Consider the following 144179-nt stretch of genomic DNA (forward strand, 5'->3'; position numbering starts at 1 on the left):
CATGGCCGATAAAATCCTAAAAAAGGAAGATACTTGTTCCGCCACAAATCTGCCTCTAACTTTTAGAAAATTTGTGTTATAAACATTTTAATCTATTTTGTTGTTTAATCTTTATTTTATTGCTTTTTAAGCAATATTATTTTATGGTAAACAGGGGGAGGGTTGGGATACAGGGCTGTTTATAACTGGGATTTGTTTTTGTCTTTATTTTTTATTATATATTATTGTTATACTGCTGGAGGAGACCAGGCATGGATGCCGGCGAAGCGTCAGGAATAAATAATAATGCTCAATAATACTTATTTATTTATACCCCGTTCTTCAGCCAAGGCTATCAGGGCGGCTTACAATTTGTTAATTAGACATTTAAGAGTTAATTAAACTCTTCTAGAACATGGCCACGTAACTTGAAAAAAAACACAGAAATAAACTATGGATGCCGGCCATGACTTCAAATTATTATTATTATTACTATAATTATTATTATTATAATTATAAATCAGAACAAAACCTCAGACATTTGAGGAAATAAGAACTATTATGAGTATTGGTATGTATTATACACTAAAATATATGCAAACAAGGAAAGGGAGGTTCAACTCCCATTTAAAAATGGGATGCATCCACACAGCAGAAATAATCCGCTTTCACACCATTTCTGCTGCCAGAATTCCATAGCATTGAGCCACGGCAAAATGCACACTGCTGCGCATGCGCAGCTTGGCCGCGCAAAAGGCGCGCGCGACTCCCAACCGCCAACCGTCACTTTCTCTCTCTCTCTCTCATGATCTTTCTCCGCCCCTTTTAATTTTTCCCCTCTCCCTCTTTTCCCCATCCCCACATGCAAGCGCATGCGCAGTGCGCTTTCTACCCAAGGAGACCCCGCGAGCACGTGGCCGGCCCGTGAAAAGGCGCGCCGGCCCCGCCTATATGCAGGGCTCTGATTGGCTTAGAGAGCGTCGTTGGCGGCTTGATTGGCGGGCGAAGAAACAGAGAGAAAGGGGGGGGGAGTTTTTCCTTCTCCTTGTCACTAGGCAGCCCAGTCACGAGGAGGAGGAGGAGGAGGAGGCCCTTGCGCCTGCGCGGTTGCTTGGAAACAGGTGGCGCGCGTGCGTGTGCGTGTGCTGTGCGTGGTGACGTCGATTCTATATGAGCGCGAGCGGCGGGAGCTGGGGTCTCTCTCTCTTTTTTGCCGCCAGCCAGCCGCCCTCCTCCTGCTCCTCCTCCTGCTCTCCTCTCTCTGTGCGCCGCCTGAGTCACTGCGAGAGAGCCGGCCTCGCGCGGCAGGTAGGGAGCAGCGGGGCCCCGCGTGGCGGCCCTTGAAATGGCCGGGAAGGGAAGGAAGGAAGGAAGGGACAGAGGAGGGACTCTCTGAGATGGCGGCGGGGGAAGGAAGCCGCCTCGCTCTAGACCGCTGGCTCTTATGAAGCGGGTATAAAGGCCGCTTCTCTCCCCTCCAGGAGCTCGCTCGGGCCTTCGGGGCGAGGCGCTTGGCTCCTTCGGGCCTAGTCCGAGAAACACGTGGGGCGACGGGGCGGTTGGCCTCCTCCTCCTCCTCCTCCTCCTCCTCCTCCTCCTGGGCTCCACGTTAAATGGCGCTGCCTGGATCCAAAGGGGGAGGGAAGGTTTCAGAGACCACGATTGTGGTGTGAAAGCGCTTCTTTTCGGCGGGGCTTGGAGGCTGCGGCTTGTGGCGGGAAGGATCACGCAGGAGTTGAGGTTAGGGAGGGATGGAGGGCTATGCTAGCTATCTATCTAAACACACACATATTCATGCATACACACACACGGCTTGTTTTAATGTCACACGCTTCGATCGTTTGGAAGAGCCCGGTATAAATAAGTTGTTGTTGTTATTGTTGTCCGCCCTTTAAACGGTTTGGCTATTAAAACCTATAATTTGGCCACTAAAGCAACCCTCTGGAGTCGAAAGGCAATGGCAGAGCTCCTCTGAACGAATCTGGCCAAGAAAACCCCAGGAGACTTTCGCCTGAGGGGCAACATAAGTCAGAAACGACTTGGAAAAGGCACACAACACACACAACTATATATACACACATACACACATATATACACAGTATGCATATATGTGTGTATGTATATATATATATATATATATACACACACACACACACAGCATGCAAATATATATATACATATACACACATTCTATATATACACAGTATACACACACTATATATATACACACAGTATATATACACACACTGCATATGCACACAGTATATACATACACATAATAATAATAAATTTTATTTATATCCCGCCTCTACAAAATGCACTCTCTCAAATATATATATATATACACACACACACACACAATATATGTGTGTCTCACACACACACATATATCTAGTTTGCCTGTTAAAACAATCCCCCAGCTCCCTGTTTCCTCTCAGACTTCCAAGGGGAAAAACAACAACCCAGATCCGCTCGACTCCTGCAGCGTGTGGTGTATGACTCCACAGGGCTGTGGCTGCAGGTAATAAAAGACCTCTGGCCTCCTTTCCCTTCCCTGTCGGTGGAGGTTGTGGGAGTCTGAAAGGCCTCCTTAGCCGATGGCGGCTGTGAAGTGTTGGTTGAGGAGAGGGAATCTGGGGGGGAAAGAATAATAATACTCCCTTTTTAGGGCCCAGTGAGCATAACAAAAGAGACCCAGTGTGGGGTAGTGGTTTCAGTGTTGGACTCTGACCTTGGAGACTAGGTTTGAATCATAGCCCATGGAAACCCACCTTGGACAAGTCACACACTCTCAGCCTCAGAGGATGGCAGTAGAGAAGAAACGGGTGCCCAGAAAATCACTTAATAGGTTCACCTTAGGGTTGCCATAAGTCAGTAAGACTTCAAGGCATGCAACAACAACAAGCTTAACAAAGATGGGCTATTTCTGGCTCACTTGGTTGATGTGGCAATGTTAAATCATTCCGAATGTGCTTTGTTAGTGTTAAAGGTGCCACAGTACTCCTCAGGGTGTTTTTTCCCCCAAGATCAGGTTACGGGGCTGTATTTCAACTGAGAAGGCAAACTAGGTGATGCTGGAAATTTCAGAGGGAAGTGAGGACACTCGACTGGAAGTGCTGTTGCCTGTGTAGTTTATTCCCTTTCCTCTATCTGTCCCCAGGTCAGCCACAGGAACAGCGAGGCCCACTGTGTGTGTTGTGGGTGTAATGTAGCCAGGAAAGGGCGGATGTGAGCAAGGAGAGGCAAGTCCAATAAAATGTGTTTTTTCCAAAGATAATTCATGTTGTAGGTTGGAAAATGGTGGGTCATAGTTGGAAAGCATTACTGTACTATGCTCAAAGGAGGAAGGGGTTATTGTGGATCTGAGTTTTTCAAGGCATGGTTGCTTTCTGCACATTTATTTCACATCCCACAGTGGTGAAGGTGGTAATTTAAGTGCTGAGAAAGCCCCTAACAATCTGAGGCAAGTTGATGGTTCTCCAGTTTCTCTGGAATAAATGTTAGTAAGACGTTAAGTTTACATGAAATTCTTACTGGTTTTCAAGTCTGTGGAAGTCATTTACCTCGGTTAATAAAGTCTCTGACAAAGAAGCTCTTTTTTACAAAGTGTTTTAATGCCCTCCCCTTTTCCCTCCTCATTCTCTGACTGACTGGATTTTTTTTAGCAGCATTGGGAGGATGTTGAACAGCTGAAGAAAGGGGGACTTTTGGTATTGGTTTTCAGCATCATGTCTACAGTAAACAAAACAGTAAAGCTTGAGCTGAGTGAAAATACAGTTTTTATTTAGCAATTCTACTGTAGATGTGTGCCTGCCTGCAAGCAAGGTACATAGCAACTGCCCCCAAAATCTGTTATTGAACGTGCACGAAGAGCAAAACAAATAAAAGGGGAAAGCAGATTAGACTGCCTCGTCACCAGTTACCCCTAGCATGACAGAAAGCAAGACAATGTATCTTAAGCTTGATCATCGAAATGGAAATCGTAAAAAAGGTGGAGGCAGGTGAAAGGGGGGGGGGGAAACACCCCTAAACAAGCTTTCAAGCAGTATCCAGAAGGTTTGCCATGATTTTGTTTAGTTATGCAAGGCTTACCAAACCTGGTTGTTTCAATTCATGTGTGCATATTGTTAGTTTTGGATAAAAGGTTTGCTGGAACATGTTGAATTGTTTTTCACCCCTGTGGTATAGAAAGCTATTCCTATTCTTTCCATGTTATCTCTGCTTCTGGTACCAGATATTGTGTTGAAGAAGTAATGCCTAGGTACAAATCTTCTTTTACTGAGGTGTACCTGTATTAGTGGCTAATATGGAGGGGTTTTTTAACAAGTGAAAAATTTTAACATTTGGAACTACCTAGTTTGCATGTTGCAAGCTGGACTTAGCTAGCTTCCACAAACTACTAGTATTACAAAGTAAAAAACAACAACACTTCATGTATTCAGTATTTTACTAATGCATTATTTGATGGGGGGAAAGGCCAAAGAAGCACTAGAACAATCAAGGAAAGAAGACACCATCTGCTGATCCTACCTTAAATTCCTGCGTCTTCACAGGATGACTGCATGATAAAAGCCTCATCTGGGAGAACCCTACATTTTGTTGTGTACTTCTATTAATGTAAAATATTGAAACCTTACTCTCCTCTTACAAACTTTGCAGAAGCATAATGCTGTAAAAGTATTCAATAGGTATGTTGGCAGCTTCATTAAAGTACTCTGGCTTTTAGTGTTTACATTAGCATTTATTCCTTAAGTGGTACCAGATAGTGATTTGTCAATAGGTAGATCGTTTTAATGGCCATGTGGCGTCCTCAAATCTAGAAAACATATCCAAGGGCAGTGGAATTGGCCAAAGAACAAAATACAATAGCATTCAAAATCCACAAAACAGTGATGCATGTCTGGCAAGCTTCCGAAGCGCCACTGGCTTCTTCATCAGGCTAAGGTGCTAAGAATCATACAGGAAAAGAAAAATGATGGTGTTAGAGTCACAGGCATACATTTTGTGAAGGTGGTATTTTTGTTGTCAGTTAAGATGACCTGAACATATATCTGTGTCCATTTCTCTCTTTGGCCATGTGAGATGTGGCAGACTAAGTCTCGTAAAAGCCAGTAAATAAAATTTGAAATTGGCACCAGAAAAAGTAATTTCCCTTGAGATCCAGGATGTTTTTATCCTTTGTGAGGCTACCTGCCCCTTTCTTGCCGGAAAATAGTTTGGGTTTAATATGGTCCACTGTTGATGCAGTTCTAAGAAGTTGAGTGATCTTCATGCTAAAGCTCTGCTCCTTTTCTTTATGATACGCATGAATAACCTCTGTGAATTTGGGCTGGAGAAGATGCCCTCTGTGCTCATTATTAATAGTAATAGAGAATAGTATGGAAGTGTTAGGACAGGCATAGAGAAGCTCTGCACAGGCTTCTGTTTACTGTAATAGATATGTATAAGGCCTCCACGTGTTGTACATGTGCAGAAAGGAGGTAGAGTCCTTGCACCATGGAGGAGTCTTTCTGCATGTGAACACTTGCCTGTGTTGTGCCACTGTCAGTACCGTTGGTGCTCTCCCGTGAGTACTTGTTCACTGCTTTTTCAAGCAATGTTCACTTCTTCATTAAAAGAACCTGTGATTACATGTGGCTAATTGCGTCTTACTTTGGAAGAGTGGACACTCTTAAATGAATAAAAATTCTAACTAGGTTTGGTATGGTAACTGCAACAAGAACTTTTATTAGATCTTCCAAATCAGAAGTCTTTAATAGAAAATGAATTGTATTTTGGAACTAGATAATCAAAAGATATGTAACAGTTTGCTTATTCCACATTTTCCGTGCAGATATAGTGTGTTGACAAAAGGGCAACTCTGGTAGTTAGGTAGCAAATTTTGTTTCTGATGTTGTGTATAAAGCTACTAGTTTTATGGTGCTGTCCTGCCTATAGCTTTTAGAGGACCTTCTTATATCCAAGCCCTGGTTTTCTTTATTGTAGCAATTCCTATATAATCAGAGTAATAGCAGAGCTGTCTTAAATATCTTTTGTGCTGTGGTGGCACAGCACAGTGTCACTGCCCTGTCTGTTTTCCAGTATTTTTATTTACTAGCTGGCTTTATATCCCACTTAACCCTTTTGCTTTGTTGTTGTGTGTCTTCAAGCCATTTCTGATTTGCAGCAGCCATATCATGGGGTTTTCTTGAGCTGAGAATCTGTGGCTTGCTGCCTGGCCTCCAGAGTCCTTGTTCAAAACTCAAATCACTACATCACACTAGCTCCTCTTTTGGTACTTCTTTCTATTTTCATAGTTTGACTTAGTCCTAAAAAAACCCCTGCTTTCCTTTTTACTTCACCCATTGGTACTACAGGCATTGCCAGGAACTTGGTTTTTATGAATAATGAATATAAAACTGCAACTAAAGTTGTTGAGGAGAGTTTTGGAAAAGGGCAAAAGGTAAAAGAGGCAAAAGAGCTTGGATGCCTCTTTCTTTTGGAATAGATTCCTTTGAATACCTTTGGTGCTTCTTTCCACATGCTTTCCATCCACAGATTGGAGCATCCACAGATGGCCCCACCCCATTCTCAACAGTAGTGTGTGCATGCGGTCACCCCAACATGGTCATGTGCGTGTTGCATGCCAGTGAAGAGAATGGGACTTAAGGCCCCGTGGAATTTGCCATCCGTGTGTGTGTGTCCAGAACAGAATCTCCATTGGATATGAAGGGCTGACTGTATTATAAAAGATAATTAGCACACTGGGAAGTTGGGGTGGAGGAATTAGCAGCATGCAGCTTATGCCCTTCCCTTTTGCCTTAAAATTAATCGCTCTTTCTGCATTGCAATGGTGTGCTATGATGTTGTGGGACTGGAATCTGGGTCTGATTGAATGAATCTGAGAGGGCTCCAGAAACAGATCTTATTCTTGACATTGCAACATGAAATAATGTGACATATGACCATTCAGTATTTTGTAGTGGAAGGATTCCCAGCCCACTCCTTGTGTCATGTAGCCTTGCTAATGTGCGAGGCCAGCCTGAATAGTATATTGAATGAATTATATACTCCATAGTACACCATACTAGAAAGATAGAGTGTTTGATACCACTTTCCTAAATAAGGCTATTGTGGTTACAATGTTTGCATCAACATCCAGATCTACTCTTAGTTTTTTAAAAATTGAATCTATTTATTACGTCATAGAAATGTACAGAACACTTTATGATGAGCTCTACATACTATATTTATGCCAATTGTATTTGTAAACCACTCTTAAGGGCAATGCCAGATGGGTAGTATATAACTATTTAAAACCATCAGTAAACAAATAAATGTCCCTCTTTGTTTTCATTAACAAGAGTGCTTATAGTTTTCATTTCTTCCTTTCTTTGTTTGCTTACTGGAACAAATTAATCATAACAACAGCAGCAGCAACAACAACAATAATTTCTTTCCCATCTCTCCCCATGGCTCAAGGTGGAGAACAACAACAACTAATAGATAAACCACATGAGTTAAAAACATCAATTGAAATGCACATCAGTTTAAAAAGACAAATTAAAACAATCCATATTTAAAATTCACAATTTAAAAATCATCAGGATAAGCCTGCCGAAAGAGATTGGTCTTTAAAGCTGTTTTGAATTCAGGCAGTGTATTCAGCTGTCGAATCTCTTCCAGAAGGTCATTCTACAGTATACGGGTGGCTGAAGAAAAAGAGCACTTTAGGATAAAACAGCCTATACCTATATATCTCTTTCTGTTGTGTAATAATTATGAATGAGTGTGTGTTATATGTTAAATTCTTTGATACTTAAACGCATCATATTCTTAAAATGGTAAATAAATTTTTAGTTCTGCAAAGTATGTATTTCAAATCTCCTGAATACTGGTTATTTCCAGAACATGGAAACCAATGGGAGTTCCTCCAAAATAAAATTTCTGGGTTTTACTCCAGAAGGACCCAGGTTTGGATTCATCACAGCTTCAGCCAGTCTAATGTTGCTTCAACCGGCTGTTGGCCGGTTGAAGCTCAACCACTTGTTGAGCTAACAATTGTGTTGTTAGTTTACCCATAACTTTCTGTTGTGCTTTGTGAAAAAAAGTGCTCAAGTTTTCCATAATTACTCTTGATGCACACTGTAGAGCCCATGATCTTATCAATAACTCCCTGTCACAATTTGTGCTTGAAATGAATTAAAATGTATCTCTGTTTAAAGAAAACAAACACAAAACTCAGAAGTAAACACTTAGCATGAATTTGCAACAAGTGCCAGGAACTGTATGTATGTTAGCACTTGGTTTTTTGGTATTCCTTTTTTGTCATTTCACTTGAGAAGTCAGGATTATGTTCAGCTGATCATGGATCTGGGGACCTGCTGTGAACTTCACTTGCATTATGTCTGCCTTTGCTTACATTTTCACTAATGTAGAAATACACTGTAACTGTTTTCCTATTACAACGTTTTACTTGTTCTCCAAACTTAATTGTGCTTAAAGAAAATACTTGAATTTTGGCACTGAACATTGTGGAAGATGTCCTGCCTGTCTTGGTGACAATTTGATGGCAAATTACTCTGCCAAAGAAGAAAGCTGTTCTAGAATCTTAAATGAAGGTTGCTTGAATATTAGTGTTGGTGATACCATCCTAATGCCAGGCTGAACATACTTGATGTAGAATTTGGATAAAAAAATTCAAATGAATGTGAGAGAAAAACTGTTGTACTCTTTAAGGTACTACAGGACTCTTTGTTCTTATTGATATTTCCCCCTGAAAACTGCTTATTTACTTATGAATCTATCTTTGGTAATCTCTAATTTTTGTTCTGTTTTATTCCCATGGTGTGCCAGTCAGCTATTGCACAGGCAGAATAGGGTGCAACCAGTATTATACTATACTTAGTTGGTTATGTCAGTGCTTCTTAAGCTAGTTGATGCAGAAGTTTCAGTTATTCCCCCACCCCCCGGCTCCCAATATGCTTGGGGCGGGTACCATATTTGTCTCTATTGGCTACAATTATTTCTTGCTAGAAGCTGTTCAGGGGCCAGCAGGTGATAGATTATGGACTAACATTGTGGTGTTGACCACAATCAATTTTAGTAGCACTAAATCTGCTGCTCCAGAGAACAGGACCCGGAACAATGGATGCAGGCTATAGGAAAAGAGATTCTACCTCAACATTAGGAAGAACTTCCTGACAGTAAGGGCTGTTCGACAGTGGAACACACTTCCTCGGAGTGTAGTGGAGTCTCCTTCCTTGAAGGTCTTTAAGCAGAGGCTAGATGGCCATCTGTTGGGGATGCTTTGATTTGGATTTCCTGCATGGCAGGGGGTTGGACTGGATGGGCCGTGCGGTCTCTTCCAACTCTATGATTCTATGAAATCAATTTACTAGCACTATAGTGCATAACTGTAGACAGTAAGATATAGTGTCAAGTGTTTTTGTATATAAAATGGAATGATTGCTATAGCAGAGGCCTTGTGTCACATGTTCAGAACAGTCTTAGGCCTGGGACAGACAGGCCAAAAGCAGTATGCTGCCGCCGATACTAGGGTTCCGGAGCGCACAGCATCCACACACTCCAGAACCCTAGCACATGACGGTAGCGGCATCATGGCAGCGTCCCGTCCACACAGGTGCTGCCATGATGACGTAAGCGATGCGTACCGTACATATGTTGCTGCATGTTGCTTACGTCACAAGTGCACCAATGGCGCACTCGTGACGTCTGTGCGGCATCAGAAAAAGAACACAGTTTTTCCAGGTTCTTTTTAGGTGGAGGGACGCTGTGCAGTTAGGCTGCTGCGGCATCCCTCTGGGGGAAAACTGGACGCCTCCAGCCTGCCCTGACAGGGAGGTATGTACCAGGCCTTAATCAAATCTAGAGGTTTCTGTATCTGATGAAATTTACCAGGTACAGAAACTTAATTCTCAGGGTACAGCTTTCCTTAATACCACAGTCTCTTAATACTGAAGGCTGCTGGGCACATTTGGAGTTTTGATGGGGAGGGGTATGCTATGATGTGGGTAAAGCAACTCTGATTCTTGAGATCTACAGATAAAATTATCTCAAGCTACAAGGCAGAAACCTGGGGTCTCTTATGAAAGGAGTGATTTTCTCATCCATCATTCATTTTACACAGAACAAACTCTTGAGTCTCAGAGCCCAGTAACAATACCAAACTGGGATTTGAGCTCCATGTGTCAAATTACACTTTTACTTCGACAAAGACAACAAAATACCAATTTCACAAATGACAAACTAGAGATGCTGATAAAAACACATGTGAGACCGTGTCAAGACAGTCACCTGTGCCAAACCATCCCCCTCCCACTACATCAAAATGAACAAGGTCACTTGTACAAACTGCCTCCCAAGATACCTCTACTGCAGACAAAAACTCAATCCCTTGCATCTTACCATTGTCTCTACTCCTCCAGAATACTATTTAGCTCTCTTCAGTATGGCTTATTCTTTTTCTGGTTAATGGTACACTTCAAAATGAAGGCCAGGGTTGTAAGCCATTTTTAAGATAGCATTAATGGCCTACACTTTCTTTTGCACTGTGCTTGTTGTTATTGTGTGCCTTCAAGTTGCTTTCAGCTCATGTTGGCCCTAAGATGAACCTATCACAGGGTTTTCAGTGGCTGAGAGAGTGTAATTCACCCAAGGTCACTCACTGGGTTTTAATGGCCAAGCAGGGAATCGAATCTAGGTGATCCAGACCTTTATTGGTAATTGTAGAAATATAGATGTTTGAAGGCAAAAAGGAAACATAAGGGCTATACAGTCTGGCACGTTGAATGCCGTGACTCCGCCCCATCATGTCATGATGCCGTGTGCCCTTCTAGATGGTGCATGACATCATGGTGCAGCCTTGGCATTGCATCTACATGATGCAGCACCAAAAGGGCATCAGAAAGCTGCGCCACCATGTCTATGACACCCTTTAGAGGGCGCAATTAGGAGCTGTTTTTTCCAGCTCCTTTTTGTGCTCTCTGGAGGCCAGATCAGGGCCACGGGATTTGGTTGCCGCAGCACTGATCCGGCCAGTAATGGGGCAGCTACATAGTCGCAAACCCCATAGTCTTGGGCACAGTAGAAGGGGATATGAAATGACTAAAAAGCAAGTCATATGGAGGATTTTTGTATGATGTGATCTGATTGAGGTTGGTGCTGTTAAGTGCAGAAAGGTCATATAGAAGTGATCTTTTACTAGTTACTGTGATAAAGGAATTGGCCTTAAATAGTGGTGACGTGACAATATGTTGCTGTAAACAACTGGTGCATATAAACCAAATAATGCATCTATTTTATTGGTGGGGGGAAATTAAGATTCATCAGAATGGAGTATTCAGTTAATAGTTTTTATGTTCTCCTAACCAATTTCTGTAATTGTCATTCTGACAGCAGTTTCCACATTGATGACATGGAAAGCATATTTTGGAATTAAAAATTTGGGTGGCCATTGTGAGTAAATTGGAATATATTTGTTCAGGCCATTTTCAAAAATGGCTGCTGGTATACTACTGAAGCATCTTATTAAGTAGGGCACCTAATGTTTTTTTAAATAGATCTATGAGCTTGTACACCAGAATGAAAATCAAGAGTGGAGGCTGGAGAAAGAAAAAAGTATTTTCTGAAAGTATCTTGGACTAATGTTTCAAGAGGTCTTTGGAAGATTAATTAAAAAAAACCCAAAAACCTTATGTGAGACTTAGCTGACTTTCACTTGTGCATATTCTGAGTAAAAAAGTAGCTGAAATATTCAGCTTCTCTTTTTTGTGACGTAGGAGTCTTTATATTTTCCATGCTGTTTCCAGTGCTGGTACAGTAGTAATACCAAGGAACACATCTATTTCATTAATTTTGTATTTTCCATCTCACGTTACACAGCACAGATACGACACAAAAAATGATAGATGTTTATTTGGGAAAAACAAATGTTTGAGAGTACAGGCTGAGTATCCCTTATCTGAAATCTGAAGTACAGTGCGCCCACGGCTTACGTGGGGGATCCGTTCCGGACCCCCCCCCCCCCCGCATAAGCTGAATTCTGCGCATGCTCAAGCCCCATTCACATGAATGGGGCTTGTGCATGTGGTGATGCGGCGGCACGTGCCGCCCCGTGTGCTTCCATGTGGCTTTCTGCATATGGTCAAAGCCCCGTATAACGTACTCTAAAATCCAATACTTTTTGAGCATAATAGATACCTGTACTGTATTTACTGGGCTGGAGAGAGATAATAGATACCTGTACTGTATTTATTGGGCTGGAGAGAGCTGTATAGGTAAAACGTAGTCCATCATAATCCAAAAGAGAGTTTTGCCATTATTGAAGATAAAAACTTCAGTATAGCACCCAAATTTTTTCCCCAGACATAGCAGTGCATAGACTTCTTGAGAAATTCAATATTTTCTACCTAACAAAGGGGCCTGTGGCATCACAAAAGACAGACACCGTGGATGCCAAAACTGCTGCTAATGGAGTTGAAATTTTACTGATCTTTGTCTTGGTCTCCACATGACCAAGAAGGGGGCAGCCTCTGCCTGCATTGACATCCCTCCAGACCAACTGAACTACAGCAGAGGCAACATCTGATACAAAATATAGGCCTGTGACTCCAGTGCTCCTATACCATCACCTTTTCCCCATTTTCCCCCCTTTCTCCGCCTGATGAAGAAACCAGTGGAGCTTTGAAAATTTTTGTGATGCATTTTATACATTTTGTTTGGCCAGTAAAAATGTAACTCTTTTGTAGATTTTGTATTTTCTTTTATATTCCTGGGAATATTTCTCTTTATACAGCAAGCAGTTCTGCTCCCTTCTATACATATTAGCACTGGCTGTTACTTCAAGATTCTCAGCACACTAGAAGAATTCATAGTGTAATCCAGTGAAAATCAGTGCCACCTATGTTGTTCAGGGCTTTTTTGGTGGAAATTTTGTTTTGTTTATTAAATATTAAGATAATATGTCTGCACTATCTATCTGTCAGGAGAGGTAAGAGAACTGAATGCTGGGAGTGATTGATGAATGTCTGAAGGGATTTTGAAAAGGCTATGGTATGACAGTTGGTCAGAATGAGAAAGTAGTAGTCTGTTAGAGTTAGGGATGAGTTAGTGATATTTAGAGAGATGATTACACTACACTCTTAAAGCGTTGCTATTTCACTTGAACTACTCTGGCTGCCTCCTGTTGCATTCTGAAGACGGTAGCATAAAACCTCTCTGGTTGATTAAATGCCCCTCTCTAAATTGTAAATCCCAGAATACAACAGGAGGCAGCCAGAGCACTTAAAGTGGAATAGCAATGCTTTAAGAGTGTAGTGTGATAATTTCTTAGTCTAGGAACACTACATCTAGGAAAAATGAGTTCAGACACAGTTTTTGTGGTAGTAAAGAGTGGTGGTGTTCACTGGGGATAGACTATAAAATCTCACACATCAACCATGAAGGCATCTAGGCAGTCATGACCACAGTGGTGCAGCAGGAGGAGGTCCTTGCATTGGTGACAGTGGTTGGGATAAGTGAAAGCCAACACATTTGGTGGCAGCAGAGGGATAGGCAGAACCTCACATTTGGTGGCAGCAGAGGTGGGATGATGGAAAGCCCTCACATTTGGTGGCAGTGGTTGGAATAAGTGTAAGTTTACAAAGTTGATGGCAGCAGAGGGATAGGTAGAACTACATTCATTACTATGTCATTTCTTCAAGTGAATTTACCTCAGCAGCATGGGACAAGTTTGACCATGCAGAGTGGTCATACCTGTAGATCACACTGACTGTCCTGTCTTCAATACAACCTGTGTTTGTAATGTCAAAGATACCTGTATCATGTGCCACCTTTATAGTTGGTATTGTCATGCCAAGAGATTGGACTATTTGTCATGACAGTTCAAAGTGGCAGATAACTTGCCTTGTCTCAAAATAATGTAATAAAGCAATAGAACAATTCAGAATTTCTGTGGAGTAGCGAAAACTGTCTTAATCTCAGAGGATAACAATTTCACTATATTGCCCCAGATGTCATAGACCAGTGATGGCAAACCTATGGTACGCGTGCCAAAGGTGGCACTCAGAGCCCTCTCTGTGGGCACATGTGCCGTTGCCCCAGTACAGAGTTTGGCAGAGTCTGTTACTAGAAAGCCAGAGAGACATGGCACTTTGCAATAAATAAGTGGGGTTTGGGTTACAGTTTGGGCACTCGGCTTCTAAAAGGTTCACCATCACTGTCATAGACTAATTTTACATGTCAGTATATTAGTAATGCATATTGGATTTCTACTATATATTCCTTGCAGTGTCAGACAGTCAGCTAAACTCTGCAATTTTCTGTATAGCTGTCTTGTAATTTTATCTCAGTCTTTTCATGCAGCATCACATAGTGGTTATAACATGAGGGGCTGTGCAGCGATTAAGTTTGAACATTGCTCCAACAGCAGAAGCATGTATCTCCTATATTCATTATAAAAAGATAGAATATTAGTTCAAGCGTAAGATTCTGCTGTGTGCTTAACTTAACAGTAAAATAATTCTTTCTTTTCTCTTCCAGAGGTTTTCTGAGGTCTGGAAAAATGGCAGACATTGACAAGTAAGCATGTTCTTTAACTTTGGCTAAGGTACTATTATATCTTTTTAAGGGCTAGGATCAGCATGTTAAGGCATTTATGGTACCATGCTGGTGCCAGATGCAGAGCTCCAGAAAACTGGTATACATTTGCAAAAAGCAGACTTCTCCAAGATATGGCTGTGAAGATCAGCTTGGAATTTGTAAGCAATATATGTTAATTGTTTGACTTCATTCAAATACTTCTAGGGAGTAGTGGTTTTCAAGTGGTGGATGGCTAGTTAATACACCCCTTCTCTTCCCCCCTGTACATTATGAAAAATATGCAACACTTTATGGAGTCTAATATATTTGCCCACCTGCTTGTGTAGTTCTTGTTCCTCAAAAATTAGGGTTATTGGATTTAGAAGTTTGAACTTTATGTGGAGCATCTGCATTGAAGGTTGCTTTACGTATGTTATGAAGGCATGTACTTTGATAATAGTTTAAGCAATAGAAGCTGCCCATCAGTAGTTGTCTGAACATGGCCTCTATGAGAGGAGAATTTTATGGTCATACGATGGGTTTCATTGTTTCCTCACTGATGGTTTCTTTCTATGAATAGATTTAGCAAAAATAAATATGAGAATTAATTTTGTAAGGTTCATGCAGGCTGAAGAATCCACCTTGTTTTTTGGCACAGAAGTTTGATGTGTTAACTCACAACATAGTCTTGTCTTAACCATAAATCTTATCTGGTAATGTAATATAGGCAAAAATTTTATGTGTTCCTTTCAATAAGTAATCTAATGATTCTCAAGACAGGTAATTTAGACTATTGGTTTTAATACTACAGTCAGCCTTCCATATCAATGGGCTAGCCATTTGTGGATGGCCCTGCCCCATTTTTGTCAGTGGCACACGTGCACACGGCTGCACAAATACAGTTGCACACATGTCATGCATCCATTGATACTGATGGGACTTGAGGTCTCAGTGCTTTTTACTACCCGTGTGTGTGTGTGTGTCCAGAACTGAACCCCTGAAAATACAGAGAACTGACTGTACTCCTCTGACCTCAGCTAACTCCAAATTGATTTGTCCAGAATATTTTGGCATAAGATAGTACTTGAACTGGGCATCATATTTAATGCTTTTTACTACAGCATCGTATTATTTGTGGAAGGAAAATAGCTCCGTATTTCAATCTGTGATTTTAGATGGCCATTATTAATCTTGTAAAATATTTCAAGATGGACAAATTGTTGATCCTCCTCTACACCCCAAAATGCTTTGTTACTACAGCAAATAGTAAATATGTTGATATGTACAGTCAGCCCTCCGTATCCATAGAGTCTGCATCCACACATACAACCATCCACAACTTGAAAATACATAAAAAAGGGAAGGAAATCCAAAAAGCAAACCTTGGTTTTGTCATTTTATATAAGGGACACCATTTTACTATGCCATTGTGTTTAATGAGATTTAAGCATTCATAGATTATGGTCTGGAGGGGGTGGGGCTGGAATTAAACCCCAGTGGATACCAAGGGCCCACTGTGTTAACATGTTTATGTTTCTCCTGCCTACACTGTTAGTAAAGGGTGACAAACAAAAATTTAATTGTACAGTGGACCCTTGTTGTACGCTGGGGTTTGGTTCCTAGATCCCCTGTGTATAACAAAATCCGTGTATGCTTAAGTCCCATTAAATATAATGACATAGCAAAATTGAGTCCCTTATAAAAAATGGAAAATCAAGGTTTGATATTTGAAATTTATACTTTTTTTTGAACATTTTAAAACCGTGTATGCTTGAATCCATGTATAAAAAAATCTGTGTATAAGAAGGGCCGACTGTATATCCTTGGCCCTTTAAAATGGGATAGTCAAATGTAGTTCTCCACATATTTTTGGAAAACAGCTTCTCCAACTGTTCATCATTGATTGCTGGCTTAGGGCTGGTGGGAGTTGTAAGGCTAAATCTGGATGGCCATTATTGTGCTCACCTTCTTTAAGGGTTCACAGTAAACAAAAACAACATGAACAGGGCATATCAGCCAGAATTCTGTTGGCCCACTGCATAAATATTAAAATACAGTTGGCCCTCCTTATGCACTGATTTTTTTATCCATGGATTCAAGCATCCACGGCTTGAAAATCTTCAAAAAAAATATAAATTCCAAACACAAACCTTGATTTTGCCATTTTATATAAAGGACATCATTTTGCTATGTCATTATAGTTAATGGGACTTGAGCATCCATGGATTCTGTTATCCCCGGGAGGTCCTGGAGCCAAACCTCAGCAGATAACAAGGGCCCACTGTAGTTGTGCAAGCAGTTACACTTTGTTAGAGGTTGGATTAAGAGCAGTCCTTAGTGTACCCAAACTTTCATTGAAGAAATAGACTACCCCTCATATTTGATTTCATAGGCAGGGAGCTAATAGACAGTTGTGCATTAAGTGAGCTCTAGGCTTTGGAATACATTGCACAACTGTGAGATCCAGCATAGATGTGTGCATAATTTATGTTTTTCTTAAAATGCATAGACTTTGTGTGTTGTGTTCACACATTGACATGGAAGAGCACAGATGATATGTACAGACCATAGACATTGTATACACAGTATAGAATGGAGAACGTTGCATGCCTCAGATCCTGTCCCAGTGAGGATAGGGTGTCAGTGAGACCCCAAGTGTGTAGTACACATTGTGGAGATTTAACATGTCTGAAGCCAGTAGTGTTGTGTTTGAGCCTGTCTCTTCTCTTTTGATTTTGGTCAATAATGCTAAATTAGAAAGACAATGTTGTCTTCCTCTCCCAAATATGTCAGTTACAAATGATGCTAAAGGCAAGGTAGTATGCACTCAAGGGGGAGATATAAGTGGAAAAAATATTTAAAGGAAGATGTACACAACTCCTTTTTCAGTATAATTATTATCAAAGTAAAGTTTGAAATCCATGCTGAGTATGTAAGATGCACTATATAGTTTCACTCATCGAAAAAAGTGAAAATGAAATTGTAAGCTTACAGAACTCTGATTATAGTACAGGTTGAGTATCCCTCATCCAAAATGCTTGGGATCAGAAGTTTTTTGGATTTTGGAATATTTGCATATACAAAATCAGATATCTTGGGGTTGGTCTAAGCACAAACGTATTTATGTTTCATATACACCTGGCCGAGAAACAGTCCCAGGGCAGTAGTGGAGGTGGCGGCAAACCCTGGCCACCAGGCATGCATTCTTTTAGCCCCCATGCCTCTAGGCTTCCATGTTAGCCACTTACTTCTGCTTTGCGAAGGAATGAGCAGGAGTGCTGCTGCAGCTGCTTTGAAAATGGAAGAAGGCATTTGGTGGGCTCCCAGAGGCAGAGGAGCCTAAAGAATATGTGGCTGGGGCTTAACTGCCGCCATTGCTGCTGACTTATGCCATTTTATATAGGAGGACTTCAGCATCCCTGACCCATCACATGAGCTCAGGTGTGGATTTTTCCACTAGTGGTATATGTCGGTGCTCAAGAGTTTCAGATTTTGAAGCAGTTCAAATTTGGAGTGCTCAACCTGTATTATTTTATTGTTCTTAGAGTTCATTGTTTATATTGCAATCTAGTCAACCAATTGCGTAGAGTTCGGACAATCACTTAAGAAGTATAATATTCAGAAGATAAATAGCAAAATTTGGTATGATGCAATCCTTGTTGAAGTCAGATATGTCATGTCATCCAATGCAAATGTATAAAAGTTTCCTTCTTACTGATTCTGATAGATGCCTGTTTGCCACTATAGTTAGTATCTGGAAAAAAATCTCTTAACTAGAGGGTTTTCTTAATTGCAAAAGGCATAACTGAAGCACATCCTGCTGTGCTTTGAATTTGAATATCCTCAGTTAGAATGCACATAATTCGAGATTTATTGCATAACAGTGCAACTCTGGCATTTAAGCAGAAATGTGAGGGAAAAGAGGTTACAGGAGATGAGATAGCTGTTATGCATCATGAATCTGTACTGTAAAAGAACACCAGTATGAAAGTATTTGCCTCTGGTTATACTAGCTTTTGAAAGCCAAAAAAGCAAACGACTATGTAGTAGAGAGAGAACTGGGTTTGCTGTAGAGAAATGATTTGAAAGGCTGTATCTTCTGATATATTCTGAACTAGAATGTTGTGAGATTTTATCTGATGTAACTTCTTAGAATAACTTGTATACAGATTCAGACTCTTGGTTTGTTGTACTTTTTAATAGTAAAGAACAAGCTGAACTTGACCAGCAAGACATGGAAGATGTTGAAGAAGTAGAAGAAGAAGAATCTGGAGAGGATGCTAATAGCAAAGGTAAGGGTACTATGAGTTGAGGTGAGATTATTAAAATTTGTTCTGTAAATAAACACAAGATATGCTTTATGCATTTTATTCAGAAACCTGCTCAGAAGGCAATGTATAATCTGTGTGACTTTGTCTCTTAGGCTTGATTGTAGCCTTGTATAATAAGCTATCCCTCAGGGTATTTAGTTTTTCATACCGAACATGTTGTCATGCTCCTGTAACATTGGATTTGTCAAGGTAGGGTGTTGTTATTTTATTTGATACTTGCCTTCTGGACACTAATACTGTACGGGTCTTGATGGAAAGATCTTAATGTCCACCACAAAACTAGAGCTATTTTTAATAAGCTTGTATAATTTTTTTAAAAGTCTCATATTTGTTTTTGTTAAGCTCGTCAGTTGACTGTACAAATGATGCAAAATCCTCAGATTCTTGCAGCCCTTCAGGAAAGACTTGATGGTCTGGTTGGAACACCTACAGGATATATAGAAAGGTACAGTGTGTTCTGTTGCTAACTATATTGTGAAAGCCACAATCTGTAAGAGTGATATCTTTATTAAAGCCTATTTATTGTCTTTTGCCACTTGATAGTTGAAATTATTTAAATTATGTCAAATACTGATCATTTTGCAAAAGGTTGGGAAAATATGCTTTGAATAAAAATACTAAATGTTAAATCATAGTCAAAATCAGGAGTAGAGCAATCTTCTTCAGAAAGTTGGTTCTAACGGATCCCCCCCCCCCCCAGCTCAACCACCACCTTTATTTGCTTGGGAGGAATTGTTGTAATTCATTTGAACTGTTTGTAAATAGAAATGCATACAATTGTACATATCTCTTGGTAAGATATACTGATAAGAGATATAGGCCTGTTACAGACTGCCAAAATAAAGCTGCTTCGGGTCTCTTTGGAGGTATGCTATTTAAAAGATGCATGGGTCCTAAGAGTCCGGAGGTCACGCCAAAGCCACACTCCATTCCTAAGCTCTGGAGTGCAGCTTTGGTGCAGCTTCCGGATTCTTAGGATGCATGCATCATTTAAACAGCATACCTCCAAAGAGACCCGAAGCAGCTTTATTTTGGCAGTCTGTAACAGGCCATAGATTCCATTTGTGTCTGTTTAAGGCTTGGGGCTGTTTGCACAGTTTTGTACAAAGCTTTTATTTTTGAAAACTTCATACTGAATTTGTTTCCCCACTTGCTCTTAATAACAATGCAGTCCTTTCTCAATTTTAGAATTATTGAGGGAAGGGTAGAAGGAGGGAGAATGCAGTGTCTTCAAAGAGCTCTTGTAATAAAATTGGAAAAATATTTATTTCTTTTGATAATCCGAATTTCTAAGGATGAACAAACAAATTTTATTAATTAGTAAAGGTTGTCAGTTTTAACAGTGTAATTACAAAAATATAATCACATGACCAAAGTACATACAAAATATTTAACCTATCAGCTCATTTTATATGCCAGTGCAAGAAATATGAACCCAAACTTCAGCCCATTCCTTTTTAATTGACTGAATTATCATTAGAATACTGTTCAGATCACATAATCTGAATTTCTAAGAGCAGCATAGAGTGAAAGCCAAATAACTAATTGGCCATATTGCTGGAAATGCACAGACCATTTGATATTACTGAATCCCCATGTCTGCGCTTAGGTAGCATGCTGCTCACAAGCTGTACGTGGTCTCTCAAAGGCCTCTGCTGCCAGGTCTGAATTTCCCATAAAGGTAAAAAGCACTGATTTCTGTCTGCATGTGATGCCCTGCTGTGTATCATGAAAATAAGAGCTTTACTGTAAAACAAGGCATATGTGGGATGTGCACCTTTTAAAAAAGGCACTTTGCTCCCTGAAGTGTTCTGCTGTGTGTGCTTTGTTTCAAAGCAGAATGTTCTTTTTTCAAGGTTTTGTTTGCTGCTGTTACATTTCAGCAGTGCAGGGGGTGGGTCCCACTCTAGGAGAAAGGTGGCATATAAATGAAATAAATAAAATAAATAAATAAAATAAAGAATGTGTGGCCCTCAGTGAGGGCAGATGGCAGTGTGGTACCTGAACATTGTTATTTTGCACATTGCTGGTACAGTAGTTCTTAGGTCCTGGCCTTGATGATAGTCTAGCGCAGTGGTCCCCAAACTTTTTCTGTGTGACTCTCTCTTTTGTCTTGGGCAAAGACCATATTGCATCCCTCCATGCATATTTCTTGATATTAGGTCTCCTCTTATACTCCAAATTCAAAATAACCAATCTTGGTCGCTTTACACATGATCACCCTGGGAGTAGCAACTGAGCAGCTGACTGAACAGCAACCAAAAAACCTCTCACCTATGCCAATCCTCCAGCAAAGACCAGTGTAGGCAAGAGGCCTCTTGGTTGCTGCTCAGCCAGCTGCTCAGATGTGGCTCCCAAGGTGGCCAAGTGGAAATGGAGAAGCTTCTCCCTGGCAAGGAAGGACTTTCAATCCTCCTTCATTGGGGTGGAGAGGGGTGCAGCCAGTGTGCATATAGGGGGTTTACAGAGGCATATGCACTAGACTGGAGACTGGCACAGGCACGGAGAGATTTTAACTATAGGAGCTGCTCCAAGATGAAGGACTCTTTCCAAAAATTGAACCCAGATAGTCTGCTCCAACCTGCCAGCCAAGTCCCAGCAAAGCCCACAAAACTTAAGTAGGATCCCAAATTTGAAAGCCTTTTTGCTGCCACTTCTTCCCATGTGCTGTATTCCAGTTAGTCATTCTGTTCCAAAATGGTACCATTCCAAGCCCTAGAAGTAATGCTCTGCACCCAAGTCTTGCAAGAGTTTCTCAACTACCACCACTAGTGAAAGATGTAGCTAAAGGAGTGAGCTAGCAAGGGCAGACAAAGAGCAGAAGACACCATGACAAATGCTCAGCAAGGGTGTGTTGTAGTTTTAAGGAACTCTGAAAAGATGTTTCATGTAACCCTCATCCCCACCATGGTCTTAAAGGCCTCTGGTTCCCTTTGTTTTTCTTGTGCACCAATAATTTGAGTGAAGATGCAACATTATATATTGGTAGTGCTATGCCACCTTATTACAAACTTGTGACATTGCTCAACCAAATGCACCGCACACTGATGTCCAGTGCACACTATGGAACCATGGCCAAGCACGCAATCAGTGCACAATGTGCAGTGTTGCGGGATGTACCAGGTTCAACATGGAATGGGCACTGATGTGCATCGGTACTACATGCGTAACTCCAGTTTTTTAACCTTCAGATGAATACAGATGCTATAGATGTTACACGTGCTACCTCCTGTGTAAGGGAGCTTGTGCATGCATAAGATAACAATAAGGATGTCAACCTTCTTTTCATTGTGCAATACAAGGCATAGATTAGGGAAGCTTTCCCCCCCATTAATCAACATGTTTCCCTGTGTCATAAGGACACATGCCAGTATGGCCACAGCCATCCCACATCACCTGCCTTCCTTTCCTTGCCTTTCTGCATCCATCTGTTCTTACAGACATCACCATCACCCAGTCTCTTTTTCTTTGGAGCAATAGTAGTAACCATCTTTATGGCTGTGCTGGTTGCCAGTGCTTTCCATCACATATACAATATCGGATTCTTCAGAATAGTAATTATAGAACACTAGCTTCAATGCCAAGAATATATTTTTAGCCTTGATTGTATGTGAACATTTTCCTAGTCTGGAATCAAGTGGAGGAGTCTTGCAATTAAGAGCAGAGGGCAAAGCAAGGAAATGTCTACTCCCTCCCTCCAGATGCCATACTAAAATCAATCTCCAGAACTGTGTCAACCAGTCTTTGCTTTTCTGAGCAAAGCATCAGGCATTGTTGCATGCACTTGTGTGTAACATGTAGCTTTCCTCATAGCTTTTTACTGCTGGGCACAATTGATCTTAGATCTGCTGTGAATTTCCTTTCTTTTCTCTTGTAGTATTTTTAAGTAGCCTCTCCTAATCTCCAAGATCCTTGATCCAAGATCAGTAAGTTGTAATGGGGTTTCATGATGCTGCTTTCACTGACATACTTTTTTTTTTTAAAAAAAGAGAATTTTAAAAAGCAACCTTTTGATTGATTCAAGTGCAGTATCTCACCCTAAAACATATGTAGCATGTTGACTGCAACAAGTTAAATTAACAAAAGTAATACTTTGAAGTGGAGTTGATACTTTTGCATGCTTACTTGATTTTTAAAAATTTTGCAGCTGCCTTTTTGCATCTCTTCAGGTCATCAGGGAACCTGAATAACAATTAGGGAGATTTAGTCCAATACTCTTTATGTATTGAATATGCTACAGTACTAAAAAGACTTGTTTTTCTGACCAATGCTTTTTTTATACTAGTAGAACAATTTCACATTGAAAATTTTCAAATCCAGAGTTGGAATGAATCTATTTACAGTAGCTAAATATAAAAAAATACTCACCAAGAAGAAAGTTCCTCAACTATACTTTGTCATCATCAATATTTCTCAATATTTTTAAATGAATAACTTTCTCTAGTTGTAAAAAACACAAACAAAAAACACTGCTACAGTTGGCAGCATTCAAGAAACAAATCCTCCTAAGATTCACATCTTCCCTCAGCAGCTAAGAAGAGAGAAATAGCCCTAAAAGGGCAGGCTGGGGCTTCTCCAGAGCTGCGGCAAGCACACACCACAGCCCCAATCTGCTGACCCAAATAGGAGTGGAAGAGCCACTTCCTTTTTGGCTAGACCTGGCATAACATTAGGGTGGCTTCTGGGCATTCTGGAGACGTGTGTTGTCAAAACATTCTGGGGACATGTGTTGGTATAACTCCCCATTGAAATTAACAGAGGTTGTCCCTCTGTGAATATTCAAGACCACGGATCTCAGGGTCGCAAGAACAGAGGGGTGATGATACGTTCTGATAAAAATTATCATGAATATAGCACTATTTCTGTAAGATTATTATTGTTCTGCCAACCTAGCAGATAGATAACATGTGAAAGTGCAAGCGGATAACTAGGTACCACTTCGGTGGGAAGGTAACAGCAATCTGGCCACATGATCACAGAGTCATCTTTGACAACGCTAGCTTCCTTAGAAACCTTAACTTTTTTACAATTACTTTAAAATCTTTTTCTTCCTCTGCAAGTTCTTTTTTATGGGCAGGTAACCATGATTCTCAGATTATTGCTTGCTGTTTTCTTTCCTCCATTAGTATGGATCCTGTAAACCATGGGTCGTCAAACTACGGCCCGCGGGCTGGATCCGGCCCGGTGAGGCCTTGGGACCGGCCCCAGCCTGGTCCTGCCGCCGATTGCCACCACCTCCGCAGCTTCCGCGCTGCTCCGGGCGCCATTTTTGGGAGGTCTGGCGGAGAAAAGGCCGCGATGGAGGCCAGGACCTGGCAGGCCACCGTCCTGGGCTCCCTCGCGGCCTTTTCTCCACCAGACCTCTCTCTCCGGAGGGAAGAGAGAGGAAGAAGAGGAAAGTGGAGGAAGAGGAACGAGAAGAAGAGGGAGGAGGAGAAGGAAGAAAGGGAGGAGGAGGAGGAAGAAGAAGAAGAAGAATAGGAAAGAGATGGAAGAAGGGGGAAGGAGGGGAGGAAAAAAGGAAGAGGAGAAGGAAAAAGAGGAAAGGAAGAAGAAGGGAGGAAAGGAAGAGAAGGAGGAAAAGGAAGGAGGAGGATGAAGGACTAGGAGGGAGGAAGAAAAATAGGAAAGGAGGAAGGAGGGAAGGAAGAGGAAGCAAGAAGAGGAGGAAAAAGGGGAAAGGGAGACGGAAGAGGAAAGGGGAGGAAGGAAGAGAAAGAGAGATGAAGGAAGCAGAGAAGGAAGAAGGGGAGGAAAGAGGAAAACAGAGAGGAGGAGGAGGAAGAGAGAGGAGGAAAAAGAAGGCTACAACTCCTGAGGCTGTGAATGGTTTTGGGGGAACTGCATTTTGAAAGGCGTTGCATGAGGAGAGTACAAGGCAGTGCTTATTTTCTATTTATTTATTTAATTTTTTTTTTTTAAAAAAAATATTTAATTATTTATTTTTTGGCTTCGGCCCCCCAGTTGTCTGAGGGTCAGCAACCCGGCCCCCGGCCCAAAAAGGTTGCCTACCCCTGCTGTAAACAATCAGAATGTCTCACTGTTTTTAATGTGATTTTAGTGCTATATGGCATCTTACATTTTTAAAATTGATTTCATATAGTGTGTACCAATGGTACACTTATAAGAAGCATTTACGTGGAATTTTTCTGGTTTGTAGAAATTAATACTAATCCCTGTTCTAAATAGCTATCAGAGCAAAATATGTTCTTATTCCTTGTGCATATGGTTAGTTTCTTTCTTCAATGCAATGTTATTTGGCTTTTTTCTTGACTGTTGTATTTAAAAATGTACCAGCTTGTCATCCTGTTTCCTAGGTAATGAGGGTTTTTTCACAGTTTAATCAATTTTCTCCAATACAGAGTGCAACAGACTTTGAATTTTATTTGTAGTTATGTCAATAACCCTCAGCACTTTTCACCTGAAACATCAGCATACTCCACTGTTAGCATCTCATCTAATGCAGATACAGCTTGTGTGCTGGTGTATCAAGTCTTGGATTTTATTTTATTTTATTTTATTGTTTTATTTCAAAGATCTGTATCCTGCCTTTCTATGGGATTCAAAGTGGGTTGAATTTGGGTGATGGTTAATCTGGTTACAGTGAACTTTGTCTACAGATTCATTTAAGATCAAGCTATGAAGATAGAGCTTTACATAATATTTATATTAAAAGTTTCCTAGTCCACCCCAGGAAAAGTTGAAAATAAAGTAATGAGAAGATGTAGGTGCAGGACAGTAAATTGGATTTTTCATTGTGAATATTTAGAATGAAATATCAGCAGATTGGAGTGAAATATCAGTGGATACACACACACACACACACACACACACACACACACACACACACACAGAGTGCCCCTGTGCCATACATGACTTTCAGCTTACGCTGAAGCCATGTGATGGAAAGAGCAGTGGCGCGTGCATTGCACTGCGCTGTGTGCACAAGCCCCATTGTTTTCATTGGCTCGCGCATACGCAGTATTTCCCTTACGCAAGGGGTCCAGAACAGATCCCAGCATAAGGGAAGGGTCGACTGTGTGTGTGTGTGTGTGCACATATATATATATATGCGCCTGCATGTTTGTTGAGGAATGCACTTGACTTCTTTTTACTAAAAAAACAAACCCTAAAGCAAGAACCCCACAGTATTATCCAAAACAGTTGATAAATAGAAAGTCTTACCCTACACATAAGTGCAACATGATAAGCTATACAGATGGCTTTTGGGTACTCGGCCCTTGATAACAGGGGAAGAAACTAATCATGTTGTAATTGGTCCTTTGCCTTTTGCTTGTATACAGTAAAAGCCGCAGGCACATTTGACTCCTGACTAGTGTGCTTTCAACAGTTGTCATGAAAGGAGCATATGTGCAGGTGCTTAATCACTTTAAAGTTAGGCAGTATGGTAAGAGGGAAAGGGGAAACAGATTGGGCTTCGTCTAAGAGGTTTCAGTAACTAGGGTTACTGTTTTTAACTTTCATCATTGTTACAAACTGAAATCACAAGCTCACAATACTGTAATGGAACCTTGTTTCTGTGCTGCCTCTTGGCCAGAATGTGCTTTCACTTTGGTATTTGTTCAGTAAGTTCTTTAAAAGTCAGAGAATTCAATAGCAATAGCAAGTACATTTCTGTACCACTCATCAGTGCATTTAAGCACACCCTATGCAGTTTACAAAGTGTAAGCTAATTGCCCTCAATAAGATGGGTACTCATTTTAGCAAATTTGGAAGGATGCAAGCCTAAGTCGAGCTTGAGCCCCTGGCTGGTAATGAACTTACAACCATATGGTTTGTGAGTGAGTGGCTGCAGTACAGGCATTTAACTACTGCGCTACTAGGCGCAATTCAAGAACTGATAAAAGTTCAGTCATCAGGTGAAGTATATACTATGGAGTCAGGTGACCTGGAGGGACACAGTAATGTGCCAACTCACCCTTTCCGTTCAGTTAGTGAATGACATGATGCTTTACTAACATTTGATCTGTATGATGTGCATTTAATTTACTGTTTAATCAAGATTGTAAATTGCTGTTTAATTTTGCTTTTTAGACCCTAAGATGAGTAGTAATAGTGTTGACTTCTAAAATATTACCTTAAAATGTAGACGTTTCAGCTAAGAGCTGGATATTGCTCTGCTGATTTTATGTAGACAGTTCTGTTTATCATTACCTAGCTCTGCTATTAATCTTACAGAAGTTAAACAGCTGAGTCCCACTAATATTTGAAGGAAATTTTCTTTTCAGAGCTTAACATGATGGTCATGGTTTAACAGTGCAATATTATTTCTTCCCCAGCTTACCTAAAGTAGTTAAGAGGCGTGTAAATGCCCTCAAGAACCTTCAAGTTAAATGTGCACAGATAGAAGCAAAATTCTATGAAGAAGTTCATGAACTGGAAAGAAAATATGCTGCTCTTTATCAGCCCTTGTTTGACAAGGTAATCTATATGTTTTTACTGCTGTACATTTGAAATGGGCAAATGGGACAGAATTCTGCTTGGATCAGTAATTCTGCGGTTTTTTATTTGCAAAAAATATTTTGTGCTTTGTTGGTTTGTGATAAGCATCAGATCAAAGTAAGTGTGGGTAACCTGAAAGAATAATGGTCTTATTTTCCAGAGGAGTGAAATCATCAATGCAGTTTATGAACCTACTGAAGAAGAATGTGAATGGAAAACAGATGCTGAAGAAGAAATTTCAGTGAGTATCTCATCGTATTTCTTTTAAAAGAAAATACTTTTTGTATAATGCTTGAACAGTTGGGAGAAAATTATCCTAGTAATAAATGTGGGCAATAAATACAGTTTATAACTCAAAGCCTATAAATGGTTGTCTACTTTAGGGCTAGAAACCATTTTAATCAGATGCTATAATAATCTGATAGCCCATCTGGGCCTTAAGAGAGTTTCTAAGTAGCTCTCCATGGAATGATGCATACCTTAAAAGGAGGTATAGAGGTGCATTCATTTCAAATGTGACTCTTTTTTTTGCTCATTGTAGTTACTAGTGTACCACTGAATCTTGATTAGTGTGCAGCACTCAAATATAAGAAAGAGTAACTTCTTAATTTTAACAAGGAGGAAATGAAAGAGAAGGCCAAACTCGAAGAGGAGAAAAAAGATCAAGAAAAAGATGATCCCAAAGGAATTCCAGAATTTTGGCTGACTGTATTCAAGAATGTCGACTTGCTCAGTGATATGGTTCAGGTAAGAGAATCAGCTTGTAATTATCTGAAATGCTATTAGTAAACAACGTTTACAGAACCACAGGGTACCTAGTGCCCTGAAATTCATGTTTATTTACTAAAATGTTCCAAAAATCCATGTTTGCAATGAATAACTTTCTTGTCTTGTCTGTTTAGCAACTGGTTGAACAAACCATAAAGACTTGACCACCTGCCTTCTGTACAAGATACTTATCTGCTTTCACTTTAAATGTTTCAACCAATTTATCAAGCCCTATATAAGTTATTATGAAGTCTGTAGTTAACATGTTATAGAGCTGTTATTCTTTTGAAAAACAGTTTCTCATTAAATGCCACATTTTGCTTTAGTGTGGAATTGTAGAATACCTAACATTCTTCGAGGAGAGTACGGATTTTTGTTTCTACAGCAGTGGGGAGGTGCCATCCTGGAACCAAACTCCAGCAGATATCAAGGGCCCACTGTACTTTTAATTTTTTAATTTCTAGATAAGGCTGGTTTATGTTTTAAGAGACATTCACACAGTAAATACACAGGGGACACTGAAATGGATGACATATATGCCCTGTGTCTCTGGGCGTTCAAGGATAGGTTAGACCTTCACACAATGAGGATAAGGGTCTGAAGAAGGTCTGTAATTGTGTTTGGCATTCAAAAGTTTTGTTAACAATATTTGACCAAATGCAGTTACAGAGCACTCTTTAAATATTTTGTGTTTTATGCATGATTTAATTTAGGATGTGTGGTGATACTTGAGGCCCAGGGCTAAGGTATGCACTCATATCCCTCTCCAGTCAATCTAGTGGATTAACTAAATCAATGAAATAGAAAACTTTGCTTTTAAATTCTCATCCTAGATTATTGTTGATTTGTTTACTTTTTGTATATTATGCACTCTTTTCCCCATTTTGTAACTGCATTAAATATACTAAATACACTGGGGTTAGGAAAACACTGCCTGATAATTAACTTCTATTCTGTTTTAAAGGAACACGACGAGCCAATTCTGAAACACTTGAAAGATATTAAAGTGAAGTTTTCAGAAGCTGGACAGCCTATGGTAAGCTTTTGAGGATTTTGTTTGCCTTGGTGACAGTAATAAAATTGAAGCACTTGAATAATAGCAACAACAACAACAATTTATTTATTTATTTATTTATTTATTTATTTATTTATATTTCCCCGCCTCTCCCTTTCGGTTCGAGGCGGGGTTACAACCTGATAAAAACATACAATTACATTCAATAAAATCCATAGTACATAATCTCAACAGTAATAATGTTAATTAAGACTAGTTTATCATAATACAGGAGTTTTATAACAGTGTAATTTTACAGAATCCTCAGTAAAACTAAAGGATGGGTCCTAAACAGAGTCAGATGGATGGGCCCACTGGAAGAGCTCCATCTTGACTGCCTTCTTGAAAGCGTCCAAAGTGGTAATGAGACAGATCTCTTCCGACAGGCCATTCCATAGTTTAGGGGCAGCGGTGGTAAAAGTTCTTTGGGAAGTCATAGACAATCTAGTCGTTTGTATTTCCAGTAAGTCCTTCCTGGATGTTCTGAGAGTGCGGGGCGGATTATAGGGAGAGGCGTTCCCTCAAGTAACTCGGGCCCAAGCCATATAGGGCTTTAAAGATGATAGCTAACACCTTGTACTGTACCCGGAAGCTAATCAGCAGCCAATGAAGTGATTTTAATACAGGTGTTATGTGGTCGAATCTGAAAGTACCAGTGACCAGTTTGGCTGTCATATTTTGAACCAATTGAAGCTTCCTTACTTGGCACAAGGGTAGCCCCATGTAGAGCGCATTACAGAAATCAAGACGAGAGGTTATCGGTGCATGTACTACTGCTTCAAGGTCCTTCCAGTCCAGGCAAGGTTGCAACTGGCGTATCAACCGAAGTTGATAGCAAGCACTCCTAGCCGTCGCATCTACTTGAGATGACAACTGTAGTGACGACTCCAGGAGTATTCCCAAGTTGCGAACTTCATCCTTTAGGGGAAGTGTGATCCCATCCAGGACTGGTTGACAAATTTCCCTGCCCGGGCCAAGAGTTCCTACTGCTAGTACCTCCGTTTTCTCTGGATTCAGCCTGAGTTTGTTTTCCCTCATCCAGCCCATTACCGATCTGAGGCAGGCATCCAGAAGAGAGATGCCATCCTTAGTCATTGCAGCAGTCAGAGACATAGAGAAATATATTTGGGTGTCATCAGCTTACTGATAACACTGCGCCCCATGTCTTCGGATGATCTTGCCCAGTGGCTTCATGTAAATGTTAAACAGCATGGGGGATAGCATGACGCCCTGAGGGATACCAGATGTCAGCTTTCTTTTAGAAGAGCAGTTGTCCCCCAGCATCGCCATCTAGAATCTGCCCCGAGAGGTAGGAACGGAGCCAACGGAGTGCAGTGCCCCTGATACCTAACTCTCAGGCGTTCCAGAAGGATACCATGGTCAATGGTATTGAAGGCTGCTGAGATGTCCAAGAGCACCAACAGGGTCACACTTCCCCTATCGGTGCCCAGACGGAGATCATCAACTAAGGCAACCATGGCAGTCTCATCTCCGTATCCCACCCTGAAGCCCGTTTGAAATGCATCTAGATAATTGGCTTCATCCAAAACTGCCTGGAAGGCAGTTGGAGGGCAACTGCCTTCTCGATCACTTTGCTTTCTCTATACATCTTTCAAGCTTAATTAATAATTTCTATATATACAAAGAAATGTCTTGGAAGCATACTGTCATGGGAGCAGTATTTAATAATAAATAATAAAAATAAAATTTTTATTTATATACCGCCCTTCCAACAGATCAGGGCGGTTTACAACAGGTTAAAAACAGTAGAAGAAACAATAAAACCATACAACAATTTCATCAAAAACAAAGACAAAAAAAGCCCCAGGTTAGCCAGTCCCTTTGCCAGTGCGGAGGAAGGAGGCCTAAGGGACTTTAATCAGGGAATGCAATCCCAAACAGGAAGGTCTTTAGGTCCCGTCTGAATTGGGCCAGGGAGGTAGCTGAGCGGAGCTCTATGGGCAGCGTGTTCCAAAGGGCCGGGGCGGCGATGGAAAATGTCCTCCTAGTAGTGGAGACAAACCTCGCCCCGGGAACCCTAAGTAGTTGCTGCCCAGATGTTCTGAGGGTGCGGGGCGGAATGTATGGGGAGAGGCGGTCCTTCAGGTATTTATGATAGATACCTCATTGGACAGTGCTCTAGATCACAGCCAGTACCATCACTTCGTGTGGGGCAGGCTAGAAGAATTTTTGCCAAGAAATTGTAGGGGGATGTCCAATGCCAAATCCATAGCCATCCTAGCTAGCATTTCCTTTGCTGGCAGACAGTGCTTTGGAGTCTTACTAGATAAGGTCCTGATTGAAACCAAGAACAAAAAAATGTGATACCATATCCCCAGAAGGAGAATTCTTGCAAGCACAACAAGTCACTTAGGCTGTACAGAGTTGCCTGCCCATAACCCTATAGATCTTACACTTGTTCCTTGAAAGACAGCAGATTGAGACAGAACCACCATTCCAAGATTAATTCAGTGTCATCTTGTGATGATAACAAAGAGGGAAAGAAATCCAAGATCAGCCTTGCTTATTGCCAAAGGACCCATTTCTCCAGTGCCTGGAGTCATCTTGAAGGTGCCTTTTTGAAGGCCAGAATATGTCCACATCCCAATTCAGGTATTTCACCAGAGTTCCAGCAATTCAGCTATAAGGCAGGATAGTTACCAGTAAAGGGCTGTCTTTTGGTCTTGCCTGAGTGTCTTCACAAAGACTGGTTGTTCAGTGGTTTTTCTCAGGTCTGCTTGATGACCATCTTGAAGGACATTTACCACCAGCAAACAAGAGAAATCCTGGTGGTGTTCTGGAGGTTCCTGATCAGCAATGCCAAAAGTACATTCAAGCCACATCAGTCACTGCACGTGTTCACATTTCCTTCCCTGTTCCTCAGTTCCAAAGTAGTCAGGAAGATCCCCCATCCCTAGCACACTGAAGTAATCCTCATTGCCTGAAGGTAGCTGAGATGCCATGTTTTGCAGACATAGTAATCATGGTTGAGATACCTGGATTTGTAGCCCAAAGTCACAGCTCCAGTTTCCCTGCCCTATTGAACCTGTGCCTAATACGGCACCTAAATCCATATTTTCTACAGCTAAATGCCCGGGAGTTTAAGAGGATCTTCAGACAAAGCAATGTGCAGTGATCTAGCATTTGTCAAGTTTCTGGGATGCATGCTGAGGGTCAAAGACCCTATCCACAGCTTCAGGGGGCACAAGATGGCCTGGAGAGGCCTTTTATCAGACATTGGGACCTCATAGGTACTGGTAGTCTGTTCCGTATAAAGTTTTGTGCAAATGGGTATGAGTAGTTGGCTTTACTAGTGGACCCTTGCCTTCAGGCAAGGATTCGGGGGTTTGTTTTGTTTGATTATTTTGTATTGTATTAACCTCTGTTGTTACCCACCTTGATCCTGAAAAGGGAAGAGGCGGGATATAAATAAATACTGAAAGGGGACAGCCTTTTCAGACAAAGAAGCTGGGGCTCTCATTTGCTAGAGAAGTGAAGTTTCATCTCCTCAGTATCTTTCAGAACACAGGCTTTATGTGATAAATATAAAGATTATGAAATGTATATAAATCAATATTTAGATAGAACAGCCAGGAAATCGGACATAAAGCTTAGAGTTTATTAGAAAATAGATTTTATTAAGATGTGTAGCAGACAAAATATAAAATTTAGAAAAAAAGATTTTAAAAAAAGACCAAAGTTATAAGCAATATTCTCATGCACAAGATTGGAAGGATTGTCTTAGTTAAGTGTAGTATGATGTGTTTAGAGTTGCGTTATTTGTTAGTTAGTGTGTGTTTATAATCTAGATTACCGTATATTCCGGCGTATAAGACGACTGGGCATATAAGACGACCCCCAAATTTACAACTTAAAATAGAGTATTTGGGATATACTCATTGTATAAGACTACCCCTCTCTTCCTCGATAAGTCAGAAAGGAGCTGAAGGCACACAACAACAACAGCAGCAGCAGCAGCAGCGACAGAGGAGAAAGGGGGGAGGAGAAAAAAGGAGAAGGAGAAAGAAGAAAAGGAGGGGAAGAGGAGGCAAACTCCACTACACTCTGAGGAAGGAGTGTGTTCCATGTTTGAAATAACAGCATACACAACATTATTTCTAAAGCATTGATTCCTAAAGTGGACAGTGTGATCCCCCTCGGGTGGTGGAAGGTTCGGGGGGGGGGGCAGCAAGGGAACTGGGGTAGTAGGGAGGCAGTGAAGGGAAAAGGGTAGCAGGGGTACTGACATGAAACTTCTTTTCAGGGTCCTCAAAAAACCACCACACAGCCTTGCTGATCATTTTGTGTGGTTCTATCTTCTGCTCTTTGCCTGCCCATATGAGCTCACTCCCTTACTGGCATCTTTCTCTAGTAGTGGCAGTTGGGCACAGGGGATCGCTTCTTGGCTCAGAGCGGCATCATTTTCAGACAGACAGGAGCAAAGACTTGGAGCACATGGTGGCGGAGGAGATGTGGTGGCAAAAAGGAGCTTTCAAATTTGGGATCCTGCTGAAGCTTTGTGAGCTTTGCTGGGACTTGGCTAACAGGTTGGGAAGTTGCACTGCTTCTCCCACTTTCTTTCATCAGACAGGCTGAGAGAAGAGGTAGTATAAAACTTTTTTTTTTTTTGGGTGGGAGAGTAGACATTTGAAGCTGTGTGGGGAGGATATGTCTTCTGTTCTGAGAGCCTTTCTAAAGAGTGGAGTATAAATACAGCAACAATAACAATGATGATGTCTCTGAGGAAGGAGTAACTGTGCTTGATTATTGGAAAGAGTCCTTTGTGTTGGAGTAGCTCCTGTAGTTAAAATCTCTCCTTTCCCAGTCCGGAGCATGTGGCCTCTGTAAAACCCCTACACACACACATCAGCTGTGTCTTTCCCTGTGCCAATGGATTGAGATTCCCTCCTCTCTAGGAAGAAGCTTCTTCCTTGCATCTGGTCATCCATTCCATCCTTTTGTGGGATCTTCAATTTTGGAGGGATTAAAAATAGAAAATTGCATCTGCTAGAAGTCCCCAATAGCAGAAATTCTCGTTTTAAAAATTCCTCTCAAACGGCTTTATCAAATTGGTAATCTTTGATTTAATGGGTGAGGGTGTCCAGGTTGGTGAGGAAATATGCACTCCTGGTATGGACAAAGAATAATCCAGTGTTGCCTATTTGAGTAAGAAATAAAATGCAAGTAGTGACTCCCAACTGTGGGTCTTCTGGTTGGCTGGAGTGTATTTTAATGACATCATCTGAAGACCTAAAGTAGAGAATCACAGAATAATTGAGCAGTGAGATGCATCTGTTTAGTATAGTTGAGTAGCTGGTAGGTGGTAAACAATAATGATGCATTTTTCAGTTTTTCCTAATGTTCTCTTCTCTTTTCTTTTCTTTAAAAGACCTTTACACTAGAATTCCACTTTGAACCTAATGAATATTTCACAAATGAAGTTGTGACAAAAACATATAGAATGAGGTCAGAACCTGATGAGTCTGATCCTTTCTCCTTCGACGGGCCAGAAATTATGGGTTGTACAGGGTAAGTGTGTTAATCTCTGAAAATAATTGACAGCTTTTCTTAATATGATCTTGTGAATGTATTTTGGAAGGCAAGTTTATGGGTTACCTCTATAACAAATATAAACAAGTCCAAAAAAAAAAAAAGATTCAAGAATAAGAACCTACAGTATGCGTTTTAGCTTTTCATTATTTTTCAGTAGCATAGGACAGTCTCATTCTTATCTAGAAAGAGCATTACCATTTAAACAAGCTTCTAAAGTATATTGAGCAGATACAGAACAGCTAATTTATAGAACCTTAATCCTCATTTACATAGCAAATGATTAGAATATAGTTTAAAAGCCTTTAATCTCTATTGTGTTTGAGATTTGTTGTGTTTTATATTCATTATTATGCTTATTATTTTTCATAATAAGTTTCTCTTTCTGTCTCTGTTAGAATAGATATTCTGTTTATAGTGTTCTGTAGTTCTAATTTTTTTGTACAATTGGCCCTCCACATTTGTGGGTTTGGCTTTTGTGGATTTTATTATTCACAGATTATTTGCTGCTCCTCCAATGCTACCCTATGCTGTTTTTAATAGAAACTGCAAGCCTCCTGAGACTGAGACTGCAAATATGTGTCAATGCTTTTAGGTCCCTTTTTAAAATGGCATGGGGCAGCAGTCGAGGCAGTGACAAGCTTCAGCCATCCACTTCCACATTGCAAAATAACCCCACCACATTGAAGACATCCATGGTGGATTGAATTTGCCGAATCATACTTTTGTGTGTGTTAAGTATGGTTGATCGGGAAGTGGGGCTAGAGTTGTTCATGGTTTTTCCACTTTCACAGGGGTCATTTCCAAGTCATTCTTTGTTACTCAGATGACTAAACTACTGTTCTTAGATTCAGACTCCAAAGTGGTGTATTAAGTCAAATCTGCCAGTATTATGACTAGCTAGAATGAATGTTTTAAGTGTATGCTTGGCTTGATAATACAGTTTTCCCATAGGTGCCAAATAGACTGGAAAAAGGGAAAGAATGTTACTTTGAAAACCATCAAAAAGAAACAAAAGCACAAGGGACGCGGAACAGTCCGAACAGTGACAAAAACTGTTTCCAATGATTCTTTCTTCAATTTTTTCTGTCCTCCTGAAGGTAAATCTTTTTTATTTAGAATATTTATATCCTGCCTTTTAGACAGAACAGTATCCAAAATTGTGTTCAATATAAATGAAAAACATATACAGTAATATCACAGGAACCATACAGTCAAGTATAAATTGAAGGATTACAAAGCAAGAAGCTGAATCCAAAACTCCAGTGAAATAAAAAGGCAACAAGCACTTGTGGATCAGGGAGGTGATACAAAATACTTTAAATGAATAAACTGATAAATAAATAATTCTTTACTAATCTACCTTTAGGTTTAAAGAGAAGGAGGTGACCAAACTTTCAAAGAAAAATATTTCTCAACCATGTTGCTACTGTTGGGAACCAGCTGTCTCATGTCCCAGCTAGATATGTGTCTGTCGTTGGGGTAAAAGAACATAAGACAAGGCTTCTTTTTAGTGATGATTATAAAAGGTGGGTAGGAGAAGGCAGACTTTTAAACAGTCTGGCCCCAAACCATTTGTCAGCTTTATAAATTGTGCCCAGATGTTAATTGGAAGCCAACACAATTTACACCAAAATGATATTCTCCCTGATGTGCATCACTACCTACATCCTAGTCATCATAGCATTTTGTACCAGTTGAAGTTTATGGGCAGCCTCTTACAGAGCACATTATGATAACCTAGCCTGGATTGGGTCCAGGGTATGTGTAATCATGGTCAGATGTGCTTTATGAAACAGCACATTTGGTTCACTAACCAAAGCTGTACAAAGCTGTTCTGCAACCTAGGCATCGAGGAGTAAAACTTGGTCTGCCAGAATCCCCAGACCATAAACCTCTTTCTTCAGGGAAATTCAATCCCAGTCAGACTGGGGTGTTAATACATGTCTGAATTCAGCCATACACAAGCACACATATATACGTATGTCACTGTAGTTCAACAGCATGAAGAAGTAGCTTCTTCAGGTGGGAAAAGTAAGCTTAAGAACAATACTACAAATATGCTACAGAACAGGAAAGTATATAGTGAATATATCAACCCCTGTCCTCGCTGGCATCACGTTCCCCAACAGTTATTTTGACTGTAGACTATACTAGTTGTACTCCAAAACTGGAGAGCACCACGTTGGGGGAGGCTTTGTTATTAACTGCCCTCAAGTTTACCTCAATTCATGGCGACCCTGTGGATGGGACTTCTCCAAGGTCTCCTGTGCTCCACTGCTGTATTCAGCTCGGGCACGCTCAAGCCTGTGGCCTCTAGAACCTATTTGTTTATCTTCTTGGCCGCTCATGGAATCCTCAGCACTCTTCTTCAATACCACATTCTAAATGAGTTTATTTTCTTCCTATCTGCTTTCTTCCCTGACCAGCTTTCACATCCATACATGGTGATGGGAAATACGATGACTTGGACAATCCTTGCTTTAGTGTTTAGAGTTATGTCTTTACACTTTATGATCTTGTCCAGTTCTTTCATAGCTGCATTTCCCAAACCTAGCCTCCTTCAAATTTTTGACTGCAGTCTCTGTTCTGATTTATGTTTGATCCAAAGTATGGGAACTCTTTATTTCAATTTTCTCATTATTTAGGGTGAATTCCTGTAGATGTTCTGTGGTCATTATTTTTGTTTTCTTGTTGTTCAAGAAACACTTTCCTCCTTTACCCTTTTCAGTAATTGCTCAGGTCTTTATTGGTTTCTGCAAGTAGTGTTGTGTCATCTGTATATCTTAGGTTGTTAATATTCCTTCTTGCAATCGTCACTCCTCTTTCATAGTCTACCTAGTGGATAAACTGATACACTTTTGCTAAAACTAATAAAATAATAGGAAATTACATAATATAATAATAATAATAATATAGTTGATTTATATTTTCTATGGATGGGGTGTTTGTCAAGGAGCAGAGAGGAATGTAAGAGAAAATGGCATGGCAAGGCTTAGCAAGTAGCATATATGGGGAATTAAGATAGGTAGCCTAAAAGCAAGATTAATAAAAAGCACAGGCAGAAAAGCAAACTGAGGAATGAGAGGGAAACTAGAAATAATGTATGTAGGTGACTGTACTTGACCCAAGACCTATTAGGACAACATGGACCAAACAAAAATATGCACACAAAAAGCCTTCATGGCTGTTTTTATTGTAACCCTGAACACTTTGTCATGGAATACCTTCCCTGGACTAATCACTTTTCTGTCTTGTCTGAAGAAAGTCTCAGTTTTATGTCCCCACATCTTGTCCCTAACTGTGCTCAAGCAGTGTCCAGGAGTGCAAAGCCTTTCCATAAGAATGAAAGGACAATTTTTTTTTGTTTTTAAAAATTGCAATAAAATATCAAAATGTTTTCCTTAAAAACATATAATCACATAGTAAATATATATAGTCATATGATAATGTTATGTTTAAAATCATAAATTTATTTTTTTCTGTTTTGACAGTTCCTGAAAGTGGAGACCTGGTAAGTCCTTTGAATTCATTTTCCTAATGAGAAATGTACGGGGCCTTTTTGAATTTGGAAGTTGATAAAGGATGCACAGTATTTTGACAGTGATTAAACAAACTCATTAACTTTTGCAAAATGAGGGGCTTTAGTTTGTTTCTCCTTACATAAAAATATGTTGCTGATTAAAGTTGTATTGAGCAGTAAATATAGTCTTGCTGGCCTATGTGAACAGTTGTATGAATGAAAATTATGAAGGTACAGATTAAGTATTTCTTTCTGGAATTCTGAAATCCAAAATATTTTAAAATCCAAAAATGTCCATATGGGTAGCTGAGATTCTGACACTTTAGCTTTCTGATGATTCAGTGTATATAAACTTAGTTTCATGCACAAAATTATTACAAGTATTATGTATAAACTTCAGGGCCTGAAGTTCAGGCTGTATATAAAAGGTGTATTCAAAACTTAAATGAATTTTCATGTTCGGACTTGGGTCCCATCTCTCCATGGTACCGTATTATGTATATGCAGCTATTCCAAAATCTGGAAAAAAAAAATCTGAAACCCAAAACAGTTCTGGGTCCAGGCATTTTGCTTAAGGGAGGCTGAATCTTTATACTTTACTATCAGCCATTTTGGTGTAATAGAGCATCAGTAAGATGGCTGGTGGTAGGTGGTTGATACTCTAAACAAAAGAGGAGCAGTGATGCACTCTACATTGTAAGTGTACAGATATTTGTAAAATAAAAACAGTCTGTGGCTAAAATGATTTGAGAAGAGCTCTTAACATTTAAGGAAATTCCCTTACTAGGTTTGAACTCTGGCTCTATATTATATCAATTCAAGCACTATATCAGGTCTTCAAACCAAAATTAAACTTGTTATTAATTGCTGTGAGGGTAATAGGAGATTAATGGAGATAATTTATTCTGCAATCACATGTACTCTTGAAAAACAAACTCATTAAGCTATGAACTCCTATACTTGTGCAGGATGATGATGCTGAAGCAATTCTTGCAGCTGATTTTGAAATTGGTCACTTTCTACGAGAGCGCATAGTTCCACGATCAGTATTGTATTTCACAGGTGAAGCTATTGAAGATGATGATGATGATGTAAGTGGTAATTATTTTCAGTAGTGTCATAATTACTTTGAAGCTAATGTACCTTATGAAGCCATAATTTAGTTTACAGGACTTAGTAATTATAAGTAATTTTCTGTATCTAACTAAGTGTACACAAATGTTAGTTTACAGAAAGTTACACATAGATGGGATGGATATAGATGACTTTCAAGAAGCAAACTGAAAAAAACCCAGGAGGGTGCATAGGTTTGCGTATTTGAACATGAAATATTTTAGTGTCCACAAAAAAACAGACTTGTATTTTATCAGTGCAAATTAGATAAGAAATTAAAAAGACCACCAAGATTCATAAATAAAAGATCCAGTCCTTCTTTTATTTAAATAATTTAATTAAATAATTTAAATAAAAAATAGTGCCTCCCAGATATTGGTCTCTAGGGCGCGTTACAGATGGCCCAGAAAGGGCAGTCTCGCGCCGCCGCTGGTTGCAGTGTCTGGGAACCACAGCAGCCAAACAGCGCGGTTCCCGTACGCTGCAAAGAAGGAGCGCGATTTTCGAGCTCCTTCCTGCGGCCCGGAAGAGACGCCGCAAGTGCCAAAGCATGCACTGGCGGCGCAACTTCCGAAGTGCGGATGCAGAGCGTTCGCTACGTCAAAATGGCAGCGCCCATCTGTATGCGGCACCACCATTTTGATGTCATTACGTGCGAGGGGCAAGGCGCGTCAGGAAGCGCCGCCCCTCGCGCGTAATGACGGCGCCTCATGGGCCCGTCTGTAACACACCTTGGTTTTGCTGATTAGTGTGTAACTTACTACCAACTGGTTCTACAAAGAACAATCTTGCAAAAGGGCAGTGGAAAATAAGAACAATTGAATTCTCTTAAGCATATTCCCTTAATAAAATGTGACAGGGAATGTGATGGGACTGTGATGATGATACTACTATGCAATACTAAGTGCTAGTTTAAAATCCATTATTCTAATAATAAAATTGATTTAACATTTTAAGTCTAAAATAAAATCTGTAGGCACAGTAGAGGTTAAATAGTATTAGAGGTTCAGCATTAAGCTACAGAGTTGCCTGGGGTGTTAAGAGGATTTTCTTCAGCAGCCCTTCTCCCTTTTCTTTTTCTCTGTGAAGTGAGATGAATGATGACCCAAGATAAAGTATTTTTTTATTGCAGACTTATTATCTGCAGTGTCTTCTGTGGGAAGCCCCCATAGGATACAGTTGTAAACTTTTTTATTCAGTTTGGTGTACATGCAAGGGATGGGGTGGAGATGTCTTAATAGAGTGATCTTTCTCTTGTTTGTTTTCAACTGCTGTACTTAGACTGATATGCTTGTAACCTTTTTGGAAGAGACACTTTTCTGTGAGGATTTCATAAAAAGCGCTATGGAGATATTCAAAATAAATCTTTATTCCTACTAAGCTATTTTTTTCATAATTCTGAATATTGTAATCTCTAAATGTAAAGCTGTAATTACATATTCAAATTAAAGTATAGTTCTCTACAGTTATTGCAATGTACTATTGATATAACTTAACAAAAACTAAAAGTTTATCCTTAGGTAGCCCTTTGAGTTTCAATCCCCCCCAATAATTTCTCTTCTCCATCTTAATCAAAAGTGTTGTTAATGAGGAATTATTTACTAGAGATCAACTTTTCCATCCAAAATTGAATAACCTTTTGTAGCAGTCCTACATTGTTACAGTGCTACACTTCACTTCATAACTGCTAAATTATAGCCTTTAATACAGTTCTGTAAATATTTACTTAGAACTATGGATTTTATAACACAAGGAAAATTGGGGGGAAATCGGGTTTAAACAGCGATTATCCCATGCAAAATGTGATATCGCAATTAAGATTTTCACACACGTCACTATTAAGTAGGCAATAAACAGCATCAAATCATTCTCTGGATTTTCTTGTGAATTCTTGCTGTTTATTGTCTGTTTAATAGTGACATGTGAAAATCCTAAAAAGTGCCTGTTCTGCAATTGTGATTACAGTATCTGAAAGTAGTTCAGTTTAAAGGTTTAAATTTCTAGGATAGTGATCTGTTGTCCTACTCACTTGTATTTCTCCCTTTCCCCCCAGTATGATGAAGAGGGTGAGGAAGCTGATGATGAGGTAAGGTTTGGAGATAGGAGTTAGATTCAATAATATGTAAGATTTTCATTTTCTTTTTAATTGCTTCTGATGGTTAAAATAATTTAACATAAAGCTGTTAATAACTTTCAACTTTCTGTTTCAGGAAGGGGAAGAAGAAGCAGATGAAGAAAATGATCCAGATTATGACCCGAAGGTAAGCAATCAAAATGTATGCTTTTGATAGTTGTATTGAAAGGAAATTGTCTGTAATGTGCAGATTCCCCCAACACTGATATGTCTTTTCCCTCCCTCTCTCCAACAGAAGGATCAAAACCCAGCAGAATGCAAGCAGCAGTGAAACAGTGTGTATGTGGCCTTGAGGATTATCTGCACTGTAATAGCCTAAACACAACTATTAGTTACTTACAGCCTTATGTTTTGTATCTTGGTAGAATTAAGTAAACATTTTGTTAAAACAAACTGACAGAACCAGTTTAAAATGTAGGTTCCTTGTACCTAGCATTTTAATAGTACCTTTCTGCCAATATGTAGAATGCAGTAAATCCCTACAAGCATGAATAGTTAATTCATTGCTATATATAGTTTGGTTCTTGTGAAGTCTGTTGTCATGTAGCTATTAGACTGCAGCTGTGAAGATACCTGAACTTTTGATGGAGACCACTACTTGTTGAGAAAAGATCCTTTCTTGAAGAACCAACCAAAGTCTTTTTCAGCCCAGTAGTTTAAATGGGTTTACGTCTGCTTGCACTAGCTGTGCCTTCATTACTTTGTTATAGAAATGGCAGTGACTCGTACTAATTAGGAGATGTCATACATTTTTTAATTTGACTACTTCCATATAATCCAATGATTTCCATCAAGACCACATGGAACATTTATAACTGTCTGCTTGTTTATGCTCTAAGTTTTTGTATTTTGTGATGGTGACCTACAGAAAAACTAGAGACATCATATTAAGGTTGTTTATCACTGGGGTGTGAATAAACCTAGTATTTTCAGAAATTAGTTGTGTACTTGTGTAAACAGATTTTCCTTTTTAGGAAACTTAAAACAACAAGGCAGAATCCTGAAGGAAGCATTTACTGAACAAGACCTTCAAGGATATCTGCACAGGCACACTTGAAGGGATATAGAGTCATAAAAAATGTAAATACCTTGTCAGTTTAATGTTGTAGTGGGGACCTGTGAGCTTGCCGATTTTGGGCTCCAACTCCCATCATCCTGATGTTGACTGGGACTTATGATTGAAGAATATCAAGAACTACAATTCTCCATCACTTTACAGTAATGATACTGAATGTTCAGAAATTTTTTTGAGTGTCATGAGGGCATCAGTAATTCATTGTCTTTTCAGAGTCTTTTATTTATTGGAGCATAAGGCTTCATCAAAGTAATACTTCTTGACATGTTGAATAAATAGCATTATCTTCACTTACTCCTTAAAAAGAGGTTCTTAATATAGCATTTACTTTACCATAGAGGAAACAGCCAATCCTTAATCAAGCCATATCTTAAATGTTATTTCAGCCAGTACTACACTTACAGACATGAGCAAAATTGAACTGAAGTGACATAACCAATTTTGAATTTCAGCTGATTGTTTCCTGAAAGTTCTAGCTGTAGTCAGACTATTGAGTAACTTTTGTCAGAACATCTCTTTCAGAGGCTGACAGACTCAGATCTGTTGTTTTATCCCTCACTATTTCCACATACGTACAACTTACATTTCTGACAAAGCACTGTGAATAGCAAGTCATAGTATACCAGAATCAGAGCTAGTCAGTCTCAGGCTCAAGTTGATGTAACAAAAGTATGTCACTTCTTGTTTCCATCCCAGGAAATTCCCAGGTGGACAGACATTTTATGGCAGCTTTGCCTAATGTTTCAGTTTGCTTTAAAGATGGAGAGGTATGTGAAACTAGCATCACTACTTCAGAGTGGGATGATTTTGAAATTATCTCTGATGCTTCAATAAATACTAAATTTACGGTCCAAGGAGAATTTCAGAAAATGCTCTGGGGATGATTATAATCCCAGTGTCAGATAAAAGGAATGCTTCTTAAAGATGGGGCAGCCCTTTACCATAGCATCTAATGCAGCATATGGGACACAGCAGTCAGAAAGAGGAAATGACTCCCAGGACCTGAAATATTCTGGTTGAGTTATCTGCAAGGAAATATTTAGTTCGTGGCTGTTTAGTTCGTGGCCATTGAAGAAACAAAATGTATTTTTATACTGACTGGTACAAGAGAAGTAGTAGACAATTTTTCAGTGAAGACAGATTCTCAAAGGCCTAGTGCATATTTGGCTATAGATTGTCCTTCATCAAAGAATGTGTAAGATTCTGTGTGTCTCTGTGTTTTCCAGTGTCCAGAGTTTCATGTGCTTTTAGAACAAAAATGTATGCAACATCAAAAAAGGCAGGTGCATCACAGCTGGTTTTGTTGAATTCTACATATGAGAAAATAGTGCAGTGCATCCAAATGGTGCATTGCACTCAAGAGCAGTGAAAAAAATACTGCTACCATATCTTCTGATTTCTGGAATTTTAACTTCCTGTTTGTAGCATTCCTCATGTCCAAAATAATGTATTCCATGTGCACAATTCTATTAAATATTTCTTTTTATGTAAGAGCAAATTTGACAAGGTGTCGGAAAAGATGAAGAAAGCAGAGGAAGTCCAACTAATGTTCAGCACTTCCTAACATCAGCTTGGTAACAGCTTTGTTTTTAAAATGTGGAAATAGATCCCTTGTCTGACCCATTAAAGAGACAGAATAAGATCAGTTTTAGGTACCAGGCCAATGAAATAGCTAGTGTAAGCAAGGTGCTTCCATACCTTTCTATGTATGTCTGAAACTTTTTCGTACAAAATCTGTTTATGAGAGTAATAGAAACACCAAAACAATCCTGTCCTAGTTTACATTCCTCAAATGTCCCAAGAGGCTGTGAGTTTGGGTTTGCAAAATGAACTTTTACATTAATTTGCATAATGAAGGAAAGCAAAAACACTATTGATACGATTTGATTGTTTTTAAAAATCTCTCCAGTTAAACACTTTTGCATTCACTTTGGAGAGTGTTTGTGGACTATTTCAGTGTAAATCCCAAATATAATAAATTGCATAAACCTCTCGAAAATAGTTTGAAATATGATCTTATCTGAATCAATTTTGTTCCTCTCTTTTCAAGGTATATGTCTTGTGGATATCTTTACAGCACAAGTAGGAGAACAATAGGATAAACAAATCTCATATAAAACTCTTACACTGGGTTCAGGTTTCAAAAAGATAGCTAAGTATCTGTTGTAGGAAACACTATTAAATTATTAAATGTTGTGTTACTTTGCAGATGCTTATTCTGGCATAACCGTGGTCTAATTCCTGAATAATATATATAGGTTAAGTGTGGAGCTGCTTTATGTGACTAAAAGCAATTCAAGAGACAGCAGTAGTATGTATGCAGAGCACAAATGAACATAATGTTTAGTTTAACACTAGATGGCATCTGTGTGCTACAGTACTGAACACCAAATTAACTCCATGTGCTGTCTCTCTGTATCATGCAAAAAAGATGTGAACAGAATGGTATCAAAAGTTCTGTCTTACTCAATGGTAGGACCAAGAACTTAAATGCAATTATTTGTAGCCCTTTCATTTGAATTTCATAGGGGCTTCTTAGGCAAGGAATACTCAGATTTGGTTTTGCCAGCTCCTTCCTCTGAAATAAACTACAGTCCCTGATAATTCATTGACAGTCTCCCATCTAAATACTAACCAAGGCTGATCCTGCTTAGCTTCCAAGATCAGACAGGGATCTGGTACCTTTAGGGTATTTAGGCAAAGTACACACCTTGAGGGCCAGTATGGTTTGAATGTTGGATTGCAACTGGAGCCCAGGTTCAAATTGCCTGGCCACAGAAACCCACTGGGTGAGCTTGAGCAAGTAAGTCTCAGAGGAGGGCAAAGGCAAAATTTCCTCTGAACAAATCTTGCCCAGAAAACTCTGTGATAGATTTGTCTTAAGGTCACAGTAAGGTGGAAATGACTTGAGGGCACATAACATGTACCTTACCGAAACAAGGACAAAGTAAATAACCTTCTGCCGTTAGCTCATGGATATTGTGTTAAACAAATATATCTTTGGTGTTTGAAGGCTGAAAATTTGATTGTTACAAAGGAAGGACTTGTAGGTGTTTTCTTTGTGGGCCATTGTGGCAACTTGGAATTGGTACCACAGTTGGAAACAATCTGCTCTGGGTCCTAAGAGTCCGGAGGTCGTGCCAAAGCCACACTCCATTCCTAAGCACCGGAGTGCAGCTTTGGTGCAGCTTCCAGATTCTTAGGATGCATGCATCATTTAAACGGCATACCTCCAAAGAGACCCGAAGCAGCTTTATTTTGGCAGTCTGTAACAGGCCTATGATTCTAAGATATTTGTTCTATATCTAGGCTGACCATATTTCCTTAAGACAAAAATGGGACAGGGTTATGCAATGTACTTTACTCATGAAAAAGTAAGACAACAAGGGAAGTTTTATTACATGAGCATACTGAGCTAACAATTATTCTTCAGCAACAGAACTGTACAAAAATTTAGATGTGGGGGGGGGGCTGTATTTCACCACGATTGTACCATGAATATTTATTTGATGAAGTAATATTGCACAGCAAATTAGTCTTCCAATACCTTAACAAAAAAATTCTCACTCCATGACACAAAGGGGGGGGGGGCTTTTTGTACAACCACTATTTCAAATGGGGATCTTAAAACCATATTTTGCAATATTGTGGCATTTTTCTTGAAAATGGGACAAAAGACATATTAAAATGAGAGGATGATCTGGAAATAGGGGGGAAAAAGTACTATCCTGTTTGAAACAGTACGTATGGCCAGTCTGTGTATATCAGATGGGAAGGGAGTCTACAGAGTGCTTCAACTAATAAATAAATATACCAGGAAGAAAAGTGTACGGAGTCCCTGGGTTCCAAGCTGTTAAGTCTTAAAAGATAAGAGAAGCCAACTGTGTTGAATGGCTTGGGACATAAATTGATCAGAAAGTACTGGGGTGATTCAACACACCCTACTTTGGCGGGATACAGACGGGCAAAAAGGGGTGTATTCATGACGTCATGAAGGTAGAGCCTTCAGACGGGCCTTACCTGAATGCCGCCATGAACACGCCCCCCGCACACCCCAAGCGGGAAGAGGCGGCATTAAAAAGGTGCTGCTTTTCTCCGCTTCTTTTCCGTTTGATGCGCAGCTGCACAGCTCCGTCTGTAAGCTGCTGCACCGGTACGCCAGAATTGCTACGCCGCTAATTTAAGTTGCCCATTTAAAAGCTCCGTGTCTGCTGCGTCGCATAATGAGTCGGGGTCCTGGAACATGCGCAGTTTGCAGTCAGGCTTTAATTGCAGCGTCAGCTGCCATGCAGGTGTGGAAGCTGCAGCACAGCTGCAGCGCATTTTAAGACCCCTAACCCTAGAGAAACATGTACGCATGCGCTGCTTGGAAAGTTTGGACTTTAAAGTGAGCCCCTCCACACATTCCTGTGCCATTTTCACCTAACAATAAAAACCGCTAAAACTAAATATTTACATATGTACAAGGGAGGTGATGGGGGATGGCAGGGGGATAGCGGTGGCAGCGGCGACAGCTGTGGCTGTGCATTGCAGATTCAGCAGGAGCCCGGGGACCAAAGGAGAGGAGGCATCCATGATGCTGGTGACACTGGCAAAGTGCAATAGGACAAGGATGCCAACACCAGCTGATCACCAGCTGGCAGGAGACCACCATTGTTCTTGGGCAGAGCGGGGGGAAAGGTTTTAAAGGGGCTTGGGCACTTTAAATGTGCCCATAGGCTTTCTGCCGCCGCTGTTTAGCCTCTCTCTTTGCAGCGTCCTCCTAGGCGGCGGTTTGGAAACTGAGGGTCAGAAACGGCCCCAGGTGAGGCGTCTTCACTGCCCCCCATGTGGAAGCCCCATCTCCTGAGCCACGCCCCCGGGGCGGGCGGTCTGGAGGCTCCGTATTCAGCAGAATACACCTCCAAGACGTCTTCCCCTGCCCGTCTGTATCCCGCCAATGTCTAGACAATAGTGTAGTCTTTTTTCTCCAGTTCTAATTTCTGAGTGTTGTATAGAGTAGATCAAAACCTTATTTACTAGGTTTATATGTTTGGGATAGTGTTAGCGGGAGTGTTGGAGCTAGCAAATAGCTTTGAGTCTTGCAAAAGTTTTAGTTCTGCATGCTGAAATTTAAATAGGCTATTACGATAAAATGGACACAGTTTCTTGTCAGTCCTTGTGTGTATTTTTAGATGTGTGGAATAAGGAGTGGTGTGCCTGTTGCCTCATCAACCACTACATTTTACAATATATCAAAACCAGGGGTGAGAGGAACCTCTGGTTTGCAGACCTATGCACATTCACCTGGATGCGTAAGTTCTACTCAACACATTAAACATGAACTCGATTAGACTTGTGGTGTGCCTTGTAAGTTTCTGACTTAAGGCTACTTTAAGGTGACCCTATTTTCTTGGCAAGATCTGTTCAGAGGGGGTTTGCCTTTGCCTTCTGTGGGAGTTTACTTGCCAAAGGTCACCCAGTGGGTTTCCATGACTGAATGACCCAAGCCCTGGTTGCCAGAGTCATAGCCCAACACATTATTAAATCCTGGCTCTCAAGGGTAGACTATAATGCTTCTTAAATTCATGTGTTAGAGCAGTGCTACTCAGAAGTGGTGGTCCCAAAACTTGTGCTGCTTATTACAAACTTCCAGGAAAGGAACACTTGTAGCCAATGGGCAAAATATGATGCTAGTCTGTGACACTTTGGAAAAACGTACTAGTCCCACACATCAAACAGTATACGGCTAACAAACTGCTCCTCCGACGATTTATCTGGGTTGTTGTGTGCCTTCTGCTCATTTCAGACTTCTAGCATTGAGGTTTTCTTCGCAAGATTTGTTCAGAGGAGGATTGCCATTGTCATTCTCTGAAGCTGAGAGTGTGTGACTTGCCCAAAGTCACTGAGTGGGTTTCAGTGGCTGAGGTGGGATTCAAGAACCTTGGTCTCCAGAGTGACCGTCCAATGCTCAAACCACTACACCACTCTTGGCTATCTGGGTAATGTAGCTTATAAAGCACCATGATGGAACAACAACATCATCAAAATGCTTTAGTACCACGGAGGGTGACAGGATGGCCACCTTTTCCAGGGCCTACATTTCAACCTTCAGTCCAGGAGGAATTGCAAGATGTCCTCCCTTTGGAGGATATACCGTAAGAAACATGAATTTATATTTCTATGGAGTGTCTTTTTTGTTCAAGGGCAAACCCTGCCAAGAAAACCCCTTGCTAGGGTTATCATAAGTTGGAAAGTACTTAGGAGGCACACGACAATGTTTGTTTTTAGGAAGTAGGGAGATCTAGCACCTTTGAGACTAACTGAAAGGGGGGGGGGGGGAATTGGCAGCGTGAACTTTCGTAGACTTCAGTCTACTTTCTCAGATGCGTTTGGTTTGTGTCTGGTCAGAGAGTTGGAGGAGACCCCAGGGGCCATCCAGTTCCACTCCCTGGATGTCCTACTTGATTCTTGAATCACCTCCATTTTGCTGTGCTTTGCCCTGCTTTGTGGTGAGGACCTTCAGCCACCCCTGAGTAGTATGGAAATGCTAGCGTTTTAAAGGTGAATGTGGGTTACAAGTAAAACAGGGAGAAATGTAAAGTATTGCACTTGGGCAGAAAAAAATGAAATCTATAGCTATAGGATGGGGGACACCTGGCTGGAGGAGACTATGTGTGAAAGGGATCTGGGAGTCCAAGTAAACCACAAGTTGAACATGAGTCAACAGTGTGATGTGGCAGCTAAAAAGGCCAATGCAATTCTAGGCTGCATCAATAGAAGTATAGTGTCTAGATCAAGGGAAATAATAGTGCCACTCTATTCTGCTCTGGTCAGGCCCCACCTGGAATACTGTGTCCAGTTCTGGGCACCACAATTCAAAAAGGATGTTGAGAAACTGGAGCGTGTCCAAAGGAGAGTGACTGAAATGGTGAAATACCTGGCAACCATGCCTCAGGAGGAAAGACTCAGGAAGCTGGGTATGTTTAACCTGGAGAAGAGAAGGTTGGGAGGTGATCTGATATTTGAAGGGATTGAGGAGGGATGCTCCAGAGAACAGGACCCAGGACAGTGGATGCAAGTTGCATCCTCAACATTAGGAGGAACTGTGAAGTCAAGGGCTTTCATGGCCGGCATCCATAGCTTTTTGTGGGTTTTTCAGGCTGTGTGGCCATGTTCTAGAAGGGAGCATTGCTGACCTTTGGGCAGCATCTGTGTGGCCTCTTCAGAGGCTGCTGAGAAACTTCTTGACAGGAGCAAGAGCTGTTGGAAAGAGTGGCCCACACTCCCTTGGAGGCAGCCTCCTCCTTTGGACAGAGGCTGCTTGGATGGAGAAAAGTTCCTGCAGGGCAGGATGGGTTTGGGCTGGATGGCATTTGGGGGTCTCTCCTTCTAACTGTGATGACTCTAAACGTGGCTCCATTTCTCTGCTTCTCTCCCTCTGGAGGGAGGGGGAAAGGGAGACCTGGATCTAGGCGGAAGAGGGGAGTGTCAGGAGGCTCCCTGCCTTTTGTGTCTATATAGGGCTTGCATTGCCTTGTAGAGGAAGAGGAGGAGGAGGAGGAGGAGGAGGAGGAGGAGGCTGCTGTGCGCCTTAAAAGCCAAGAGCAGAGGCGCCTGGGGCAGAGCAGCAGCAGCAGCAGCAGCAGGAGGAGGAGGAGGCTGCAGCCCAGCGAGGAGCCTGCTTTGCTGGGGAGGGAGGGAGGGAGGTCTGCTTCCCAAGGGCCCCGGGAGAAGGAGAAGAGGAGGAAGGGCTTGGTGGTCCGGCAGGGGCTCCCCCGTCCCTGGGCTGCGACCGGGGAGGATGCTGGAGGGCGGCTGGGAGGCGGTGGTGAAGGAGGGCGTGCTGGAGAAGCGGAGCGACGGCTTGCTGCAGCTCTGGAAGAAGAAGCGCTGCCTGCTGACCGAGGAGGGTCTGCTGCTGCTGCCGCCCAAGCCGGCTCCCTCCCCGGCGGAGCCGCCCTCCTCGCCCTCCTCGCCCTCCCCGCCTCCGCCGCGGGCCAAGGAGCTGCCCTTCTCGGCCATGAAGACGGTGGACTGCGTGGAGCACAAGGGCAAGTACGTCTACTTCACGGTGGTGATGGCGCAGGGCAAGGAGATCGACTTCCGAGGGCCCCAGGAGCAGGGCTGGAACGCCGAGATCGCCCTCCGCCTGGTCCGCCACAAGAACCGCCAGGCAGTCCTCGCCGTCCGCTCCGGGAGGCAGAAGCAGCAGCACCTGCTCCTCCAGCAGCAGCAGAGCCTCCTCCAGGGGCCCCCCAGGCTCCGCAGCGCCTCCAACCCCGCCTAGGACCCCCCTCCCCCGGTAAGACCACAGCCCCGGCCCCGGCCCCCCTCCCGGCCCTTGCTTCGCCTTCATCCTCTCCTCCTCTTCCTCCTTTCTTCCTTCCTTCCTTCCTCTCTTCCTCCTTCTTCCTCCCCTTCCTCCTTCTCCGCTTTCTCTGCTTTTCCTCATTCTCTTTCATCATCTCCTCTGCCTTCCACTTCTCCTTTTCCTCCATCCTCTCCTCCTCCCCATTCCTTTTCCTTTTCCTCCTTCTTTCTCTTCTTCTCCTCTTTCCTCTTCCTCTTCCCCTTCTTCCACTCCTCCTCCTTCTCTTTCATTCTCTCCTCCTCCTCCATCCTCTTTTTCTCTTTCTCCTCCATCCTCTCCTCCTCCTCTTTCTTCTTTTCCTTTCCTCCTTCCTCTCCACCTTCCTCTCTTCCTCCTTTCTTTCCTTCTTCTCCTCCCTCCCCTCTTCCTCCTTCCTCTTCCTCCTGAGGATGACCAGGTGTCCTCACCACAAAGGAGGACGAGGCACCACAAAATGGAGGACATCCAAGGCAAAGGGAGGACGTGACCAAAGAAAAGCTAGAACCACTCCTAGACATAGAAATTCATGCTTCAAAATGGAGGACATTATGGCATTCCTCCTGGACAGAAGGTTGAAATGTAGGACATCTCCGGGAGAAGGAGGACATCAGTTCTACTCCTCCTCTAAAGCTTTCCTGGTTCCTCTGAAAGGGGTGTGTGTGTGTGTTGTGTATCTTCAAGTCCTTTCCATCTGATGGTATCCTATCCTGGGGTTTTCTTGGCAAGGTTTGTTCAGAGGAGGTTTGCCATTGCCTTCCCCTGAAAAGCCCTCTTTCTTTCCCCTCCATCTCTCTCCTTGGAAATAGTGGGATGCCCTTCCCAAACAGCCACCCTTTTACCTCTAGTCCAGCCAGGAGTAGCCACTTTTTCTCCAGCAAAGGCCAAGGGAGGAACCCAAAGTACATGGCAGCCCTCCTGAGCCACTGATTGCTTTTTGCATCCACAGATTCAAGCACCCAGGCCTTGAAAAGACTGAAAGAATACAGTATATCCATGCCCCCAAAGCAAAGCTTTGATCTGGCCATTTTATAGAAGGGGGGGCACCATTTTACTACCCACATTGTGTTTAATGGGACTTGAGCATTCATGGATTTAGGTATCAATAGTGTCTGTGTGTGTGTTCCTAGACAGAGTGACCAAACGGCCTACTTTTCCAGGACATGGCCTACATTTCAACCTTCTGTCCAGGAGGAATTTGGAAGACCAAAGGCAAGTTTCTCCCCTTTGCTACTTGCCAGCCTATGTCTACTTGCCAGCATATGATGCCTTGACTGTGTGTATAATCCTATGGGATTACATATTGTATTCCATTTCCTCACATAAAAAGTTAACGTGTGAAATAAAGCCCCTGGGAATTAAACCCGGAATTGGATGCCCTTGTGCTGCGCTATGTTGTTTGCCCAAACTGGACAAAGGTCCAAAACACACTGCAGAAATAATCCAATTTGAGACCGCTTTAACTGCCATGGCTCAGTGCTATAGGATTCTGTGCTCTGTGACACCACTTTAACTGTCAGAATCCTATAGCACTGAGCCATGAATCCTATAGCTCTGGTACCACAACAAACTACAGATCCCAGAATTCCATCTCATTGAGCCATGGCAGTTAAAATGATGCCAAACTGGATTATTTCTGCAGTGCGGATGCAGCCTTTGTCTGCTCTTTGCTTACAGTATCCTTTGGGGGACTTGTGTAGATAGACTGAAATGGGGAGAATGTAACAATCTGTTGGGGTCCCTGAACTGCAACTCCCAGCTACCTTAGCTTATAGTGAGGAATGCTGGGAGCTGCAGTTCAATAGCATCTGGAAGGCTTCTGGTCTATGGCTTGATGCATGCATGCAGCACTTCCTTTCCATGAATGAGCAATCCCAGCTGGACACACCACCAGATAGATAACTTGTCCATCTAGGCTACTGATCATGTATCTGTCTGACAGCTATTCCCATGCTGTCATTGCTTTGTGATCACAGCACTATTAACCCATTCTGCGCTCATCTATTTCACACATATTGCGTTTGTCTTTTTGCACACATGGCTGTGGCAATACTGTATTGTACTTCACGCATGTGCTGCAAAAGGGATGGTGACTTGGCCATGGCTTGGGGTTTACTGTCTCACTGGGGAGTTTATCACATGTGAGGAATTTCTCTTAATTTTGAATGAAAAGAAAGTGGGGCCAGAACGTATTCACGTGAATTCGCTAGTTCAGCGAATTTACGTTAATTCGAATTGCGTTTGAACTGACTTCCCATTGCTTGAAAATAGCTTGCCATTTCCCGAAATTGTGTGTGATCACCTCTTACGCAATAACGTGAAACCCCATGAGTGCGTTCGGACTGACTTCCCATTGCCCAAATTTGCGTGTGGTAGTCTATCACGCAATAACGTGATAGACTTCCCCATGACTGCGTTTGGATTGCCATTGGATTATACTTCCAATTTCCCTTGTCTGATAAACTCCTGGGACCTAAGCCTACTTATAAATCGTGCTCCAAGAAAAGAACAGATATTTCCTGCCTTCCAGAAATATATTTTGCAAGAGACTTCTCCTTTTCATTTGTTTCTGTTGTAATTTAAAAGGGGAGAGTAGTATGATGGTCTGTAATTTGTCAGAGCAGAAGACGGCAAAGTTGTTCAGTTGTCCTGTGTTTTTATAGATCAAATTCAAGAGGCACTGCTGGAAGGAAGAGGGATCCTGTTTCTGTTGATCACAAACTTGGCAAGCAGAAAGATCAGAGACACAAAGAAGAACATCCATTGAGCCCCTGGAATCTTCTCCATTCTGACACAGACCATAATTGATCAGAGGAAGCATTTCAACTCTTAAAGGTTTTGATTGCCACTTAGGAAATGATTGTTCGGCCTGCTGGGCCTCACAGGACATATGCTGTGCTATCATTTTTATGCTAATCTATTTTATTTTTTATGTTTATTTATTAGCCGGCGGTGGGGGGGAGGGAAGGTTGCAGGTAAGCTTGTTTTTAAGGTATTTCTGAATGTAGGCCATCTAGAAAGGAATAAAATACAGAGCGTATTTGCAGTTGGGATGTGTACATAAATGCTACCTTTGGAGAGAAAGCAACTGAAGAGGAAGGGGATTTTTGGAGAACTAAAGACATTTACCAGAGTATTGACTTTCCAGCTGGCTTTTCCCATCCTGTTTTACATCGCTTTTCATGTTAACAAGTGAAAGCCTATTGTGAACTGAATGTCTCATATACAGGTATTTGCTTATCAAAGCATTTCTATCAAGATCATAAGAAGATCCTCTTCTCAAAGGAAAGACGTCACTTGGAATTTAATTTTTAGATTATTTTAATTTTTGTTTTCCATTCATCCGGAGAGTATTATGTATTTTGTATTCAAAATATACCATTCGTTGGGGTATGCCACTTCTACCTATTTCTTCTTCACACTTGTGAAGCCTGATTTGATGGACTGTTGAGGAGTATGGAGTTTAAAATATATTGATGCGATTTCTTTTTAGATCCAGGGTGGGCAAAGCACAGCCTGTCAGCTGGACTGCCATTCTTAGCACCCCTCACTATTGGCTATGTTGGCTAGGGGTTGCTGGGAGTTGGAGTCCCAGTAGCATTAGGAATCTGCGTATGATTCCCACCCCTGTTTTACATGAAGCTCTGATAGCTGAACCATGCTGAGAATTTCTTATTGCACTTCTTTGTGTAATTTGGGTCTTTGTCCATAATATTTTACTTGATTCTATTTATGTCAGTCTGAAAACTCCTCAGACTCCATTCTAAAGTTGTCCCATCCACAATGTCTTAAAATGCTTAGCCAGTTAATTTATATGTCATTCTTATAGCAGTGTTTCCTGGATGAATTTCAGGGTAACATTTTTCATCACACTCTGCCACTGTCATAACTCTTACTTCTGGGGGAAAAACTACAGTACTTGAAAAACCACAAAGCATTATAAAGTCTCTATGAACATCGAAGGTTTCAACAACTCATTTTATTTCCTTAATAAGAGGGGTTCTACTCTGGATTTCTTGGCATTAGAGTCAATATGGCGCAAGTACATCTCCTAACAACATTATTTTTAGAAGCACGGTTGTTAAATTCATTCAAGTATAAGGATTCTATTTTATTAGTTTGATAAAAGGAGAGACAAGGAGATCCGGGAACCTCTCTGTGGTCATAACAAAATATTAAGTTATATACTCAAGTTTATTGGGTCTGGCTCATAATTTTCATACTTTTCAATACATTGTAAGCATTAAGAAAGAATGTCACAGAATGTTGTTAGCAATCTTTATTTTTCACAAGACAGATGGAATACTTGGATGACAGCTTATTTCTTTTAATAATAGATCCAGATAATAATATCCACATTGTTAGCAATCTACCATGCATAACTGACTGTAGTTGATAAAAGAACCTTCCTCCATCACATCAGATCAAGGTGCAAGAAAACTGAGGGCAGTGTCAATGAATTCATGCTTATCTTCTCAGCCATGGTGGATATATGGCTTAACTATTTGTGGACAGCAACAGCTTTCTGTTGATAAACTTCATTGTCATCCTTATTTTATCTTTTCAGTGTTGATAATACATGACTTCTATGATCAAGTTATCATGACTATTTTTTTTCTTTCATTAGTCTTCAACCATATATAGCACTTTGATACCACTTTAGCTGCCATGGATTCAGACTAGAATTTTGCAATTTATAGTTTGGTGAGGCACTTTGAATTCTCTGCTGTAGGTCAAAGTAGTGCACTGAGCTCACTAAGCAGAGAATAGAAAGTATTTTTTGTTGTTGTGTACCTTCAAGTTGTTTCTGACTTATGGTGACCCTAAAGTGAACCTGTCATGGGGTTTTATGGAGCTGGGAGTGTGTGACTTGCCCAAAGTCACCAGTGGATTTCCATGGCCAAGCAGGGAACCAAACCCTGATCTCCAGAGTCATAATCCAGTGCTCAAGCCACTATACTACCATGGTGATATTTTTATCAAATTACAGATCTTAGAATTCTGTCTGATGGGGCCATGAAAGTTAAAGTATCAAAATTCTGTAACTGTGCAGTGTGGACACATTCTTCATTAAGCCTGCTGCACATTGTATTTACCCATGGGACTTAAAAACAAATTCTCACAGAAAACAGAGACCAGGATACCCAAGCATGGTGTTTTAGATGTTTTGGAACCTCATTCCAACCATCCTTGAACAATAGCCATACTGGGTGGAGCTACAGAAAATTATAGTCCAGAAAAGCTGCTTGTAAGGGGAAATTTAGATGCTGGTGCTGCTGGGTCTCTAATGCCAAGAAATATCTTTGTAGTATATGCTGAGTTATTAGAGGCCATGTCTGGACTGCTTGATACTTGGAGAACAACACATTCATGGTACGATCCTGTGCACATTTGCCTTGACATAAGACCTGTTGAAATCAATGGAATGTACTACTGGTAGCCATGTATAACATTGTACACTTAGGTTCAAATTCTAAATCATGTTTATTGTTTAATTAAGGCTACAATATTTTCTTATCTGGGAGTAAGCACCATTGTACTCTATGAGTCTTATACTTGTATAACCATGCGGAAGACTAAATTCATTTGTACCTAGTCACTTTATCTCCAAGTAAATCCTTGCCATGGATTATGGCTGTATATCCCACTTGGGATTTGTAAGCAATGTAATAAGAAATCCTCATTGCAAGGGAACATGGATATAAATAATAGAAGGCTGAGAGTGGCATATTGGAAGTCAGGTTGTTATTACAGTTTGGAAGGAATAGCATTCCAAGTTAATTAGGCCTCTTATGAGAATATTTATTAAGCGAAAAGTGGTCAGCTGAGATTACAGTCTGTATCTTCATTCAAGAGTGGTGCCATATGTGCAGACTTAAAGGCCATAATCTAGCAAGGATATGTGGCATATGGTGATATAGCCGCAATGTATGGTTTTGCACATGTGCTTTTATGTTTTTCCACAATGCAGAGACCTAAACAATTAAACTCAGATACAATGACTCCTTGCCAATATGCTTCCATGTTGGAGCTTTACTTGTTTTAATCAAATGGGTATTGGTGAAGAATAAGATGTATCCTGCTTTATTATTTGCTTCTCAACAGTGCATGTAAGAAACTGTTTTCAATTTCAGAAGAAAGAAAAATCAGCCCTGTTGCTTTCTCTGTTACATGTTGGAAGTCATTTTTTTCTGTCCAACACAAAACATCTTTTTTGTTTTGTTTGTTTGTTTAAACTTCATGATTTGTGAATTCTGGCTTCTGCAAAATAGCTGCAGCGACGTACCAAAACCTTTCTGGCATATTGTGAACTGAAACAAGTGTCACCAAACCAATGTGTGTAAATATGATTCGAATACTTTCAGAGAAATGTGATTTATTTTTCAATATGCATTCCATTTCAAATAAAGAAGTATCTATTGACATGTGTTGATGATGTGTGAAAATATAATGTATGTGAGGCAGACTAAAAGCATTTTCCTGGATTGGGAGAGCTTTAACAGATTGCTGTAGATCTCATTCACATTATTGAAAAATCATTTTCATTTATTCCGCTGCATGTGCTCAGGTTTGAGCATATACTGTATCACCATCGAATGACATTTCCATCTTGTACTTTTGGGGTGGAATTTGCATGATCACCATATGGTACCTTTCACATAGGTTTGGCATCAACTAATTATGTAGTATTTGCTTATGTTGTCATTTCTTTATTATACCTCTTGGATGTGCTGTGAGGCCAAATTGTTTGGTTCATCATATAACTGCAATGGCCACATTGGACTGAATGCAGAGTTTAAATTACAAGTACCTCTGCCATACTTTCTGGCCACTTTCTTGTCATAGGGAGGCTCAAAATTAGCTAAAACCCACGCATATCCTTATTCACGAGTGGGAAATTTTAGCCCTCCAGATGTTCATGAACTGTTAGTTCAAACACCTTTCAGAATTGGCTAGGCTGGTTGAGAATCCTGGGATCTAGAATCCCAAGAACAGCTGGATTTCCCTGTTCAAACCTGTTCCCTGTTTAAATTTTCCTGTTCAAACCTCATTATTTCTTTAAAGCAGCATTGAGGAGTATGTGTGACCATCCAGATGTTGCCAGACTGCAACTGTCATCTATTCATAGTTAGTAATACTTACTAGGGTTAATGGCAGTGATTCCCAAACTTTGGTCCTCCACATGTTTTTGGACTTCAACTCTCAGTTAGCTTGGCCAACAGTAAGGAATTCTGGGAGCTGAAGTCCAAAATATCTGGAATGCCAATGCTTGGGAACCACAGGGTTAATGGGAGCTGCAGTCCCCAAAATACGAAGGGCCACACACACCCCTTATCAGAAAATTAGGAGATAGGTTGGTGTGAGGAAAGTATCAGATGAGCTTTCATTGTTGCAGACATAGAGCATCCAGCCCACATCCTGGAGTTTCAATATGTTGGTGTGATTCTCTTACTACTCTTTCTAATTTTTCCACTTCTACTGAGAAGGAAGTCTAACTTAGCCGAATTAGCACTTACTCCAAGGTAAGAGTGTATAAGCTTTAAAACAAAGAGAGAATGTGTGGCTGTCCAGATGTACTATATCTCTCAGGAGGATAAAAAAAAAGGCAGGTTAATCCTTCAAAAACCCAATTTTAGATTATTCTGTACATGAGATATAGAGAACGGGTGGCCCTCCAGATATTTGGTAGACTGTGTCTTCTATAAGCCATAGTCAGTATGCTCATCAGTGGGGAATGATGGGAGTTGTAGTGCTATACACTGCCACCCCTCTGTCCTTGCGCTAGAGCGTGCATTTTTTTCTCAATAGCATCATACTTAAGAGAGAGGTCACATCACAAGTAATCCCAATCATCCAGTTTCCAGTAAAGAAAGACAAGTACTATAAATATATGTTTTGAAACAAGGCCTTGTCTGTCTGCATGGTGATCTGCTGCACTAGTGTTTGGCATGTGTTCAGCTAGCATTCTGACCTCCATTTTACCCAATGAAACTAGATGCGAAGGGAATTGCTTAGTCACACAGCAGTCAGTCTCAGTCAGTGGGGAAAGTATATCTAGTTCTATTGGATGTTTGCATGATAACCCTTTACACCCCTTCCCCTTTTCTGTAAACACATCCCCAGTGCATTCAACAATACAAATTTATTTCTTGACAACAGTCAGCAGATGTTTTCTGAAATATATAGCTTTAAAAAAAGGATCTGCACAGTGCACTGCATAATTATGCCAGTTTGGTTGTACTTCAACTGCCATGGCTCCAATCCAGAGAAACCTGAGATCTGTAGTTAGGGAGATACTTTGAGTACTCTAATGCAGTGGTTCTCGATCTTTTGGTCCTTCAGATTTTTGGGCTTCAGATCCCAGAATCCATGAACATTGTCATTTTTGCCTGAAGCTTCTTAGAGGTGAAGTCCAAAATACATGGAGGACCAAAGATGGAGAACCACTTCACTAGTCCATTCTAGTCTAGAACAACAGCGCTAGAGCTATCTATAAATCCCAGAATTCCATAGGATGGAACCATGGCAGTTAAAGTGGGACCAAACTGTTACAATTGGGCAGTGTAGATACCCCCCCTGCATTGTCTCTGTTCTTAAATTCCACCAGCTATTGAATAACTGCTACAGAAGGCTTATAGTGGCTAAGCACTGACAATGTTATCCCTACAGTTTAATGGGAATTACTCCCAGAATTGGGTATAGGACTACACCCTAATATTAGCATGTTTTTAAGAAGAACAGAATGATGTCTATGACTGTAGCAACCTTGAGTCTTGGGCTGCATCTGCACTGCAGAAATAATCCAGTCTGATGACACTTTTAACTGCCATGGCTCAAAGCTATGGCCTGCCTCTGTGTAAAGATTGTCTATAACATGAAAGGCTGCCATTTTAATTCATTATATTATGTAAGATGTTTATAGTTTCATTTTATATTTTGAATTGTTTTATCCCTATTATATGGATTTATATAATTATACAATGGAAATATAATATAAAAGATAAAGTCTTTGGCATGGAAAAGTAGCATATACAGTAAATATATGAATAAATGCATCTACGTTGTCCCTCAAAACCTCGGATGTCTTGAGATACAGTTTCCAGATCCTCTCCATCTGCCTCAAAGACAGAACAAACCTCTAGTGCCTTGATTATTCCTCACTCTTGAGATAATTTAAGACTGAGGAGCTATTCACAGTTTTTATATCTAATTTTAAGCATTTTTAATTTTAAGACTAGTGCTTCATAATAAGCAAATTTTCAGAATCAGGATTTTTCCTTCTTCAAAATAACAGAATGGTTCTTGTTTTCTGAAAACAAAGGACAGCAGCATGTAGGTGTGGTCCTTGGAGGTCAGTTGCATTTCTCTTAATGTAGTGCACATCATCATTAGTGGCATTCTGCAATGCAAGCTTATGCATATTTTATATGATCTGCTTAAATTTTTTGTAGAGAACCAAGAAATATTTGGGATTCTATTCCAGCATTACTAACTACAAGTTAAAGATTACTGTGCTCAGACCAAGGTCTAAGATAAAGTGTAATTGCTGTATTTGTGTTTTAAAAAATGAAGAGCATTTATAGCTGCTTTAGATACCATATGAGGGAAAAGCAAAATTAAATAATTGCATAAATAATACATTTCTTAGGGAGATACAAATTCAGTGTATGTTTTAGGTTTTTTAAAATTTAATGGTGCTGGGTTTTTACTAGTAAAAAGAAAATGTGTTCACCCCTTCACCACTATTGCCATCGCTACTGTGATTGTGACTGCTGTGTTTTTTGCATTTCTCCCATTGTCATCTCCATATTAGAAGTTTCACCTGTTTAATTTTGGGATGTTGCACATTTAATAAAGGTACTTTGAGGCAAAGGATGTGTACAATTAGTACCCTCTATTGCAAGGTCTAAAGTGGGTTTATTCAGCAGACTGGTTCCCTGCAAGCTATACATATGCAAACACACAGAAGCATGGTGTGTGCATAGGAAATATATTTGCAAGCTCCACATCCCAGAGTTTTTGTTTTGTTTTTTTTTTAGTTTGGGTCATTTCAAGCTATTCAAGAAGCTGTTGTTCAGATGCCCTTTTAAGCTCATGCAACAATTACTCCTTCCTTACTAGGGTCATGTTTTAAATTGTTCAATAAAAAGATTTTGTGCAAGGAGCTTCATGGCACTGTAATGGGAAGGGGGGGAAGCAAACTGAATAAATTGTTCGCTTCTAGTTGAAGAATGTGAAAGGTCCCCGGAGCATATGATGACCTTTAAGATGTGCCAGATGAGTGGTAAGACCTATGCTTTCATTTAAAATGACTGTGCATCTTGCTCTTTTTCTTGTGAAATTAGTTGCAAAAAGTGAAGGCAGTTGTTTAAAAGTCTTGTTGCCATCATAATAAATTTAAATGATATTTTCCTGTGAACATTTCTATTGGTTTCTCTGGATGAGTACAAGACCGAGCTCAAGATTACTTTCACACATTTTGAGTTTTTATTCTTCAGTCAACATATGTATATTTCCTGTCTGGAATGTCCAGCATGGTATATTATATCTTGGGACATCAGAAAAGATAATGCTCAAAGCCTCTGACCCATGCTATTCATGCTTCATGCATCTCTTCACACCACAAATGGGAACTCCTCACTTTATAAAGGAGTGAGATTGTCAAACATCCTAACAGGAATAAACCTTACCCTGCACACACATCTGCTACTCTCTGCCTCCTGTGTACAGGTTTGCGGTGTGGAAGTGTAACCACTATGAATTACTGGTTGGCCCAGTAGATAGGGAGATCATAAGGAAAGGACTCTACTTATCCTTTGAGTTTGTAGAAAGTAATGAAGTAAAGTGCTTGCCAGAGATACAGATAAGGCACTGTTCATCTTTAATTATGTAATATGATTTTAAGGCATGGTTTTAGAAGGGAGTGAAAGGTAACATTTCCTATAATGGACTTAGTATTATTTGTTTGTATCTACTTTGCATTTTCATTTAGGGGTATGAGGTATCCTACTATAATTGCTGAGCAGCAAGATTTCTGCAAGCAAGCCCTGATCTTTTGTTTTGTGGGGTGCACAGAATTTGGTGAAACTGTATGTGCTGGTTTCCATACAGAATACATTGTATTGTTGCTGTTAAAATTAATTTTTGACTTAAATATGCAAACTGTTTAAACCATCGTGACTGTGTTTGCAGGGTTCATTTGTATCGGCCTCATCCAATTCAAGGGAGTGGTACATATGCATAAATTTTATTTGATTTTTTTGAGACCAGCACAACTATTCCTGGCAATCCTCCAGCAACTGCTGAGCCCCAATAGTCCTGTTCCTTTTCCCCCACTTCTCTGCCAGAATCCTGTTTGTATACTATACTGATGCTGGAATAAGCAGTAATAGCAGGAGGAAGTAGGTCCTAGGTGCAGCAAGCCAGTGGTGAAATAGGCTGCTCAGAACTGGGTTGTCTGCTTTCTTTCACAGCTGCTACAAAATGGTGGAAACATTACTAGGACTAGCATAATTCATCAACTGGATTCAATCCTTGGGTTCCAGCACTGTTATCTGCAGTGGGGAAACAGCAGTCTTGATCAGGATCTGCAGTGGAAAAGAGATTTTCCTCTTGCCACACCCCCACACTCCACCGCACTCAACATCACAGTTGCGATGGTAATGCTGGTATGTATCAGTATCAGGTAAGCATTAGGAGGACCAGACCTGCCATTAGAGTACTATTTCAGGGTGTATCTTGGCAGCGTTCCATTTCTGGACTACTGTTCCCAGAAATGACCAGACAACTTGGTGTATGGTGGAGTTGTAGTCTCCAAAAGGGAACTTTTCCAAGCACTACTTCAGTAAATAGATGCTGTGGAACAGGAAGCATCATTGAGGGTCTGGAGGGCAGCATTGTGTATACCACACAGTCTGCTCTACGCTTAAACCAGCTTGCTGCCTTTATGTTCAATAGAGGATGCTATCCCATTGCCATAACTGAACTAAGATTCATGTGCCAATTCAGCCAGTTTATGTACTTGGGACAAGGTATGGTGGGGGTGCATGGAATGTTGCGTCAGATTGCCACCTTGCCCTTTACCTGAGTCAGTAAATGTTTTTAGGGACACCTTGTATATGAGAGACGGAGAGAAAAAAGCTAAACATGTGTATGAAACCCTGATTATGTTGGCTTATCCAACACTGTCACCTATATATTGCCAACTCCACTCATTTGTGAGACACCCAAAGGATTCCCCAATGATTCCCTTCCACCATAAAGCTTGCCCACATCTGTCTTAGAATGTGATAGAGAGATGCCCTAGTTTATCATATCTGCTAATACTGGTTGTTTAATGCCATCACTGCACGCAAGGATCTTTGTCTATCTAACACTAGAAATGGCTGTTAGTATTGGCTTGTGGGGGTGGGTCTATTCAATGTAGAAGGAATACCCCGAGTTTAAAAAGTGTGGGAAACAATGCCTTAAATGTTAAGTTTGACCTTGGAAATGGGATTGTGCTCCCAGTTGTATTTAATTCAGTGCCATAAACTTTCCGTATTATAGTCCAGGTTGTAGAAACTAGAAAAGTTAATATTTGAACTGACAACTCCAATTCTGGGATCTGGGGACCTGAATTCCCCAAAAGCAGCATTGCCAATTTCTGCGAGGTTCATTGAGCATTACTATCATTTTACTTATGACTGGGAAGCAGGAAGGTAAGGTTCACGTTGTCTCTTCTGCAGCTATTTCAAGGATAATGATTTCAACAGGATATGCAGATAAAGGCTTAAAATTAATAATTAACATCCTACAGCAAGTGACATTCGAGGGAGAAAAAACCCTTCAATGACAATTGCACTTAATGTCCTTCAAATCTTCTTTCTGCAGTTCTTAGAAGCAATTAGAAATATGAAGAGAGTCTAGATTATCTATCTTCCTTCACAGCTGCGAACATTACTTCCTCAATGGCATTCATTAAGGTGAAGTCAGGCTGGATTGCAGCTGCTTTTCTTTAGTTCTCTTCATTTTTAAAAAAGATCCAGTGGCCTTGGGCAACTTTATATAAAGGGGAGCAGCAAGCAAATTAGCTTACTGGAAAATAATAATTTGCCCTAAATGTTATCAAGAGTGCTTCCATTTATTTGTGGCATTATAGTGTTACTTTTATCCCATGATTTATATAGGAGTACATTCTCAGCAGGGATCTTTACTATAGGCTGTGGGTACCATTTTCATGTATCACAGAAATAGTTTTGGCCAAATGGCTGGCTATAGTATATTTTATGATGTATATGTATTCACTAGTCAAGTGGAAATATGGAATTTGGATGGTAGTCCAAATGTTTATACAAAAATGTGGAGCAAAGAATTTTAACAGTACTCTGCTATCAGTTTAATAAATATTCACATTTGAAAATCGAGCCCTGAACTGGATGAACATGTAAACAACTTCAGCCCTATTGGCAGTCCCAATTAAAGTCATGGGATTTAGATATGTTTTGACTCACAATTCTACAATTGCTTCAATAGGTCTACTTTAAGTGGGGCTGCCAGTAGCATGCAGGTTCATGCCTCTATGGGGTGTGTGTGTGCATTCATTCATAATAATTGTCTCAAATGGTTACTTCTTTTGTCCCACTTGTGAAGTATAGCTGGTAAGTGTTTCAGTTATTTGTGGAATTTAGGTTGGTTTCTGGAAACCAACTACGGTATATCTGACTTTCAGAAAGACAATATTTCTTTAACAAACATCCCAGTTGCTACCCATGCAAATTTGGCAAGCAGACAAAGAGTAAGATGAAACTGAGTAATCCATGTTCGCAGGGCATTCCCAGTACAGACAAGATAGGTCAGATATACTGGAACATGATGCAAAGTCCTAAAGCAGAAAAGACACCCCTAGGACTAAAGCTTACAGGACCTTTGGCTGTCACTCTCCCAGCTGCAATTAACATAAGTGGAAATGTTTGGCCGTTCTTCTGCAAACACATTTGGAGCAGTCTCTTTGGAATTAGGGCAATATGTTCACTGTAATTAATGTTAAGACTGCAGGCAATTACAGTCTCAAGAGGCTTTGACCAAGTTTAAAAAAAAAGTGGTCCAGCAGACCCAGGAAAACATTGAGTTGGCTTTTTATTTCATTTCTCACTCCCATTTTGTTCTCCTGTTTTGCTAGATTACTTTTCGTGGCACCCTCAAAATGCATTGGATCACAATCCCTATCATCTCCAGCCAATATGTAACTGTAATAGTGGGACTTGTAGTCAAATACATCTGGAAGGCACTGCATGGTTTAAGGCTCTAGTAGTGAGATGATGCCAGTTTTGTCAGTAAAAGTGACAAGCATCTCCTTGAACATTAAAGATAGATAAGTTTTGGGGGACATAACCCATCATTAACGCCAGCCTATGTCTTATTCCAGAAGATGATTTATTCGTACAAGCTATAGACTAGCATAGCTACTTTTCTGGAACCTGACTTTAATGGCAATTAATCAGAAGGGTTTTGATTTCTCTATTTTTACTGGAAGAGTCCTGCCTTTTAAAGTGACATCTGCTCTTGACTTCCTTGAAACCACATCCCACACTGATTGTGCACAGGCACACCTTTTCATAGGTTCCACAAAGCATGTAGCATGAACATGGTTCAGAGCAATGCCATTGAATTGCTTTGGCTATCCCAAACATAAGTCCATCTTGCCTGTATGATGGCTGACCCCCCACAATGTATCTAATGAATGACTGTTCACTTTTCATTACCAGCAACAGTCCTTACTGAGAAAAAATGGAGATAGTGGGAGGTTTTGAACAATCAGATTTATAAATTGCATCATATTTCCATATGCGATGCAAGATGTGCAGGACATTTAGCCCAATTTTCACAGCTAACAAAGAACACCCTCCACAAACTGCTCCCTTCTTCTCACTAATGAGTTCTCAGCCACCATTGATCATGTCTGAATTCCAAAGTGTGCAACATTTAATTTATTCTACAGGATGTAAGCCCCTTTCCATTATTTCAGTAATTCATGCTCCAGTTACACTATCTTTCTACTTTCTAGACACCATCACAAATTTATTTCTCCTACAAAATAAGCCTACAGATATCAGGAGGTGACTAGTACAGCTTTAGGTAAGCAGTTCCTCATTTTTATGCAATGAAACTGGCTGACTAAAAGCACACAGGCCTAGTTCTGCCTTTGAAAACCTGGAATGGCCACCAGAAAAGCCACCAAAATGGCCTAGAATCACCACCAAAATGTCATCCAGTATGCCTACAGATCTTTGTGAACCACCAGTAGCACTGAACAGGAACTCAATTTGATTTTAAATAACTGTAGTGTGTATACCTAACCAAAATATGTAATATGTTTCTAAGATTGGAACTTGGCTACCTCAAGCCAGGAACCATTTTTGCCTAGATGATATTGTCTGTTGGAAACTTCCTCAGAGAGCTCACTCTATGTCTGTTTGGGTGTGTGTGCACCACAACAAGACACTGATTTGGGGAGTGGCTGCTTTGGGAGTCCCATAAGCCACTCTTTGGCTGTGGTATTTGCATCAGCGGGCATGGAGGTATGTATGGATCTCTCCAGAGCAGCCACCACAACGCCTTCAGCACTATGGACCCATCATACCCTGCAACATTTCACAGATGCAAACTGTGAGATATTTCACTAAGCAACATCAGAGTATGGTCAAGATCACATAGGATATTAATTAGGAAAAGCACACAAGCTAGGAAAGACTGCAGCAGTTTGCTTTTGTTTGAGCCTAGTGGGAAGAGCAAGATTTCACTCCTCCTCTCCTTTACCCCCAGCTGAGTTAATTGAACACAGAGCATTTTCACACTTTGAGCTCAGGTGCATTACAGACCGCCCCTTTGTGGTGGCCTGAACCCGCCCCTTTCTCCGACAGATCTGGCCCTCAGCTGCCACAGCGGCAGCCCTGAGGCCCTGATCTGCCGTTTTTCCAGGCCGCGGGGAAGCGAGAAAAGGCCGCTTCCCTGTGGCCTGGAAAGGGGTGTCCTTGGGGCTTCAAGCCCCAAGGACACCGTGACAGCAGCGGGGAAAGGGAGAAAGGGGCCGCTCAGCCCCTTCCTCCTTTGTGTCGCTGGCGCAGCTGTGTAAAGGCTGCCTCAATGACACAAAACTCAGAAGAAGCTCCAAAATGGTGCTCTTCCGCGGCACTCCGTTTGGAGGCGCTCTGTTTGGAGGCGGCACGGTCGTGACGTCCTAATGGCGGCGCCTATGTAGAATGGGCACTGCCATTTTGTACATACTGTGTACGTACTAGGGTTGGGGGCGTCCAAAAGAGATGCCCCCAGGCAACCCTAGTACATACACAGTATGTACTAAAAGGCCCATTTGTAAAGGGCCTCAGTTTACAGCAACTGAAATATGCTGAGGACCAAGGGGGAAAATGGGATATCAGGTATAAATATGAGCCCCAGACCTAGCCTCCACGCACACAGTTTGCACTCACGGTCTTCCCCCTGATTCTGTGAGCACTGAGAGCCTCTCAGTGTGTCAACCTGAGATGCTATCTGAACCACATCTTGCTTTAAGTGGTTTCCTCTGCAGGACAGGTAAATATTACCTCTCTATAACCCTAAGCCTCCACTATCCAATTTTCATACCTCTGTTTCAGTTAGCTCTGTATGGCATTGCTGTTTGAATTAATATTGTGTGCTTAGTGGCACTCTTGCATGTTTCTAAATAAAAATCTTCTTTATTCACCAAACCTGGAATCCCTTGCAGTTAGCACTCATATGAACCCAAGGATCATGGAAAAGATCCTTAAAGTTACTCAGCCTCCCACAAGCCTCCTTGAGCTAAGCAATTCCCTTAACATTTAAGGAGCCACTGACACAGTTAGTGGGACCCCCAGTTTGCCCCACATCTTTGGGTAATAATGACAGGCACCAAAATATCTTGGGATGACACTTGTTGCAATGAAGAGTTTGGACTAGAGGATAATTCTGGATATCCTAGAAACTGAGGCCAGTTACAGACTGCCAAAATAAAGCTGCTCAGGGTCTCTTTGGAGGTATGCTGTTTAAATGATGAATGCATCCTAAGAATCCAGAAGCTGCACCAAAGCTGCCCTCCAGTGCTTAGGAATGGAGTGTGGCTTTGGCGCAACTTCCGGACTCTTAGGACCCATGCATCATTTAAACAGCATACCTCCAAAGAGTCCCGAAGCAGCTTTATTTTGGCAGTCTGTAATAGGCCTGAGTTTCATTCTTCTTTGCAAAGTGACGGAGGAATCCTCCCAATTGCTCAGAAATATGATATTTGGTAAATCTAGTGAAACATAACCAGGTATAATGTAATCTCATTAACTGCTATTAGAAAAATAATAATAATTTGTTGGACACTTTATTTGCTGACTGAATTAAAAGGGCCACCCAACACAACCTTTGATTTTCTTGTTTGACTTAACCATTTCAAAAAACAAAACAAAGCCCAGTTTTTCTCCAAAGGAGAACTACATATAAGTGCCCCCTTCTTATGCATCCCTTTGCTCTGTCTTTGAAGGATTCATCACCGTTTCTGCCTTCTCTTTTCCCTGCATACCATATTTGTTTGTAAGCCTGACAGTGGGAACACAGCCAATCTGTGTTGTTGTTATTGTTGTTGTTTTTAAATCAATATGAACCACTTAAGAAGATAACCATTATCTGAAATGGGTGGTGAAAATGAAGAAAAGAAGCAACCAAATACAATCTTCATATTGTAAACCACACAGACATGAAATAACACTTGATCTTAGCCATCACCAGTGCAAACTGGTACAAATACTGGCATTTGTTTTGCCATAGTGGTAATTTGATTTTATCATTCTTCATATAGTCACAGGTCAGTGGAAGACTCTAGGAAATGAAAGTGAATCGCTTTGTTCTTAACTACCTGCAATCTTCCTGGGTGGTTAATGATGTATTTCCGATTATGCTTTTTAATGGTCACCCTGAATACCCATCTGTAGTGACAGATAAAGGACAGACAGATTTGGGTGTTGCAATAATCCTTGTAATCAAATCAAATCAACCTTTATCTCTAAAAATGTAGAAGAAACCAAACCTATCACATTTCCTTTGTTTTTTGGCAAAATTCAGGCTTCTAAATGCATTCACTGATTATCAGGGTAATTATGAATTCTACTAGCAATTCTTCTGCACACTTATATTTACCTAAAGGTAAATGTATACACCTTCCACTTCTCCTTACATACAAAACAGATGTTACTGTCCTCAGAGTTTCAATGCTTCCCTCCTGCCCGCAATTACATCTGAAGGCTTTTGCTTCTGCATAATTAGCCACAGGCTCTGAAGCTTTTAAGACATTCCTACATAAAACACACAAGCAGCATTGGGCCTGGAGGCTTCAAAAGCAGGCATGATAATTGCTGGAGTGACAGCAAAGCTCCTTACCTGACGGAATTAGTGAATGCAATTCCTACGCAGCTGCAACTTCTGGATGCAATTACAGACACCTCTATAGCTGATTTATGCTTGTAATGCTTATATAGGTTTCTTTGAATGCAGGTTTCTAATATTCTTCAGGTGGTGGCTTTGCATAGATACAGTGTTTCTTAGGAGGAAATGCTGACCTTTCTAACAACAAAATAATGAGATTAAACCACTGCTGTCTCAGATTCCTTGTGTGAGAAAATGAATCACACACACTGGCAATGGGCTGCAGCTGTTGGGATTTTAAAATTTTATTTGTTAACATTTATCTCCTGCCTTTCCTCACAGGAGCTCAACCCAGTGTGTATGGTTGTCTCCCTCCCCAATTTAGCTTCACAACAATCCTGTGAGGCCGGAGTAACTAACCGGAGGTTACCCAATGAGTTTCACAGGTCAGTAAGGACTTGATCTTGGATTTTGCAGATCCCAGTCCAGTACTTTCACCACTAAAGTACACTGGCACATTACTAATTTCAGCATGTTTTACTCCTTCTTTAATTCTTTCTAGTTGTAAGTGTTCTGTTAGAGTATTGGCTTCTTTCCTCATGAACAACAACTATAGAATAATATGGATCTGAATGTAAAGAATCAATCTGTCTCTCTCTTGTTTTGAGGGTTTTATCATCATTCCCCACCCACAAAAGAGAGGTTTACAACAAGATAAACTTGCATACTGGTGGCAAGAAGTGATAGCTGAGAGTTATTAAAAAGACTTTGCATTTATACAAACCTGTTTTTGATTTGCTCCTAAACTTCCTCTTGAACTTTATTTAGCATGAAAGGAATTAACCGTTTGTGCTGTTATTTTTCCATGAGCAGAAATGAAATGAATCCATTTCACAGGACCGTTCCCCACCCACACCTGACTCATCTCATATTCTTCCAAGTCAAATATTTCCAAATATCAGTGCTGTCTACTGTAAGAAAAATCAGATTAATAGCAATGCATCAATGTAAGACTTAATGATTTGTTATCTGAAATTTATTTTAACCATATGAGATGCATGCTAGCAGAAACAGCTCTGGTTCTGGCTGTCTTAATCCTTACATATGTGCTTTTACTTTGCTTTTGCAGGGGTAAAGGTCAGCAATTATGAATCACTTCTTCCTGCATTTCCAGAGTTGATGGTGTACAGAATGAGTCATTGAGAAGCAGTTTCTAATAGCTATGTTCTACAAGACAAGCCCCAGCCATGAGGCCAAAACTACAGAAACAAAGATGCCCAGAATGCAGGAATACACAGTCAAAGCACTCTTGACAGATGGCCATACAGTTCTTTTTAAAAACCTCCAAAGGAGACTCCACTACACTCTGTTTTTAAACAAAAGCCCTTATCAGATGAGTCTGGAACTGGGGGTCTTCAGCACTGGGCGGTTCGAATTCACGTTATTTCGCACAATACCATCATACCAGCATTCGAATGGCCCAATCCGAACTCACGTGAATGCGCGAGATGCCGAACTGAATGCGTACTGGCTCCTCTTTTTGGAGCGTGTTGGCCAGTGCGCTGATAAGGGGATTGGCAATATCCTGGATTGGGGCTCTGTTCGATCTCAGTGCGAATGGGTCTGGTGTGACTACCCAATCCTGAATTCCATCGCAAGACCCCCAGATTCCAATTTTAACTTCCGGTGGGTCTTTCCTCTTGCCGGTTCCAGGGAAGCGGGGGGGGGGGCGGTTCCAGCGGCCTCCTCCTACTCCTCCCGGCTTGGGAGCCAGCATAAGCTGCATCCCAAGAAGGGAAGAGGCGCGGGGGGCCGCTGGAATCGTGGTTCCGGCAGCCTCCTCCTCCTCCTCCCGGCTTGGGAGCCAGCATAGGCTGCATCCCAAGAAGGGAAGAGGTGCGGGGGCCGCTGGAACGGCGGCGATCGCCGCGATTCTAGCGGCCCCGCGCCTGTTCCCTTCTTGGGATGCAGCTTATGCTGGCTCCCAAGCCGGGAGGAGGAGGAGGAAAAAAGCATCCCCATTTACTTAGATGGCCATCCAGCCTCTTTGACAGCCGCTGGAACTGGTCCTCCCCCACCCCCAGAATACATATTCACACACTCACACACACACACGTACAACCGGGCATTGCTAATTTGTTGCAAGGGAAGGTCATGGTAACGTTAAAACCAAGCAGGAATATAGAGAGGAAACAGAGAGGAATGTAGAGAGGGCACGTTGTATCGCGATTGTTAATGTGCATGAGCTGGCTCTCCAGCTGTTTACCGGGCTGTCATGACGTGACCTCCCCTTTCACCCCGGAAGCGTTTAAGGTCGCAACCCATGCAGGGCACCACTGAGCATGTGCGAGGGGGCCAATACGAATCGGCCAATCCTCATGTTGAGCACCGGTGTGACAAAACATTCTGCACTGAATGCACTTCGCGCGAATGCGTATTGGCCAATTTGAATCATGCCAATTCGGAGGGGCTCCCAGGTATGATGGTATTGTGCGAAATAACGTGAATTCGAACCGCCCAGTGCTGAAGACCCCCAGTTCCAGACTCATCTGATAAGGGCTAAAGGCTGAATGGCCATCTGTCAGGAATGCTTTGATGGTGTATTCCTGCATGGCAGAGGGTTGGACTGGGTGGCCCTTATGGTCTCTTCCAGCTCTTGGACTCTATGGTTTTTTTCATCTTGTTCTCTAAGTACCCGCTTGCACTGTAGGCACTGGGTTCTTAAGTGAACATGTATCCCATTCCTCAAAAGTGACCATAGTTCAAGATGCTAGTAGTAAAATTTTGCTTAGCAGTGGAAGTAGCAATGGCTGAGGGCAGATCAGGGTCTTCTAAGAGAAACCTCCAGATTCACATTATATTAGCTAATTTTTTGATTCCCAAATTTCAACAACAGCAAAACTAACATGATCTCTTCTGCACAAATCAAGCTGCTGAGATGACAAAAGTGTGGGGAGTAGCCAGCATAGTGTAGTGGTTTGAGTGTAGGACTTAAGACGCTGGAAGACCAGGGCCTGAATCCCCACTCAGCCATGGAAACCTCCTGAGTGACACTGGGGAAGTCATACCCTCTCATCCTCAGAGCAAGAAAACCCCATGATAGGTTCACCTTAGGGTCACTATAAGTCAGAAATGACTTCAAAGCACACAACAACAACAGCAACCACCAGAAGTTTATTTTTCTATGAAAGACCTGTGAACTCAGTTTGGCTTATCAATGAAAATGATTTTCTATGCTCAGAATGTCATGTGCTGAGAGGTATGCTGTCCTTTTGTTCTAAAGGTATGCCTTCTTTATATCTAGCCCTGGTTGGTGTCTCATGTGGCTCGTTTTTTTTAAAAGAAATAAGGTAGATCCAAGAAGCCTTATGTTGCTCTCTCCTGACAAATTCCTGGCAGAGAAGGTTTATAGCCTACAGTAACATGCAAGATAGACCTTTGTTCATATGGGGAAGAATGGCAGATGAAGGAAAGGTCAGGCAAGATTTTGCAAAAGAACTGATGAAAAAGAAGTGGCTTGAGAAATAGCAAGAAAGAGGCTGTTTGACGCACACATAAACCAAAAACCAAATGACTTTCCAGAGTGTCTGCATGTACAGTATGTTGGCTTTATTGGTGCCCTTTTTTCCCTTGCAGCCCTGTTTACAAGTTGAACAAACCATACATGACATTTTGAAGTGGCTTCTGGTGGAGAATGAACTGCTCCAAGAAAATAAACCGTGACACAGAGGGGAAAAATTGGACATGATCTTTGTAGTGTGCAACTATGTGCAAGTCTACCATATATACTCGACTATAAGTTGATCTCATGTATAAGTTGATGGCAAGTTTTGGGGCCAAAATTATGGACTTTGCTATGACCTGTGGATAAGTCGAGGGTAAAACGTAGGGGCATATAGCAAAGGATCTAAAGGATGAAGCAAAGCAAAACAGTGTTAAAGAACTTATAAAATGAACTCTATGTGCTTACTCTTAAGACTGGATGGATGAGAGAGTAGAGGGGGGGTCTGCTTCACATATTATACTCTTGCTTTTCATCATGAGATGATTCCTTCTTTTAAATAAGAGTTAAGATACAGTATTTATGTTGACCCATGGATAAGTCGAGTCAGTTTTTTTGGGTCAATTTTTTGACCTAAATTTTTAGACTTACACATGAGTATATACAGTATATGCAATGAAAGAGGCTGACAGAATCATGGCCATAAAAAGCAGTTACAGCAGAAACACCAGGTGCATCCCCATCTTCCTGTTTTAAAACTCCTGTCTGAATGACATTTATTCACATCGCCATGGGGCGCATATATATATATATATATATATATATATATATATATATATGATATATATATATATTGTTCTGTCAAATGAAGGACTTACTTTCTATTTCCAGGTTATCTCTTGCTAGCTGATGTTGACAAATAGTAATTTTCTTTACAGCACATCCGGATTTTTAAAACTTAAGATGGTATCTAAAACCATACTTGCCTGGCTGTTGAAGCTGACTTAATGCCCCCCTTGCATAAGTGGAGCTGACTGACTGCCCCTCATCATACAAAGATAGGCCAGTGGTAGATTCTGCCTGGTCTCTGGTCTCTGGCTGGTAACATATACATGTGGGCCTAAATCTGATTCTTAGTCATTACTAGAGTAAACCCATTGAGTCCATGGGATTTACCTGTGTGTTGACTTATTCTTTAACAATTGATTGAATAGGTCTACTCTAGCTGGGACTAACCAACAAGTTTTGTTGTTGTTGTATGTCTTCAAGTTGTTATCGATTTATGGTGACTGCCGACGCCATGGGAGATTCTTGACACAATTTGTTCAGAGGAGGTTTGTCATTGCCTTCCCCTGAGGCTGAGAGAGTTTGTCTTCCCCAAGATCACCCAGTAGGTTTTCATGGCCAAGCCAATCGGACCTAACCAACATAACCATGAGTTTATGTGCATCTATTTCCTTTTAATTTCACTTCACAAAGATGTATCCAGTGTTTCTTGTGCAACACTTTCCCTTCTGTGCAAGGCTGCTTCCAACAGCAATTGTGTTCTCTCTCAGTATTTATAGGGATTCACTGGTGATTCAGAAGGATGACAGCTGGTGTTTCTCCTGACTGCAAAAGTGCAGCTGGATGCTGCTCCAGTAAGCAACAAACGCAACAAGGAAGGGTGGAACGTTCCATGCATTTGTTTTACACTTTATGCATTCCTTTGTGTGTAAATGGTAAAGATACTAGAAAGTGAATGATTCTACAAACCCATTTTTTAGGTCTTGGAGGGCTGGGTGGATGCATCTTTTGGGACAAGGACCACTAGTGTACACACACACACACACACTAGTGGTGCTAGTCCCAAAAGATGCATCCACCCAGCCCCCCAAGACCTAAAAAATGGGTTTGTAGAATCATTCACTTTCTAGTATCTTTACCATTTACACACAAAGGAATGCATAAAGTGTGTGAGAATGAGTGAATGAGAACATTTATTCACATCGTCATGAGCCATATTATTTTGTTCTGCCAAATGAAGTACTCACTTTCTATTTCCAGGTGTGTGTGTGTGTGTGTGTGTGTGTGTGTATGAGAGAGAGAAAATGAGGAGACTGTTACAAGCACCCAATGTCTCCAGTATTAACAAGGCAGAGGGCTAAAACATAGTGTGGGAGTTCTGCTGTGTATATGCTTTCCCATATGGTGGTGGTGGTGGTGGGGAGAGTCAAAGACAGGAAAATATGCTTGGGCAGGTTATTTTGTCTCCATTCCTTCATTAGCAAAATGGAAATCCTAATCTATTTCATAGGATTATTCTAAGAGTGAAAGAATATCAATTCATTTATTATATTTGCTGTACTGTTCTTTGCTGCCTAGAAGAATCATTAACCATTGTGACTGATGGCTCAGTATCAACTCTCCTGTAAGATGACTGCTTGTGTCTTTGGGTGCTCAAGCATTTTCACCTTGTGCATCAGCCCTAGTTGCCTTTCAGAAAGGAGGCCTGTTATGATCAGCTGCCAAACACACTGCATGAAAGAGAAAATAATTGGGATGACCCCCCAGGGTGCCACTCAAGTGAATTTTGTGTACATCATGTAGTTTATTTTAAGTCAGATTTAACTTTTTAACTGTGGTAGCCGCAAGCTCCTGCAACGTGAATCTTGTGTATGCCACATAACTTGCATTTTAAATCAGGCTGTTCCAAACATACCCTCCAATTTAGTTGAAAATCCATTGAGAAGTTAATTAAGGTACACCCCAGGCCCTAGCCGGAGTTAATTAGTCTCTGTCTTAAAACAGACAATACTTCCAAATCTAGTGAAAGTCCATTTGGCTGCTTTCATGTGGCATCATAAACAGACAGAAATAAATGTTATTTATAGACATTAAGTCTGGCATCCTATTCAGTAATTATGAGATCAAAAGTAGAATATAGCAATTTCATAACTATCAGGTTATGTTTATGATTATTAGTGACCAAATGTGACCCCCAAAACTTACCTTTTCACAGTGCCACAACCATAGCGGTCGCTGGAACACTGCAGATTGGGGTGCTAGATAATCACATCTGCAAAGTTCTCCCAATCATGGCACACACTGAGAGAAGAAGTTGAGGTAGGACTCCAAAGGGTCTCTCCAACTGCCTGTTCTCAACATGCCCTGTGACTGTGAGAGCATTGTGGATATACATTACCAGTGTTCCAATCTGCAGCACCTGGGAAACCCTTTGCCTGGGGCACTGCCATGCAGGAAAGGTAGCTTTTTTTGTTGGGATGGCGTTGTCATACATGAGAGCCAGTGTGGTGTAGTGGTTTGAGTGTTGGACTATGAGACCAGGGTTTCCATGGTTCACCCATGGAAACCCACTGAGTGACCTTGGGCGAGTCAGCCTTGAGGGAGGTAAAGGCAACCTCCCTGAACAAATCTTGCCCCCCCAAAACCTGTGATAGGGACACCATAAGTCAGAAAACACTTGAAGGCATGCAGCAACAAGCTGTCACACATATCTATGATGGTGAAGCTTCATTATCATAGTTACATCTAACAATGCAGGCACTCAACCTCAGAGTAATATAAAAGTATATTAAGCATTACAATTTATGAGGCTCTTGAAGCAACTTATCCTGCTTAAAAAAATACAATTAAACAGGGAGAATAAAACTAACAATTCAATAATTAAAAAGAAAAACAGCCAACAGAGGCATGTAGAAACCATTGTTTACAAATCACTACTTTCTAATTTAAATGTGTTATACATATATTAAAGACTGTTACTATTTAAAAGATGTTGCTTGTTGCTGTTCCAGAAATGGATTTTAAAATTTTTGAAGTGGCCAGTTCCAGGTAGTATTTTATAGCTATGAAACCAGCTGCAGCAAAACCAGTGTCCCACATATAGGCCATTCTATACCTCTTGAGCACTCCTTCCGGAGGCGCAATGCTTTATTGGTTTGTTTAATAAATTAATTTGTTTGTGCAATTATTATCGCTTCTCACAGCAAGGTGTCCATCTGTGAAATCTGTCATTTCTTTGCAGTGAGAAAGGTATAATGAACTGAGTTTCTAGGACACCTGTTGGGTAAATTTTTGTGGGATTTTATCACATGCTGGCAGTCCTGCTGGCCATGACAGCTGTCTCATCATTAAAATGGAGTGTCTAATGTTTCAGAAGTAAAAGGAATGAAAGGGCTGAAAAAATAGCCCAAGAGGAAAAGCCTTTCCAGAAGTTCAAAAATTACTGGATCTTGGGAATTGAGGATCTACAAGCCCCTTTCATGCACAAATGTACACGAATTCAGGATTGTTCAGTGGAACATTCCTTGAGCAGCAGAAAACCAGGTGTGTGTTAGTTAGCAAATCTCACATGAAATTGACAATTGTGGGATATGGCCCGCGGAGGCGGCAGGACTCGCCCCAGCCTGGTCCTGCCACCGCCGCCGCTGCCACCTCCTCCTCCACCTCCTCCTGGGCCGCACGACCGCTTGACCACGCTGCCCTCCTCCACCACCACACGGAGGAGGAAGAGGAGGGCCACGCGGCCTGGGGCAGAGGAGGCAAAGGGGGAAGCCCCACGCTGCCCTCCCCGCCTCCCCACGCGGCACCGTGCAGCCCTCCCCGCATGTTTTGATATTGCTTTAACTGCCATGGCTGAATGCTATGGGATTTGTAGTTTGGGGAAATATTTAACCATCTCTGTCAGAGAGCTCAGGTGACACAACAAACTACAGCTTTCAGGATTCCATAGGATGGAGCTATAACATTTAAAGTGGTGCTAAACTGTATTAATTCTGTAGTATGACAGCAATGCTTGCCAATCAAGAGAGACAAAAAAGGGCCATGAGTCCACATGCTAAATGATTGGCAGCAGAAGAGAATGTACTTAAACAACCACTGGGAAGTAGGGTTGCCAAATCTTAGGGCCTGTTCTTGAGTCTCACAGCTTGGCTCATCTTCTCCAGTCCTCAGGGTGAGGGTGAAGGTGAGGAATCTCCGAGTGACACTTTTGCCTTGAAAATGTATGTGAGTATTCCTAATTCAGAAAATTCATGGGTTAGATTTTTATTTGAAGAGCATACTCTGTGCAACTGTGGCTTATGCTTAATGTATCATACTTAGTGGTATCACTGTGGGCTGCACTTTGTAACATTATCATTTTGACATCACCATGGTCTCATTCCTGAGGCATGACAAAAGGTCATCCCTAGATCTCAGATTTTGTCCGTGAAATCTCATGAGAATTACCTAATTCTATTTACAAGTTTCTTCTTCCTATTTGTTTACTGCATCCAAATTCTTAGGACTGGAGGATGCAGTTTGGAGATTTGAGAATGGCAGGTACTTTCCCAAAATAGCTGATGGGTAGGCTTGCTCATTCACAAAATATTTGTCATTGTGGATGTAGCCAGGCCTTAATCCAATTGATAGTCCCAAGCAGAGTAGAACCACTGAAACTTAATTATTAATTTACCAAAATTTAATGGAGTTAATTATTCTGTCTATTTGGCACTAAATAGATTTAGGCCAGGAGGAAAACTGGTGAATCTAAAATAAACTTGTTGAAGAGTTGGCATTTGAACAAAAGAGAATGCAAAAAGGAGAATGAGGAAAACACCAGATACTAGAAAATAAATTTGTTTCAAGTCTGGCATGTTTTGGAAAAGAAGCTCTTTTGGAGCATAAATATATAAAGAACATATGCAGAAAATGAGATGATAAGAATAGTAAGAATAAAACATAAAACATACTTCATTTATTTATTAATTCACATGTATATCCTGCCCTTCTTTTAATGAACTCAAGGTGGGGTATATATCTTGCCTCCTCCACATGTTACCCTCACATAAATCCTGTGAGGTAGGCTGGATTGTGTGAGAATGATGGCCTCAAGCTTACCCAGAAGTTATTCACACTATGAAATAGCCTGTTGTGGAAACTGGGTTATTTCAGGGTTGTTCACACCTGAACACATCCGGTGTGGTGTGCGGGGTGGGGGCAGTGAAAGCACAACTTTACTCAGTGCATTTCGCACCATGTAAATAACTGAATCTTTTTGGGGGCGGTGGAGTGATTTGCATCTGTAGAAGTGTGAATGCGATACTGAATTGATTAGGATCGCGCAGCCACTGTTCAGGAAATGGGGGTGCCTCCATTTTGATCTGAAATGGTGGTGAATGAGCATGGCAAATCGGATTTAACTGACATGGAGAGATTCGCTGCCTTAAAACCTAATGGGAATGGTGAATTGATTCAGAATCGATTCACAGATGCAAATTTCTCTGTGAAAAAAAACATAAGTTTGATTGAACCCCCAGTGAGTTTCATGGCTCAGTAGGGAATTGATCCTAAGTTCCCACTACACTACAGTAAAAAAGGTGGCTTTCTCATAAATCTCTTGCTGAGTGATTACTAAACATAAATAGCATACCATTTTTTTTAAGAACCACAAAAATAATATATCAGTTATGAGAAGCAGTGAGCCTGTTGGTTACCAAGGAAGGTGTCTGAAGATACAGGTGTCCACATGAGGATTTTAGACCTGCCTCTATATGCTGCTTCTTCATTCAGTTGGGGATTTTGGAGCAAGCAGGATTTCCAGTCGCACAGAAAATGTATATATGTAGGACAGAGAGCCAGCATGGTGTAGTGGTTTGAGTGCTGGACTATGACTCAGGAGATCAAGGGTCAATTCCCCTCTCAAGAATAAAAACTCACTGGGTGGCCTTGGTCAAGTTACATTATTTCCGCCTCAGAAATGACAATGGCAAAGCCCTTCTCAATAAACCTGCCAAGAAAACCCTATGATAGGCTCACCATTACTTATAAATGACTTGGAGGCACACAACAACAGCAAACATGTGCAGATTCCCCTTTATAAACATCCTCTTGAATAAATTGATGTTAGGGCAGTAGGTCATGCTGATGTTGGGGTGAGAATGAAGAACAGAATGCACATTCATATGTATCAGAGGATGTGTAGAAAACAATTGACTTCAGACACACTTTTGCAGATTTGCTTCTCTTTGGCAGCATCACTGCATCAGGAGGAAGTTCTGCAAAGAAATAGTGAATGGGGAAGTCTGCACCCCTTAACACTACAGCAAATGCAAAGAATGCCACGTTCCCTGAGAAAAAAAGAACATATAGCAAGAAGCTGCAGTTGGAGATTCTTTCATGCTCCTGTATGAGAGAAAACCTGTCTCTCTCTGAAGCAAGAAATAAGTAATTTGAGAGTCCGAGCAAATTCACTTTTTGAGACTTTTCTGAAGGTTCAAATGCTGAAATGAATTGTGGCTCATTGGATAGTAGGATAACATAGATTTTACTCCTTCAAGAAAAATGAGGCTGCCTTGTAATGTTTCTCAAGGGGTCTCATATTTCTGAAAGTGGACAGCTGGCCCATTCAGTCTGGGATATGCCAATTAACCTATCCGTTATGTAACAACTTGAGAATATTTAACGAGCCATAGAAATGGCCAAGGAATGTTGGCACAATGGACAAGGATTTCCTTGTATGTAGCACAATCCCTCCCACCTGCTCTACAAGTATCAGACTACCACTAGTTTCAGAAGGACCATTAACCAGACACGTCAGCATTAGGGTTTTGATCCCAAATGTAAGGAAAGCATATATGAAACAAAAGGAAATAATTAGAATTTTATTCATTTCGTTTACCTCCCTCAGGCCTAAGTAATGATCATTTTATATGTATTGATGTCTCTTAGTCATTCATTTAATTGTATGGGGAGAAACCTGAGCTCCACAAAAGATAGTTGGGGGGGGGGGTGCACTTAGTTTGGTCCAACTTTTCCACACTCTTAAATAGTCCTTGACTATCTCTTGTCTGGCACAAGCCACTTGGGCAGAAGATGTGAAGAGAGCCAGGTAGACATGATAAGAAACACACAGCAGTTCCTGTAGGATAGAAGACCAGTCTAGTCTTTGCTTGCTCTACAGCAGCTTTTTCTGATAACATGATCTTTGTTTCTCTCTCTCTCAGAGAAATGACATCTTTATCTTTTTTCTTTGATCCTATGAGGGCAGGTTTGGAATTTAACCAGCTGGCATGAACCAGATATCAAACCATTAGGACACCATTACTCATTGCGTTACAAAACTGACTTGAAAACTGCCATGGTCTGTTTTAACAAAAAACAGGATAACATTCCTTTTCTAGTGCATCATTCCACAGTGTTCATGACAAACCACGAAACAGTAATTGTTAGTTTCTAGGAATTATTGCACAATGTATATGTAGTATTCTGACCGAAATGCAGCCATTTACATCATAGTAATCTATTTGTAGGCTATTGTCATTTCTATGTTTCATGACTAAGTAGGCTGGCAAGTGCATATTCATTTACTGTAGCTATTTCTGTTGCTGCTGCTGTTGATATTGTTCTAGTTCTGTACAGAGGCATTAACACCAGCTCTTGGACAGTTACTGTAAGAATTAGCCAGCTGCAAGTACAATTCCAAGGCCCATAAAATCTAGTTCATATTATTGCTGCAATTTTAATTGTAATTTTAAGTTCTTGTTATTCAAGTACAATTACGCAATAACTTTCTAGTTATGTTTAAACAGCAGAATGCTACACATTGTTAGCCAATGGTACTAAGCTGTGTGCTTCCATAACTATGAAGAGTAATGAAAAGTAGCTAAAACCAATAGCAATTATACCCCAAATGAAATTTTCTTTTATATTACAATCATAATGTAAACTAGTTATGCTGAATGTATTGGGGAAAACAACAACAACAAATAACCGTGTCCCTGTAACTGGTTGCCTCAAAGTGCTGGTTAGCATCTATACAATTTGTTTTACTTTCTCCTGTATGATTTTAACACTTTTGCCTGATTTTTACTTTTTACAGCGCTTTATAAATAAAAGTTAATAATAATAATAATAATAATAATGATGAAGAGGCCAAAGAAACTTTGAAAGCTTGCAACATATATTTTGTGTGTCTTGGTTGTCTATTAAAAGTATCACTGTTTTATGGATTTTGGATGTGATTGTACTTTGCTATATGGCCAACACAGTTACCCTTGGATAATGTATCTAAGCTTCCTATATCTCCAAGACTAAGTTTATTCTAATTATTAATTGAGCCTGGTCTATATCAAGATCAACTTTCTGTCCTATGGTGGTCTGAAACTTGTTATTTTGTTATCTATATAATAGTCTGTATTCCACCTTTCCACTACAGATTATATGTTTTGATTTCCAGGCTTTTGCTACTAAAATTCCTACAACTATTAATATATAACTTATACTACAAGGAATAGTTTAGGAAGGTGATTTTTAGCATCTTCCAGATGGATTTGCCCCAAACTTATGTCAAAGCCCATTTTGAGGGCCATGGGAGGAGGAGGCAAGTGAAGGCAAGGAACCATTTTATTGGGGCATTGGTGTCTTTGTCCAAGGAGCCCATATAGGTTTCATGGCCATCCCATGAGTACTGACCAAACAGGAGACAGCCTGGCTGGGTCCCAGGCTTACCCAAGTGGATGTGAAATTTTCAGTTAGAAAATTTAGTATTAAATTAGTATACTGCATACAAACGTTCTCCCCTCTGCTCTGCCTTCATTGACACTCTAGTCTTCTTTCTACCCATCTTCCTGCAAACCTACGCTGTTACTATATACTTTTCTTACAGTGTTTTCTTTTATCACAACTTTGGGTAGTTTTGTATGGGACTAGATTCAGGTTTGGGGAGAGAGGAACCCTGTGTGCCCATTACACCCAAGTTTTGAGTTCCCTTATTGGACCTTAAGAGTAAAGGTGACATGGGTCATGCCCAACTGAGGGGTGGAGGACCTGGCTTCACTCCCAGATGGCAGGGGATCCAGACAGTGTATTTCATCCATGGGGAATCCCACTTTTGCTTCTCCAGCTTTCTCCCTGGATCTGAGCCCATGCAAGGTGAAGCTGCTACAGCTGTAACCACCACTTTGTGGCCTTTTATATCCCAGCATAGGCGCATCTATGCATCACTGCCTTATGCTGCCTTTCATATTTTTTGCTACTGGGTCTGCAAGTGTAGTTGCCACAGTTAGCTGCCAACACATATTCATGTAATGGGAGTTTTGCCTTTTGTTTTAGGTTCATGAAATTTCAAAATATGGCACAGAAGAGGGTTCATCTACACTGTTGAAACGACTTTAAGTGCTGAAGATTTGTAGTTTTACAAGGTATTTTGCCTTCTCTGTCAAAGAATGCTGGTGCCTCAGAAAACTACAAATCCCAGGATTCAGTAGGATGAAGCCATGATAGTTAATGAGGTGTTAATCTGCATAATTTCTACAGGTAGATGCACCCTTATAATCTCTCACATGAATGTAAACCTTTGAAGCTTTGCTGATTGCTTACAAAGCCAGAGTCTACACAACACAAGAGTTTTCTCTAATTTTTGCCATCTCTGCTCTGCAAATCAGATCTGCATCACATAATATGAGAGCACTGGTTAAAAAGGATGCTTGATTACCAGGAGATTTTGAAATGCCCTCCCTGGAGAAGTCCCATGTTTGGCTGATATTTTTCTTGTGTTCTAATGTAATAGAAATTTCAGGATACTTAGATTTCTAGGTTTTTGCAGAGCAAAAGGATCAGCAAGAGGACCTAATAATTGAAAATCCATAAGTTTATTTCCAATTGTCGACAAAGGAAAACATTGAACTCAGTGGAATTCAAGTTCCAAAAGCTGAGAACCCCGAACAAGACAAAATGGCTCTTTTTATATTATTCAAGACAAAGAAGCTTCTTCAATACACCTGATTGGCTAATTACAATTTAAACATACAGAATTCTTACAATCAGAACAGAAATACATGCATACATTAAAACTGCATCTTCACTCCTTACCCCCTCCTGTAGGAATTCAGTGGCTTTCCTCCTAACCTTGCTTCTGGATGTCCTTATCTCAGTAGTTTATGTTATGTCTTTCTACTGGTGCCAGCTTCCATTCAGGTCAAGATGCACTCCTTATTCCTTTGCTCTAGTTTTCTAAACTTCAAGCCTTTATTTCAAAAACCATCTCTCTGGCTGACAAAGGTGACTCCATCTTTCTATAGTTTTTTATTTCAACAAGGAATATTTCCACCACATTCCCCCCTTTTGATGTTTCATCAATATTCATATTGCATGATACTATCAACTATTAACTATGTTTATATGACACTCTAAACTCAGAACAAAACAAAACTGTCTAGCAGTTACCAAAATATTAATATTCTTACCATCACCAGGCAATAACATCTTCCAGGCGTCCAATTTCAGAAAGACAGTGTATAGCATTAATTAAACACACATATTCTCATTGCTTTTAACCCTTTGACACTTTTGTTGGATCTGATTCTCTGGAGTTTACTCTTGACACCAAGCTAATATTCTAATAGTGATGTATTGTGTATTTGTTTCATGATTCAATAGCAAAACTCCACTATAAAGAATATTGTATCTGCTGTCAGAATCACATCTCATTGAGAAACTATAATTTTTAGCCTGGTTACAGACTCTTGCCAAGCAACTGTTACTATGCTTCTCTGGACTACTCTCATAACAGAATAGGAATGCCCAGGGTGTCGCCATGTTTCAGATGTTCTTCCACTCCAGGGGCATCTTCCATCTCACGTTTCTTCAGGGAGATCACTATGGAATAGCTCTTGTTGTGCAATGCCATTTAATCAGAATAGATCTGGCCTTCACACTTTAAGACTATCTCCAGATGTATAAAAGTCTCCCTCCTTTCAAAGAGCGTCCTGAGAAAGAAAAAACTTACCATGCTTGACTTGAATTTCATGCCAATTCCACAGTTAACAATAGGAATCCTGACGACAAACACAATTATGTCTTTGATCATGGAGCTTGATGAGCTTATTTCTTCTTTTCAATAGGGTTGCTTTATTAACTTTATTGTGAAAATCATATGTTATTGCTTATGTCAGGAACATATGTGCATGTATATGTAGGCTTATGTTTTGGGATGTGATTTGATTTGAGAATATGTATGATTGAACTTTATCACTTTTAGCATTAATCACTTATAAAAACCTCAGACAACAAACAGAAACATGAATAAAGAACACAAACAAGGAATATAGACAAGAAAAAGAGGCAATGTCTCTGGAAAAAATATTTTGCTGGAGCTTTAGCTCAAACTTGATTGAAGTCCAAGGTGGTGCCCATTTCAGCTTCCGGGGTGTGAAAATGGGACATGCACCTGTATGTGTATTCTTTTTATTATTTTGTGTATCACTTATAACAAACATATAGGAAATCATAAAAGAGAAAAATGGTGATAGAGAGCATTTGAAATCTTTCTTTCAGAGGAGCTGGCGTAGAGCACCTGAAGCCCTGGAAAGGTGCAGCCTAGCTTTTCTTGATTGATGGCAAAGTAGAGCCCACTCAGCTTCCGGTTGTAAGTGGGGCTTAAACTTCGCTCCTCTTATCTTTACCTGTGGCCCCCTTTTCCCAGGCAAAGGAAAAGCAAAAACACTGAAAAATACTAATTGACAAGTTATTAGAATGTTATGAATACATTAAAGGTATACTTTAGCCACATTACATTAACTCCTCTCTTATAGGCTTTGCTAAGATATTTCTCTTCTGCTAACTCTTTATTCTGAGCTCTTTATGCTTTAGGTTTTTATCTATGCCTGCATCTTTGGACCTTTTGAATCCTTTTTTTTTTTTTAATACATATGTAACCTTAATTTTACAGACTGCATTTACATGTACATACTGAATATGAAACTTTAACTCTGACCCAATGTACTCACAGCTTTATCTCATTTGAATCCACAACAGTTTGACAACAGAACAGGGAACAGGAAAAACAAAACTATGATAGAGTGACTTCTTTGCTTTTTACTCAGGACTCAAAAATCAGTTCATGCTCTTTTTAGTCACTCCTCTCAGGCCAAAATGATATATTCTAGCTTGGAATTAGGATACAATTTCATACATGCTGGCTTGAGTTTAACTTGATTAATTTTGATTACGTCTGGCAGTGGAAACCAGAATTTGAATTTGTAAAGTGTTTCCAAATTTTCTCTTGCTACAATATACACAAAGGCAATTTCCAATTTTATAATTTAAGCAATTTCAATTTCCCAAACAACAAGTTTCTATCTCTGGGTTGCTCCTGGCCACTATCTAACACACAAAGCTAATTCAAAACCCTCTTTTCTTGTCATGTGGGGGCTTTCTTCCCTGATTTGCACCTCTCTCTACAGAGTCTATCTCTATCTTTTCTATCTCTTCCACAATTTGGGCCAAATCAATCTGAATCTTAAACACAGCTTCTTTAATACTAGTTAATCTCTCATCCTTTTTAAACACCAATTCTCTGCAACTATTCAACCCAGGTGGGCTTTTTCCAACAGTCTTATACCAATAGAAAATATACAAATAATCATCGAGTAACCCTCTTTCTGACTCCAATGTTTTAGAATACAACTGCAAGACAATGTCAATGTCTATACTACCCTCTCTCGGCCAATTTGGCAAAATCTGACTCCAAACATCTTTACACAAAAAGATTAACCGCTCCTTTTTCAAATGTTTCCCCATGCCTTTCCTAAAACATTCATCAAAATGACCAACCATGTAATCCAAAGGAGTTTTACCTCTCTCAGCCATTCTTAGACACAAAACAACAAAAGACCACAAGCACAATTTCAACAGGCGCAAACACTATAGTACACACTGGACAGATTGCAAAACCCACAAATCTCAGACACTACATACAGACAAATTCCACACGTTATATACCCACGTTTTACTCTTTACTGGAACTCAACAATCTTTACTGGAGCATCCACCACAACCAGACAGAATGAAACAAAATATCACAACCATAATTTATACTCACAATAGACCAATGCTCTCCTCCAACTCTCCACCAGCACCTAACTTCTAGCTATTTCAATACTTACACCACAATCTACCTCCTTTCAGTTCCCAGTTCCTTGCTTATGTTCCCTAGGGGCCCGGTTCCTGAGTTTTGGCAAGAAGGCTTCTCTGGGCAGAACCTTTGCTACTGGCTCAGCTAACACAGGGAGGGGGTCCTTTCTCCCACTCGCATCCAAAGATTTGGACCGGTCAACGAGGCTCCCTTTTTAGTGCACTTTTCCCTATATTTTATACTTTACCTGTTCCTGAAGAGATGATTCTTCTTTTTATTTTTACTTTTCCCTTTCCTTTTCCCCCCAGTGAATTTTCAAATTATTAAGTGGTCTCCTTGGCTAGACTCTGACTCCACCACTTGAGCCAATCCTTATCTTATCCCTCTTCAATCAAAAGGTATTGAAGTGCGCGCAGGGCATTGATAAGAATCTACTCAGTAGGTAGAAACATGTACAGCCAGGAAGGAGTTAATTTCTCCCACTCTTTGCCAATTCTTGCTTGCCTTTCCTCCTGGCTGGCTCGCCAAATATGTAATAGAAATTTCAGGATACTTAGATTTCTAGGTTTTTGCAGAGCAAAAGGATCAGCAAGAGGACCTAATAATTGAAAATCCATAAGTTTATTTCCAATTGTCGACAAAGGAAAACATTGAACTCAGTGGAATTCAAGTTCCAAAAGCTGAGAACCCCGAACAAGACAAAATGGCTCTTTTTATATTATTCAAGACAAAGAAGCTTCTTCAATACACCTGATTGGCTAATTACAATTTAAACATACAGAATTCTTACAATCAGAACAGAAATACATGCATACATTAAAACTGCATCTTCACTCCTTACCCCCTCCTGTAGGAATTCAGTGGCTTTCCTCCTAACCTTGCTTCTGGATGTCCTTATCTCAGTAGTTTATGTTATGTCTTTCTACTGGTGCCAGCTTCCATTCAGGTCAAGATGCACTCCTTATTCCTTTGCTCTAGTTTTCTAAACTTCAAGCCTTTATTTCAAAAACCATCTCTCTGGCTGACAAAGGTGACTCCATCTTTCTATAGTTTTTTATTTCAACAAGGAATATTTCCACCACACTAAAAATACATGTTAATAGGGACCTTTGTACTGTTTTAATTGTTAAGATTATTTTTATTACTTTCAGTGCTATTATAATGCACTAGATCTGGATTTAGTTAGTTTAGAGAAGAACCTTTGAAATTAACGGAATTTTCACTTAGTTTATGTCAAAACATTATAATACTGACAGGCCAATCCTTTCACTAATTATCCATAGCACAGAATTTTTTTCTTTCTTTCTTGGTCTCTGTTTCTCAATTTAGCAATCTAATCCATCTGAAATAGCTACTCTTAAGGCCCAGTTGTGAAACCATTATTCATACCATAACATTGCTGTTGTAACTGTGTGATTTCATCACAAAACACAGTTACAGAGGTCAGTGATACTGTCACACTGAGAAAATGGACCATCAAAGCAGTCATGCTGCAATGTAAGTAAATTTTAAAAAGCAATTCCTTTATTACAGCACTGCATATTTTAAGGTAACAATTACTATAGTAATCCATTATCATTTCCACAGAATCATTGGGATGTTTCAGAGGTTAGCATGTTCTGCCACCAAAAAATTGGTTCACTGTGACAGGACTCTGTTTCACAATTGAAACATATAGAAAGAGGAAAATGTATTCAGGTATTTTCAAACTGTGCTTATTGGGATTCTGCCTTGTGTGGATGACTGATAGATGTACAAATATATGCATAGAAGTTTTCCTTCTGAGGACACAAGTTTTGTGTGTTCATATTTGGGATGTTGAGTTGCATAACTGTGTGGCTAAATTTCACATTAAAGTGTATCTCTGTCTGGGAATACACTTGCACTATTCATGCATTTTGAGCAACTCCTATATTCAATTTTGGCTATTCTTCAGGTGAATTGTATTGGAAGCAGTATTTGGGCAACAATGGCTGCTGCCACACAATAGATTAATGCAGTTTGATACTGTTTTAACTGTCATGGCTCCATCCTATGGAATCCTAGGATGTGTAGTTTGTTGTGGCATCAGAGCTCTCTGACAGAGAAAGTTGAAGATCTCACCAAACTACAAATTCCAAATAGCACTGAGCCATGGCAATGAAAGCAGTGTCAAAGATGCTTTCATTCTGCAGTGTAGATGCAGCCAATCGCATCCCCACTATGATAATGCATGAGTTATGTGTTAGATAAACTGTATAATAATCAGTTTATTTGAAGGATCTTCAGCACAGGCCTGAAAAATCGAGGGTCATAAAAACATTAGGAAATGCATGCTAGTTTTATAGGAATTTGGTATTCTGAATCTAAACATGACCTCAGATTTGCTCCACCATGTACTCTTTTTTCATAACTTGATTTGGTGTTTCCATGTTGTAATATATGGCTGAATGAAATTATCCTGCAAATAATTATTCTGCAAAGACTTAAGAAAGAGGATAAAGTCTTCTAATACTCTTTAAAAACACTTTAATTTGCTGATACAAAACAAACATACAAAACCCCCACACAGTTCAAAAGTGCCAAAAATTGTACTGGAATGTCAGTGTCCATACTTAATCAAAGCTGATATGATAAAAATATTGAATTTGTGAAAGAACCGTGTGTGGTATGATACTTTTAATATGTTTGTCCAATTCAGCACCTAAAAATATATTCAAAACAGTTATAATATAGAAAAAAGGTTTTCAACACAGATCTGTGTTACTGTTTTTCAGATGAGATATAAAACTGCAGACAAGTTAATCAACAGTGCGATTCCACATAACACATACAGGATTGCAGCCCAGATGTATCCTAGCACACCCTGTACAAAAAACAACATTTGGGGTACTCTTTTACACATTTTAGCAACTGTAAATTTGCTCTGAAAGGAGCAATGTCTAAGCAGGTCTATTTGGAGGAAGCCTTTAATGTTACAATGAGACGATGTGGGTAAGCAAGAATTATCTATGATAATGTGAGATTAAGATTTTTTCCCCCTCAGTGGGTATTGTCTACAATTCACCAGGATCCTTTTCTGCAGAAGCTGAATTGAAATGAAAGAGAGCTATATTAATATTTTTTATAATTTTCAGTAAGAGACTACATGGAGGCCAGCATAGTGTAGTTATTTGAGCATTAGAATATGACACTGGAGACCAAGGTTTGAATCCCTGCTCAGCCATAGAAACCCACTAAGTCACCATGGACAAGTCACACTCTCAGCCTCAGAGGTAAGCAAAGGCAAACCTCCTCTGACTAAATCTTGCCAAGAAAACCAAGTGATAGGTTCATCTTATGGTTGCCACAAATCAGCAACAACTTGAAGGAACACAACAACAAGAGACTGTGTAAATCATTTTGTATTCATATTTCTGTGTTGAACCCATTCCACCTGCATTGGAATGAGAAGAACTAAAAGGTCAAGAACAGCCTGATTTTATAGGTCAATGTATTTAGTGAAGTGCTGTTTCCTACCCAAATTCTTTGAGGATGACACCCTGCAAACACCCTTCACACAAAAACAAAAATCATATTTCCAGTCAAATACTGTTGCCAGCATTTTATTGTATATGACATTTCAAGGGCATTTCCAAATTAGTCAAGTATTTATCATTGACAGTGCTGCAATTCTTACAACATTTCTCAGGAGTCTTTAGTGCGCCAATGTTTATTGCATGCTTTCTTCCCGAATATCCTCAATATTGTGCAAAACTCCCAAAGTGAGTTTTGTGCAAAACTCCCCTTGTTATGGTAAGCCTGTCCCTATTCAAGCCTCCAGTTAAGCAAACCTTGACTGCCTGTGCTTATTCTAATGTACTTTCCAGATATGTTGGACTACAGGCAGATCTAGTACAACCTAACTTTAGTCCAACATTGATTAACCTAGGGAGAAACTGTCCTAAATTGTTGTTATATGCTACTCCTCTTCAAAGATTCAGTGCTAGCCTGCAGAAGGTGCCCTGAAGTTTCCAATCCAGCCTTATTCAAGTTTCCACATACTTAGTATTAGAGCAGCATGTGGTCCTTCCGAAACATTCACTATGCTTTGGTAGTCTGGGTATTTATATACGTCTGTCAACTTATGTAATTATTTGAAATAGCAAAGACAACTTCCAGCTTTCATTTACTTTCTTTTTTTAAAAAAAATCACTACAATAGGAATACCAGTGGGATGTGTGGGGAATCTATATTTTCTTCACTTTGAAGAAGATGAAGACGGGGCCCCACGAGTCAGGCAGACTGAACATGTTGGAGATACTATTGATCAAGGAGCTAAATCAGAGCACAGCAGACTTGAATGAATGAATCCTCTTTGTATCACAGCAGGGAACTTTATACCTCACACTTCCTCTGGGGAATATGGAGCTGTATTTCATTTTTACAAGAAACTAATAAATATACTAATCTGAGTCAAAGGTTCAGCCTTGTAGCCAAACAGGGATATGAACTTCCACAAGGGAGGCGCGAAGTAAAAATGTGGTGCCTTTGACATAAGAGCAAATGCTCCTTTCTCCCAAGGCCAGTCAAATAAAACCTTTACATGTGCACCTCTCTGGAAGTAAAAATACAACAATGAATTAAATAACACTTGGCTGTCTTTTCTTAACAACCAAAATCCACTGCCTGAGATGGATGCTTCACTCTGACCAATGGCTGCATCAGGTCCAACTTCACTTTCCTTCTTCCATCTCCAACACTCCTGTCTCTACATCCATGACAGTAGTTTTTTCATTTTCCTACCAGGAAAAGTGGGATCAAGGCTCATGAAACCTGGCTGAGGATTAGAGTTGGTTCACTGAAAATTGAAGAGGACTTCTGTGTGTTTAAGGGTTATGTAGAAGAGGGACTTTCAATGGATGCTAGTTGTCCATGCAGCAGGTAACAAGCAACAGCTGCTGAAATCCCCTCTTCCACACAACCATTAAAGGTATAAGAGCCATCTCCCACAAAACCCCCACAAAACCACAAAAAAGGAAAACCACAACTTAAAGGAAAAGTTACTTATTGAAACTGTTGAAAAACATTAGGAATGGGAATTATGTGGCCCTCTAGATGTTGAAATGCCATTCCCAGCATTGGTGAACCATTGGCTATGCTGGATTGGACTTCTGGGAGTTGCAGTCCAACAGTATCTTAAGGGATCCAGCGAGAGTTGCCTTCAGCACTTTACTGCAGTTTTCAAGGTAGTTGACCATACATGCTTTGCCACAGAATTTTCTGCCATTTTTTTCTTACTAGAGGAAAATCCATGTCTGACCCTGACATGTCTGAAAATCAATTGCACTTTTGTGTGTCTTCTTGTTTTTTTTTTTTAATCCCATTTTAAATCCCATTTCTGCATGGGATGCCTCCCATATGATAAACTCTTATGTTAAGTTACATTAAGTAAAATGTGACATAAGATCTGATAATTATCTTGATGTCTTTTAAGCTCTTTTATCCAACCAGACTCATAAACATCTGGAAAATATTTGAGTTGTGGTGGAGGCACACATGTGCTCACTGTTTTGTTTTAGATGGGTTTCCCCATAATTATCAGTATTGACCATATCACTTTCCGTTTTCACATCTTGATCCTATTAAGCTGTTTGTACAAGTTTAATAACAAGAGGAAGATCTAGCTATCTTTGTTTCTGTCCAGTATAGCTTCACCTCAAGCACTTTCTATTTAAAATGAAAACAGCAAAAACAGCCACAACAACAAACCTCAAACAACCAAGCCAATTGGAAAATATAGCCAGTCCTGCTGAGAGAAGAAAGGCATGCAATTCATTATGGGGTTGCTGGGAATCTATGAAGCAATCAGGCAAACATCACTTAAATAACAGAAAAGAAGCACAGTAACCCACATCCTGCATGGATGAAAGACTTATGTTAATAAATCTGGAGGCATCCACATTTCCAGAATTTCATCACATGTTTGAACTATGAGTTCTCTCTATTTGAGGTCCACACCCTGCACTCAGGAAACACTTTATGCTTACACCAGCCATTTAATTTTCTTAGCCAAGTGACCCTTTGTGGAACCAAGACCTAGATGTCACTAAGGGGAGGGCTTCGAAGTGTTACCCTTTGGACTACAGCTCCCAGAATTTCTGAGCATTTTAGTCCTGAAATATAATTTTTCCAGGCAAAAGAACTCCAGGAATACCAAAAGTCACTTTTACCAAAAGCTCTGCATAGCTCTGTGATATTTTATTTTGATAGTGCAGACATTTGAGATAAAAAGCTGCAAATCTGTGGGCATTTACTTGAGAGTAAGCCCAGTGAACTAGGACGTAACTTGACCTGCATATACCTGGTAGAATTCAAAGATTTGGCCATGTTAGTCTGTAGAATCAGTATGTAGAGAGATCTTGTAGCACCTCTGAGACTAACTGAAAGAAAGAAGTTGGCAGCATGAGCTTTCGTAGACTTCAGTCTGCTTCCTCAAAGCATCTGAGGAGGTAGACTGAAGTCTATGAAAGCTCATGCTGCCAACTTCTTTCTTTCAGTTAGGGCCTGTACAGACCAGCAGAAAGTGCTGGCTTGTGGGTGGAGTCAGGGCTCAATGTCCTGACGCCGGACGTCCTAACTCCACCCCCAGGGCATCATGATGCTGCGTGCCGCTCCAGACGATGTGCGGCATCATGATATGACTCCAGCACTGCATCCACATGATGCAGCACTGAAGGGGCGTCATAAAGCCACACCACTGCAGCTATGGCACCCCTTGGAGCACTCAAAAAGGAACCACTTTTTGCAGCTCCTTTTTGCATTCTTCAGGGCCTGGATCAGGGCCATGGTGTGAGGTTGCCGTGGCCCCGATCCTTAGGGGTAATCTGTATAGCCTCTTAGTCTCAAAGGTGCTACAAGATCTCTGCATATTCCACATCCCTGTAAGCCTATGCCTGCACCTTCACTTTCATGTGGTGCAATACCCTTCCTGGAAACTACAACTGCAGCCCTTATGACAAAAGCAAAAATTGTCACTGTTAAGTGCTCAGTTTGGCCCTAAAAGTAATTTTCTTCTGCTATATATGTTGGAAGCAAAGACACTTTTGCATCAACATTGCATCAACACTTGTATAAAGGGATTAGTGGTTTTATTGTTTTAAATTGTTTTAATATCTGCTAAAAACAATTTTACCTGCTTTCCACTCTGATCTCTCTCTCTCTCTCTCTCTCTCTCTCTCTGTGTGTGTGTGTGTGTGTGTGTTGTCTGCCTTCAAGTCATTTCCAACTTCTGGTGACCCTAAAAGATGACCCATCATGGGGTTTTCTTGGTAAGGTTTGTTCAGAGGAGGTTTGCCATTGCCTTCCCCTGAGGCTGAGAGCATGTTACTTGCCCAAGGTTGCCCAGTGGGTTTCATGGGTGAGCTGGGAATTGAACCCTGATCACTAGAGTCATAGTCCAACACTCAAACCATTACGTCATGCTGATATGGGGTAGTATAGAAATACTTTAATAAATGAATAAATAAAAGTACAGTCATCCCTCCAAATCCATGGACTTGATATCTGCGGACTTGAAACTGTGTGCAGGACCGACCGCTATTAACTTTAATGGGGTGCACGCCCCACATGCACATGCTGCATTCAAGCATATGGGCTCGAATATGTGCGAGATTTGGAATCCCCCGCAAGTTCCAAGGGGCTTTTGTATATGTTAGCGGTATGTTATAATACAATTGTAAGATTAGCGTTTACACAGGCCAGATGTTTTGCTGTTTGAGGCAAAACACAAAATGATTCCCTTGTCCATTCTCACATATAGAAGCAGATCGGTTTGACAACTGAATCTTACTTCAACACTGGCAACTGGATAGATAGTATATGTGAGGCGGCAGCCTGGTTTATGGGGAGAACAGCTTGTGTGGCATACACATCTCTGTCCTGCAAAAGAATAAACTGACAAAATGTCTAACACTACAGAGAGGAAGACACTGGACACTGAAGATTTTGCCTCCTTGCAGATACTTTTGTTCACACCTAGAACTCTTATTGGACTGATGGAAAATTTTCTAGGGGGCACAAATCTTATTTGGGAGGGGGAATGTTGCATATTGCTCCTCTGTCCCCAGGAGGTACCTGCAAGGAGGCAATATTTATAATAACCTGTCTGCCAGTGTTGGGTCCCAATGTCTTAAAAGAGTTCTGGGGTCCCTGCCTGTCTAGAAACACCCCCAGTTGTTACTGAAAAATTTGAATGAATGAATTCTTGGTTCACCAGCAGCTGTTAAGCATGCTATCACTGGCTCAGATACAAAATTAATATTGATTTTCATCCAAGTGACAGACTGAGGGATCTTTCAATTCAGGACCCTCATAGCTGTCTGACCATTTAGTCCTTTTTTGTCCACAGTGTGTCATATATTTGTTTTCCTCCATCCTGAGAAATTCTTAATCTGAAATGTACCCTGATATTTAAACATGTGATTGTTCTGTTCCTCGTGCTTGTTAGGTTATTATCAGTATTCCTTCAAATTTTCTCACAGGCAGCCAAGGACACGGTCACTGCTCCCTTGAGTCATGTGATGACTAAACAGCTGCCATATTCTCAGGAAGGAATTTGGGAAGCAGATGAGCACAGAGAGCAAAAGAGACCTCCTCTTAACACAGAAGTAGATTTTGATAATTGTATAGTTGGCACCGTTGTTACAGATGACGCAGTACAGTGCAGTCTTACGTCTGGTCAGAAGTATGCTTCATTAGGATTAGTGAGCCTTAACCTTTCCTAGGCAGATAGCTAATAGGATATCACTGCTGATATTTTCTTCTATATTAGTATGAGCAGAACAGAACTACTGGAAAACCAATATTTGTTTCCCTCATGTAGGGTAGAAAGTTCAGAGAAACCCATTCATTTACTACCTTTTAATGGTGTTGCAAATCTCTTTCATTTAGGATTGCCATAATTCTCTACCACCAAACTGGGATAAAATGTAGAAAAAATGTAGGACAACATTTAGGTTAATATGTAGGGCATTCAAGAAAAATGGAGGACACAACCAACTAAAAGCTGAAAACATTAATTTTTTTAAAAAAAACATTAATGTAAATCCTTATTTACAAAAAACGATTAATATAAATCCATGCTTCTTAGTCGTGCTCAAAATGGAGGAGATTTTGCCATTCTTCCTGGATAGAAGGTTGAAATGTAGCTTCTCCTCAACAAACATATTAAAATACATCTGAGGAAGTAGAATTCAAAGATATAGAGATCTTGTTGCACCTTTGAGACTAAATGCATCTGAGGAAGCAGACTTTAGTCTAGGAAAGCTGATGCCCAGCCAAAACCACGGCCAAAGAGGCCAAGGGGGGAGAGACACCCCCGATCCTCCCTTAATCCCCAGTGAGGCCTACTAGGCTCACCTGCCTTACCTGAACCCATTGCCTCCACCATCTTCCAGTGCAGCAAGGCCTAGCAAGGAAGCTAGGCCTTGTATGCCATTGCTGCCATACTGTAAGCACGCAGGAGGCAGCAGTGGAGGTGGAGGTGGAGGCGGGAGCTGGGACTGCCTTCAAACCTGGGCCGGGACAGTCACAAACGGTTAAAAACTGTGAATGTCCCGGCAAAACCCGGGATATGGCAACCCTACTTTCATTTCCTTTAGGCTGTTTTAGGCTGTTTTTAAATTCAGACTTTTAAACGATGGCCTTGGAATCATAAAATTGGAGAGGGCTTTTTCACATCACTTGTAGGAATCTCAATAGCTGCCCAGCCTCTGCATTTAGACCTTCTGCCCAATGAGTGAGAGGCCATCATCCCCTAGCTCACTGGTTCCCAAAATGTGATCCTCCAATTTTTTGGAATCCAACTCCAAGAAGCCCTAGTCAGCGTATCCAACAGCTGGAATTTTGGGAGCTAAAGTCCAAAACACTTGGAGGACCAAGGTTTGGGAACCACTGCATTAGCTAATTCTTTCTACTGTCAAACTTTATTTTTGGTTGGTAAGTAGAAGCAATTCTGGATGTATGATTGCCTGCTGTCCTCCACAGCTAACAACTCCCTGTACTGTCCCATTGCCTGCTCTCTTGATGTTGCAACATGAGCAAGACTGTACAAATCTTTTGAACTTGGGCACCATCTTGCCCTTAGTGCCTTACTCTTGTACATGGGCAAATCCGTGATATGACAGTGTACACTGACTGAAATGTGTTTGGCCCAAGGCAGGCTCAAAGATGAAGAAAAATGGGGGGATTTGAGGTTGCCCATCAACACTCAGCACCTGGACAGCAGACCGAGCAGACACATAGACACATGATCAACCTTCCACCCCCCATGGAATTATCTATTGTATTTCTAACTTAAGGAGAGCAGCAAAAGACAGGGAGTTATGGAGATATCTCATCCACGGAGTTGCCATGAGTAACTCAAGGGCAGCTAACCACCACCACCACCAACAAATTATTTCTAAATTTGCATATTGTTATTGTATTGTGGAGAGCCAGTGTGGTCTAGTGGTTTGAGAATTGGACTATAACTCTGAAGATGAGGGTTTGATTCCCAGCTTTGTCTTAAAACCCACTGGGGGACCTTGGTAAACTCACACTCTCTCACCCCATGATAGGTTCACCTTAGGGTCACCATAACTCAGAAATAACTTGAAAGCACACCACAACTACAAATTATATTATGCCTTCAATTTATATCTGATTTATGGCAATTCTGTCATAGGGTTAAGCTGACAAGATTTATTCAAGGGAGGTTTGCCACTGCTTTCCTTTAAGGATAAGAGAGTGTGACTTAGGTCAGCCAGTGAGTTTCCACAGCCATGCAGGAATTTGAACCCTGGCTTCCCATATTTCATTGAAACCTCTGTCTTTGTGTTGTGCTTAAACGGTGTCCATCCAATTCTAATGAAAGATCTTTCTACTTACTGAAACATTGTAGTCAAGGTGATACCTGAAAGTACATCTGTGCTACCAATTATGCTGTAGTTGCAACCTGTTGTCGCAAACATGCTTACAGTTAAACAACAGACTAGATTGTCTGCCACCTTTAAGTGTTAAAAAATCATTTGTTACCATTGTGATAAAAGAAGAGGAAGTATAGTACAGTGGACCCCGCAGGTGCACTTCTCTTACAATGCCATGCTCTGAAGAAGGATGGCATTTCTTCCAGCGTGCTGCCAAATATTTTGCTTCAGCAGCAAATACTGGTTAAATAGCATTTGACACAGAAGTAAAGTAATAGCAATGCTCCCCAGTAAGGCATGAATGCGAATTTGCCAGAGCTTGGGGGGGGGGGGGAGGGGGGAGGGGGAGTAACTTTTCTTTCAGTAGTAGCTTCCAGAAACTTGGGGTTATAATACAAAAAGTAACTATCTCAAGCTCTGGTGTGTGAACAGTGGTGACATGGAAGGCTGGATTAAAGTGGTTGAGGTCTCTGGAGTAGTTCCTGCAACAGGCTCCCTTTGTGGATGTGTGAGCTATTCTATGATTTGTAGCATACAAATGAAATAGTACAATAGATAGCAGCACAAAAATCTTCATATATATATTTTCAGCCCTGAAACGTGGTTGATGCTAACAGTTTTGGTCCCATGCACTTTTTATTCAGTTACTAAAGTGACACTCAAAATGTGAATAGAAACAAGAATATCAGGCGTTTGGGGAAGTGTCTGGGAAAAAGAAGGAGAAGAAGCAAGCTGTACATTTTTCTTTCCACACTGGGATTCTAGTTTGTGAGGGGTCTGGAGGAGGAACTGCTTCAACTGACCCACTAATAATCTGGCCAAGGTGGTTTGACAGCAACAGTGCTGGGTAGGCCTGCAAACAATGAATAGGGTATTATAATCTACTGCCTCTTCTGATTCACCACACAAACCAGATGATTCATACTAGGGCTCGCTGTGCAGTCAAGAGGTTTCGCTCCAGTGATTTATGTCTGCAAGACCTAGTAGTAATTTCTAGGGCAGCAGAGAAAAAAGTCTTTACCAGCCTAGAGGGTGGAACCAGATCTTGTGTAAGGGCTATTTCTTCAGCTGTTTTTAATGTCTGATTTTTTGTTGTATTACATTTTAGTTTTTTATATTGTAAATATATTAAAAACATCTGCTGAAAGATATTAAAATCATCTTAATAAAGGTGGCAATAGAAATGCAATAAATAGATAAATATCCTAGGCACACTAGGATAAGACACATTTTAATAGTGGAAGTTGTATGTCTCTCTCTGTGTGTGTCTTCTGTGCCTTCAAGTCATTTCTGACTTATGGTGACCCTAAGGCGAACCTGTCATGGGGTTTCCTTGCCAAGATTTGTTCAGATGAGATTTGTCATTGCCTTCCCCTGAGGCTGAGAGAGTGTGACTGGCCCAAAGTCAGCCATGGAAGTTACTGCAGCAGTAACATCTGGAAGGCCAACATTTCAGATTGCCTGATGGAACACAATACTGACTGGCCTTCCAGATGCTTTGGCCTAAAACTCCAATCAACCCTACAGAGCATGTCCAATGGTAAGGAATTGTAGGAGTTCTAATGCCCATACTTGTGACACATAATACTCACTTTGAATTTTGGGTGTCCATTTTTACTACTATTTTCTTGTGCAGCTTGGAAGTATTAGTGGATTTTGCAACTATCAAGGGAAATTTTAAGGCAAGATTACTGAAGAAGGTCAAGGAAGAAAGGTCACAGGCAGGTTTACAGCTGAACATCACAAAAACAGCAGACAATCTACATAATTTTAAAGAGGACAGTGAAGAGACTGAATGTAAAGATGTATGATCAAATACCAATATTAAGATTGTCTATGCCATTGTATTTGCCATTTCTATGCATGGTTGTGAAAGCTGGACAATGAAGCAAACTGATAGGAAAAAGATCAGCTCATTTGAGATGTGGTGCTAGAGAAGAGTTCTGAGACTATCAGGAACTGCTAAAAAGACCAATGGATGGATCCTAGAGTGGATCAGGCCCAAACTCTCACTGGAAGTACAGATGATTAAACGGAAGCTGTTGTACTTTAGCTGCTTTTTAGGAGAAAGGACACACTAGAAAATAGTACATATAATGCTTCGTAAAGTGGAGAACAATAGGAAAAGAGGAAGACTACATCCCAGAAGGATAGACTAAATGAGAGAAGCCACAGCCATGAGTCTGCAGGAGCTGAGCAGGTTGGTTGAGGATAGGCTGACTTGGAGGTCTCACATTCATAGGTTCACCATGGGTCGAATTCAACTCGAAGGCGGTTAACAACAACAACAGTACTACTATAAATGGTATAATAAATTCAAAGCCATTTATTTTATGAAAAGTCAACCATTTCTGACAGCATTCAGTTTTCCATGAAGCAAAGAGTTTGGGAAATCACAGAGAATGAAAACATTTTGTTGAGTCATGTGGAACTTCAAAACAGTTCTTCAAGCTTTCAACATGAAGAGAAATTTCTTCTTCTTTACCATGAGGGAGCCATCCTAATGGGGTCACATATAGAATTTATTTTAGATAAATAATGATTGAGACAGCTGGATGTTTGTTAATCTAATATTAAAAATATAATCCTTTCAAATAACCCTCTTCATTACAGTCTTTTATGGATATGCATTAGGATGTGGTAGTGGTTTGCGCACTGGACTACCACTCTGGAGAGCAGGGTTCAAATCCTTGTTTGGCCATGGAAACTCATGGGTTGAATTTAGGCAAGTCACACTCTCACACCCATAAAGCGCAGCAAAGACAAACTCAGTCTGAGCAAATGTTGCCAAGTAAACCCTGTGATAGGTTTCTTTAGAGACACCATATGTTGGAAATGACAACAAACCATTAACAAGATATGATATCAACCATTCGGTCTTAACAACTCAAGACTTATAATGGGAATAAAGTTAGCTAGAACACAGTACATGTAGAAGGGGTTCAAAGTATACAGATGGAAAGAGAGGGAAGAATCTATAATCAGTCAGTAAGAGAGGAAAAACTTTATTAATTTATGAATATGGCAAACGGGGGAAAACGCAGACGAGTTTTAACAATTGAATACTTCATGGGTTGAGCATAGACAGGTGGAAACAAAAGCTGTTGATGCCCCAAGGAGAGTTGAGAGGCAAAGTGAGCCAGACCTGTTCTCTGTGGAAGAGATTTGTGTGTATGCTTTCCTTTGATTGTGTTTTGTTCAAAGGAAAAAGACTTTGTCGGGACAGGCTGACAAGGTATTTATTCTTAAATATGGGATTTGGGTTTCATTCCTTTTCCCCTCTGCAGTGCTCTATGTCTTTCCAGTAAATAAAACTGTGTGATGGGTGGAATCTTTTTGATTTAACGTACAAATCAATATTCCTTTTTGACTGAAGATGCTGCAATTACATTCTTGCCTAGCAGCCAGCATAAACCACTGGGCTTTGGGCAGGTGTGAGACAGGAAGTAATTATCAACCACAGCAGATTTGCAGATATAGGAATGAATGAAAAATAAAATAAAGATTCCTTTTGAGTACTATGTGACTTTGTGGAATTAAATTGCTTCCTTTATGATGCTCCAGCCAAATACTGCAGTTACTCTGAGGAGGTTAAATAAATACACTGGCATTATTAAAGGCGCAGTGCAGAGTTTTCAGCTATTTTGCTTGAAGGTAGATCTAGAAAAAACAGGGGAAAGAAAAAACAAACCACCAGGTTACCTTTATTAGCTTTTCCAATACATCTCTCACTCACTCAAAGCATTTTGACACATTGAAGATAATTACTGACATGAAATTGTGCACCCCAGGGAGTGACTTGCTACCCATTTGAAATGTATTTTCAAGAACTGAATGGTGAATTAACCTTTGGTTGCTCAATTGGATTTTTAACATAGGAGATAGTAAAATAATAGAAGTAGAGCAACTAATTACAGATATTACGTATAGGTGGGTTGATGTACAGATAAATGTATCATTCATAGATTATTTGATAATATATGACTGTGTTTCACATATTGTTGTATATATATTTGTAATTTAGCAGAGGAAATAAATATTTAAAAACAACTGTGCATTGCAAGGTGTCTCTACAGTACAGATGCTCTGTATGCCAGGGAATCATGGGCCATCAACAAAACTAGCTAACAACATTATTTGATAAAACATTAACTCTACTAGTGTGACATTAGTGTGAACATACAAAGCAAAGTCAGCTGGCATGCTATTGATGGGAAAGGAACAGAATGGCATTCCACAGACCTTTCTGGCCTGACAGAGTCATCAATGTTAGAAAAATCCTGTGCTGGTCATGGATCATTATCAGTTGCAGCAGGGATGGGCAAAGTGTGTTTTCAGGGCTACATGTGGCTCCCCAAAAGCTGACTTGAGGGACCCTCCAGACTACACACACAGCCCTTTTTCTGGTCCTCAAAATAGTGAATGGACTTTCTCAGGAGTGACAATTCACCTGTTAAATGGTACAGCCCCCCCCCCCCCCCGCACTGATCAACATTCTGCATTGGGATTCTATAATGTAAGTTCTAAAATGTGGAGTTATATATTGATTGTGCTACACACTCCTTGTGTTAAATGGCAAGATTGTGCAAGTGAATGCACAACCCAATGTACATAGCAATCTGTGTGCAAAATAGTACCATGTACACACATCTCTTTCTGCAGTCTTGAACAGCATGCAGATATGCTTCATTTTCAAAAGCGTCTCTAGCCACTTCTATAAGGGGATGTAGGCATGCCTTTGGCTGCATCCACACTGCAGAAACAATCCAGTTTGTCACCACTTTAATGCCATGGCTCAATGCTGTGGAATTCTGGGAATTGTAGTTTTGTGAGATATTTTCTGCCAGAGAGCTCTGGTGCCACAACAAACTACAAATCACAGGATTCCATAGGATGAAAACATGACAGCTAAAACAGTGTCAAACTGCATTCATTCTGGTCATGGCAGATAAAGTGGTGTCAAACTGTATTATTTCTGCAGTCCAGATGCAGCCTAAGACACCACCAGGATTCCAGATGTTTACATTTTTTTAAAAAAAAAAATACCACTTTTTCAAAACCAAAAATGGATTTCCATACACTTTCTGTTTTGGAGGGTCAGCTCATGCAGCCCTTGGTGGATCCTAGCACAGATGCTCAGTCCTTAATTACAGCAAAACCAGATATTTCTAGATATTACAGAAGTCAGGAAGATCCTCCTCCAAGTCTTTTGGTCCTCTTCCTGGTAACATGTATAAAACAAGGTGCAATGTAATATCATCATATGTGAGAGCTTCCTTTTCTGGCTTCAATTTATTGGCTGCCACCAAATGGAGTAACCCAGTTTACATACAGATTGACATGTGAGTTGAAGAATGTTTGGCAGGATCTCTACGAACAGGGCCAACCCAAGACTTTTTTTAGCCTAAGGTAAAGAAAATGATGGTGCCCACTTCTCATCCAATGTACAAAATTCAGTTGAAACTTATTTTAGCTCTTGAGGTGTATGTCTCTGTTGAGTATATCTGAAACTGGCCAATATATGAATTTCAAGGCTCCCCAAAGTGGTGTATTTTCACCAGAGCCTTGAAAAGTCACACTTTTGGACTATAACTCCCAGGATCAACCTCATAGCCATGGAGTAATAGTCCCAAAAGTAACTTTTCCAAACTCTGAGTATCATGCGAGGAGAAGGGAAATATTATGCTTGCTTTTGTTTCTTAGAAATACACTTCCTACATTTTTATGCGCTGAGATTCAGTGATCTAATTTAAAATGCATGGCTAGCAGCCTAGTTTGGTCCTGTTTAGATAAACTGCGTGGGAAAGCACCACTGATGCCAATAAATTTGAAGCCCTCCTGAATCCTGTTGAGTTCATTGGCCTTTTGGGCCATCTCTTGTTTACATAAGATTCATTTTAAAATGACATTTTAACACTTACAGTTGAATCACCTGACACCTACTTTATCTCCAACTAGAGAGGTTCTATTTCTGAGCTGCCCTTTACTTCCTGCTGTAGAAACATTTCTTTCAAGGTTAATAGGTTTTGCTATGATCTGCCTGTAAATTTTTATTTATTTTAGTTTTATTTAACTTTAGTTGTCCTTTTTAGTTAATCAAAACCTATTGGGGAGCAAATAAAGTTTCAGCAATGTACTAACCTTTCATTTATATGGCATGGATTTTGTGATTGTTTTAGAATAAAAGATTCTGTTATCATACACAATACTGCTACATTTGTCTGGGAAATGGCTGTACTTCAGGGTAGAGACTATATTTTCTATGCAGAAGAACTGCTAACATTCCCAGTTAGAGCTAGTAAATATTTGTGTTCACTATTAACTGGGAAAGCCAGGAGGTTTGAGTGCTGGACTAGGACTCTGGAAGATGAGATTTCGAATCACTACTTGGCTTTGGGAACCTACTAGGTGGGCAAGCCACACACAACCTACCTTAGGAAAGTCACACACTCTCAGACTCAGAGGAAAGCAACGGCAAACCCTCTCTGGATAATTCTTTCCAAGATAATCCTATGATTAGGTTGCTTTAGGATCACTATAAATTGAAAACTACTTGAAGATACACAACAATAACAAATTGATAATACTAACCTAGGTAGATGGTGGGACTTGTTTTAGAATACGTATGCAAAAGATTATACCACTGGTCAGGCTGGATTGGGGATTGAGCCATTAATGGGAAAATTGTTCTCTACTGTTGTTTGAAGATGGGTTTATACTCTGTGGTTGTTTTTGTCAAACCCCTCTCTTTTTATCTATGGCAGCATAGAAATGCAAATTCTGTATTCAGAATAAATAATTTGTTTATTTGAAGAGTGGCTTGAGCAAGAAACAGTAATAGCTATGAGGAAACAGGCAGGATCTGTGCAGGGCATGAAAGCTCCATTTTTTTTAACTTTGACCTATTGTTTTGATTTCTGAATTTTCACATGACCAAACTGTACTGTGCAACAATGAGAGCTGGAAAATTATTATACACATAAAGTAAATTAATAAACACTGTGCATTTTGATATGTTTAATGATGTGCTACATTCCACTCTTGGATGATGGATCTGTACACCTGTGGAACAAACATAGTCATGTCTATTCTTATTCCAAATGTATTAATTCTGTGAATGGACAAGCTTTACTCTCAAGAGATAGACATCAAATGCCTTCCATAAACAGAGTGTTAGCTTTAAAAATCATTTTAGGTCACCTTTGTTCATGAAACTGTACAGAAGACACCTGCAAAACAAAACAAACAGAGGGAAACAGAAAGACGGAGGAAAAGCATGCTGTGTCTAGTCCTGAAAATGGCAAGACCCTCTTCTGGGATGGGAAGCAGGCAAAAATATAGTGAACAGAAACTGAGATAAGGCTTTGTGTTTGCTTGCAGCATATGCCTCTGGAGGGATGGATATATTCTAGCAGCTGGGTCCTAGCAGGCAATGTTGAGCATAGAGGTAACTAGGGCTCATATGAAAGATTAAATAAACAGATGTGACTTGATGCAGGCCCTATTCTTCTGAACCAGACTGGTTTTAAAACAGTCCCTTGAAGTGATCAGGTTTCACCACCATTCTCTGTTAACTAATGCAATGCCAGGATAACCTAAATTACATCAGTTTCTGAGGTATGAGAATGTTCCAAAATAAAGTTATTATCTACAGGATTCTATTCTGTTTGCCAGTCTGGGGAGAACAGACTTTGCTTAGAAAGCAGACTTTGCTTAGAAGAGTTAAAAATCCACTGATGTTTTCCTTATATAGAAAAGTCATGATTTGTTAAGAGCTTCTCATCTGAAAGAGCTGTGACTGAAAAAAGACAGCACAGTACTAAAGCCCAGATGGAATACAAATGGTCATATTTATATTTTAAAGGAAATACCAAAACAGAACTCTCTTGTCCTTCCTAATGTATTTAGTTCCTGTCTTTCATCATTCCTTACAGTCATTTGTTTCCTGTGATCATACCTTATCATCCTTTCTGGGAAATCCTTCCCACGCATTTGGACATTGCCATGTAATACCCCAAGGAAGCTGGAGGAGAGTCACCAGGCAGACTGAACAAGAAAATGTCCTTCCCATTTCTGCCATCCAAAACAGCAGTAAGCTCCTGAAGTCATAGATGAAATAAATAAAAAAATGTTCTGCAAACACCAATTGGGAAACAGCTGCTTTCCAGAATTGTTAGTAAAACTAAGGGGGAAGGAGCTGAGCTATGATGACTAATCAATTAGTCACTAGTCACTAATGCTTGTTCTCAAAATCTGACTTACATCTTTTTGCTTAATGCTTATTTGTCAAAGGTCTTGTTCCTACAGTTTATTATTACAGAGACCACATTTCTGTGTAGAACACTACCCACGGAAAAAAAAGAAAAGTACTGATCCACTAATTGCATGGATTTCATTATAGATCTTAAAGCTGAATGTAAATATTTTGATTGCACCATGATTTATAAGCCTGCCGGGAAGTGAGAGGGATATCATGGTCGTCCTTGTCAAACAGCATTTTACTCTCACAATAATTCCAGTGGTCAAGTATTGCCACACTCATTGTCCAGTCTCTCTAGCTGGTTTCTTTCTGCTTAACTGCTAAGCACAAGAAGAGGGTATACTATGACCAGCTTATGCTCCTGTATGTTGAATAAACAAGCACAGAAGTTGCAATCTCACTTTCTTGTTACTTGATGTCAAGTTGACTTCAACTTAGAATGATCCATGAATAAGAGACCCCCAAGTCACCCTATCATCAAGTCATGCAGTTATGCTCAGAGCCATGGCTACCTTGATTGAGTCCATACATTGGGAATGCAATCTCCCTCTTTTCCTCCTGCCTTCTACACTCCCTAACATTATTATCTTTTCTAGTGAGTCATGTCTTCCCATAATGTGTACAACAGTCTCAGTCATTTTGGCTTCTAGGGAGAGTTCTGGGATGATTTACTCTAGGACCCATATATTTGACTTTATAGGAGTCCATCATATCAGTAGAATTCTTCCCCAACATCACATTTCAAATGAGTTGATTTTCTTCCTATTAGCTTCCTTCACTGTTCAGCTTTCACAACCATATGTAGAAATGGGAAATGGCATGGACAATTCTAATTTTAGTATTCAATTACGTATCTACACTTCAGGATCTTGTCTAACTCTTTCTTAGCTGCCCTTGCAAGTCCTAGTCTGAATGAGCCAAAGTTTGGAAAAACGCGAACTTCTTCAATGTCTTCATCTTCTGCTTTATAGTTTTGTAAATCATATGTGGTCATTATTTTTGTGTTCTTAAGGCTGAACAACATTAAGGACCTTTCACACTACAGATTTATGGCATTATGATTCCATCTTAACTTACATGGATCCACCCTATAGAATTTTGGGACTTGCCATTTAGGAATTGGTGTTTTGAATTCTCAGATGACCATGGGACAATTTGGAGAAAATTAGTTGTTCTGAGGCCAAGTTGTACCATTGACTGTAAGAAGATACTGGGCCTCATGGGCAAAAGAACTGGAGGTTTTTTTGTTACGGACTGCCTGCTGTATCACATACCATCAATAAAGCTTATACCAATGACAAGTATTAGTATATGGTACTAAATCAAGTCTTGGGGAGGCCAGGAACTGGCAATCAGTTCCAATCCAGAATATTTTGGGCAGCAAGCATAGTACTTTTGTGTGGAAGACAAAGGAACTGTAGGCCAGGGACTATGTGGCCCATGCTAGTCTGAATTGTGTGACCTGGACTGTGAAGAGGTAGCATTGTTAAGAAGAAATGGACACTTTGGTATTGCTGTATGTGCTGTGCATGTTGGTGGGAAAAGGCAGTCGTCTGGGCTTCAGTGATGGAATGAAGATTTCTTAGGATCATATCTCCCTTGTAATATTTTTGGCAAGGAAGCTTGGCATGGAATAATGGCATGCAGAAAATTCTCTGAAACCAGTTGAAACCTTATATCAATATTTATTTTCTTGGAACATAACAGACGCTGTGTTTTATGTTCTTCTCCTTAAGACATAATATACTGGGTACTGTCTGTAGCTATAATTCTGGACAAATGCAATTAATTAAAGTTTTTTTTAATCAAGCTTTATTTGGTGTCAATTTGAATATTTTTTTTTAATCCAAAATTAGATTGGTGGCAAATCTTTCCAGTTGTGAACTATATCTTCATCCCATGTTGGACTCACAAGTCAGTAAATCATACTGACATTTGGAGACATTCCCACCAAAATGTCAGATTTTGTTCTGCCGCAAATGACAGGTACACCTGCTTCAATTATACTCCATATATAACTGACTGCCCTTCTATGTTATACAATGACTATACTGACTCCCAATCTTTGCATTCTCTCTCTTTTCTTTATTTTGTTTTTGGAAATGTTTCTACATATTAAAAACTATAACTTTGAGATACCTGTGCACATAAAGGCAGCTATTTGTTCAAATGTTCTATAATTACTTTTCATTTTGCTTTGTAATGGAATCAAACAAGGATGTTTTCAGTCCCTTTTTTTTGCTCATCAGCTCCAGGAAATTTTTTGCTAATGCAATTAATAATTTAATTAGGGCTGTTAACAAGAAACAAAACTCCAAATATCAACAGTTAACTGACTTACTTTTAAAGCTGGGAAGTGTGTGTATGTGTACATGCCTTCAAGTCGATAGAGTAGATATAGCTGAAGGTGGGTTTGTTCTCCCTTTCCTGAAAGTGTCAAGAACTAGAAATGAGGTAGCACATCCAATCAGGCAAGCAGCTACTTCTGCCACCATTTCAAAGCTGCAGCATAGTATTTATGTAAAGCAAACTTGCAGCACCTTTGGGACTAACTGTGTGAAAGAGGTGGCACCATGAGCTTTCGTAGACTTGGTCTACTACTTCAGATGCATAGAGTGAACTGGTTCCCAGGAAGGTCCTGTATAGGCATCAGTTCATTCCATGCATCTGAGGAAGTAAACCAAGAGTATGAAAGCTCATGTTGCAACTTCTTTTGCCCAGTTAGTCTCAAAGATACTGCAAGATCCATTTGCATACTAATATTGCAGACTACAATGGTTATATCTCTGAATTCCAACCACACATCTAATTTATGACTGGATGCTATATATTATATCTTATCTATAGCAGTCTGCCTATCTGTCTCTCTCCCTCATGTTTCACACTACTGTATGTTTTACAGGGTTTGAAAAAAAGAACCTATTTATGGTTTTCAAAAGTTTGAAAACTTTCAAAAGTTTGCTTTTTATACAAGGTGTACTAATATGCCTAAATGTGTGTGACACCACATTGCAGAGTTGCATATAAAAGAATCTTATTTGTGCCAAGGGTATGTAAAATAATTAAATTAGGAACCAGATTTGTTGCAGGTATTGAAAGGGCCAGCCCCACCATTAGTCAGAGTGTTTAAGCCAATTCTCAAATGGCAAATATTCGGGGAAGAAAAGCAACCATTTCTCCTAAACTATCCTGCAGTGTCCAATCTGATTCAGTCAGCTGTTTCTTGTTGTTATATGGTAAATCACCCTTTCAGTATTGTTAAAGTAAGAGTCAATTGCTGATCCACTTAGATTCTATATGCAGAATGGGCACATCACTTTGTCTCAGGTAAGAGAATGTCTCAGACTGCCCCTGAATATTGGCTGTTAGGGCAGTGATCTTCAATCTTTGGTCAATCAGGTGTTTTCAGCTCCTAGAAGCACCAGATAGCTTGATCATTCATCACAGAATGACTGGTTTAAGGAATATAATTCAAAGCATATGTGCTACACTGCAACCTTCACGCAGAAACATGGATATTGCTTTGGCTATATTAAACCTCTTGCAAGTGAAGTGGTCAGCTACAGATTTAGTTTATATGGATCAGGCTAACTTGAGTACCACCAGCTGCCTTGCAAAGAAGGATGTGACAGTGACATCAGGTGTCTATTAAATCTTGGGTGATTCACAAGCACAGAACAAAAGAGGGGTGGACAGTGATGAAGGTGAGAAATAGCACAAGGGGAAAGCAGATAAGGAGCAGTTTTTCTTGGAAGAGAATTTGTCTAATCATTGCTCTAGCAGGAACTGAGCCCAATGTATGATCTCACTTCCTTATTGATATTACATCACAAAATACACACTTGGAGTATGTCAGTACAGTGAAGGATATCTTTGGCTATGGACTGTCTCACATATTTCTCTACTTGAGAGATAAAACGATGGAATATTAAATAGCAGTGCAATTTAAAGACAAAACAAGCGAATTAATAAGGTGTTGTAAAAGAAGATAAGAATGATGTTTACTTGCACCATTACCTAGTGGATTATTTTTAGGACATACTTAATTTATTTAATAAGTATGTACCTGAGCTCAAGGCAATGTATATGGTTCTCATCCTCCTTAGTTTTATCTTCACAATAATCCTTCCTTATTATTTACCAACAGAGTTGCTAGCCCTTCTGAGGAGTATATTTTTTATTTTTATTATTATTATTATTATTATTATTAAAGTATTATTATGTATTTTCAAGTTGATGCTTACTTAATGTGACCCTATCCTATGGTTTTCTTGGCAAGATTTGTTCGCGGGTGGGGAGAGCTTGCCATTGTCTTGCCTGGATGCTGGGAGAATGTGACTTGCCCAAGGTCATCCAGACAGCTTCCATGACTGATCAGGGATTCAAACTCTCATCTTCCAGTTAGTCCAATATTCAAATCACTACACCATGCTGGCCCTTTGCTCCTTTGAACTAAGTGGGATCCCCTGGAAACCAAGCCAATCCTGAACTGTATACCCAACCTATCTGCATGCTTGGTTTATCAAAATAGCTTTATTATTATTATTATTATTATTATTATTATTATTATTATTATTTGTCAGTATAGTTCCATTCTGGGATCCATTCTGGGTAATACTAGAGAGTGCAATGCCAAGAACTGGCTCTCCATATATCCACCTTTGAACATCTAAAGTACTTGTGGGTTCTTAATTCTTTATTTCCGCAACATCTTCCACAAGAGATTCCCCTTGAAGCTAATGACTGACTGGCTCACAGCCATTCCAAGAACTTGGTGGTTAAACAGAGCTTAGATCAGCTTGATGAATTGGAGATTGAGAGGTGACATGATTGCACTCTTTAAATACCCCAACAGCTGCCACAGAGAGGCATGTTTAAGTTTGTTCTCTGCTGCCTCAGAGTAGAAATAGATGTAATGGTTTTAAGTTACAAGAGGCTAGATTTCAGTTGAACATTAGAAAGAACTTCTTGGAAGTGAGAGCATTTCCGCAATGGAACCAGTTGCCTGAAGAAGTGGTGAATTCTGTGGAAGCAAGACAGATTCCTGCAGACACAGTCAATGGTAATGCAAGAAACTTGAATGCTAGCTCCCTTACTGGACGCTGGGCTAGTCAAGCAGTGAACTGTCATCACATGACAGATCTGAATTTTGGTGATTCAGATGAATGCCACAGGGTTTAAAAAAGCAGCCTTCTTGCCCACTCTCTTCCCGCAGCCTAGAACCTGCGATTCTACACAGAGGGTAAGAGATTCCTGCTGAGCGGCATGGGCTGTGGCGCATAAGAAGAGAGGGTGAAATCCTTCAAAATGCACCTTCTTCATGAAGAGAAAGGAAGAAGACCAGAAAATGTTATCTTTTGGATTAAAATGTATAGGTTTCCCCTTTGACAAGATTGTCAAGTCATGTCTGACTGTACTTGTCTCCATTACTTAAGCTGAGGGAGCCAGCATTGTCAAATGCAACACTGTGATCATATGGCCAGTTTGATTGCACAAAATGCTGTTACCTTTCCACCCGAAGTGGTCCCTATTTATCTACTTGCACTTTTACGTGCTTTAGAACTACTAGGTTGGCAGAAGCTGGGACGAGTGATGGGAGCTCACTCTGTCATGCTGCACTTGAGTCTCAACCTGCCGACCTTGTGATAATCAGAGTCAGCGTCTTAACTGCTGAGCCACTGTAGTTAAGGTGACAACTTCCAAAATTCCTCACTTAGCAAGGCTACAGATCTTGCTGGATGGGGATATCATCATCATCATCATCATCATCATCATCATCATCATCATCATCATCATCATTTATCCTGCCTTTACCCAGATTGGACAATTTCTTGCTTACAGCAATTAAAAAAGACATCATTAAAAATCCACAAGATGCAAAAATTAGAACAAGATTGAACAGTCAAAAAAATTAAAGCCATATTAAAATATACATCATTAAAAATATACACACACACCAGCATAAGAATTAGCAGTATCCAGTGAATATTATTATTAAAATAATTAATATATTTTGGAAGTTGTAGCCCAAAAAGTAACTTTTCTGAACTTCAGAGCCTGATCGGTTCTATTTCAAAGGTGATTTGATCCCAAAGCAGGACTTTTGAAAGATAAATTTGACATTCTAAGGAAAATAGTTTACCAGTATTGCTTTGCTGGATGTGACTCTTTCAGTACAAAGCCAAGCTGTACATTTCTTTTCAAGTGAACAAAATTGCACCAATCCCCATCAAGTGAGAGGTCAGCCGACGTCTTTTGTTCTTAAAAGTGTGCCCTTCCAGAATTTTACCTGTTCTGTGTTCCTTATTTAGATATCAGTGGCAAATGGATCTGACACATTTGCTGTGTTGTTAAAGTAAGCAGTTAGTTAGCGAAGCAGAAAATCAAACAAATTGTAGCACACTGCATAATTCATGTAATTCGTCTGCTGACTTGGGAGGTAATTACTATCTTTGAAAGAATGGTTGCCAGGTTGGTATGATGTAACCCAGTGAAGTCTAATGAAAACGGACAGAAATGGGATCCCCCCCCCCCTTCCACCGCCACTCAGTATAAGAATGAAAGTTATGAATAAAGGCTGATTAGATTTTGGAATATTTGGGCTTGTTCTTTAATGAGCTGCAGGCATAGCTGCTTGGCTGTGATGTCAATGTCAATCAAAGCTATTGCCTGGAGTACAAATCACCATCTGCTTCTCTTGCCACTGACTCTCCGACATAATAGAAGCAAGCTTCAAACCCATTTAAAGAAACCTAAAGTAAAACAATAGTGTATCCCTTGTGAGTGGGACAGTTATAAAAGACCTATATTTTAGTAAAATAAAGCTGCACTTGGCTGTTATCCCAGATGCCTCAAATGATCTAATAAAAAGCACCTTTATTAAACTGCAAAAGCCAGCCCTAAATTATATACTTAATGAATCTTTGTATTTGTTTGCATTTATGTGCTTATTGAAAGTCTGATGCAGAACAACTATTTCACTTACAATACTGAGTTTGTGATCTTGTATGAATGAATAAAGGAGTGGTGGTGGTTGTAATAGACTATACAACGATTTTTTAAAAAGAGTAATTTTACACGATTTACTGTACTCTCTAGTATTTGGGGAGATAAATGATGTGATGGCTGAGCGGGAGGGGATTCCTCACAATGTAAGCAGGAAGAAGGTAAACCAGTAGATAGCTTGTGATTTGCAGCAGATGAGCAAGGGTTTTGATTCTATTCTAGTTTATTTTTATTTATTTAATTTATATACCGTCTTTCTCCCAGTGTGGGATGCAAATAGGCACCGACCTCCTTAAAAGCAAAATATAATTAAAAACTCTTAAAATAAAAAAAAATAGAATGCAATTAAGCTAACTAATTTAAAAACATAAAACACAAATTAAAACAGCATTAAAAAGACATTTAAAACAGAATGAAATAAAAAACACTATACCCCACCCCCATTAAAAGCTCTATTCTCAACCAAATATTGTCAAGAAAAAGCTGTGATAGGATCACCTTAGAGTCGCCATAATTCAAAAACCACTTGAAGGCATAAAACTAGGACAACCTATGTAGGCAAAATACATTCCTAAATTTAATCTGTTTTTGATGTATTACTAGAAAAGGCTTTGTATTTTATTGGTGGAGATTTAATAACTGAGCATATCTAAGTTATCATAATGGCTATGGCTGCAATCTTATTCCTATGTATAATTACTTGAGTGTAAATCCACTAAACTCAGTAGGACTTTCCATGCATTCTTATTTGAAATTATTTTGGAATTAGGATGGAACCCACATCTCTCTTGCTTTTGATGGAGAAGGACTTCAGTCTCATGGTTAAAGTGGCACCAAAGTGTTTAATTTTGCTTTCCTGATAAATAGGTAAGTTCTGACACCAGCTTATTTTTGCTGCTTTTCAGATGGCAATTAGGGTTGTTGTTCCTTTTTTAAAAAACCTCCACAAACCTCATTATCAATGTGCTGATACAGCAAGTTATTAATAGGGTTTTTAAGGAAGATTAATTAGGCAAGACACAATACTGCTTATTCATAATTATGAATCTCATTACTACACTGGGACTCACCCTTATTTATCTGTTACATCTTCATTAAACATTCCTACCTTGTATTCTGTAGCAGCTTTGCAAAACAGCAATGCTTCTTCTGAGTTTTTATTGGGGCCTACTGCTCATGGTCTTCATTAACCTCTACAAGCATCTAAGTATGTGTTCTCTATGAAGACACACTGTCAGATGTAGGGAAATAAAAAAGCTTTTTATCCATTGGAGTGTTGATATTCATTTTGAATATTAATACATAGTTACTGAACTATATTTGGAACTTGAGGTCAGATTGTGGATATTTCTCTAACAACAAGTTTATTTGTGTACACTTGTCAGAACTATCTGCAATATTGGTTGAGAGGAAAATATAATTGTAAAGGAGCTTTTGGAAATTGATCAATGTCAACCTACTGCAGATAGAAATAGTATAAACAGAATGAAGGAGGGCTGAAAGGTGCAATCTTAATAGTACACACTCTTTCTCTTAAAATTAATATATGCAAAACATCACCCTAGAGTTCAAAAGTGTGATTAGTGGGTCTCCATTGCACAGGATGGTTGTTTTCAAGTGGCAATGGCTAGTGTTAATGTTTTCTAATGGATTAGTAATGGTAATCACTAATATTATCTACACAAGCTATTTAGGCCTTATTGCATTGGGGTCCTCTCCAAGTAAATAGGACTCTTTTGAAAGATGCAATGCAAGCGGGACTGCTCTTTTTCCTATTGCATGTTCAGAATCATCCCAGCATTGCATCCCTTGTTTGTGCTAAAAACCTCTGCACACAGCATTTGGCACTGCCCACCAAGTATTTCCCCTTTCCATATACACAGAGAGAGATTTCCCCAACCCCATAAATATAACTATTAAATTATTAAATTATTAAAAGTTTCTCGCTGTCACAAAGGAAATCAAATTGAAATGCCCACCCCATCTTCTTTGCTTTCTACCCTGCCCACAACACACCCACTCTCTCCAAAATCATCACTGAAGCTGGATTTAATCTTCACACTGCATGCCATTCCCTGATTCCTGGATCCTGGCATGCCCTTTCAGTCTGAAGGCTCTCATGGGGAGTCTGAGAGCCCAGGGGACATGCCAGAGTTTCAGCCACAACCTCATCAGCCCCAGAAGGAGAGTCTGTAGCCAGCACAGAGGCAGAATTTTCTGCAGCCACAACCCTCATGCAAAGAAAGAGAGACTTATGAATACCCAGCCCCGTGGAGAGACACCAGGAAAGAGAAAGATGCTGGCACTCACAGTGTTTAAATAAGAGGCATGGTGCAAATAGGGAGCACCTTTGAGACACCTCCCTCTGTCCAGTATGGTCGACAACCATCATTTCACTTTGGAGAAAGCCAAGCTGGTGCCTTGTTCTTTGACTGATTGCCTGTTGCCTTGAACTCTACTTGGACTCTGGCTATTGGATTAGCCTTTGGAATGCTTTCCTGGACGGAATACTGTTTTGCGAATGACCTGACCCAGACCAGACTAAACTCTGCTTTTCTACTGATGCCTTCCTTGGTGAACTTGGCTTCTTTCTACCTCTCTGTGCTTAAAACCTTCATAAGATGCTGAGGTTTTGGGCTAGGAGTCTGGCTAGCTTCCCAAGGGCAAAACAGAACAATACAATAAAAGCAGGATAGTTGTAGGAAAGGCTGTCATTAATAGCTTTTGAGGACATGTAAAAACAAACGTTTTCAAGATGATCTTGGATGGGAGAATAATAGGACATCAATGACATCATGCAGTGAGGCAAAGGTGCTAATAACACAGACACCACAGCATCAAGCAACATTTCTTTTTCTTTCTTTTTTTACATTATATTTTCATTTTCATTTTCCATAATACATTATACATAAGATTGAACAGAAATATTTGATTTTACATACATGGTTACTTTCAACCAGTTCTAAACAATGAATATCTTAATTATTTAGATAAATTTCCTTTTTTCTTTCTTCGAATTTTGTGACTTACTTAAGTCCCACTGTTAAGAAAGACAAAGCTTCTTTATGTTTTATTGCTTCTTTCTATTGGCAGTGTTTTCTCTATTTCTTCGGTGTTTCTCACTTTCTTAAAATAACTTGGGCTTGCTGAACTGATTAACTTGATGATTAACATTTTCTGATCTGACCTGCACCAGCCCATTTTAACAGCCAGCAGCAGCAATGGTGGGTGGAGGAGACCCATTCAATTGCCAACTGGGGAGCAAGGAGAATAACACTTCCATCCTGCCAGCAAGTGAGGCTGTAATCAGAAATTGCAAAGGGATCCAGTTCCAATTGTCGCATCCTTGCTCACCAGTAGGAGGAGGCTGTAAACATTCTCTTCTTTGTGCTTCAGCAGCATCTGAATGGACCTCCTTCACCCCATGTAGCTGCTGGGTGTTAAGGTGAACCTTGTGTATTCTTTCAGTAAGAATACATAGCCTTACTGAATATAGAACAATTACAGATGTGTAATTGCAGTACAGAATACCAGCCAATGTTTATTAAAGTACTTTGTTTTATATTGGATGTGAGCCACTTTAGGTCCTGCACAAGGAGCAAGGCAGGAAAACAAACAAACCAAATATTAATACACTACTATGCAAAGTGATTCATTTCGGTAGCTAGTCCATCACTACTGCATATGGATACAGCCTCCTGTGTATGGCCGAAACCATATTATTCCATAATCTCTCTCTCTCTCTCTCTCTCTCTCTCTCTCTCTCTCTATATATATATATATATATATATATATAGTATTATATATATAATATATTAATAATTAACACATGCATATATATATGTGAGAAACTTGTACTGTATCAAACAGAATCCAAACAGAAATAATTCTTACTAAGAATCAAACTGCATGGGATGCAAGACAACTATGATGAATTTCCTAACTCAGGAAACACAAAACTTTAAATGCAATGTAGAAGGGGTTTAAGAGGATTGTTTTTGTGTGTGCAAAAGCAGCAAATTCAGATGCATCACTAAGCCAAGAGTGCTTAGGGTTGTGGCTGCCTTCCCACATAATTGGGGAGCAGGGTAATGGTAGTACAAAGTCCAAGTCAGGGAGGTTCAGACATCTTCTTTTGATTTCCAAATAAAGAGAACCATTAAATTAATGCTATGTTGATTTTGGCCTAGACAAAATATAATGGAATGGAACTAACACAGTTCAGCTAAAAGGGTAAGAACTCTAAACAATACTTGTCAAGTTCTTCTACATAAGGCAGGGCCTCGAAGAGAAATAAATCCAGTCATATGCAGTTGAAGTTTTATAAACATACAAAGGGAGGATCTTGCATTCAAGGTTCATAAGGGCCATGTAACTGACTAACTGGGACCTCAGTACAATTTACAGTCATGTTTGGTTTATGATTAATTGGAAATCAGATATGCATGCACCAGGAGTTTCATATACTAAAAGTTCTCAATTTCCAGATGCATTAGATCTCATTAGTTTAATGGCAGATAGTGTTTATAAAATCTCAGAATGTCTAAACATTTGTATGTTGCTTCTATTTATTGTGACTATTCAGCAAATAAAATGTAAATAATCAACATTCCATGACTCTGACAGAATCTTATTTTTTAACTGCTTTGATATATTTTAATTTACGCTTCAAACCAAATAACTGTACTGAGGCAAATTGAGGAGAACATTAGAACAGCTTGGCTGGATCAGGGCAAAGGCATGACCTAACAGAGGCTAACAGGAAGCCCACAAGGACAACGACGACAACGATTTCATTTATGTGATATAAGGACTCAAGGCAGCAAACAATATGTTTAAAACAATACAAATTAAAAATAATACAAAAGCATTATAAAGTATAAATATAAACTTTTAAAAACAATTAAACAATTCATGAAATTAAAACATGTTAAATATTAAAAATATTAACATGTATTACAAGGCAGTATACAAATGAAACCTTCCTATAGTCTCAGCAATGGATACTGAGAGGTATATTGTTTCTGATACCATGTGTAATATACAGTCACTTTGGCTAGTAGCCATCTGATAGCCTGTGGATTTGTCTATTCTCATGCAAAATAGCAGCCATTATCAAATCTTGTGGTAATGAATTCCATAACTTGTTTGGTATTTATTTATTTTATATCCCACCTTTCTCCTTGCAGGGGACCCAAGATGTCCATTAACTGTGCAAAGAACTTCTATTTATCTGTAGTCCCCCCTTGAGCTTTATAACTCTCAGTTCTTGTATTATGGAAGAGAAAGTGAGACCTTCTTCATTCACTTTCAGCACACTATACATAGTTCTTTAAAATTTTCTTTCAATGCTCACCTTTTTTCTAAGATAAAAGTCCCCATAGAATGCAAACTTTATTCACAGGAGAGTTGTTCCTGTTCCCTGATCATTTTAACTGCCCTCTGCACCTTCTCCAGCTCAACAATATCTCTTCTGTAGTCTAGTGAACAGAAGCTTATACTCGCCACGGAGTTTGCCCTTTTCAAAGTTGCTGCAAACTGGAATGATGTTTCCATCAAGCTGTTCACCACATTCTCAAGTTCCTTTTCCTATCCATTCATTGCTAGCTCAGTGTGTATGTTGGGGAATTAACAGAGAATAAGCCATCCAATTACCATCAGATACATTTTCTTCTGTGAAAAAGTATTGGATGCTTTAAAATAATCCATGGGAACATTCCTCATTTAAATTTGCTTGAAAGTGGACTGACTGTTATTTAAGAAAAATTTCAAATGCAAAGAATAGTACATTTACAGGCAACAGAAAGATTGGAAAGGGGGTAATGGTCTGTTTTTTTCTCCTTTTTTTACTACAAGCAACTGGCAATTAATTCACTGAACTAAATAAACAGAAGGGAAATGATTCAATAACAGAAGTAAGAAATTTAATGTGCAAAAATATTTAAAGGGATTCCAGAATATTCCTTGAGATGTTTTCAGATAACACAAAACACATAACAGTCTTGAATAAGTTTACATTATTTATGATGTTTACATCCAACATTCTTTCAGTGAATTCAAACTAGTTTACACATAAAGTGGTCCTCTACTGCCTGGTTAACTTCAACAAGGTTACTGTATCATCTGACCTCCACCATGCTGTGTGTTATGTTATGACAGTTTTCAGCTTTATAAATAAAGATGGCTTCTACCCAGTCTTCATGATATTTGAAAGTGTTCCTCTTGATAACCATGGAGCCCACTTCATGTTCAGCTAAAGACAGTTGCAGTTAGGGGTTTCAGGATTCAGAACAGCTTGTCAAAGACAAAATGAATAAATTGATGAATGATCTGTATCACAGGAGTGTTCTATCTTAATAAGTGAGGGCAAGGGCTATTTTTGTAGTCCAAGAGGCCACTTGGCCTCCATACAGTGGTCCCTGGACTATCTGTTGTAACATTGAACTCCTTCACAGATAATTGGGTTCCCACATACACTTTTATACATTTTAGTAGGGTAACCAGCAGTCAGATTAGATTGCTTAATGGTCCAAATCTCATCCACATATTGCCAATTGTTCCTCCCAGAAATAAGAGCTTTTGGCATATCACTAAGCTTAAGAAAACTGGTAATTGATATTTGTCAGTATAAATCACAAGACTTTATCACACAGGGAAAATTGGACAAAATTGTTTTGATGATCTTCTCTGTTTTAAATTGGTACCCACTCTTCGTTAGATTTGTAACCACACTAATTCAACAGAAAAATCATGTTGCATGCCTACTACATTCTGAACTGACTGAATGTACCAGAACACAACTATGCTGTAGATGCACTGAATATGGCTGAAAGCTAGTCCACACTCTATTATTTTATTGAGTTATTGATCCTTCCTCTCGTGTAATGAAATGTATTGATTTTGTACTTGAGAAACCATTAGACTTTTGCAGAACTACACCTCCCCTCATGCCCTCCCAGCCTAATTTTTAAATTATAATCCATTTTTAAATGGCAGAATGGGGTGAAGTTGGGGGAGCACTGGGCCCTTTGAAGGGCTGCATGTGAGCCATAGGCCACCCTTTGTCTATCTCTGACCCAGAACAATTAGGCATTCTGAATAGTGTTAGTCTGACACTGTATGGATCATATAATCATTATCCTATTCATTAAATAAAGTTTAAATGAAGTAAAGTTTAAATAAAGTATTTTTTAAAATGCAAAGGGGTCCTGTTGAGACTAATTGTGCAAAAGACATTGCAGCATAAACTTTCATAGACTTGTTCTACTTCCTCAGATGGCTGGAGTGAAGTGTTGCCCAGAAGGACCTTGATAAATAGACTGTGTGAATAGCCATGGAAATGCAAAACTTGTGGATATGGTGATGAGGTGACAAATTAAATTTTAACTATGGTCATTGAGGGACAAACGCAGGAAGGAAGATGTTGTCTAAGGCCAGGGTGGGTGGATGCCCATATGAATGGTGGAAGGAGTTTTGGAAAGTGGTGTGTGCAGGATGGGAACTAGAAAGAAGATAAGTTAAACTGGCTAAGAGTGTACAGTGTTTTAATACGTGTAGTATGCTAGGAAGCCATTGTCTTTGTTCAACCCACTGTTGATGGATTGAGCTTTGTGAATGTATCCTAATTCAGCTGTTTCCCTTTCCAATCTTTCTTCGTAGTTTTTATAGTGTTGGTTTTTGAACTACCATCCTTAGAATCCTAAGGGGTTCTGTGAGTTGTAGACCCAAACAGTAACCTTCCTAAGCTATGGACAGAGATGGCAGAGCGAAAACCTGCAGGACGCTGGGGCTGGCATGTGTAGCCCCCTGCCTCCTACATACTTTGCCGTTCCCTGTTCAGACATAAGGTTTGAAGAATAGGACTTTTGTCTTATCAGATGAACTGCAAGATTTTCAGATCTGCCTGGTGAATTTAAGCCTAGAGTTTCTGCTGCATCAAAACCCTGGTGATGACTTTGCTTGTGACATGCAGGAAGATCAACAAGGCCCCAAGGGCTAGGCTGCAGCATAAATCACTAGAGCAGAAAAAGTTTCTGACAAGAATACATTGCTTGAGAGAAAAGATTCAATATGTGAAGGATGTCAGGGAGCAGAGATGGGGTGGGCACGCAGAGAGTCGAAAACAGAAAGAGGGTGCATAATATTTAAGCCTGGGAGCCTTGGAAGGGATAAAAAAATTCTTTTCACTGGAGACAAATGGAGGTTTTTTGTTTTTTTTAAAGCAATTTCTCCTCTCCCCTGTGCATAGAAGGTGTGCTGCAACAAAGCATCCTTCCCTTCCTCTCTACCTTCCAACATCTTCTGAAATATTCATTTTAAACTGTTTCAATTGCCATTATACAGGGAGTATTCTTTCCATCATGACATCCCTATTGCAAAGATACTTCACTGTTTGTGGTCCCTTCAAGATTCTCTGTATTGTGTGAGACTTAATAACAAATTTGTTACATCACTGAGGCCTAAGATACTAGAAAATAGGCTTTGGGAAATAACATTGTTACCAAGGCAACAACATCTCCCCAGCCATTTAACGCGTTCATTTAATAAAGTTGTAAAAAAACCCAACAACCCACATTATAAATGTTAGACAGCTTTATGTAAATGCAGCAAAGCAGAGTCATACAGAAAAGCAGTAAACCCCATTTTGTATTTATGATGCGAAAGAAAATTACCAAGCAGATGAGGACAAAACTACCTATAAATGTTAAGCACACAGTTGAGCATGTAATGTATCAGTTTTATTAGTAGTGAGTGGTTGTGTGTAATACTTTAAAGCCAATAATGATAATGAAAGCAGAAAAAGAGAAAAGAGAAGCAAGTGCACACTTCTCTCTATTGTTGTATTGGTATCTCCACAGGTTGGTTCTAAATAAGTGGAGGCAGACAGTGAAAAACCTTACAACAGCTGCCTGAACTCCCTTCATGATGCAGAGTTGAGAACCTATGACGCACGGTTAGCTCAGTCCTCTACAAAGTCTCTGAAACCTAGATCCTAGGCAGGGGAGATTTGAAGGAAAGGGCAGGGGCTTGTAATGTAGGATCTAACAGCTTGTTATCACAGCCTTTCTATGTGTCAATGGCAGTAAAGTACCTTTCTAAGAATTTAATGTCATAATAGGGATCAGCTTCTGCTGGGTAGGGCAATTTCCCCCGTGAAATCTCAGGGTCAAAGCTTTGTTGTTTCTTTCATTTATTGAATTGCTTGTTGAATTGCACTCCTCCACTTTTGTATTAATAAGATTTTGGCTGTACTTTACTGTAAGGTGCCTTGTATCTCCCAGCCCCCATGCCCATGGCATTACCTTACCCGGTGGTGGGATTGCATGCTCCTTTGAGGTAAGCGGCTATGCTGATGAAAGGATGATTTATTCAAGGAAGAACCATATGAAGATGAACCTCCCATTTTAGAAAGTTAAGTGGAAGTTGCACTCAGAGCATTTGGGAGATATAAATCACCAGGAACAGATGGCATACCAATATAGACAGACAGAATCTACTCTAACTAAAATCGGTCAACAAAGATTAAAAAAAAAAAATGGACCACAGATAGGAAACAGTCACTATACTTTCCGGTCCCCAAGAAAGGGGCTAATCCTGTGATTGCAGCAATCACAGGAACCTTGCACTAATTTCACATGGAAGAAAAGTGATGCTCAAAATTCAACAACAAAGGCCTTATCACATGGAGAGTTTTTCAGCTCTAATCCAAAGCCACTGCGGGGCCAACCATGCGAATTCACATTAAAACGTGATGTATTATCTCACTTGATTGCTTTCTATGGGGGGGTCATTCCGAGGCGGATCCACAGTCAATCCAAAGTGCCTCCTGATTTGTGTGAATTCGGTAACAAGCGAATTCACAAAAATTGTTACCAAGCTCACTTTGATTTCAATCCAAATTGGTCTGGTGTGGAATGCAACTTTGCTTCCGTTCTGGTACACCTCCCCCCCAAACCTCCAAGGTCCCACATTTCCTATGATGCTGCACTGCAATTTTGCTCCATTTGATTCCGGTACTCCTTCAAGAACGGAGGCTGCATAATATTTCTATATATAATAATAATAATAATAATAATAATAATAATAATAGAGAACAAGACACTGCATAATAATAATAATAATAATAATAATAATAATAATTTATTAGTTTGCTGAGGCATCAGAGCTCTCTGGCAGAGAAGGCTCAATGTCTCACGACACTACAGTTCCCAGAATTTCATAGCACTGAGCCAGGACAGTTAAAGTGGAGTCAAACCAGATTATTTCCCCAGTGTGGATACAACCTAAGAGAAGGCAACTGTTACAAAGGGAAGGAGAGTGGATTGGATTCAGGGAAGTGCTACTTTAGGGAGCATGGAGAATAAGGGAAACTGGATCATTTTTGCACTCCTCCAAAATGGGTCTCCTTCAGATCTAAAGGATTTACTTCCAGGCAAATATGCAGCTTCTATACTGATTATATTGTAGTGAAAGAAATTTATTATCATTATTATTATTGTTGTTGTTAATAAAAAATTCTTTCACTGCAAAATAATAATAATAATAATAATAATAATAATAATAATAAGTCAATGAAGAAAGTGCAAAAGCAGGTTTACAGTGGAACATTAAGAAAATAAAAATAATGACCAAATGTTATTTACATAACTTTAAGGCAGATGATAAAGACACTGGAGATGATCAGACGGGGGTAATGACAGGAGAAGGATGGGAGCAAAGTGCTATGCTCCTGTTCTTATCATGCGATTACGTGAAGATTATCAGATGGCGTCATGATGATCCTGTAATTATCCTGTCAATGAAGGGGAATTATCCTGTCATTTACTTCCATTTCTTAATAAAAGCATACCCATTAATACTGAAGTGACAGGACAATTCCTCTTCATTGATGGGATAATCACAGATTAAGCACCATGTGTCTGATAATCTTTGCATGATCACACAATAAAGACAGAAACATGGCATTTCACTCCTGTCCTTCTCCTGTTATTACTCCCTGCATTTGATTATCTCCATTGAAATAGTTCAAGATTTTCCATATCTTAGGTTAGTCATTAGTCAGAATGGAAATATCAGTCAAGATATCAGAAGAAGACTAAAACTTGGAAGGGCAACTATAAAGAAACTAGACAAGATTTTGAAGTGCAAAGGTATATAATTAAATAAAAATTATAATTGTTCATGCCATTATATTTCCTATTTCTATGTATGGTTGTGAAAACTGGGATAGAAATCAAATTAAATATATAAAGAATTCTTGTCTGACTGAATTTTCCTGTGTTTTGTTTATCACTTGGAAAAACTCCTTTTTAAACCACAGCTCTGTGAATTTGGAGCTGTGGTCTAGAAGAATAATGTTTCCAAGTTATCAGGCTTTGTTGTTGATTTTACAAGCATTTGGTGCAAGGAATATATAGATGCTTTGCCTGCATTCTTAAGGCAAATTTCAGGATTCTTCCTGAGGACTTTCAAGTATTGGGAATAACACAGGCAGAACAGCAGTGCTAATGCATTAGCAATCCATAATGCAGCTAGTTCCATTTGCTGGATCAGTAATGATGAAGATAATGAACTGCCCATTGTGCAGTGAGTAATGGAAAGAATTCTGTTGCCACAGTAATGTTCCAAGCTATGGTTTTTGCTATAAAGTCAGGGATGTTTGTGGTTACAAAAATGGTGCTGGCACAAGCTCTGTTCAGGGATTTGCCTGAACATGCATGAGCTAAAACTAGAAAGGGGGATTAGGGCCTGCACACTAGTCCCAACCCCTGCATGTCAGCCCAGCCTGAAGAGAAGTCTTTTAAGTGATTTCCAAACCATAATGTTTCAAATCCAGGATACTTAGATCTGCAGCTGGTTTATGGCTTTAAATATGCTATTTTCTCTGTTCTCCTTATGGGACTCTTGCTAGTGATTCTCTTTGGTGCTGTTCATTTTCTCTGTCTGATATTCCTTTTGCAAATGAGATGGGGGGAGGGAGAAACATAAAAACCCATACATTGTTATCATGGCAAAATGAGTTATCCCAGTTTCCTGTATGAGTAGAGTAACACTGGGGGTTATGGAACAAAAAGTGAAACTTAGCAGCTGGGATGGAGTTTATAATAGTTTTCCTCTTTCTGCTGCTTAGAGTTGTACCAGTCTCTCAAAGGACCAGCATGTGGAGAACTCCTTTACTACTCAGAGGAACTATAATAATAAATAAAATAAATAAATTTTTTATTTCTATCCCGCTTTTTGCCAGGCAATCAAAGCGGCTTACAACAGGTTAAAATACATCGATATATACATAATGCCCCCCTGTAAAACAAGATTAAACAGTGTAAGATTAAAACTACATATTAAAACCGGCTAAGCTAAATAAAATAATCATGGGCAGAGTTCACTAGGCGAGAAGTCTTATTTGTGGCTGAGCATTTTATTCCGGGAAGGCCTGCCGGAAGAGATCCGTCTTAATGGCCTTTTTAGAGCTCTCTAGATTGGTGATTTGACGGATCTCATGGAAGGTTCAGCCATACTATAATAAAACCTGCAGCAACAGATACACCTGCTGTCCCTGCAGAGCAGTCAACAACTGACTATGTTAATCAGAGAGCTTGCCTAGGAAATGTCCTCAGCTGGTACAACCCACAGCAATACATGCTCTGTATCCCAGCAGTATGTTTCAGGAAAGAATGAAATAAGAGGAAGTGAATTATGCTTTCAGCAAGCAAAATGACTAGATGGTGAGGAGTCTGACCATCATTACAAAGGCAGGCCAGTGAACAAGGTGGGCCGGGGGGGGGGGGTAACTTAAACCTGGCTGGGCATGGTTCTATTTCCCTGATAGACCTGTATTTCCTGCCCCATCTATCCTGTTGCATTTCATGGGTTCAAAAAGGCCTGGATAAGATAGGATAGGATATGAAATGAAATGAAATGCAGACCCAACGTTTCTGAAAGTGTCCCAATAACTCCATACATTTACTGAATGTGAGAAACAGAGAACAAGATTATGTTCAGTGCTTTTGTTTCTAAGTATTGACATGCCATGCAGACCTCATGCCACATGCTGGTGGGGTAGGGGGAAGGGAAGAGAGCATATCTTGCAGGTATGACCCTGCTACTTATGCTCACATGTTTTATAAGCAGAATGTGGGGTATTTTTTCATGATTTCTGTCATTGGCAGAGTGGCGTAGTGGCTGGAGTGTTGGACTATGACTTTAGAGACCAGGGTCAGAAAATACTTCCTGAACTTAAGACCTAATCAACAGTGGAGCAGACTATTGCAGCAGCCAATGGACTCTTCCCTTTTGGAAGTTTCTAAACAGAATGAACAGCCATCTGTTGGGTGTGCTTTAGGTGTGGAATCCTGAAAGGCAGGATGCTGAACTTGATAACTCTTGAAGTTCCTCCCAACTCTAATGAGCTTATCACATGAGGCTAGTAAAGCACAATTTCAACCTTATAAAAGCATCTTTGGGTGGCACTTAAAACAAGATGCCATGTCTCTCCTGTTGCTGCTTTCCATTTAAATTCTTGGTGGAGCACATCATCAATGGCTCCCAATATCTCTGCTATTTCATTAATCTCCCTGTGTGATACGTCCTTTCTGCTGCTGTAACACTATGACAGCAGTCACACAGCATGAAGGGGCAGGATACTTCTCCTTTCCCCTCCCTCTTGCTATTCCCAAGGAGGCTGAGGTTGTTTTTATTCCATCCCTTTCAGTTTTTTTTAAATGTTGTGCTGTGATTTTTTAATTACAACTAAACAATAAAATTAAAATATTTTTATCATTTCCCCATAATTATGGAATTGTAGCAAAAATAAAATTTGAAAATTTGAAAGGAGCACATGTACTGAGGAGGACATTGATAGGCAGGAAGACAAGGTTTATGGAGCTGGTGAGGTACGGACCATGGACTGAAAAAGCACCACACTTGCAACACAATGAAGTGTGACACTGAACATTTTCAAACCAGTATGTTCCCATTTGCTTCACTAATATAATTGTTGTAAAAAAAAAAAAAAGAGCCTGGTGTGATAAGATTCTAAGATTCCAGATAAGCTTTTGCTTGATCCAGCATGGCTCTTCCTGTGCTTGCATGAGTCTGTGTGAATAACACCTCTGTGCTTTAAGTACTGGAGACAAGATTGCCCTTCTGCTTAGTACAAAAAGTCTGACACCCATTCTTCATTGCATAGTTCTCTTTTCAGTGTAGAACAAATAAAACAAGCAATAGGAGGGAAAAGACGAGGGAGGGACATGGCTTACAAAACTTGTTATACAGATGTCTCCAAATCAAGAACACAATTTAGTGCTTAACACTTAGTAGGACACCAAATTATTCATAGATTTATACAGACAACTGTTTCAGCAAACACATCCCTGACAACTGCCTAGCAGGCAATCGTGTGAAAGCTGTGGGAAGTTGGCAATAACTCCCTCCAACTTGATGAAAAAGAGTTGGTGGGAAAAGAGCCTTTCCAAGACATAGAAAAAGGAGCCTTTCCTGGGTTCTCCTTTACCAATGCAAAAAGGAGGAGGAGAAGCAGGCCGGAACCCAAATGACCTTGCTGTTTTTCCATTTAATTATGGAATAGAAAGTAAAACAGAATTTTAATTCTCTCTTGAACAATTGAAGCACTAGGGTTGGTAGTTTGCTTACTTCATGCTATGAACAATAGTTCACTTATTCTGAGAGAGAATCAAAACAGATGTGACAATCAGACCCAATGTGGGATTTGCTGGCTGGATGCAGAACGTACACAAAGAAGGATGGTATCTGATTCAAAGCTCACCATGACTGAGGTTGGAGATGTGGTTCTGATTCTTAAATTGTTGTGTCCAACCTAGTTTTCTCCAATCAACAATTACTTCCATTTTCAGAACCATGCCATTGGAAATAGTCAGTAATTTTAAACACTAGATAAATATACTGATGCATGAAAGTGTATAGCATCTGGGATTTTAGGACTGTATCCGGCTTTAATCATATGTAGAGTAATAAAAACAGTGGACAGTATGAATAAATGACGTTGGAGAGACTCTCCATCTTTTGAGATCTTTAATCTGAGGTTGGGTACGTATCACTCAGGAGTGCTTTCATTATTTATTCCTGCATGGTAGGTGATTGGAATAGATGGTCCTTGCAGTATTTTCCAACTTTGAGTCTATGATTCTATGAAACCAGTGAATTTAAATTTAGCCATTACTAAGGTCCTGTCAGAATGAGCCAAAACACTCTGAAGGCAGCTGAGAATACTCTGGCCCAGGAGATATCTCTGCATCACTCCATTATTTGAGATTCTCCGTTGCAATGTCAGGCAGCTGTTTGTATGTGCATACACCTGTGCCACTCACTACAACAGCTGCCACATTGAGTTACTCACTCTGAGCTCAGAATGAGGCATCCAGTGCTGACCTCAGATTGAGTGACTCTCACCAACAGCGGGGCAGCAGAGTGGACACATTTTAAACAGCTGCCCAGCATCACATCAGAAGGCTCTGGATCTTACAGGAATATCCAGAGCCAATAGTGAGTTTATGGTTTTAAGGGGGATATACCCCAGGTCTGGTGCTGAACAGGCTGGACACCATTTGTTTGCATCAGAACCGGGGTTTGGGCTGTGTGCGTTCTGGACCTACTGTTGGGAGGATGTTTTATCTGGTTTGGGAAGATAGGGCCTAACACAGCCTATTGGTTCCAATCAGTTTAATCTAAGTATGACAAAGATCTAGTAGTGTGCCTCTGTAGCCAATGCCAACAGAATCATGACTTTCTTTTACTCTAATTCCTACCATGGTCCTCTGTGGCAATGAACTGATCCATCAGGTTCATATGGTACACAGGAGCTACAGGAGGGAAGAAAGCTATGGGATCCAGTAAACATAAAATATGGATCCTGGCTTAAGTCTGGATAAAACTCTGTATATTCATAACATAGATCACAAAGGACAATGAATTAAAGAGAAATATTCAGTCTGAGAGAGCCATCAGGTTTTGTGTAACTGCCACTGCTCATCACATGGTTGACATAGTTAACAGTTTCCATGTAAGCTAAAACTGACTAGAATTTTTAATATGGAAATGCAGTGGAGCTTGCTAGCAAAGAATTCTAAATGCCCCTCCCCAGACTCCAAATTTCATTATGTAAAGAGCAATGGTAATTAATGTAGTACCAAAATGCTAAAACTATGTAGTGTGAAATAGACTTTGGCATCTGTATAGTTGAAATCATCTATTCAACTCTGGGAAATAAAGAAGTTATGTCTATTTTTTAAAAGAAAAAAAGTGCAGCCCCAATCTTTATATGGAGAAAAATAATTCTAAAGTGGAAACATAGGATTTCCTTGTTTTGGGGTGTGTTACAGTAGGTTAGAAGAGCAATTCACACTTCCCTGCTGGAGGGAATGCCTTTTTAAGGATGTTGTTTCACAGCTTCAGCTTTTATAAATACTTCTTTATAAAATTAAAACTTATGCTCCTGCCTTTTTAATTTGGGTCATCTTGTAGTGGAAACTCTTACTTTATAGGATTACTCTAATCAATACATTGACTAAATATTGTTTTTCTACTTTAAATATATATTATATAGTTATGTACAAGTTCATATAATAATATTCCAATACAGACTGTTAAGAGGTCAAAGAAAATGCCAGAAGTGATATAATTGCAAAAGAAACAGACCATTAAAATCTTCTGCTTCACTCTCCTGAAAGGAATACTAACAAAAGAATAACCTTGTTAATGATCTTGGAGTCTCTGCAATTCACAGGTCCTGTTATTGTTTGCAGATGTTATTTTCTCATTTCTACAGTCAAACAAGAGGATCTGTAAAATAAAAATAAATAAATAAATTTAAAAATACCCTGGGCTCTGAACTAGAAAGGCAAAGATGAATCTAAATGAAAGTCATTTGTACTCACAGAGCCTAACTATACCCATAGATAACATTCATTCCAAATGCAAACAGAAAGCCCTTTGCAATTAAATTGCAATTAAAATCTGACTCCACATAAGGGGAGATTTAACAAAACATTGCCCTTTATCTTTTAGCTGTGTATTTGTGTATTCACTCACATGCTTTTTACTTTTTCTTCTGCCAAATGCTTATAAAGGTGGCCAAACACAGGACCTCCAGAGTTTCCTGTACAGCAAATATTGTCAGACAGAAAATGCCTATCACTTTGATGCAAGCTACAGCCTTACAAACGTACAAGGGGAACTTCCTAACCAAACTGGCTGCAATTTTGAGGGTCTGAAAAAATATTTGGGGCAGCCATTTTACTACATGTAGATGTCTCATTTGACATCTCCAGCAATTTGTTTTATTACATTTACACCACACATTTCCTCTATATTGCTCAAGGCTGGATACCACAACTTCCAACATTTCAAAGGGACACAGTGTGGCCAGGTAACATCAGACTGTGGTCAAGACTGTAAGTTATTAATTGGGAAGAACAAACAAGCTAGAAGAGGCTTCAGAAGTTTGCTTTTGACTGAATCTACAGGGAAGGGCAAGATTCTACCCTGTCTTCTCCCACTCCTGACTGAGTCAAGTCAGTGCAGATTGCTTTTTCACTTTTCACTTAGTTTCCAGGAACAGAAGTGAGCTGAGGACAAAGGGGGAGAGTGGGTTTTAAAACTGCAACATTTTAAAAGCATCTGAAAAAGTGGGATGAAAGGATTAACTGGGAAAGCCCCTGCTAAATTGGGACAGCTGGGGCGGGGGTATGGGATAGCCTCTCCTTTACCCCATTTACCATCACAATAACCCTGTGAGATAGGTTAGGTTAAGATTTGGTGCCTGGTTGAAACACACGAAGTGATCTTGATAGCTGGACAGAGATTTGAAGCCAAGTCTATCTGGCCCTAGTTGAATAATATGTCCTCCATACCACACTGTTTCTAGGGATCCCTTAACTTACATGCTTGATACTTTAGCAAACGTTAAAGCTATTTAGTGCATTCCCATAGCATGTAGTTAAGGTCAGAGCTTGGAACGTTACTTTTAAAAAAATAACTCATTTTGTTACTCATTCCTCAAGCTCCTGGCAGCTTGTTGTTTTTATCACCATCAGGCTGGGAGATGTGACTTGTTTCATTTCTTGTTATTAATGTTTTGTTATTTTCAATGTGTGCCTTCAACACATTTCTGACTTATGGCAACCCTAAGGCAACATTATCATGGGGTTTTCTTGGCAGTATTGTTCAGAGGTGGTTTGCCATTGCCTTCCCCTGAAGCTAAGAGTGTGACTTGTTCAAGATCACCCAGTGGGTTTCATGGCCAAGCCAGGAATTGAACCCTAGTCTCCTGAGTCATAGTATAGCACTCAAACTACTACGCCATGCTGGGTCTCTATTAATGGGGTGCAACTTCTACTGCTTTGCCACTGAAACCAGGTTGCGTGTGTATGTGCCTTCAAGTGACCTGTCGACTTGCACGTCAACCTATTAAAACATTGCTGATCTCCTATCTTCTTAGCCTGCTTTATGTATGCAGTGATGTTTACCATTATCTACTACGATATTCATTCTGGAATAAGCCAACTTGTGTCCAAAGCTGCATCTACACTGCAGAATTATTGCAATATTTTAACTGCCATGGCTCAATGCTATGGAATTCTGGGATCTGCAGTTTTGTGAGACATTTTATTCTCCATTTTTTATTATATATGTTTGACATTCCACCCTTTGGTGGAAAGGGCATTATAAATAAATGTTGTTGTTGTTTTTTAGTCTTTTCTTTCAGAGAGATCTGGTGCTACAAATCCCAGAATTCCATAGGATGGAGTCATGAGAGTTAAAGTGGTGCAGTGTGGTAGCAGCCTCAATGTCATGACACCCTTTGCCTTTCCCCCCATGCATCCACCAATATTTTATGCAATTGGCATTCTACAATACGTTTGTAGGTCAGATAATGCTCTACCAGGATCTGTGAGCATATGGGTATGGCTATACTATGTAAAAATATGAAAGTACACATAAGCCTAACACCTAACTGTTCTCTCGTGTGTTTTAGTATAAAACTTTTAAGAATGCTCTGTAAACATGTTTGGCTGTTGCTGTTGTTGTGTGCTCTTAATTCGTTTCCAACTTATGGTGAGCCTAAGGCAAAACAACCATGGTGTTTCTTGGCAAGGTTTACTGAAATTGGGGTTGCTACTGCCAGTTCTCTCTGAAGCTGAGAAAATGTGACTTGCCCCAAGTAAACCAGTGAATTTCCATGGCCAGGTGAGGATTTGATCCCTGGCCTCCAGAGCTCTAGTCCAACACTCAAATCACTTCTTCATGCTGATCTCCTATGATAAGAAGCCCTGCCTTAGCAATGTTCATGAATGTTCAAAGATTTAAAAGATCTTTCTGGGAAAGCAGAAATAAGTCTGGTTCACCAATGTGTAGTGGCCATTTTTGGCTGACGGATATTGTACATTGATGAAGAAAGCAGGTTGGGTCCTGATACTAACAGTCTGTGTATATTTCTTCTTCTCAAGTATTATTCTGACATCTGCTTTTTGTTCAGATTTCTGTACAGCTCAGCCCACAATAAATAGATCATTTTATTTCTTCCTAAGAAAACAGACTAACTGTGTATCAAATCTAAAATTACATCTCAATTTTCAAAGCTGCAAATAATCTATCTTGACTAGCAGAGGAGAATAATCTCATATAGCATTGGTAAAACGTTCTAGCTGATTGGAACTTCTTAATCATGAAGACTTCATGCATGTTGCACAACAGCTGGGACAACTGAAAACTATGCCTGACAAGGCAAGCAAGCAATTACAAGAAAAACAGATGGATTGAATTTCACTGTGCAGAACATTATTATGGCCAGCTTGCCTGCCTGCTTCTGCCTTGAAAATCTGCTGTCCAAGCAATTGTTAATCCAAAAATGAGGCCTTGCACTCTCTCTGCACACTCTGCTTAAAAACTGGGATTGGAAACAGATGAGGGGACTGCTCTAGCAATTGCAACAGAGTCTCCTAGCATTCTGAACATATAGCAATAGCAACAGTAGGTTGAGCATATATTAAGTTCACCTATAGCCTTATCTCTAACCATTATATAGAATGCCCAGGAAGTTCTATGAGGATTACACCCAAGAAAGCATCCACTGATGGATAGCCTTAATTTTGTGTTGCCATTTGTCCTAAACAAATATTAAATTCCCTGATTCTGGTGTCTCAGACCCTGTTACTATAGAGCTGTAGTGAAGTTGTAAGTGGCATAATAGCTTCATCATCCCATTCAGTTCTAAAGAATAGATAGTAATATGATACTAGCAAAAAGAGGTACTAGCAACATCCCAAACTGCATTTCCAGGGAATGTGCCAGCCAATACTCAGTGGGGACAAAACATCACCATGTTGTTGCAGAATGTCTTTAATACAGCTTACTACACATAATGTAGTGTAGGGAGATAAGTTTTTTTTTTTTACCTTAACAGGTTCCTTATGACAACAACAACAACCTTGTATTAAATGTATGCTCTTTCTTAAGAAAAGGTATTTTTATATATGTATCCTGATGATTATGTCCTTATAAGGAAATTGTGTTTACACATGCTTCAGACTGCAATATTAAGTACTAAACTTACAGATAAGTAAAGGGGCACAAAGGTTGGGAGATACCTTACAGGCTAAGAATTAAATAACTCTGAACTCTGGAGGAAGGAAACCGGGGGGGGGGGGGGGGAGAGAAATCAATATAATTGCCAAACTACATAATTGCCGAACTACAACTGTCAGAATCATTAGCCAGTACAGGCAGTGGTGATGAATAAAGGGCATTGCTGTTCAATGATACCTGGAGGCAGTGGCATCATAAGCGGTGTGTGACAGCTCAGAGGAGGGGGTGACACCTGCTGTGGTGTGTGTATGCCTAGACCTGTGCTGCCTGGTGCCCAATTTTTGCACAGCTCATTAATTTTATGCCAGTACTCCAACTGTATTGGCTATGCCAATCATATGAAATCTACTATATCCTCCCATTTGTTCAATCTATATTTGAGGCTGATTGGAGGGTTTCTAGGAAGCATCATTCCTGTACTGATTATAATCTATTTTTGCCCCCTTTTCATTAGAAGAATATTATATTTGAATTTTGGTTGCTGCTGTTACCTGGATAAGGGACAGCTGCTTGAATTCCATCCCAGATATGATGGAGCTCAGATGATCATGGCAGGCATATAAGTGGAAAGAAAGACCTTTAAGAATTGTCAACATTTATCTTGGCCTCAGGCTGGATCTTTCATGAAGTGCACTGAGAGTTGTTTTATGTGGCAGGCGGAGAGAGGAATGACTGAGTGGTATCTCCACTTCCCATCTGTGTTGTATTACTGTTAGTTTTATCTGCTGTTCTCAGGCACAGCTTGTGTCACCACAGCAGTGACCACATTCCCCCACCTGACTGCTTTCCACACACTATAAAATGCACCCTTATGTTTCTGTGGGACTTGCAACTGCTAAAAAATGACCAGCAGCTGTCTACCCACCTCAGGAGGTGGAGTATCAGTTATCAGTCATTAGAACAAGACTGGGCAAAGTATGTAAAGATACTGATTCTCTGCTAAATATGGATGTCCATTGTATATCACTAATATATTCCATTTTCAGAGTGGTTTCTCTTCATCCATCCTCACTGATTCAGAATCCTACTTATTGTTAATCATGCCTCTGTTGTTGATCAGATTGGATTATTCTGATGTTTTTCAGTCATGCTTCTCTCTGAACTCAACACACAAAGATTGTTAGAAGTTGCCATGCTACAAAATAATATTCCTTCAAGGTTTTTCAAACTAATAAATGGAAATAGCCCCTAAGCAGGTACTGATAAGGTATCCAGTAGATAAATATATGTAGCACATTGTTTTATTTTTTATGTATTTCTTACTTGGTTAGCTTATCCTCAAAATGAACTTACAATGCTCAGTAACATTTTTATTCCTTTGTTTTATTTATATGAAGTACTTCACTTGTCTTTCATAGACTGTGACCTGAATCCTTGATGAGCTAGCTTCAACATTCTGCTGGTTGGTAGTTGAGCTGTTTAAGAAAGGTACATCTTTCAGTGTGAATTTATTTCAAGATTCAGGAGAAAAAGTGTTGTCTTGTAGGGCTGCTTTTTAGAAATGAGCATCCTGTGCAGAACTTTGGAAAGCTTCTTTTTTGGAATACAATTCCCAGATTCTGGTAGCTGCACTTTTTAAAAAGGAACTTTCCTATGTAGTTGCAGTATTCTGGAAGTCGTAGTCCCAAAAGTAACTTTTCCAAGTCATGGTCCTGCTTGTAGAACTCCCTAGTCAGCAGTGGAAGACCCTTGAGGGATTTGGCAGGCAACAGGAAGGAAGGAGTCTAATGGGTGCTGTTGGGTATAGCATATCATATGGACAGGCATTTTTGGAGTCTCTCTCTCTGGCTTTTCTTCACAAACGAAGATTCAGGAAGGACTCAGCCTGTGCTGTGTTTGACCGCATCAGGAGATGCCTGTTCGCCACGGCTAGCCAACCGGGTAGATGGGGATGAGCTTTCTTTAGGCTACCTTTTCTAGGCCCCTCTCCATATGGAGCAAGCAGTGCTCTTTTTTAAAAAGGCTGCTTGGTCATTCAGGATGCTGCTGAACAAGACTGTCATCCCCGGGTCAGTCTCAAGCAACCAAAGTCCTGAACCACCTGCATGCAGGGTAGGGTTTGCGGAGTCTAGAGTAATGCTTTTTGGAGTCTAGAGTAATGCTAAATATGCCCCTGTTACCAAATGGATGAAGTCCTTTTGTGGATAGTTGCCACTTGTCTTTAATCTAAAGTATTGATGGATGAGTGCATTTGTTCAACCTCAGAAAAACCTTTGGCACTGGATCATCCATGGTACATTTGTACAGCTCAAGACTTGCATGTTTATTCACGTTCCGTTCCCTTCCATTCCATTCTGAGACCATCCCTGGAGCCAGTACGGTCAACTCCAGGGTCTAAGTCTTATGAAGTGTGGATGAAGGAGCTCAACATATTTAGTTAGGAACCAATAAGATTGAGATTTGATGTGATAGTCATGATCAAATAACTGAAGGGCACGGAAGGAAGAGCAAGCTTGTTTTTTGCTGCTTGAGAGTTTAGGACTTGATTTCAACTAAATAACCTTTTATTATCAGATTTTTAAACTAGTCTTGTTTTCTTATGTTCCTCGGTAGCTTTCATTGATAGTTTCCAGATTGCATTGACTGGGCCTAAACTCAAACCTATATACCATTATCAAAATAGTATGCTTATTGTACACAATTCTTTCTTCCTATTCAACAAACTTGCATCCTGTTTGCTCTTAAATGCTGCTTCAGAAGAATTATTAATAGAGTTGAGCTGTTGTAGATGAATATGTGTTATCACCCTCCATCTATGCATGGTTGCTAAACAAAAGCCTTTAAAAGGAAATGATTACTAGCAAAATCCTTGGTTGCTGAATGAAACAGAATTTTACTGGTTCCATGAAGAGCCTTTCAAATGAAAGCTGTTAACATTACACACAAAGGGAACGAGGTCTCGTCTTTCTGTAAATTTCTGTAAATGCATTATTCATGAGGTGGAAGGGCTCCTAAACTAACTGTTTTCTGTACTGCAAATGCCACATTCGTTTCTGCTTATTCAGTAAGATGATACCTTGTCCACAAATGATTGGCCTCATTAGAAAGGGCTGAGGGGCCAAAAGAGAGAGCTGAAAAACTATGTTCTCTTTTTAATAAGAGCGTGCCAACAAAATAACATTCCATGTTGTGGGTTTGCTGTCTTGATTGTATCCCTCAGTAATCCTGCAGCATGAATAATGCCAAGGAAATAGCTTCTGAAACCTCTTAATACATTTTATATGATCTTGTTTTCTGTGGTCTGGGTCCCCCTCCCCCTATATTTTTTCATTGCTTATGTCCATTGCACATAATAGTGTTTCTGCTTTCAGTGTTCATTCCATTCCTGGGGCTCTAGCATTTGAATCACTACCCAAAAATAGCCTCCAACTCCTAGGCAGAGCTTTGAAACATTGCTTTTCAATATTATACCTGACATGGCAACTAGAAAAGTTCTGAAAGCTGTAAACATAAAAAGTAGTATTTCCAAAACATAGCCTTCTGAATAATGGTAGTTGGCTTCAAAACATGGCACCACAACCTAAAATGTCTTGTTATGTCACTACTTGATTTGACAGGCAATGCCAATCCTTAAGCATAATTTTAGAGGCCCAGTAGTTTTGCAAATTAGCCTACCATCCTTGTATAAACAAACTATGATTCCATCTATGGTTGTAAAGTCAGAAGCATCCTAAGCTTCCTTTGGACTTTACCGCACAGGCCCAGGAACGGGCCCGTTGCGTTCCAAAAAGGGGGCGTTCTGGGAACGTGATGGTCCCCAGAACGCAGTTTACGCACACAGGAATGCCACAACTGCCACTTGGTGTTCCAATCGCGTCCCCGATCCGTTCCAGGAACCGTGATTTCCAAGAACGCTTTAGAACAGTTCTCAGAAATCGTACACCCTGGAACGGATTGGGGACGCGATTGGAATGCCCGGCGGCAACTGCAGCGTTCCTGTGTGCTGTAAACTGCGTTCTGGGAACCATCACGTTCCCAGAACGCCCCTTTTTTGGAATGCAACAGGCCCGTTCCTGGGCCCGTGCGGTAAAGTCCTTTGTTCTGCTCTGATGCCACTTTAAGAATGCTCTATGATTCCTCCAAATGGCCAATTCAGATATTGTGCCTTGGAAATTCTGGGAAACATAAAAAATATTACAAAGCAATCCTAACCTAGCATAGAATCATACAGAATCACAGAGTTGAAAGGGGTCTTATGGGCCATCAACTCCATCTGCCTGCTCAGTGCAGGATCTCCAGCTAAATCATCCTTATCAGATAAACTGTCAATCCTGTTTGTGAAGATGTTCAGAGAACGAGACCCCTCCTCTCTAAGCAGTTGGTTCCATTGACAAACCACTCTTATTGTCAAGAGGTTCTTTCTAACGTTCCATCAAAATATACTTTCCTGTAACTTGAAACCATTAAACTTGGTCTTACCCTCTGGGGAAGCAGAGAACAGACCTGCCCCCTCCTCTCTGTGATAGCCCTTGAAGTATTTAAAGAGTGCGGTTATGTCACATTTCAATCTTCTCTTCACTAAGCTGAACAAGCCCAGCTCCTTCAACCTTTCCTCAAAGGTTTTATTCTTCATGCCTCTTATCATCCTTATTACCCTTTTTTGGAGCTGCTTCAACTTGTCCATAGCCTTCTTAAAATGAAGTGCCCAGAACTGAATATAGTTTTCCAGAGGAGGCCTGACCAGTGCAGAATGGGGTTATTACAATCTTTATCTTGGAAAATATGCATAGAATCATAGAATAATAGAGTTGGAAGAGACCGCAAAGGCCATCCAGTCCAGCCCCCTGCTATGCAGGAAATCCAAATCAAAGCATCCCCAACAGATGGCCATCCAGCCTCTGTTTAAAGACCTCTAAGGAAGGAGACTCCACTACACTCTGAGGGAGTGTATTCCACTGTCAGACAGCCCTTACTGTCAGGAAGTTCTTCCTAATGTTGAGATGGAATCTCTTTTGCTGTAGCACCTCTTAACTTTCTCTTCTCCGGGCTGAACATCCCCAGCTCCCTTAACCATTCCTCATAGGGCATGGCTTCCAGACCCTTCACCATTTTAGTCGCTCTCCTTTGGACATGCTCCAGTTTCTCCACATACTTTTTAAATTGTGGTGCCCAGAACTGGGCACAATATTCCAGGGAAAGTTGAATGTGCTGGCACACACGAGTCTTTCTTGTGAGAAAGCCTTCATGAGGTGAATTTTTAAACAACCTGATGGCCTTTTTGCCGGCAAAATCAAAGGAACTCCCCAGCTAGCTCATGGCCAAGTATGTAAACCAAAAGTTAACTTTTCCAAGGTCTCATTGAAGGAAAACAGTCATCATACCAAACTGACACAATGAAGTGGCTTCTGACTTGCCCAGGTCACTCAGTGGGTTTCCTGGCCAAGTTGGGAATCAAATCTTGGTCTCCAGAGTCATAGTCCAAAACTCAGACCACTACACCACACTGGTTCTGACCTGGATTAATTGAAGCTGCATCCTTTTTTAGGTGTCCTTTAGCACAATGGTTCTCAAACTTTTTACCCTTGTGACCTCCTTTACATCTACATGTGGATGTCACGCTCCCCCCCCCCCCAACACAGTATATTAATAAAAATATTTTGATTCTTTGTTGTACTTTCACTCACACATTCATATGTATTCACATTTAAACATTTTATATGGAAATAGATTTCCTCTTCCTTCTTTTCCTCCTTCCTCAGACAGAAAATCCAAGCACCCTCCTTGCTTTCTTTTTCCCTCCAGCACAGAAAAAAAATTGGAAAATGGAGGGGGAAGAGAAAGGATTGGGGCCTTCAAGTCTTATACTCCCCCCCCCCTTGAGCACTTCTTGTGCCCCCCCATGGGGGTCCCATCCCACAGTTTCAGAACCACTGCTTTAGCACCTTCAGAAGTGAATTTAAAATGTGCCTGAGATTAGCAAAATCTTGTGTCTATTCCCCCTCCCTTGACCTTTATTTCTGGATTTTTCAGAGTCTGTTTGCATTTTTCTGTTTGCATATCACATGCGGTTTTCTAGCTTCTGATAGACTATCTTTTGATAGACTAAGAATTAAACTGATATATTATATATATTGATAAATGTATATATGCACACACACACATACACACACACATCTCAGTTAAGAAAGTATATGTGTTTCTTGTACTAGAGGCAGAAATAACATGGAAATCATAGGGACAGCTTTTGTTGTTTGTCGTTGTTGTGTGCCTCCAAGTCATTTTTTTAACCTATGGCAACTGTAATATAATGTTTTCTTGGCATGTAAAGTTGAAGGCTTTCATGGCCGGCATCCCTAGTTTTTTGTGGGTCTTTCAGGCTATGTGGCCATGTTCTAACAGAGTTTCTTTCTTACGTTTCGCCAGCATCTGTGGCTAGCATCTTCTCGGCATGTTTCTTCAGAAGGGGGGGGGGGGTTGAAATGAAACAACTAGGGCAGGTAATTTGTGTAAGGAAAAATAAATATTGTGATCTTTGTAGAAACTTCGTGTAAGTTTCTTCTGAAATACATCTAGGGATTTTTTTTTCTTAAACCAGCTTTCACTTTTCCTTTAGTTTTCATTCTGGTGGCCAAATTTACAGATCTATGCTTTTTAACATGGGCTGTATCTACCATGAAGATACTGGAGATGCAAGTTTATCTGCTGCTCTCTTTCTTCTCTGTTTTGCTGTTCACAGATGCTCAGGAAGGGATGCTGCTGGAGTCATCTGCTGTTTGCTTCTCCTGTTATAGAGACTACAGAGCTACAGTAGGATCAGCTAGAGTAGAATCCCATTCTTTCCCAGCTCAGATTTTGTTGCACTGTTTGCTGCAGACATGCTGTTACTGCAACCCAACATTGAATGTGAAGCCAAAGGCTTTCATGGCCGGCATCCATAGTTTTTTGTGGGTTTTTCAGGCTATGTGGCTTTCTCTGTGGCTGGTGAAACGTCAGGAATTAACTCTTCTAGAACATGGCCACATAGCCCGAAAAACCCTCAAAAAACCAACATTGAATGTTTGTCTTTCTCCAGCCCTTCTTCACCACCCTACCAATGCTACTGTTGCTTAAAAAAACACCCTTCTATGTAGACAGAGGATGAGAATGAAATGGTGGGTCCTGGGTGAGCATAGGAAGATTTTGTAGAAAGGAGCTCCCCCCCTTCACCAAAGGCTTTCTCTGCTTATACACATGCACGCACACACATACTGTACATTTTTTAAAAAGTGAAGGCAAGGTTGTTTTATCGATTTATGGTTCCAGGTTGTACTAAATGATTTAATACCTTGTAGAATTAACACTGCTGAATTTAAGTATAAAGAGAATGTTGTCTGCCTAGAGTATATTATTTGAGTAAAACCCATCCAGACAGAAGAATACGTGTCAGCCCAGTTCAGTCCAGACAATTAACTAGAGTCCAATTACAGATCTCTTGTGCTATTCGGTTACCCTTCTAGACTTAGGTAATACATAAATTAACAAAGGGGAACCACTAGAAAGCCTCATAACTAATGCCCTCTTTGCATTAAAACGGGTGGGAAAATGTACATGCAGCCAGTCACACTACCTAGCTTGGATAAAATTACAGCCCAGTGAAAAGCATGGTGTCTGTGGTCCAGACCACATTACAGTAGTACCTTTCATGAGTAATTCTTCTGATCTCCCCCCACCCCACTCCCTTTAGTTTATAAACCTTCTTCTTTACTACACCTGTTGTTGTCAAGCTGGGATAATGCTATTTGAATCCCAAGGGAAGCAATGCCATTTTCACAAGGTATTTTGAACTGTGCATATTGATGTTTTCAGAGACACAGAGACTTGGATGAGGCCTTGATTTTCCATGTAGTTGGAGAGTGGAGAGTAGGTGTATTTTCAGAAAACATGTCTAAAATTCCCTAAGGCACCTGGGACCATCTGCATAGTGGTTTGGGTCCTAGTCCCTTTGTTTTTTCAGTCCAGTGCTTCATTTAATTTATCATTATCACCCCTGGCCAGAGGTAGGAACTATAGTTCAAAGGTTGCTGAACTACAGCTGCCATCAAGCATTGGTAAAAGCGAGGATACTGCTGTAAATTTCAGTTTGACAGCATCTGGAGAGATGCACAGTTCTCACCCTTACTCTTGGCCTTTTCTGGCCTCATTTCTGGACACAAGTAGATCATGGAAGTTCTATTCTCCTCTTATAAATACAAGGTTACTTGTAATTAAAGGAAACATGGAAGTAAGGCATAGGATGCTAGGCTAGTCTTTGTACTAAACAAAGTATTGGGGGATAACAGTGTCTGTTGTGTTTATCAAGCTGAGAGTATACATCCTACCTTTGGGCAATAAATAATGTAGGTCTGTGATGGAGATGAATTGTCCCATTTTGTGCCAAGACCTTCTGACAGCTGTGCAGCCAGCCTGTGTCTTCTTGCCAGATACTGTTCAGATATTTCAATATGAAAGTCAAATTACAGTATTGAAGTTAATTAACCTTCATTAAAAGTGTGGTGAGGGCTCCCTCATAACTGGACTGAAGGGCAAGAGATCATCCATCCAGGATGTGAATGGTTTTAAAATAGGTTTCCAAACTATTTAGTTTATTTCACTTTGTACATTATAGACCAGTTCCCACAAACAACATATGCCTAAGGTGTTCTGTGAAATATCACAAAGAAGTAAAATATTAAGCAAAAGGGATATATAGGGCCCAAACAGACAGGCCAAAATAATGCCGCTTTGGGTCACTTTGGAGGTATGGTGTTTAAATGATGCATATGTCCTAAGAGGCTGGAAGCCACGCTAAAATATTTTCCCATACTCTGGCTCTTAATGTTCCATAATTTTATAATGATGATGATGAAAGGAATTATGCAAAACCCAAAACAGTTGCAGAGTGATCTATCTTTAGTGCTAGAGATTAGAATTATCTTTAGAATTATGCAGTGCTTGCATAATAGAGAGGCAGGTAGAAAAGGAGGCTGCTAATAAAGTCCACATGCCTCAGTGAGACTTAACCAACATACCTAAAAGATCACTGTGTACAAAAATACCAGGACCTCTGACACCTGAATGACACCAAAGAAAGAATGTGTTAATTCAGTACCTTTGGAGAGGGAGCATCATGAATGAGCTGCACATCTGAATATGTCTTCTCTGTGCTTGCCTCTCATGTCACAGCTGATGGTGGGCACCAAGCAAAGGGCACATAAATACATGAATACACAAAGAATGGTACTCTGGACTTTATCACATGGGGAAAATCAGGGGTTTAAACAGTGATTATCCTGTGAAAATTACGTGGTCACTATTAAGATTTTCACATGACATCTCAATTAAAGAGCCATTATCCCAGGAATAACCAGGCAATAAACAACAACAAATCATTCACAGACAAATCTCATTTATTATATATCATTGTTTATTGCCCATTTATTACCTGTTTATTGCCTGTTTAAAAGCAATGTCATGTGAAAACATTAATTGTGATATCACGTTTTGCATGGGATAATCACTGTTTAAACCCCTGATTGTGCCTATTAGGCTAGTTGCCTGTAGAAAGAGTAAAGTTGACTAGTTTTCAAGTTTGGAAAATCTCAGTGTGGGAAGAACTATTAACACAGGGAGCCTACTGTCATTTTGGTGATAGCAGCAGCAGGTGAGACTTACAATCAATTTTACATGGTGTAAAAATTGTCACCATGACTGAAGGATTTACTGTAGGCCATTGTTATGTTCAGCCATCCATTTCACAGAGGGGATTCTCAAAGCAATTTCATACACAGGAGGGATTATTTATTATTTATTCAGGGCATTTATTTATCTCCTCTTGATCCATCTGGGGCTCACAATCAATAAAAACACTTTAATATATTAAATATATAACCAAAAAACCAATTCAAATACCTCTAAACACATCTTCAGAAATAGTTCTAAAACCAGGAAAACAGTTTAAAACCAGCCAGAGCAGAGGTCCCTTATTTTAAGAGCTAAGGGGCACGTGAAATAGTATATCCTCCAACTATCCCGATTTGGCAGGGACAGTTCTGATTTATCCACTGTTGGTCTCATTTTTTCAGCTGCTTAAAAAATGACCTAGTTTCTCTCCTGCTCCCATTTTACCTCTTTGGTTCTTATATTACTTCAATTGCTGCAAGCTGAGTTCAAAGTGCAAATGTATTTTATACTCAATTAACTTAGCAGGAGAGAAGAGAGGAGGCGGCAAAATCTTGTCTTTCCCAGTCAGGTAAGGCAAAATAAACTGTTGCAGCTTCTCCTAGCTTGCCAGTTCTTCCTCAGTAACTTTTGCCATCTTGATCACAGTCTGACGTTGCTTGGCCACATTTTAAGAGTATGAAATAACAGTCTTCATTGCCCACTGGCTGTTCAGAGTAGATGGAGTCAGCCTGTTCTCCCTGGAGGAAGGATTTCCATAGTCAGGGTGCTGCTACGGAAAAAAACTTGTTATGTGTACCCACTAGCCTAGTTTCATGGGGTGATGGGACACATAACAGGCTTTCCACTGATTATTTTTATTTGGGGGCAAGGTCATATGGGAGCGAAGGCAAGACATCCTGGTCCCAAGCTGTTTCAGGCTCTATAGGTTAAGAATTGGGCATGGAAGCAAATCAGAAACCAATGCTATTTTTGTAAGACCATTACTATGTGGTCTCTAAAATGTACACCTGATTATTGTCTGACCATTG

The 144179-nt window shown here is 40.1% G+C and overlaps 2 protein-coding genes across 6 annotated transcripts; both read left to right on the top strand.

The window, feature by feature from the left end:
- Window positions 1-1140: 1140 nt before the first annotated feature.
- On the top strand, window positions 1141-42431 carry LOC149312156 (nucleosome assembly protein 1-like 1). Of its 5 annotated transcripts, XM_089524075.1 has the most exons (17): window positions 1141-1287; window positions 3140-3221; window positions 4639-4667; window positions 14521-14559; window positions 18763-18851; window positions 19233-19335; window positions 27191-27332; window positions 27514-27594; window positions 27972-28100; window positions 29086-29157; window positions 34565-34704; window positions 35680-35825; window positions 38220-38239; window positions 39217-39339; window positions 41415-41447; window positions 41572-41622; window positions 41731-42431. In XM_089524075.1, the coding sequence occupies exons 4-17, from the start codon at window positions 14543-14545 to the stop codon at window positions 41764-41766; spliced, it is 1182 nt and encodes a 393-aa protein (XP_089380201.1). In that variant the 5' UTR covers window positions 1141-1287; window positions 3140-3221; window positions 4639-4667; window positions 14521-14542; the 3' UTR covers window positions 41767-42431. The 5 variants fall into 5 exon arrangements, with proteins under 5 accessions (XP_089380201.1, XP_089380200.1, XP_089380198.1 ...); XM_089524074.1 differs by lacking the exon at window positions 4639-4667; XM_089524072.1 differs by lacking the exons at window positions 3140-3221; window positions 4639-4667.
- Window positions 42432-50285: 7854 nt separating this feature from the next.
- LOC149312157 (pleckstrin homology-like domain family A member 1) lies at window positions 50286-58526 on the top strand. The gene is made up of 2 exons (XM_089524078.1): window positions 50286-50854; window positions 53563-58526. The coding sequence occupies exon 1, from the start codon at window positions 50354-50356 to the stop codon at window positions 50837-50839; it is 486 nt and encodes a 161-aa protein (XP_089380204.1). The 5' UTR covers window positions 50286-50353; the 3' UTR covers window positions 50840-50854; window positions 53563-58526.
- The last annotated feature ends 85653 nt before the right edge of the window (window positions 58527-144179 follow it).

The sequence above is a fragment of the Sceloporus occidentalis genome, unplaced genomic scaffold (genome assembly GCF_023333645.1).
Source record: "Sceloporus occidentalis isolate IW3139 unplaced genomic scaffold, rSceOcc1.0.p SCAF_5, whole genome shotgun sequence".
Lineage (NCBI taxonomy): Eukaryota > Metazoa > Chordata > Lepidosauria > Squamata > Phrynosomatidae > Sceloporus > Sceloporus occidentalis.

Coding starts and splice junctions, on each gene's coding strand:
- LOC149312156 (XM_089524075.1), top strand. Junction 38,240..39,216: donor TTCCTGAAAGTGGAGACCTG/GTAAGTCCTTTG, acceptor ATACTTGTGCAG/GATGATGATGCTGAAGCAAT. Junction 41,623..41,730: donor ATCCAGATTATGACCCGAAG/GTAAGCAATCAA, acceptor TCTCTCCAACAG/AAGGATCAAAACCCAGCAGA.
- LOC149312157 (XM_089524078.1), top strand. CDS start 50,354: ATGCTGGAGGGCGGCTGGGAGGCGGTGGTGAAGGAGGGCGTGCTGGAG.